The sequence below is a fragment of the Atractosteus spatula genome, chromosome 12 (genome assembly GCF_055471065.1).
Source record: "Atractosteus spatula isolate fAtrSpa1 chromosome 12, fAtrSpa1.hap1, whole genome shotgun sequence".
NCBI lineage: Eukaryota > Metazoa > Chordata > Actinopteri > Semionotiformes > Lepisosteidae > Atractosteus > Atractosteus spatula.
In genome coordinates, this window is record NC_142717.1 from 40,064,436 (window position 1) to 40,208,614 (window position 144,179).

The 144,179-nt window shown below is 37.2% G+C and overlaps 1 protein-coding gene across 2 annotated transcripts; it reads left to right on the forward strand.

Annotated features, from left to right (window-relative positions):
* The first annotated feature begins 40,296 nt into the window (after positions 1-40,296).
* runx1t1 (RUNX1 partner transcriptional co-repressor 1) lies at positions 40,297-105,049 on the forward strand. Of its 2 annotated transcripts, none has more exons than XM_088928761.1 (11): positions 40,297-41,018; positions 80,223-80,360; positions 81,529-81,770; positions 83,666-83,755; positions 86,665-86,846; positions 90,572-90,822; positions 92,556-92,641; positions 96,468-96,666; positions 97,559-97,627; positions 101,505-101,695; positions 104,285-105,049. In XM_088928761.1, the coding sequence occupies exons 1-11, from the start codon at positions 40,991-40,993 to the stop codon at positions 104,561-104,563; spliced, it is 1,755 nt and encodes a 584-aa protein (XP_088784887.1). In that variant the 5' UTR covers positions 40,297-40,990; the 3' UTR covers positions 104,564-105,049. The 2 variants fall into 2 exon arrangements, with proteins under 2 accessions (XP_088784887.1, XP_088784888.1); XM_088928762.1 differs by lacking the exon at positions 40,297-41,018 and adding an exon at positions 67,477-67,586.
* Positions 105,050-144,179: the final 39,130 nt, after the last annotated feature.

Below are 144,179 nucleotides of genomic sequence, written 5' to 3' on the forward strand. Positions count from 1 at the left end.
TACGGTATATGTTGTAGTTGGCTTGACTGTCTTAAACCAGAGACAAGCTTGGCCAGTCAATGGCCAGACACTACCGTGGCACATGAGTTTTGACTTTTTCAGACAATGGAGATTAGTGGTAGTCTTTTCTCCCCTTACAGATGACGAGTATTGCAGAAACAAAGTCATGGTCTGTCTTTAAAAACAATCCTGTATTTTTACCTAGCTTTGAATGAAAGGCTACTGTAGCCACTGTCAGCTGAGAGAACATGAGTTCATTTAATGAAAAAGAACATAAGTAAACTTACAAATGTTAAAGTTAAGGCCATTTGGCCCATCTACGTTGTATAATTGTTAGTGGGTGAAAAAGTCCAAGTGGAATTCACCTTTATAAAATTCCAAATTCAAACAACATTACTCTGTATTTTACCTGCAAATAGAAAATTGTGCTTCAGCATCATCTTCATTATTATCATCTACATCCCTGGTCCTACAGTGCATCAATACAGCAGGTTTTGCAGGTTTACAATTAAATCACTAATCTCTATAGGAACTATATAGAACAGTTCCATCGTGGACAATTAATCTGATGAATTTCTTATACTAGGTAATTTAAAGATCATTTGAACAGGGTTAGAGGTTCATGTTATACAGGATGTGAAGTATTATGGAGCTAACACATCTATACAGTACAGATACTGTAAATAAGAATAATACATCTTATCAACACATATAAGTTTATTATGCAGTGGTACGTAATAAAAAACACAAATAAAATAGTGTTTGGCATTGTACATCTCTGATCCATTGTGTGAAAGTCAGCAATCTAGGAAATCTATTACATGTGCAAATGAGATCGGTAGATTGAAGAAATGCCAGCCTGTTTCTGATGAGGAGCATAACCTAAAGTTTTTCAAGATGGGTTTTCTCTCTTAACATTTTTGAAAATAACAATTTGTTTAGTCTGAGCATTCATCAAGGGACTATGTTAGAGCTGAATGAAGCAATCTCACATGACAATGCAGGTTTTTGTTACTCCTGATGTTCACTGTATTGAACTCTATAATCATTTCTTGTTGTGCACTCGTATAGTTTTAAGCTTTTTTCGGTGCGAAGAAAAACAAACTGAAGCATACAAAAAAATTGCTATTTGTCAGTAAACACATTGTTGATTTACAGAGGAGCTATGTTACTATTACTACATTGTTTAATCAGTCCAGGTCCATCACATTTGAATCAAATGTATGACTCTGCTTTCCTTTCTATATAATCTCCAGAAAAGGAAATGTGCTGCTTTGCAAATGAATTAATGTTACATCCTTTCAAAGGCCATTGTGTACACTTCGGTGTTTACTCATACTCCTTCATAGGTAGCATTGTTATTGCAGCACCTTGCAATAAAAAAGTGAGAACTTATTCTAACAATATCCAAAAGCTGGAAAAAGTACAAACTCAAAAAAAAAGTAACATAAGAGCTTATTGTTAAACATGGGCTTGATGTCATTTGATGTCAGTATTAAAATTGTTTACACCAATTCTCATATAGGGAATTTTTAACACCCACAATACAAAGTTGTGAAGGAAGTTTTTTTTTTATCTTTTTCTTATTTTCTGGGCACCACGAATATATCAATTTCAAGTCATCTGAAAACTTTTTTCATACCTATTTTCCATTTGATCTATTTTAGCTGGGAAACATAATTATATCTGTTGCCTTCTGTCAGCAGTCCTTTTCAAGTTTACAGCTAAAGGCTTTAAGTAGAGATATAAAATTTGAGTTCTTTCTAAAATCAGTTCCAGAACATTTGAATGATAATTGTGCTGTACATTTAATTAGCAAGCATTAAATGCCTCTTCGTGCCAGGGACCAGTTGGCTGGATTTAACTTCATTGAAGATCAGCAGGGGGTTCGGGTATTGTCACTTAAACAGATCAATTTGAATTGTCTTCTGAGCCTGTTGTCTGCAGATGAAAAAGGGAAGCACCATCTTGAATTCTATTGTGCTTGTATTCTATAACAGCAACGTCTGCTGCACCAATACACATTTAACTTTGAGACTTTAAATATAAATTAACATGGAATAAAGATACTAGCATGTTACTAGCAAGTACTGTGTTACTGTAGTGTTTTCTCCAAATTTATAAATAGAAGTAGCAATAAAAAATAGATGCTCCCTTTATTCACAAGGAGTAGAAGTGAGCCTCACCTTATTGATAATGACTCTGCAACTCAAGGAGTAAATTTGAGCATACCTTTGCCCAATGAATAAATATAGCACAGACAGTAGACATAAGAACAAAATATACATACTTTCCACAACATAAATTGTATGTACCAGTCACAAAAGGAAATGTGCATAATGCTTTTAAAATCCAGAACAAAACAGCTTGAATTTGAATCAGGCATTTCTATTTGGTTTGATTCAAATATCTGTTTCCTTTATGGGAAGCATACCAAACAGCCTTATAATATTGCAAGCATTTTTGTTGTCACAAAAATGTCTTTCTAAAGCTTAATTAAAAGATTTAGCTCCACTTGCTGGGGAAAATTATCATCGTGATTAACACAATATATTATATATTTTCCATAAAGCTGTATCTAAATAAATGCCTCAATTATTCTTATCATATATTGCTAATATATAACATTAAGCATCAGCTACACTGACAGTGTTTATGGACTGAAATATTCATTGCAAAAACTGACAAAGACCTTAAGTAGGCACAGAGCTGCTATCACATTCATAGCAGTCCTCTGGGCAGTAGTAGATTCTATAGCTGTTTCATTATACAGTACATCCCCCTTGCATTTAAAGGCAATGGTTATTGATTGGTGGCCATTTTCGCAAATGGTGTACTTGCTTCTGTTTGGCTTGTTCTCTGTCTGTGTGAGGGAGCGAGGTGGCAGCTGTCAGCTGGTCCTTACAGGCACACTCAGTCCCATCTGCACCACTACATCAGGGAGGTCACCAGGGGGTTAACCCACCCGGCTTCTCAGGGGAACAATAACATTCTACTTGATTTAGCTGGGAGGTTATACCTATGATTAATAGGCAGGATAAGGGGCTAGATCTCTGTTACAGCACTTTAAGGGTAATTATCCAGTTTGATCTAGGCTGATTATCAAACAGGCTACCACATGCACATTTGCTACTCTGGAGAGCTTTGGCCAAGTATTTGGGGGTAAAGCAGCAGTTTGGTTTATTGGACATTTAAAGGAAATGTTTTGGTTGATTAATGGTGTGTATAACAGGATCATTTATAATGATGCATATCATTTGAATTTCCTCCCCAAATGAGTCCAACTCTCTTAGTGGGCTTCAGGCTCTGATAATTGTCACAAAGTGTTGATTTTAAAAAACGGTATTAGCTCTTTGGCAGGAATGGTATTGTTGACTAAAACCTTGGCACAATCAGAGAGTACTGAATAATTCAGGGTGTAAGAATTGGCATCTGGAGTGCTAGGATATGAAATCATTAAGAAAGAGATGCTATCTTTTTAAATGCCTTATGTCTCTGAACTGGAAGCATATATTTATTCAATATAGACAATGCAATTTATATCTTGCAAAAGGCTTTCAGTTCAACTGGGAATAGGTTACTGTATGTCTTGGTTATTTTGACTGTTTAAGCAATTGTCTTGTAAAATATTTCACAATATTTTTCACAACTATTTTTTTCTCTTTTTGCCTCCAAGGTAGTCAGAGAATACCCTTCAAATTGTTTCTGCAAGGGAAATGGGAGCTGCACTACATACTGTAGGTCTTTCTGTATTGTGAACTGAATTTTTGCTGTAAACATATTTATTGCTATTTATCAGATTTGTCAATTAAGAAGGGGAAATAAATTAACGGCCTTGAAAGTCATTTCAGGATAAAATGTATTGGAACATCCAAAGTGGTTAAAATGCCATTTGCATATTTTAAATTTGAAGATGTTAATTAAAGAAACAAAAATAATTCCGGGAGTCATATTTAGGCTGTTTATCACAAGACATAAAAAAGTTACAATCAAGATGAAGCCGTTTAGTTAATAGAAGCTGATTAATCTGGGGGGCACATCTAGTTATTTCTTTAAAAAAGTTACAATTTCAATTACATGATGGGTTGGGTTGTTTCATGCTCACAAATCCTAAATGTAAAGTAGCGTCTCCTCTTCCTAATTTTAAATGCACATCGCAATTGCTGTCCACTGGTTTGTGTTGCACTGTTAATGCTGAGGTAGTCCATTAAGCTTACTTCATTGAAACACCTGTGAGAGTCTGGAACAAACTACCCAGCCAGTTTTCTGAGACTGATACCCTGACTTCTTTCAGGAAACAGCTGGATGAGATCCTTGGATTAGTTAACTACTGCTGTAGCAACCAAGCCGGCTTGATGGGCTGATTGGCCTTCTCTTGTTTGTAACCTTTCTTATGTTTTGAGCCTTTCATGATTTTTAATACTTGTATACTACAGATCCCCTTTGAATGATCATATAATGTTTGCACGAAGGCGACACGTGCATGACAGAATAAAAAATGGAAGTAACATGAAAGGTGTAGCAAACTCATGAAGTCTTGCTTTGTTTTTACAGGGATCACCTTTGATTGATTAAAAAACCGTAATAAAGTGTGAGCAGTTGTATTCCAGGGAGGCTATAAAATCAGTTTCAAAGCTTGCATGCTATTCTTTTCTTTTTCCCGCCTCAGGGCTCAATGCACTAGCCACCTGGAGCCCTTGTGTGGATCAGTTTGCATTGGCATAGGTTAACAGCTTGCCTGGGAGAAAAAAAAAACTAAATATTTCTCATGAAATAATTTGCGTTTCTGATGAAAAGTAAAACGACTTTAGTCAACAAGATACAATTACTGTCAATTAAGAGCATATTGATGCCAAGTACTACAGTGCATGGAATGAGAACTCCAGTCGAGTGCATGAGGTGATTCCTGGGTAATTCCTTACTCTTCTTTCTTCATGAAAGAGGAATGAAATGAGAAAAACAGAATCCTGCCAGAGTACAGTTACTTATATTGAGAGTATGAGTCTCTCTAATGTCAGGACTTCAGTGATGACAATGAGGTCGGAATGGCAGTGCAGAACAGGTACAAAATAGTAAATTGGATATTCAGTTTATGAAGAATTCATTTTTATAGCGGGTTTCATTCAATGGTTTTACTGAAGTAGCCATGCATCTTGTGTCTGTGAGTTATTTACCAGCATGGAGAAATACAAAATTTAAGAGCTTGATTCTAATAGTCACAACTATTGTGTTGGATAACACCAGAACATATAATATAGTACATCTATAAACATGCACAATAAAAACAAAACAGCCTAAGTTTAACATCAATAGTTCATCTGTACACATACATAATTTTGTTTACTTTTTAAAAGCAGATTGGTTTTGTTCATCGCTTGCATAGTATTGTTCCTTGGGAATAATAACAAAATATTAAGCTCAAGGAATGTCATCTCGATGAAAAGCCAGAGGTTCAATTTGTTGATAAAGAATCTGTTTAAGTAGCTATTCAAAATTACATAATTTTAATTAATAAAAGAACAGTGATTACCTTGCTTGAGTAATGAAACCACCTAGTTTTTATTGACATGATTGAAGGTATTCTGTCTCTGAGAAATGTTGCCCACAGAATGAGATATTCTGATTCAACAGTCAGCAGACTAGTTCAGAGAAACCAGAAAACTGGCTCTGTGAAAGATGGAGAAGACAGTCACCACAATGGCCCAGAACTGTCATATGAATCTGATGAAGAGTCTCCTTTAACACAAGAAAGTCTTTGGTGCATATTGAAGGCAACCATGCTACTAAAAAAAAAAGCAATGCAACACAGCAATACAGTACAATAAATTGAGCCAAATGTTTTTCCATTCCTGCAAGACAAAACAGCTATGTTGATTTTCCAGCAGAGCAATAGAAAACTCCATACCGTACGCCAAGAATACAATGGCATGACTTCAAGAAAAGAAGACCAAGCTCTTGATGTGGCCAGGTGACCTTGGCTAAAATATTGATGAATCTTACCTAAATTCAGCAAAAGAAACTTCATAGTTTTATTTTTCCTAAAAATCACAAATGTATTCATTCAGTTTGTCATTATTTTCAAAACTGCTTTATAAAAACTGACAATAGTACATCCACTGTAGTTAAAAAAATTCAATTAACAAAAAATCTTGGAGGTCTCATGAGATTTGTGTTTTTGTTGCATACCATAGTGTAACAGGGAAATTTCTATAAAAATTCTCTAAGCATAAAAATATTTTAAATAGCCTCAGCTACCCTTAAATTATAATTATGAATAGTTTTTGAGATAGAAATTGGACTGAGGTTTCATTGTACTACAATTAATTCTTTTTCTCCTGTGTGATTGGTAACTTAGCAGCTGAATTCCCCCATGCATATTAAAAACATGGAAGAGATCTAGGTAACGATTTCACTCCTGAGACCACAATTCAGATGCTGCACTGCAGTAAGGAGATTTTCCACTGCCACAGATGTACTGTACCTCTGTTATTCTTACTTCTAAAGCCTTGTTTAGTCTTGGGACAGGAAGATGCAATTTCACAGCAAGCTATTTTTCTGTGGAACAATTGATTATAAATGGAGTTGATCTGATCAAGTCAATGAGGAATTTCTTTTAGTGCCCTGAATAACCTTAAATGTAACTTACAGTATTTACAGGCAGATCATCAAAGAGTTGTCAGTATAATATTCAGTTGCTTAATGCAATCATTCTATGCATTTAAATATTTTGATGCTAGTAGCTTTCAGAAAACATGGAGGATGTATAAATATGTCACCTTGCTCATAAGAGCAGCTTGTGTATTATGTTCTCAATTAAAATGAAATTAAATCTTAAGTCTGCAATTTAGTTTCCAAAATAAATTTTCCCTACAGTAAAGAGATCCTGAAGGCTATTGCTGATGGAAAATGGAGACAGACTAAGAGACACAGACTGAAGGAGCAGTTTGCCAACAGCAGCAATAATGAAGTGCAGAATAAACTGCTTGTTCCTGATTAATGTTCCAGTAACCTTAGAGCTTATATGTGAAGCACAGGGAGCAAGAGAGGACTTCTCAGTGGACAGGACACCAGTCAATTATAGGGCACACACAGACACTGAAGGACAATTTATGCATCAATTAACCTACCAAGCATGTTTTTCAGGGTGAGAAGAAAATGGAGCACCTGGCAAATTCAAATGCAAACATGGGAGAGGAAACAAGCTCCACACATAACCTGCCCCACTGTAGAATCAAACCCAAGAACCAAGAGATGTGAGGAAGCAGGACTACTACTGTGACAACCCATATTGTATCAGTCATGGTAAACGTTTCTGTGCCCCAGTAATGATTATTAAATCATATAGGTAAATAATGGTTAAATAATGATACAGTGATAGTCTAGAGTAGTTTAGGTCTATTTACACCTAACTGGATGACTGTGGATTTAAGTCCCCTCTGTGTATTTTGCCCTTGAACAACATTCTTTAACCCCATTCATTCCAGTCCACCCAGAAGTATGAGTGGGTTCTAATATTTTTGAGTTTAGTCCTGTGAGAGTCACAAACTCCCTGTCTCTTTTATAAACCAATCAAGCGAGCGCACACTCTAGTTGGCTGAACAGCATAGTGCACTGTAGAGACATGCTATACAGTACGTTAAAAGATTATTTTCCAATATGAAAGTAAAAAGACTGTAATATGATTTTTTTTAATATAACCCGAATTGCAAAACTATGATCAAACTGTCTAATGCAGGCTTCAAGTCCTACTCTACAGTATGTGTGATGGAAGGTTTGTATTGAACTGAAAATCACCATAAAATATTTGGGTATTTAGGTCCTATTTCAAGGTCTTACAATTCTGTATTTTGCAAATAAGGAAAAATATTTCGCGCATAGTTTTTAGAGTTATGCTGCATGGAAGGTTTCAGCTCTTAAGTGCTTCATTAAATTTTGTAATGAAAGTTATGCACTAGCTATTAAATATCACGAATAAATTGAAGGATATCTCATAGTTATTCGTATATATCTGTTACAACAGCAGTGATAAATGATTTTGATATTATGATTTAATCTTCAGTATTTCTCATTGGGCAGCACGGTGGCAATGTGGTTAGCATTGCTGCCTTGCAGGACTGTGGCCCTAGGCTCAATTCCTGGCATGTGGCTCTATCTGCCTGAAATGTGTTTGTTATCCTAGTGTTTATGTGGGCTTTCTCTGGAAGCTCTGGTTTCTTTCTGCAGTCCAAAAACATACCGATACGTTAAGTGGCTTCTGGAAAAATTGACTCTGGCATAAGCGTGTGCATTTCTGTATCTGCGTGTGCTCTGTGATGGATTGGCATCCCATCCAAGGTGTACCCTGCCCTGTGCCCGTTGCTTGCCAGGATAGGCTCCAGCTCCTCTGTGACCTGGACTTGAATGAAGTGGTTAGAAAATGGATGGATGGATACTTGTTAGGAAGTTTCTGGGATATTTTTATGACACCTTTTGTCACTGCTCTATGTGATGAAGAATATTTGAAAGAAAACTATACTCAATTCGAAAAGATAGACATATAGTTTCAGTTTGCAACACGGATAAAACTGATTACAGAACGCTGTCATTCAAAAACACATTTTTGTGTTATGTGACTTTCCTCAAGATTTGCTGCTTGTGTATGTTTTACAAGGCATGTACATATTGCAGTGAACTGATCTGCATGTACAGCACTTAGAAGGACAGATATTTTGTACATAGTCTACTCACAATTTAATGCGAATCCTACTGTTTCTGATAGCTACCAAAAACCCTTTGGGAGAATAGAAGCAAGCACAATCGTTTCTATAAGATATATAGAACTCTTCATTCTTCAGTTTTTGAATGTTACTTCTAAATTTTGAATCAACTCCTATAAAATCCTGGACCACATAGGAAGAATAGGGACCTGTACAGTATACAGTATGTACTACAAGCTTCACAGTGCATCACAGGAGAGTCAGCACTGTTTGGCGCAATGCGTCATTCAAACATCTCTGCAATATTGAAGAGGTATAAAGCAGGCGCCTGGCAGGTAACAGGTGTGCATGAAAAGTCATGGAAATCTTAACACAATGTTAGCCGGATGTACATTGCCTTTGTGGAAAATCTAGTCATCGCCCAAAAGAAACTTAATTCGGTTCCGAACATCTGGCCTCCAGAACTGAGTCTGCCTTTTGAATAAGCATGATCATTCCGCAGTTTATCACATGATTTGTCATCATTAACAAACAGTAGACAACTCCAGAAGGGACTGTCTACATGCAGCTACGATTAGCAGACAATAGAAGAATGTTCTTTTCTCTGAAGAAGTCTGTTTCTGTTTGGAGAGGACTGACAGAGATGGTTGTTGCAATGCACTTGCTAAGGATTAACAGTGTGGAAAGAAACAAGAGAACACAAATGGAAGATAACCAGCTTCGCATTTAAGAGTGAGAACAGCAAGTATACCTTTTCACAAAGGGGTCTGGGGAGTCTGAAACAAGCTATCCAGCTCCATTGCTGAAGCTGATACCCCAAATCAATTAGCTACTAGCAACCAAACAACCTACATTGGCCGATCAGTCCCTTCTCCATTGTTAACCTTTGTTATTATTTTTAATTTGTAATTTTATGGTTTTAAGCAAGTTTAATGCTAAGAGTCAATGATGTCAATGATTCCTGTGTTATAGAAAGAGACAGTGAAGGAGAATGAATGTTGTGGGGTGGCATATCTTGAAGATGTTTTGTACTGCTAGTTGTCTTTCTAAATTGTGGGTAAGGATGTGGTAGATGTTACACAGCCAAACTCTACAATTTATGTAGCTCAGTGACCCACAATTATGCCACTATTTGGAAAGAATATTACCTTATTTCAGTATTGCAGAGTAAACAGTCCAAGGCTCACCCAAGCATGCCTGGAAGAGACCTGTGTGTAAACAATAAACTTGTGTCCTCTCATCCCATATCTGAACATTACAGCTATTTTGGGGATAAGATTGTACAAACGTTTGACAGGGGATCAGAACTGTTGATATCCAGAGATCAGATATATGAAGCAGCATTGAACACCAAGAGGAATGCCTTGTTAGAAACCTTTTTTTCTGAATTGGCGGATGGTGCACAGCTGTCATTGTTAACAAAGGAGTATAATCTTCTTATACATAGTTTTGGTCTTGGATCAATGACAGTGATTGACAACACATGTCAGAGAGACTTAATGTATCCACTTAATGTGCTGTTTTGGCACCAATACCAATACATTACAATATACACTGTAGATATTATAATTAAAATTTAAGGTGGAGAATGAGTATACAGTTTCCCATGAGTTAAAAGGGACATGTGAAGTTTTCTCAAATTATGTGATTCCTTTGGTTTCAACTACATATTTATAGTAGTTCACATATTTCATCAGTAACCTTGCCCTTGTTTTAAACATAACTACACACAGTCATACACATGAAAGCAAAGAATAAAGACAAATCCGCTTCTATTAAAACTCAGTTTTGAAAAAACAAAATTAGTTGCAATGTACTATATAAGAGGCATAGTTATCCAATTTTAAGATGTCTTATGAATGTTATTCCTAAAAATTTTAATGTGAATATAACTGTCTATAAAATACCATTCTGAGATAAACAGCCCATGCCTCATCACACTGCTGTATAATTTCAAGAGTAAAAAAAGCTTTACATTCCCTTACACTTATACTTAAACTTTCTGTACATGTACATCTCCTTCCCCAATATACTGTATAGGATATTGAACAGATTAAATACATATGCTAACAAAACAAGATTAGCTGAGAGGACACAATTAGTAGATGAAATATGAAAAGAACAAGGTAAATCACTGAATATCATTGCAGAGAGCAAAAATAATACTGTATACACTTAAGTGAGTGTATAAGTGAGTAAGTGTTAAATATGAAGTATTTACATGAATGGAGCATCCTATTAGAATCTGTGTGAGCTAAGATAAACACTTGAGTTTGTGGCCAATGTCATAAGACTGTGGATACATGGTACCAGTTACAGGAGCTGAGGGAGTTTCATTTCCAGAACCAAACATATGTCCAATAACACTGCACACAGGAATAAATAATCCACCGAAGTCAACACATTCTAACTAAAGTGAGAAAAATATATACAGTAGATTTACATGAACTCTTTTTAGAGTGGTGGAGTGCATTACAAATGATCTCTGGACAGAGATGTGTTTGAAAAAGATATGATTGATGGGCTATCATCTCTAATTCACTCTTTATACTGGTAGCAGGTCTGCTGGGAAAATGCATCATTCATTGGGGTATTATTGAATTCAAACAGCGTATGGCACCTTCGTCTTAACAGACTAAAGGAGAAAAGCTAAGTGGGAGAAAATTGACAACCATCCCTGATTCTATGATAATGCAATTAGGCCTCACCTCTCCAGAGCTTTTGTTAATTCACAAAACAGCTTCTGTCGGCAGGTCATAAATATATGATCATTTTTCACACTTTGAAAAGTAATGATGTCTTGACATGTATCAATAAATCATGGAGGAGTCATTCATATATCTCTGTTATGTATGCCTATCATTTAAAAATAATATATTAAATCTGATTCCCCATCTTATCTCTTTGTGCAGACAGGGGAATAAAGCAGATTAATCTAGTACTGTATATGAAAATGCACTCGATTTTCTAGAGCACTCAGTCTTCCAAGCTAATTTTAACTTATGAAAATATTTTCCCATTTAGCTTTGTTTAACAAACACACCAATGAAAATAGAATCAGATGGAGTTAGATATTTGTGAATAATGGCTATTTCATGTATAATTGGAGAATGATTTAATAGTGATTAGTAAATCAAGTCCTGAAGAGGGTTAAGAAATATTTAAGAGCATAAAATAGATTAAAATTGACATCCACTTCTACATTATATATTGTAACTGAGGTTAAATAAAAGCTGAGGTCAAGGTGAAATTTATTTTGGTTCTTGCTTCAATTCACACCAATAATATGCAAGATACAATAGTTAGACTTGAAACTATTTACATACAGTACAGGAATATAGTTTACAAATTTAATAGTATAGTGGCAAAGTCTTCCAGTTCTTTAATACCAAGACTCATGTCTTTGAATAATATTTCTGACCTAATATTTCTGAGCAGTGCTAATTTTTCAAACAAATTTGCCAGGTCTCAGGTTTCTTTTTTGTGTTTATTTCTCTGTGGTTATTCTTGGCTCAAAAGTCAAGTACATGGAATACAAACCACTGTTTAAAATGTTATCATGTTCACATGTTTTCTTAGAGCACTTTGCTTTCTCTGAACCAGATAGAGAAATCATACAACCATACTGTAAAAATATTAGCCATCAGGACTGCAATATTTAATCTTTTTAAATACCATTATTAAAAACTTCATAGAAGCACAATTGAATTGCCTTGTCTTTTACTGTCATAAAGTTTTACAGGAACAATAAATTATAAAGTGCCTACAAATTACATTATATAAACACAACATGACACTTAAGGAGTTATTGAATGTGAACTGAAAAGTTATTTTCCATTGCGAGTGACATTGATCTCAATGAAAGCTCTCTTTGGTGACATTTTTCTCCAATATGCTTATTTTCTTGTTTTGTTTTCTTATTACCTTGAAAAGAGAAACATTCCATTTCTCAGCTTTTCAAAGGAAAATCTCCATGATGTGAATTAAGGAAGAAAAGGATAAATAAAAATAATGTTCTGTAACATCTTCTACCAAATAAAAACAATTTCCATTGAAGACTGCATTTCAGCACAAGTCATAATCTTAGCATGTTTCACAATCACAATTGTGTAAACAATAATCATAATAATAATACATCAGCTACAGTATAGTGTGCCAGTATGCTCACCACACACTAGCTGTCAGTGGGGAGCAGAACAGAGAGATGAAACAAATTCATAAGTGGGGATTATTTGGAGGCCATGATTGGTTAAAGGCCGATGGGAAATTTGGCCAGGACACTGGGGTAACACCCCTTTAATGACCACAGACAGTAAAGACCTTAGTTTTACGTCTCATCCGAATGACAGTAGCATTTTACAGTATAGTGTTACCGTTGCTATACTGGGGCATTAGGACAAACACAGGCCGCAGGGTGAGCGCCCCCTACTGACCCCACTAACACCTCTTCTGGCAGCAACCTTAGTTTTTCCCAGGAGATCTCCCATCCAGGTACGGACCAGGCTTACACCCAGTACTTGAATGGGCTGCCAGCTGTGGTTGCAGGGTGACAAGGGTGATATCTGTGTGCAACAGATGAGTTGGTAAAGTTAGACATCAGTGGTGACTTTAGGTAGGTGTGAGCACAGGGTGGAATTTGTTCTCATAAAAATGCCATCAACTCTTTAATAGTCAAGTCTCTCTCATTTCTGTTACTCTAGCCAAAAATATTAATCAATTTAAAAATTCAAATAATTTAAAACGCTTGTGGAAACAAAAACATTTAGCCCAGCAAAGGTCCTGTGCACTCTCAAATGACACTGTTAATTCTATGTTTTGACTTATGTTATTGTAAGGCAACAATATTTTGCCCGAAGGGCACTATGCACATTCACATATTTTGTGTTATTAAGATATATAGGTCAGGAACTGCATTTGTTAGAGAACAGTATAAATAAATCTGTCGATGCAAGACAGTTCTTTGCAATTCATGTAAGTGCCCACATGTACATATATGGACACTTACAGTACACTGACAGAGCCACACACAGAGATTCACACTGGTCCACATTTACTGTATCCCACATTGCAAGCCATTGCACAGCAGCATGGAATTATCCAGGCGCTGCCCAAGAATTACAGTACATATCTTTCATTTTTGCTTTTCTTTCAAAGTTGTGCTACTTAGGATGAACTTCGCACATTTCTAGCATTCAAGAACAAACTCTTTGCAGTGATCTTTGCGAGCCTCCACAGGCATAAATGAGAGAGCACGAGAGGGAATACTAGAGGATTCCAGGGAGAGAAAAAGGGAGGGAGAGACAGAGGAAGAGGAGAGGGGAGGGGGTTGCAGAGGTCACGCTGATTGGCATTGTCACTTTTCCCCATTCATCAAGCAAGGCCAGACTTCCCAAATCATTTACCAGATGGGATGGCTCGTCACTTTAAACACCTGATATGAAGCCATCCGTCATCTGATAACACGATCGTTGGGCTGCAGCTGGCTCTGGCGCTCCCACAGCCTGACTGCACATGTGATGGACTAGAGCCAGGGCAGCAGGCTCTGCAGCACTGCAGTCCCCTGATAGGATTTGCAGCCCTCCACTGGACCATGGAACAGGTGGAGGCTGAGAGAGAATGAAAAAATTACCATGTGTTGCGGGGATTATAGCGCACGCTTGCCACTTCACTGGAATACCAATGATAGGACAACCTTGAGAGCCCAAGTCATTTCCAGATCCAATTCTGAGAATAATTCAAGAGCAGGCACAGATTTCTTTTAAAGTCACATAATACCAGTACACTTAGCATGTAACGTCTTTGCAGGCTAATACTTTTTTGTTTCCAATCTGTTTCTATTGTGAAACAAGGTTTTATACATTCAAAGCAGAACCGTTCAGTCAGCGTGCTTCAATTTTGTATAACAGAAGGTAAAACAAAACGGTTGGGACAATTTTTTAATTGTGTAGCTTAATTATATAGCTTTAAATGTTTTTCGTAAGAAGATTGTTTTCTTGTAAAAATATGACCATCAGTATTAGCAGTAGTAGTACAGTAGTACCAGAACTATCATGATAATAGCAAGATAATTCAACTAGATTTTAGGGTGGTAAAAATGCTTTTACTAGCAAAGTAATGTTTCAGGCATGCTTTCTGTTTTTTTAAATGAAAGTTGCATGTTTTGTCTTTATGGCAAAGGATATCAGAAGGAATTTTACATGGTAAGAATCTTTACTAGAAACTTAAGAGTATTGACTTTAGTCCTTAAAATACCTAGTCCTATAATAAATCTTAATGTGACAGTTCAGATTGGGATGCTAATGTGTGTCATTTCCGCAGTATGAAGTGGCAGCTATGCTTTAATCCAAAAAGATTAAGTGATGTGGGCATTGCAATAGAAATTTACCTACTGTATGAAGGAAAAAATATACACATATAATTTGTGAAGCAGCCATATCCCGCCATATACAGTAGGTTAATCCAATTATTTTTAGTCTGTGATGGGAAATGTTTGATTAACAATTCTTTATCACCTGTCAGACAGCTTTTCTCTATAATTCCCTTGAAACTATTTAATTAGAGCACAGACAAGCTACCTTAAAGTGGGCAGTTAAGCATAAGGCAATGAGGTCAAACATTCTTGAATGAGATGGTTGGAGACCCCAGAGAAGGTGGACTACATACTGTACATGGCAGAATACAGCACTTCCAGGGAATTTTCATCTACTGTTTGATCATTTTCTTCAAAGAATGATCCTTAAAGATAAAATCTGTGTCTTCTGAATTGCCCCTTGGTTTACATTCTTACTTACTGCATATCTTATTAAAGGTATTTTTTGTGGCTCTCTTTCATTAGTTTCATTTATATTATATGTTTTGTCATATTATACTCACTGTCACAGAAAGTGAAAAAGAATCCCAAAAATGTTCCACAAATTCTAATTTCCTCAACAGTGATGCAAAATAGAAAGCCTTAAAATGACTAATTAATCTCTACGTTGCAACTTTTGAAACATTTCTCTTTATTATGTTTATCATTAAACTATTTTGCTTATTTCTCAGTTGTCATGAAAGGGGAAATACTCTAAAATGTCTGTTGTTTTAAATGGGTATCTGTTAGATGACTGTTTTCTAGCCTAAATCATTTAAACAGAAGAAAATAAGTCACTTCTCATTTTAAATAAACGTATATCAACTGATTATAAAGAATGTATACATAACTACTGTATGTACAAATTGAGTAGATACACATCCGATATACATACAGTCTTACTGAGAGGCATTTAAAATGCAAAAAATTAGTGTTTTGTGAAATATATAAGATGTATATATAGAAAGAGAAAAATATCTATAAATATTCAAAATGAGGATGAAAAATAAACGTTCTGTACTTTCTGAAAGTGCGAATGTACAGAATGAAGTGCTTATGTTTTCTGAAGTGCTGAATCACAGGCTCCCCTCACACACACTCACAGTCACACAGAGAGACTCAGACTTCTCATTAGCTGCACCCAGTGCGCTCTGTGTCTGCTGCAGTGCCACAGAAATGTGATTTCTAATTTGTCGGAGAAAACAATTAGGAGGGAATGATCCATTACATTAGTTTTAATGAGGGGAGGCGGGTCACTTGACTAAAAGTGACACTGTGCAAAGGTCACAGAGGCAACATTACATCTCTTCCTGCCTTTGCTAACGGCCTTCGTGTGGTGTCAAAAACAAGAGATCACCACCAGAGCCAAGTCGTAAAGCTCAGTGTGGCTTTTCATGACTGCCTCACTGTCTCAAGTGGGATGGACAAACAGCTGCCATATTACAGCACAGGGAGAGGATGCAGCGCTTTTTGAAGTCTGGACAAAGCAGGAGGCCTAATTCATCTTTTTGTTTCATGTTATTTTGTTTCTTTATAGGCTTGCTCTGTAATGAAACATTTCACCCATTCATAAAAGAGGCAAGTGTTCTGTAATTACAAGATTTACAACATTTCAGCTCTGACGTCCTATACCCAGCAGGTCGGATTACAATACAAAGTGCAAACACTACCTCAGACCAAGTTTGGATGCTGGGCCAGACCCTGACTTGATGTGACATAGACCTACTTAAATATGAACACTGAAGTGCAAACCATAAAAAAACAATGGAAAACAACAAATTTCACAAAAATGGTCGATACAATTAACAATGACTACTGTATATTGCTGACCTTACTTCATACAGCAACGTCTTACTGGAGTCTATCTTGTTATTAATCTTGGGGACAAATGGTTCAGTAGATGCAAAAGACAGTTACCTGTACTTCATTTTAGTGAGGGTTGTGGTGAAGCCAGATCCGATTTAGATAACTTAGGGCACCAAGCAAGCAGAGTGCATGGCTCTTCCCTGGCAGAAAGTTCAATTCCCTCTGGTGGGTTTGTCTATTTTAATAATTACAAAATGACATCTAAAACTCCTAAAACACAGTTTATACAGTACATACATTTGAATTACTATTTTTTATCGCTATGAACAGCAAAGTGAGATGAAAGAGGAAAGGCACAGGGTCACTTCCTGATGGATAATGTAATGCCTTAATGTAGCATACCTCAGTACAATAAAAATATGTTTGTTATTAAACACAGTAAATATTTTTAAAACATCTAATAGAACTGTTCCTGCAGCTATAGTTATATTTCTTTGTGCCAAACTAGTCAAAAATGGTTACACAATCACAATAACCTCAATGTCTGTACCCTTGACTGCACTGCAAGCGAGCCTGATGGAGAGGAGAGTTGCTTCTTTGAAATGTGCAATGTCAAACCTTTGCACCCTGCTGAGAATTGGTCACTGCAGCTTGCGGGGCTAATGTGTTTCTGTTTCTCCTATAAATTAATCTCTATGAGCCCTTTCTTTCCCCCTTAAGTTCATTCATCTGATCTCTGCACAATACCAACCATTAATATCAGTTCATATGTGTTGTTAGGACTGTGCTCACAGACTAGACATTGAGAACTCAGACACACTAGGGTCTGGAGGGTGAATGGGTGGAGCTTTAAAATCCAGCTCCGTCCAGAAACATCCCTCATGTCATCTTTCAAGACAGAACTAAACGTGCTACAAAGCAAAAGTGGAAATCATTTCAATTAACAGACACAGTGTTATTTGTTAGCATATTTGTTGCCAAGAAGGTACGATAGAATGCATTTTTCAGCCAACTAGTGAAATTCAGCTTGTCTTTTTATGCTCCTGCTGTTAAGCAAAATCCTAAGGTCTTATTCATCTAATTGTTCTTACGCTCGGTGTTCAATTTTCTAAGCCCTCAATTACAATAAAAAGTGATTTTCTGTTCATAATTTCAATAATCCCCTCTAAGGCAGTTCTTTCCCAGTCGTTGTTTCCCCATTAACCGACAGATCAGGCATTAACTACTGGGAAAAGAGCTCCTTTGTCATGGATCATTGCTTAACCTTTTGAAATCCAGACTTTTCTGGTCTACCATCTCTATTCTGTCCCAAGCCTTCATTTATAATTCTGTCTTTCATGGTAACCTTCCAAAAAAGGGAGGCTTTATTTAAAGTCTGCATTTTTTCCTGCCCACATAAAAATGGGGTTTCAACTGAGAAACATGCCTACAGTGCCAAGAAGGCCTGACAAAAGCAATGATCTTTTTTTCTCAGTAGTTTATCTGTAAAACATAGGCATAATGAAAACTTGCAATATGAAAAACAACAAAATTATTTTAAAAAATGAATGGGATTCACAAAATGATTAATTTTTTACTTACCAGTTAATATTATTGATAGTCATACCAGTGCAAGCACTACGAGTAACATAAGTAATGACAGATTCACTGTTTGACCTTAAATCTACATATCAGCTCACTGGGAGGAATACCATGCATTCTGTCAAGACATGTCTTGAAGGTTCTACTCTTTTAAAAAAGCAATGCTTTCCCAGCTGTGCTCACTTACTTGTTATGTAGTGTGGGATCTAACCAAATAACTTTCTGAAAATCATTATCATGGTTTCATTTTTCCCATGTTTATAGGGTTAATTTTGACCAACTCATATTTTAAACACATGCATTTAGAGCTGCAAATATATAATTTATATAGATGATACAAAAACACAATTCTTCTGCTCATCTATAAAGCACAACAAATTATTTTCATTTCTTTCAGTTCTTTTTATTTCATTGCAATAGATCCCCTGAGCACATTCTACCACCCAAGAAGAAAAGATGGCATTCCACACCATCAAACACCCTGGAAGTATTATTAAACTGTTCAATTTTGAACATTTAGAAAAATGATACCATTGAATACAAAACCTTGAAGGCACCAGATGTGGCCAATTGCCAATAGAAAAATGACGCATGAAGTAAAATAACAATAAATCCCTTTGGGCCCACCGTGCTGATTTTGCACGTAAAATACAATGAATAAAATGTGCATGGTACTGCAGATATACAGTATACTACATTCCACTTCAAAATGTTAATATAGGCTTACATGACCATTGACACAAGATCATCCACAGAGGTGATGAAAACTCAATCTATGGAGCTCATAGATGATCACCTCAACAGTCTGCTAGAAATCACACTCTGTAAGGCATGATTAAAGACGTGTCTAAGTGTTAGCTGTTAGTGAGGATGCAGTCCATCCATTCTCACTGTTATAAAAATCCGTCTAATCTACAAAGCCCTTCTACCATAGTTGTATTTTTAAGGCAGCAAACTGTCTAATGCTCTTGAAATGCAGCTCCGTGGCTGTATAGTTTTTTTTTCAGCAGCAGAAACTGTATGCTCTCAGACAGAAAGGGTTAACCTGGCTTGAAGACCTTCCTTGTCTGAGACTGTGACACTCTGAGATGGACGGATATAATGACCTCTTATCCTGCTATTTTGGCTGAATGCAAGTCTGACTGAAGCACAAAAGCCGTTCCCACAGTTTTACATTTTCCATGGTGTAAGGGCCAACATTAACAATGTAACAAGTTCCTTCTTTTTATGGATTGCAGATCTTTGAGATAAAGAATACAGTCTATTAAAACAGAATAGCATCTGAAAGGGGGAAAAAGGCAGACAAATGGCCCATAAATGAGGAATTCAAAGCTTTCTAATGATATTTTATGGTCTTCTAATTCATCTAATTCCTTTGAATCTCCTTTAGCGGGCCTTCTGTGAACCACAACAACCATGAATTATCTTTTTCATTCAGAAGAAATATTTGTGATAATTTTTGGAAGTATTATGAGTAGTTTTGGTTGTTATAGTACAATAGTGTTCCCAGTAGGTTTTTGGTATCAAGTAACATTGGACAAAGGGAAGTACTATACAGTATACACTTAATCTGTTAAAATTAAGAGCTAAGAATTTTTAATATGAACCATAAAAATATTGTTTTGATGTAACTTAAAGGTGAATAATTAGCACTATAAGTTACACTATCAAAATCTGTGGAAGAAGTGCCACTAGTTTGCTAACATTACACTTTATAAGATATGCTAGCAGTAAACTATACAGAACTCAGAGGCACATTCAAAAAATACTATTAACGATTAATTGTTAGATTCCATTTACTCATGGTAACGTTTTCTCTAAGAAGATTCTGGATCTATCACATTTACTAATGATTCTTCAAAATTCATATGAATGCTTTATTTATGTTAGCTTCAATATGTTAAACTTTCAAATTCATGTTTGCATTCCCGTTTTCATCGTCAAGAATACCAACATTTTCCTTTTTTTCTTATCCAGGAAATAATGAAACAGAGTTAGTTGTGTTTTGCAAGTCATACAGTTGAATCGTGAATGTGTAAAGAGGCAACGCCATTGAAAATGCAACCTTGAACATATTGTAACTGATTAAGCCAGCATCTAATAAAAAGAGGGGATAAATCTGTCTGCAGCATTTGCAAACAGATGTTCTTGGCACTTAAAGTCTTTCATGTTATGAATCAGCTACAGTACATGAGAATCCTTTGGTTTTCACCATATTGATTATATTGAATCACCATTCAGCCAGAGGGCTCTGATGGTCCTCCAGCCTGTTGTTGGAGTTCTGCAACAGTTGAATTCTGTTCTGAACTACTTAACTGAGTTAAAGGGGATTGTACAGGGATAACTTTAATTATAAGTATAAGCTGTAATGTGTTTTTTTGGTTGCCTGCTCTCACAGCATTCAGCTGCAGTCTACATTTCTGTGTAAAGGTTAGATATACTGTAGCACAGCAGTGGGCCTCCTTGCTCTCTGCTCCTCATAAAAGCCCACTGTTACTGTATCCAGACTTCTTGCTAGGTCTTGAATGCTCTGCTTGTGTAGGTTTTCACCTTTAAAGAGTAATTCCAATGTGATTGATGCTTTCTCCTACAACTAGAAAGAAATAGCATCAATCACATACTGTAGCTTGCCACAATATACACTTCTTAAAAACCAAGGAAATGAGTAAAATAAAATGGCCAAAGCCAAAACAAATATATTCCCAGCAGCAAATCCAAGTCTTTCTAATGCCTACATTGGCTAGTAAATAAGAGCTCTGGTATTAAAAACACGATTTTTAACAGAATAATTTATCACTAAATATGTGCATATTTAAGTACTGTCTTTTTGGTACTGAGATTAGCACTCATTGGGGTTTTGCTGATCGGGCTCTTGGGAATGTACAGTACCAGTTCTGTAACAGCAGTTTGAACTCAGAGTAATTTAAATCACAGGCATGAGGAATTTGAATGCCATTGACAGACGCAGGGAGTACACCCCCATAAGAGACTTGGTTTACACAATTGTTACAGCATTAAATAGCTTTTCCTGTTGTACAAGTGCATAAACAAAATATCCAAAAACATACAGTCCAGTAAAATTGTAATACAAGTTTATATGGTTGAACGGAGCCTGAATTACAGTACAGTATGTGCAAAACATTCCAAATTTATAAGGTGACCTTTCCACCTCTCTCAAATTCCAAATGTCACAAGAGATCATGTACAGTTTCGGATTCTTGTTTCTTTTTTCATGTGTCACTGATATTTTTGCTTATTTCGATGCATTATTGTAATTCGTTTTCCCTTGTACTGTATGTTTTGTTTTTATTCTTTACACTCTTTGTTCTCAATCATATTTTTTTTTATTTGTTTGTGAGGAGACCTCCATGGAAATTGTGTACCACTCTCATATATCAGAATTCTTGGCTCCACATGGTTCACTGGTTGGTTGTTTTTTTAACCATTATGTGAGGACTAAGGGTGCATTAAAAGGGGCTGCCCGAGAACCTGGAGTGGCTGGAGAAGATGATGTACTGTGTGTGATTGTGGAGGTGCTAGAAAAGACTTTGTTCATTGCAAATCTGGTTTTTCTTTTGTGAAACTGTAACTCCTGCTTAAAAAAAGAACGCTACCTGTGTGGAAACTCAGGCTAGGAACCACTGCTCCACAAGTTCAAGTTTAATTTCTCGCTTCTGACAAGAACTGAAGTTTCATCTCGTAATAATGCCACCTTGTGCTGAGATGTTCCCCCGTGTTGTGCATTTAAGGTGTGTGGGTGGCAAAATGCCCCCTTTGCCAGTGGGGAGAGAGGGAGTTATGTGAAGGTTGAGGATACAGGAAAAGGACCCATCAAGCTGAGAGTGTTTGTGTGACATTCGCAGTAACCCACTTACCATGGCTTTCTTGGTGCTGTACTTTTGTCCCTTCCAAAGCTGTCTTCCACAATTTGTGTGTCTTTGTCATGTTATGCCCACCCAGTTTTCACACTATGCTGTAAAAAAAGGCACTATCCTTTGGATGAGATATAAAACCGAGCTCTGCACTATCTGTGGTCATTAAAAATCCCAGGGTGTTTCTTGAAAAGATTAGGGGTGTTACCTCGGTGTCCTGGCCAAATTTCCCCCTGGCCTTGCCCCATTATCCCCATCTATGAACTGGCTCCATCACTCTGTTCTCCTCCTTACTGATAGCTGATGTGTGGTGAGCGTACTGGCGCACTGTGGCTGCTGTCACTTCCTCCAAGTCGGGGATACACAGTGGTGTTGGAGGAGAGTCCCCATTGCCTGTAAAGCGCTTGAGTGGAGTGTCCAGAAAAGACCTATATAAGTGTAAGGAGTTATCATTAGGTTTCAATCACCAATCGCATGATCCTCTTAGCTTGCAGCAAACAAGCTGCTGTGCTGCACAGGGAGAATGAGGATGAGCAGATTTGCTCTTCTTATGCTGTCACCCACTGAGCCATTCATTTTTCACACACTGCAAGCTCCCTGGTGCCTTACAAGAGGGCTAGGGCCAACTGGACATCACAGCAGGCCTGCTGGAGCCTGGGAAGTCACAGGAGCTATTGTCTGACCCAAATCCAAGACAGCCATGGCTTTCTAAACCCAACCGTACCCCTGGTGGCACTCTGCCAGTTGCACTACTTGGTTCCCCTGCCCACAGTTGATTATTGAACCCAAGGCACTTCTAAGAGCAACTTACACCTTAAAGAAATCCTCTGGCAGACAGGAAGTCACCATCAAGGCATTTATGTCAAATGTGCAAATGGCCCTAGGCAAGACCAACAAGTTCTTCAACCAGATATGTGCTCTATGAAGTCTTTACCGCCTTATGAAAATAAACATTTGAAAGTGCTTTCTATAATTAGTTGCAACTCATCAACTGCATTTTTACTATGTAGTGTTAAAACTCACTTTGTTTCTGAGCTCTTGATGGTGCCCACCATGTTAAAGGCCTTTTATTGAATCAAGATGGACTGATTTATTGTCCGAGGTCAAGGTCCATCTCGCTCACCCAGATGATTAGTGTGAAAAGGGGACCCATAGTGGTCCAGCTCCACAGTGCAGCACAACTGCAAAACGTTTAGTATTCCAAGAGGTACGACAATGTATGAAAAGGAAATGTCAGAGGGATCCAGGAGACATAATGAAATGAAAGGAAAAAGTGCTTTATGCTAATAATCCACTCAGTAATTAAGTGAAGATCATTGCCAAGTGCCCGTGCCACTTTCAAAGAGTAATTTGCACAGGAAATCATGGAGTCATTGTCAAATTATTTCGGAAAAAAAGGATGTGTGTGGGAGTGTAGGTGTGATTGTGTGAGGTGTATATGTGTCCACTGAGTAGAGACAAACAGAGGGGTTGTCTGGTACTTTAAATTCCCATTCTAATTCTGAAAACAAATAAAAACAGCAAAAAAAAGGATAATGCAAAATATGACTAGAAATTGAAGCATTTGTTTGTCATTAATAAAGAGGCCAATATATGCATATATTAATCAAGTCTCTCTGGTTGATCAAGAGTCAGGCAACCACCACTTAACATTTAACAACTATTACAGCAATAATAATTAAGAGTGAATAATTTTATACCCTGACTGTCACAACTAACTCTTCTCATTAAATGCAAGGCACATTGGAAAGCTGAGCTGAAAGTCAGAAGAGGAAGCTATTTCATTGTCTTTAATAAAGCTCTGCCAAAAAAGACAATGTACACATCCTACTGTTTTATAAAATCGGATCACAGTCATTACCTTGTCACTGTTTCAGACAAATTACACATTTTATGCTAATCTTTGATAGCATCACAGTATTTTCATTATTTGAAAGTTTTCATTTTTTTCTTTTGTTTCTGCTTCTGCTTTTTTTTACTTTAATCTTTATCAGCACATTCTGTAGGAAAGGATATTTGTAATGCAATTTTTTTGTAGATCAATAGTAAAATCCCCAGCTTATTTTTTAAAATGGAAATGTAAAGAAATGCACACACACAACCAGCATCAAGTTCCCTGTAGCTCCTCTGATTAAATATGACACAGGTAATTCTCCAGGTTTGAACTATTTTAACAGCAGGAAAGCATTAACAAGTAACAAGCCCTAATTTTATGTAAATTTAGATGTCAGAATATGGAAGTGCTTTAAGTAATTACAAGCAATTAAAATATACTTCAGATTGCTCTTCTTTTCTCTTGTCCGTTTGAGGAAGAGAAAATTGTAATAGTGGTTATCTTTTCAAATTGGACTTGTCACTTAAATAACACATGAATAAATACACAAAGTCTTGATTCATAATATATATGCCAAGACTGCTGAATCATAAATTAATGTTGTTCTGTGCTTAACATGGATTGTTGCAATGCTACATGGTAATTTCAGTTTATTGCAGTGCTTTTTAGTGGTACGGTATGAAACGCTCTTGGTTTTCATCCAGATTCTCTCTTTTGAACAGATCTAAGCTATGACAGCTCTGCTCTTATTTTCAAATTATTTTCATTATGGTTACTTTAAAACCTGTTTTGTCTAATTGTACACAGTTCTTTATTTGAAACAAAATACGTAGAACATAGATATACATATATGTACAGTATAGGAACAAGTAATAGGTTTATTCCATGCTGAAAAGAGAAGAAAGCAAACACAACATTTCGGCCTTCTTGTGTTTTCTTTCTTCTCTTTCAGCATGGAATAAACCTATTACTTGTTCCTTTGCAGCCTACGCATGCTGACACAGCAACCCACCGGAATTATGTACAGTACATACATACAGTCTATGTGTATAGACTTTTTACATCTTTGGTACTAGTTTTATTTTTTTTTATTTGAGCCGAACACAGTTGCTGTTCTCGTGCTGAAATACCTGTAATACCTGTAGTTTAATGATGCTGTAGGCTCCAGCTGTTAGTTAGCATTTCATATGTATTTGAGGATGGAGAGAGTAATGTATTGGTTTTTGGTTTCGTTATTACAGAGTGAGTATCAAAAGAAACCTATCACTCACAACTGCAAACAATATGCAAAGTCATTATCTGTAAAATGACAAAATCTTTTTTGAGCAGGTGTTCTGGCATTTTATTGAACAAAAAGGACAACGATAAATTCAATCTGCTGACTCATATTTATGATCAACAGAGGTCTACTGTGAAAGGTCTCAGGGTGGTTGGTTGAGTGACTACCATAGGAAGACTTCTTACCATTGCATAGCATTTGTAATCTTCATGAACAAATTCCATAATTAGTCTTCAGTTATTTTTGTAAAAATGCTGTCTTCATGTAAACCACAAGTTCATGTAGAAATAATTTTTGTTATCAATATTAATGTTATGACATTAATGCTGAAGACTTTGTTTGGTGATATTGATCAAATTAATTACTTTATATTACAAAAAGACAAGGCTAATATTAATAGATATATTAGGTGTAAAATAGAATATAAAGATATATTAAAGCATTAAATTAATGAGTCTCTATAAACTAACTGATCATTAAAAAATGATCATTTAATACACTTGAAAGAATTTGTATGTTAGCCAAGAGTATATTTAGTATTCACAGGATATGCTTTGTTTTTATGCGCTGTGTGTGTTTAAGTTATTTTTATCTATGTTATGCCATAAAATGGGTCATGTAAAGTTGAAAATATTGTGGGAAAAAAGGAGGGAGATGTAGAATTTTTTAATCTTTCAAGGCAGGGAGAAGTTCCAAGATGCCTGAAATCTGTTCTTCTGTGGTTTCTGGTTTTGGTTTCATTCTTAATTGCTTAATTAACTCATTATTTACATCTTTGGCCATAATTGACCACCCTTCCCAGACCATTAACAGGTGATGGACTACAGAAACCCACAGGACTGTGTTCTATATGACCGTTTTTTTTAACACTTCATTTCACCGATAAGTCAATTGAGAACAAATTCTTCTTTTACAACGACGACCTGAAGAGTACCCATTTATTCAGCTGGGCAATTTACAGGAGAATTGGAGTGAAGTGTCTTCCTCAAGGCCATAACAGCAGAATTCCACCTGGGTTTTAACACCACCTTCTAGGAATCCAGAACTCTGACCACTGCTCCACACTACCACCTCACTGAGGATTATGTGCACCCATGGGACAACACAGTGGCCTAAACTGTCCTTATAAAAAAAACTATAAATCTTTCTGGTTTGAAAATATGATCATACATTTTACCATTACTGAAGCGTTCCTTGTGTCTTGCCATTGTTTTAAATCTGTGACAGGTGTGGATAATAGAAATCCACAAAATCTGACAGGGGGTAGTTTGCCTTTTCTGTCTTGTCTTGTTTTTCCAGAGTTTTAGTTTTCATTTTATTAATAAGGGGGGGGGGGGGGGTTATAAAGATCCCATTAAAATGCTGCATTGAATTTTTGTGGGGATTAGTTTGCCTTCAGAAATGTTTGTAAAAGCAAAATGTATTTTTTCATACAGGTGCAAAGCAGACTAGTGAACTACCAGTACTGTCAGCTTTTGTTCTTGGAAAGCAGACATTGATTTCGACTGTACTGTTTATCGTGAAAAGCAACCCACCGAAATAACAAACGCATGTGACTAGAAGATAGGATTCTGTTGTAGTTTTGGGATGAAGTGTAAACTACTGAAAATACAGGAACAACAGTTTTGTAAATACTGACTTATAATGTTATTTTCTGGCAGATGTTCATTGAAAATTACCCTGATATTCGTCAGCACCTCATGCAATCAACTGGAAGCATATAAAAGCTAAGAAGAAAAAATAAACAAAGCAAAGAAACAGGCAGGTCATAATGAACATTATTCACAGCATGTGGGAAAGCCTAATGGGATAATTGCACCAGCAAAGCTTCATCAAAGTTGGTGGAGCACTTCAGAAGGCATAACCTTCATTAACTTAACCAGTCTAAAAGCTCTGCATTGATGAGGCTTGTTTATTATCAGTTCCCTGACATCAAATGTTCTCCGAAAAAGACGTCTAGTCCATTTGCCACAATGGAGTAAAGTGGAAAATATGAATTATACTGTACCTTTCCTTCAACATTATCTGGGTACATAAAACAGTCCAAAGACTACCACATTAAGATTCATTTTATGAGTGCATAATATTACCCACATCACAAGATATTTTGAAGTTTATAAATATCAAGTCTAATAAAACTTTCTTTAAACACCCAGTCTTTATCACATTTGACTAATTTTATTATGGACACTGATAACTAATTTCACTTTTATAGTGAAAGGACCATTACATCACCCACTGTAAAAACAACATGATCAAATGTTGGTTTTGGTTTAATTAATAAAATAAATGAAATAAATAATATTTTGTACAGATAAAATTGGAAATATAGAGAGTGGCAAACCTTCACAATCATACGAAAAGACAATATGAATTTGATCTTCAACACAGCTCCAATGTTATGTTATAGCTATCAACATAAATCTCTTTCTTTTTCTGTTTTCATGATATATGCAAATACTTTTTATCAATCTCCCATTCACCTGTTCTTCTAAAGTTTAGGGTGTCTGAAACAGACTATGATCTGTGCAGCTGAAACTTGTTGGACTGCTAACAAGCAAAAGATCAAAAAGGAGCTAACATGTATAGGTAAAGAGACCCTGAATTAATATACTAAATTTCATCTATTTCACTTAATTTCCCCTTTGGTTAGTGAACCAGAGGTCTATGTGACACCCACTCGTGGTATTATATGAAGCTTTATCTGCAGGAAAAGGTGTTAGAGGGACTAGGAGGGAGCACTCACCTTGAGGTCTTTGTGGATTCTAATGCCCCAGTACAGGGATGGGGACACTATATTGTAAAAAAGGCACTGTCCTTCAGATGAGACATAAAATTGAGCTCCTGACTCTCTGTGGTCTTAAAAAATCCTGGGGTGTTTCTCAAGTAGGGGTGTAACCCCGGTGTCCTGGCCAAATTTTCTTCTGCCCTTTACCAGTCATTGCCTCCTAATAATATTTTTTGGCTTTGATATGGATTAAGCAACCAGTTATTTTGCTTAAACAGAGTCCTGAGAACTTCAGACACACACATACGTCTAAAATATGTGTTGTTGTTTAAATATAAATGTCTGCGAATTGTGTTCATTTAGCATTAGGATCTTAAGTTTGTCAGTAGTAAATAAACATTTTGTTTGGCACTTTTGCACGAAAGGAGGGCTGTTCTGCACCTTTAAATCTTTTTTAAGCATGCAGGAGAAAGAAAACTCTTCAGATGTAGATTTTATATCAAGTACTCTATTTGTCATAATTATGTGGTTGCGGGAGATGTCTGGAAAAAGGTCTAATCAATCTGATTTAATTAAGTGCAGTCAGTCATTTGAAATGTGCAAAATGGAATTAATAAGCACATTTAAGTCTGAATTTTAAACTATCCTAATTAAACCAATTCAAGTCACTTATAGGCCTACAATTTTCACTGTATCTTTGCACAAGTAAGTGACAGATTTATTTTCCTTACTGTTTCCTAGCCTCAAAACGCAAAAACAATTTGAAGTTAAACATTCCAAGAATAGTAATCAACAAAGATGTAGTTTTTATTACCAAGGTCGATAGGAAGTGCGTTCAATTTTCTAACATTGCAAAATCAAAAATTTTTCCCCACCAAAAAAGCTGTTTTTATGAACAGATTCTTTTCATTTTTTGTTTTACTTGTATTGTTATATGCTTTTCCAAAGCACTTTGCCAACCCTTAAAAGACAGACACCTGTGCTTTTTTTGGAAAGCTGACTCTCCAGTGAAACAAGAGATTCCAAATACCTTAAACACTCAACAGAAGACTGCAGAGAAAACATTGAGATGTTGGAACTTTTACCTTTAAAGGGGTCTGTAGCGTCTGCCAGTGTTTTCTTTTTTAAATAATTCTTTTAAAAAACATGAATTTATTCTGTCTATCTAAACACTGATGCCAGTGTTTGATTATCCCATGGTTTCTTTCTATTGGTTTGCGAAAACTAGTGAACCGACACATTCTGACACAGCACATTACTGGAAACAATCTAAAACAAATTAGGGTGAATATGAGGTTTTACAGTATGTTTTGCACAAAAAATTTTAAATAAAAAACATACTGTTCATAAAATGTAATTTGGTAGTTACAATGTTATACAATTACAACTAATTACAGCTGTTGTAATTTGGTATTACAACAGCTGTATTTCCAAAAAGTCATTTGGTAATTTGCTTTTACAACAGCTGTAATTTGGCATATTACAGCTGTTGTAAAGGCAATTCCCATTATTTTAAGTAAAGATCCTTATCAAAAGGCCCCTTTGAAAGTGACTCATTCCTATTACCTACAGTATAAGCAGTTTGCGGACCTACTGTACACAGATATCATGTAGATAGACAGTCTGTTGTGCACAACATATTTTAGGGTAAGAATAATATCTCAACAGCAAAAACAAAAAGCGAATGCTGTCTAAAGTAAAGACCTGCTGTTAATTTATCTGCATATAAAAAAAAACAATTTATTGCACTCAGCAAAGGAGTTTAATCAGTAAGGTGTCCAATACATTTAGATAATTGAAGAAGCACATCAATCCCTTGGAAAGCATTTCTGAGCCTATTTATTCCCAGAATAATTAAAAAGCACTTTTCTCAGTCAACTCCCATAACCTAGCTCAGGTGTCTGCTAAATTCAATTTTTTATTAATTTACTAAAACCTACAAATACCATCTGCACATGGAAAAACAGCCGTTTGCAACACAAAGCAGGGCACGGATAAGTGCACATACAATATGGAAATCAGGAAGGATGCATGGCCACCAAGCTAAACAACTTCTGTTGATGCTGTTCTGAGAGTGGGGACAAGGCTATTGGGCCTGGTTTCCCTCCTTCTGTCATAACTACAAAGTGTCAGGCACGGAATGGATCTTATTATTGACTTAAAATGCACATTCGAAAAAAATACTATTTAAAAAAATGTACATCAAAAAATGATTCTTTCAGAATGGCAAATTTTTTAAACGCCTTCCTTGACAGGTGTTTTCTTACGATAGGGAAAATACCTGTGTCCTCCAAAAATGTTTTTTGTTTTAATTTTATTTTGCTGTGTAAGCAATTTGTCATTTCTGTAAAGGCTTTCCAACAAGACAATTCTCTATAAGAAAAGCAGGGCTAAAATAAATTCACAAACGTTTGAAGTCTATATTATATTCTCAACACACCATTACATAAAAGGTCACTTTCCAGGTTTTTCTCTAAAAGAAAAAAAATGTACTGTAAATTTTGCATAATCCTGGGGCTCTGCCAAATACAGAAGTTCAAACACATTTTCTTTTACTGGAAGTGCTTCTCCTACCTGTTGTTGCTGAGTTCAAACCAGATTATGCTTTTAGATTGCACGGTGGGTTCCAGTGAGTCTATCCTCAACCAGCTGCATTCAATCAAAAGCGAGGTCAGAACTTCTAACGTGACTATTCACTAACATGAAACCTGGTGTGTTTCACGTAAGGCTCTGAAATAACACAAATGTGGTGGGAGCACTGCTAGAATTAAATGTGAGTGCTGACAGTGGGAGAAAAGTGCAGTATTCAATAACACACTTTTGTGACATAAAACGAATGCTGTAATATCAAGAAGGAAAGCAAACACATTATGTCAGTATTGTCTGACAAGCTGTCAAATGGGCAAAAGATTACACGCCTATTGCAACCCCTTATATACATTTTTTTTTCAGTCACAATATTGCCAGTGATAAATTGCGATACAAAAAAATGTGTATTTTATTAATATTGATTATTTATTTATATTAATAAAAAATAATTAAAAAAGCAAGTTTGCATAGCCCTGTATGTACAGGAGGCAATAAATTGAATTCACTCATAGAATTTCACTCATCTTCTCCACCAGCACCCTGCTCTTACATCTGCAGTAACTGATGACGGGTGCCTTGTCTCAGAGGTTCTTGCCATTTTATTGACACTGAAAATGATGCAGAAAAGCAGCTGATAATGTGGTCACTTAAATCAAAGAATGCTTTTTGGAAAGCAGTCATCTTTGTTCTTAGCTTTTAGTCCCTGGAGTGCCTGCTACAAGTTCACTGTGAGGGATTCTAGCAAATCTACAGTAGCTACGACATGAAGAGGGAACATCTTCTGCACTGATGGTTAATAAGATAACATGAATAAAATAGAACTGTTTTCATATATATATATCACTCAGGAAAAGTTCCTCTGATAAAACAGAATGCACTTGAACATGAATGTCATGACTTTTTAATAATAATGATAATTCAAAATGTGTCTTGCCTAAATATTGAAGATATAAATGAGTGACCTACAGTACGTAAAAGCTACAGAGGTAAAATTTGAAAAGTTATGAAACTAGCATATAAATAAATGGAACATGAAACATGCTCATTCAAGCTTGAGATGTTATTTATTTTCTTGTTCAGCAAGGAAGAAGTAGTAGCCACAGTAATGATATCAGTAGGTATTTTATTTTCAATTGGAGCCACAGCATCCATCCATTCAAATAATGATGTTATAGTGTGAAGCTGTCAGCGCAGTTTTTTTATGTAGGTGCATAATACCTATAATATGAGTTTAGGCTTTCTGAAGTAAAATTTGTTCTTCAAAAGATTTATGTTTCGTTACTCTGTGCCGATGCAATCAATAAAGATTGTTTTTAAATGAATGAAGAAATGTAAATAACCACTGTAAGACAGAAACAAATGCTTATTTGAAGAATAGACAGCTAGGGACAGTCTTGAGCTGACAATGCAGAACACTGTATACTGGTGACCATAACTGCAGATGGTACAGTCCACACTGGTGTCTATAACTGGCGATGAAGCACTGCACACTGGTGACCATAATTAGTGGGAGTGTACTGTACACTGGTTACTAGTGACTATAACTGCTAATTGTACACTTCACACTGTAGACTATAACTGCAGATGGCGCACTACACACTGTGCAATACATTACATTATTGTTACAATTCATATTAAGGGTTGTTGTAGAGATAAATTAAAAGTGTGTATTGATTTTGAGACCTCTGTGGAAATACTTAGTGAATCAGCTTGAAAAGGTCAAGCAAGAACTCCCGAACTGAGTAGGTGAACAGCAGATAGACACATATACCATAACTAACTAGAAGAGACAGTAAATCATTAGAGTTCCCTCAAGCCCATGAAAGGAAACCATGGAGAAAGGAAATGTTCACTGGTTTCTATAAGCAGAAAAGTCAAGGTGACTGCTTTAATATTGCATTTGCATGAATGCTTTCCAGACTGTGCCTGTAGAACATTATTTTGTGAATATAAAATGTGAACATGCAGTTTGATCAAATCTGTCACACAGAAATCCTCACATGCTTACATTTTTAACATACGTACTGTAGAGTACTAATATTAATGCATCTGTTAGCTAACCTATACAGCCTATACCTATGTTGTTCATACATGTTAAGACAGTGCAGGTGTTTTTTTATGTAACACCAGTACATTTGTTTGATAACAAAGCATACACTTAAGATTAATACATTATATTTTAAGCTTATTTAAGAAAGGAAGGAACACATCTTCATGCCATTTAAATTTTATCATACTTAAAGAACAAGTAGAATCTTTTTCATGGGTAATGATGTATTTTTAATAACAGACCAGATGATTTAATCCTTTGTGTTACTTTGGCTTTGCCGTTGCAAATCGAGACCACTGTAAACTGACTAGATGAGCTTGTATGAAAGATCCATGTTCCCACAGGTAAATAAACACCCAAGCCAAGCAAAACACAAATCAAATGGCAAAACACAAATTGAAGAGCTGGCCCATGCTTTAAGCAACAAAGCACATTGCTAGCTCATTGCGTAGGTGGATCAAACATGGTCAGTAGGATTGCAGCCCATTCCTGAGACAGGATGTACTGTATCTAAAAAACCACAGTGCTCCTCAAGGCAGGTGGGTGTGTGAGGGGTCTGTTCTGACAGCAGCAGCTGATGACTGACTTTGCAGGGAGTGGCTTGTGGAAATGTATAAATCCCAGTTCCAAACTCCTGTTTACACTACAAAGTGCCTGGACTGATGGCTTTATCTTCATCCAGAAAACAGACTATTCAGTGCCTTGTGAATTTCCCTCTGGCTCTGCCACCATTCCAGCTATATAGTACTTCCTTTCAAAGTTCTCAGGGTCATTCAGTTTCATTGTGTGTTTCTCATTTTTTTAACTTTGTAAAATAGCTTGTTCCCCCTTACATCTCTCCCAGTGCATTGCAAGGAAGCTACTGTTGTTTTCAGGCTTGCTATCATGCGGTGATTGCTGGCATATCTAAACATTCGTAAGTAGTTGCATTTGCTCGAAACTTAAAATTAAACTTCATGTGCATACTGTATATCAACTGTTTTCTTTCACTGGCACCCTGTAAATATAAAATAAAATGAAAAACAATACTCACCTTTAAGGCTTGAATGAATGGCTTTGCTACTGACTAAATACCATACTGTATGATCTCCCTACACACCTACATATTTTTGGACTGTTTGCACTCTTTGGTTGTAGAATAATCTCAGATTTTAGATCTTGGAATTCAACCAGTGCTTTTAAATTCTGTCCTAGAGACTTGTTTCTTACTCTAGGTATCTTGTTTATATTATTGCATTATTTGTTCATTTTTAATATTTTTGATTTGGCTTTGTTGCATCTTCAGATGGTATGTCATGAAAGACACTATATACAGTAAAACAACGAAATAATGATTAAAGGCTTGGGTGTCTGGAGACAATATGCTGTACCTGCTCTTCTAAGTAGCAATAATCTTGACCTCCTGTGGCAAAAATAGCAGAAATGTAGTCATGTGAACCCTCTGTATTAAACCCCTTATGTTACTTTTATTCATTTAATTGACTGACACTTTTACTCAAAGCAAATTGCATGTATTCCCATTTATACAGCTAAGCATTTAACCAATGAAATCTGAGATACATACTTTGCTCAAGGGGATAACTGCAGTGCTCCACTTGGAATTTGAGCCCTAAAACTTCCATTTCAGAGTCCAGAGCCCTAGCCACTCCCACACACTGCTGTCTTAATATATATGAATGTACAGTGTATACAGTGTTTTTGCTTGACGTGACTATGACAAGTGGAGTGTTGTGACATTCAAACTCATACAGTTTGAATGCCAGCACAATAATTAATGTTCCCAAAGCTCTTCTGCAGTCTTACCGAATCTTCTTTTCTGAGGCCTGTGTGCCATAAATCCTTCTGTTTCCCTCCTAATGGGTGCCAGTTCCATCAGGGAGCGTGTCACATTAATTTGATAAAAAACACCACAACCCTTTGTGTCCCTTTGTGTTCTATAGCCACTTATGTGCCAGCCATATTCATTGTGCAATTATCGAGGCCGTATGTTAATGTAACTAAAAACTAAATTTCTTACACTTTTTTTGGCTGCATTCATTGCAGACCCAAAGATAGCGTTAATTTTGTCTGATGAACCTGGTTTTACATGTGTAAATAAGTATAGAATAAACTGCATTTGTACACAAGGCAGTCTCAGGCTTGTTTAGGTTGGAGTTGGCTGTTTTTTGTTGGTTTCTTTCATCTTATATAGTATGTATAATCATACAGTATTAAGTAGGCTTCCCCTTTATATACATTGGCTCATTTAGTCAATATAACAATTTTGAACAATCATCACATTCACATATCAATCCACAAATAACTAGTAGAGTATTTCATTTTGTTAAAGCTTTCTACGGTATATATATATAGATTCCCAGAACAAACAAATATTTCAAACACAAATAACAAACATTATTACTGAAACTGTGAACAAAAATACCAATCAAAAATGAAACCGTCAGTATGAAACATGCCGCACTGTGAAGATGAAAACATTGCGAATTTCAGTATAGATCAGTAAGTTCAGTACGACATCTCTGAATATTAACACAGCCCCGGCAGCACTTACGCATAGATAGATAGATAGATAGATAGATAGATAGATAGATAGATAGATAGATAGATACTTTATTGATCCCGTGAGGGAAATTGCAGTGCAACAGCAGCTTAACACACACAACACAGCCACAGTGTAACGAATTATATAATAATAGTACAATACATACAATACAATACAAGAGTTACTCACAGTCCGGACGCACAAGAACAAACTAGAACAGAACAGTACACAGAAAATCGTATCACACTCATATCACACATATGAATATAAATATAGATGTAACTATAGATATAAATATAAATGTATTGCACAGGTCCCTGGCATATATTGCACAAAAAGTGGTTGTAAACGGGAAAAAGAAAAAGAAAAAGAAAGAGAACAGATGTAGCAGTAGATGTGTAGATGCGTTTAGTCCAGAAACAGGTCACTGTCGATGTTGCCTCTGCCAAGACGCAAGGTGGATGCGTTGTACAGTCTTATGGCAGACGGCAAGAATGACCTCCTGTCCATAATAAACCTGGACAGACTGCTGTGGGATGTTCCTTGACTCTTCCTGTGCTCCAGATATTTGCAGATTGGGGATGTTTTCTCAAATCTGAGTGCATTTAATTCTAGCACTCTGTTCATTGCATCGCAAATCTACACTTCTGGATCAACTTGAAGGAATGGGAAAACTGTTGGCTTTTGGACTGACAAAGGAGTAAGGTTGCACTCCAAACACTTTTAACTGTTCCACCAGTTAGCTTGAACAAGGCAACAGTCAGCATAATGTTTCCCACATGGTCTCTAAAGATGTTTCATCAGGGCAAAACACAATGTGATGAATTAAAATTCTCTGCTACTTTCTTTGGCACCACCTGGCCCACAGATCGTGGGTCTCTCAGCTGTCCATCGTACCCCTGAAATTTCTGATCACTCAGGTCATTTTAATGTAGATGGTGAGCTACAGTCATTCTGCTGATATGCCAGGTTATTTTTTTCCTGAAATGTTTTGCGCTGTAGGCAGTCTGAAAGAAATTCTGAATATGAATCAGATGGATAGGATAACCCCAAGTGCTGACCTTGGACATGGCCTGTCCAGCTTAGCTTCTCTGGACTAGTCTGTTGATGGCTGGTTTTACCCAACTTTAACCTCACAAACTAGGAATAGGATTAACATCATGAGTGAGAATCTTACTGTAGAAGCATCTTCATTGTTTTACTGTGAATTCTTAAGATGTGATTTTGAATATTTTCCTTTTCTCTAAATTACATTATCATGCTTTTCTCATTCTGTTCTGCACTATATTTCTTACAGAATTATGCTATGCTGTAACTTTAGCTTTTATTTTATAATTGTTACACTGTGCTGCTTAGTTTCATATGAAATAAAGAATAGTTTCTTCTTCTTAAATAGGTTCTAATGCTCCATCATATGGCATTAATTGTGAATGTGTAATGCATGTTGCCTCAGATAAAATCACCTGCTACAAAAATTAACAATAATAAATAATGAAACAAGGAATTCCACTCATGCAGTGTATAAAAGCATAGGGGTAGCATGATATAGACTCCTTTATGCTCTTACAAGAAACTATTACTTCTCATGACTTTTCAACACCTAGAGAATGATATCTATGGTTTTATTTGCATTTCATTTGTTTTGATTGACGAGACAAATTACAAGCATTTGAGGAATCCAAACTGCTGGTGCTGCAAACTAACATGGTGATATTCCCTTTGCCGCCCTATTGACTGAAGGCGAGATGTAAAAGTCTAAATCTGTACAGTAAATCCTGTAGGAGAAAAGAATATTTCTACATCAACTCTACATTATGTGTAATTAGAGAAAATTGGGACAAATGTTGCAAAAAATGTTGCAATCTTTAAATTTATTCAGTAATTGTTTTTCCCCATCTAGCATTGTGTTTATGTTGATTTATCAGCCTCACATATGTCCTGTGCTCCAATTATCCTTGTCCATATGTTGTCTTAGCTTTGCTTAGGGTGAATGACCCATTTCCATTTTTTTCTCCTGGTGCTGTGTACGGTTGTTTTTATATTTACTGTTTGACTTGTTAATGCATTTGTGCAAATGTGTGAAGAGACAGTGCCAATAGTAAACAGAAACACTTTCATTGTGAAAATAATCTGGCAAGGGACTCATGACACTAGATCTGTTCCATAAAGGAAAGAGGAGAAAATATATCATTTTATTTTATTTTGGTTGATCCAGTAATAATAAAACAATTACAGGTCCTATATCTTTCACCATTTCATATTTTCCAGGACTAGACATGCAATGGAGCAAGACCTCAAGCTTTGCTAAATTGCTAAAACGTGCTTCTGCCATGTTTATCGCACTGTTGAGGCTCTGAGATTCCTTTTGTAGGAAAGCAGCTGTGTTGTCATCTTTAGAAAATATCAGCATGAACAAATAAACAGATGAATAAAAAATACCCAGGTGTTAAAATATGAGATAATACATCCACAGTAGGTTTTATTTTCGTATAAGAAAAACAATAAAAAAGGCAATTGGGAAATTATTTTATCTCTTTGTTATTGTGTATACATACAGTATGCTGTACACAGATTTTTACTGTAAGAGGAAACAGTGAAGAAAATGAAAATAGTGAAGAAAATGAAATTTAAATGGGAAATTACACATAATAGAGTTTTGTCTACTATCTCTTTTCAATTGAGGTTGGTGCTTTTCTGGTTCATGTTCAATTTCACACTAAAATGCTTTTCTTTTGTGATCGCTGTATAGTAATGTCTTGAGTTACACTATCAAACAGTCAGGTTTTCCCTTTTACCTGAAACCGTTGTGTTAGTATCTGATCTTTTTCAAAGTGCGTTTATCACTGCTCTGATGAAAACACTAAGTGCTGTTCTAAACCCATGGTTCTGAAAGGTTAGCACTCATCTTGAGTAGGATGGTTCTCATTGCTAGCCTGTAACTCCTTCGTTTTTGAACAGGATAGTCTCCTAGCCAAAGGGTTCAGATGCTCACTTTTGAAAAAAAATAAAATAAAAGTAAGCCCTTGTAATATTTTAACAAATATATACTGTATGTATCAGATTTATTTCAAAAAAAGGCTTAGTTGTTTCTAACCTGTCCCAACACTTGTATTTCAAGAAAACAAATTGTCCTGTAATGTCATCTTTACATTACGTCTGTAATGTACAGTAGTATGTCATTTTTACTTAAGTCACTGCCTTAATGCCTTTGGACCATTATTGGAAAACACATGCTAATATTGATTACAAAGTGATTGATGGCTGTTGACATCCAAGACAGCTTGCCCTTTTAAATGATAAATAAATAATCTGTATGAATTTCCAGTTCAACCTCATCATGTAACTGAATACCCAAAGTTATTATTTCCATACCCTGTGACTAAAGTCAAGTTGCTTTTATAGTGCATAACAAAATGTATGTTTTTGTTTAATGCATTAATGTTCTGCTAAAAAAAAAAGGATATATATTCAAAAACCACATTTCAGTATTGTGGTAAAGGATAGAGGAATCAGATTTGGTCGTTGAAATATTTACTGAATTTTAACAGAAACACGTGGTCACATGCAAATTCAGCATTACTGGTGTAAAGATGTCATTATTGTGCTCAGTAGGCTGTCACGAAAGTTTTCAACTGTCCTGTACCTTAAGTGCTGAGCATACTGTATGTGGCAACTACTGTAGTTTGCACTGCCTCAGTTTATTTTCTAACCGCTTATTTAAGTAAACAGCCTTGTGTTTGGATGTTATTTTATTATTGTTTCTGAGCGCCTAGATAATGGGACAGCCTTTGCTTTTCGCAGGTGGCTTCCCAGCGGGTGGGGAGGATAAGGAAGTGTGCAAGTCTGTGTGTGTCAGGGTAACGGTTTTCCCTGCTAGGCGAGGTATCCTGTGTGTGAATCGTGGTTCGTACAGTACAGGCAGCTTCCAGGAACCTCAACAGCAAAACAGCACAGAGTGTTTCCTGTTCTTTTACACCGTTATCAGCGGACATTAGAAATGATCAGGCCATTTCCCTCGTCACATTTCCTTAAGAGCTATTTTGTGCCTCTCCATCAAGATGTTTTTGCTTGATTATCGCGAAAAGCTTTAAAAATATATAGAACAGAGAAATTTTGTTTTACAGTCACATCCAATTTTTTTTTTACTTTCTGCATGTTGAACTGCTTCATTGAGCAACGTTGCTGATTATACAATAAGTATGATTTCCAAGAAAATTTAAATACGTTTTAAAAGGACGTTACTTTATTTTTAACAAATTGTAAATCCGGAATGTAAGATGAAAGACAAAAAGTAATTTCAAAAACAAAACTTAGGAGACATGTGTTGTAGTTTTTTAAATAGTTTGAAGTACACAACTTTTATTAATATTTAATACCATTATTATTTAAGAATATTTTTTATTAATTATTCATGATTATTACATATTTGATATGCATATGTATGCTCTCATATCAGTTTTAAAATGGTTTTGCAGTGTTTTAATCAATATTAGCGTTTAACTTTTGAATATACAGTATTAGTGTTAACTGTAGGCATGAAAATAATTGATTTTTTCAATTATCACCAGAAACGTTCCTCTGCAGTTTTAAAATCCCAATTCTATTTGAGGCCAGTCTGGACATACAGTAGATGGGTGTCACGCTACAACAGCATGAAATAGGACACTTTGGCTAAATTTGATGTATTTGTTTTTGCTTGATTAAAAACAAAAACTTCTTATGTAAGGAAAAACAAACACACACACACACAATCTCAATCAGTTAACAGAAGGGTATTAGTCTGGAAAATGGATCTGGGAGAGTGGTTATGATATTTGGAGGAGCTTCTGCCTTCTCGGATTGTGATGAGATACAGCAAGGAGCCAGCAGCTCTCCAGATGGTCATATGAAAGTGTTTGTCTTGGGTTACTACAGGACAGTCTGCGCTTTTGGAAACGCAAGAAAGGCAGGCTATCCGACGCCACACACACAGACATAGGCGGGCACACACCGAGAGTGCGGCAGCAGTAGCAGAAACAGTAGGGGGGAAAAAAACCGAAAGGCAGCCAGCTGCCCATAATCAACTGGGCCTGCCCATTGTTAACATATACTTGACCCCTCCAACCTGTGGACGACACAGATGTCTGCTACCTCTGCCACCTCCCACCGCTTCGACCCCGCCTACTCGGCACCTGGGTTAGGGAGGATAGGCAGGCTGGCGGTAGAGTGCTGCTTGACTCCATAAGCAACTACAGTAAGCGAGAGCCACAGACTTTGGTTTCCGTGGAAGACTCTTCGTTTTGACTCCAACCCAGAGGCAGTGAAAGCAGACCTGCTGTAAGGTTTCTCGAGGCTAAAGGCGCGCCGACAAAAAGGACCATTTTATGGCGCTGCTGTAGTGATTGCCTGCAGTACAGGATCTTCTCGTGTTCCATACCCTCTTAAATATCTTTTTTTTTTCCCTTTCTCAACGATACCTTGTTATCGCTGTCTGCAGTCGAATTTGGAAGACCGGTTAGCGTCTGTGCTGCACTGCTTGGAGCTCCTTAGATAGTTTCGACTTTTGGGGGAAAAGTGCATTACCTGGACTGCGAAACAGAAAACAAGCATAAAACATTCCTTATCTTTAAATTTCCATCAGTGTCGGGGACTGGAACTTAATTTGTGTCCACAATTAAATAACGAATGGTGGGAATTTCTGTCCCTTTTCAGTGTAAGTGCTTTTTTTTTTTAATAATTATTTTCTCTATCTCTCGGGTCTCTCTGTACCTAACACTGGAAATACAGTGGTCTGTGTCATGCAAAGGAAAAATACACTGTAGGACTGCTTGCTTGACATGTAAAAACGTCTTTAAGACTTCTATGGAATATATGTGTGCAAATGTGTCTATATTCTTAAAAATGGATTTTAAAAGCCATTTCCTGTTGAGAAACAAAAATTTAGAATATCTGCTGACATATAGGGAGATATTGACCCATCATTCTGTTTGGCATGAACATTTCTGTATTACTGTAACATTTGTTTTTCTATGCATGATATATATGCAGTATAATAGACACCTCGGTTACTGTGCGTGAAACTGTATAACAGCATTATAGATCGACTACATTTATGTCTTGCGGAATTTTTGATACTGTAATCCAAACTGATAAGTGTAAAGGCGCTGGGAAGACAGTTAAGAAGACGGTTAGCAGAAAAGTGAATCGAGAACTACAGATTTCTAGATGGGGTTATGTAAGGTATCCCTATATATATAATGAATATTTTTTTTGGGGGGGGGGGGGATTTACGGTTGGATTTAAGTGTTAGATCCGGAATTTTTAGTGCATTGTAAAGAGTTTTTATTGATATGGTGACAACACCTTTAATGATGTGTGGATGGCTTTCATTGCGCTAGAATGTGAATATATGTTTTCTGTCAGATTAGGGTCTTAAAATTGCCCGAGTGTCCTGTGTATTTCTAATAGGCAAGAGGTTTTGAGCGATTGTTTCAAAACATTTTATTACTCATTACTGTTGGGTTATAGAGGTAGTCTGACTCCTGTGTCTCTTAATCCTGTTATTCTGGAGACATAACATCTGTCCTTGTTTTATAACAGCTCCATTTTTTTTCTTTTATATTGCTATTTAAAATCCTGATGCCGATTAACAATCCACTGTGCAGTATTAATTTTTAATGAACAGGAAATTGCTAGGCGTAGATATTTATAAGAAACTTGTTTTTTTTTGTTACATTGAAATAAGTTGCAACACATTTTACTCTTCTTTAAGATTGCAAGTGTTTAGATGAATTGAAGCCCAGGAAAATAAAACCTAAAAGAAACTTCTGAATCCCTAAGAACATTTTGCCTGAAGTTCTTGTTCTGATTTAGAAATACGAGTGGAAAAAATAAGCTTGCAGAAATGTGGACACTTCTTTATTTGAAAAAAAAAATTGAATTATCAATAATTAAATGTGTGATGTAATAATCCAATGAATGGCAATTTACACGCTTGCCGTCAGGTTGAGTGTAAGAAATATATTAATTTATAGCACAATAGTCTTTTACATAAACCCCTGAAAAGAGTTGGAATGCTGTGATGAAGTTCATCACTGGCAAGTCAACTCTCTCTCCTTTTCCCAACTCCCTTCTGTCAAGTCTCATTTTCCCCCTTCTATTAAAGATAAACATCAGCTGACAGCCACTCAATGTAAAGCCCATTTCATTGAGGATCTTAGCACATTTCATTCTCTCGAGTTGGGTACTCTTCAAAAGTTGGCATCTGGATACTTTGCATTTGAAAACCCTAAACCACTCACATTTGTCAGTTTCATCTTTTCGATCCACCTTGATGGTTTTCTCTCTTGCGAGTCGCTCGTGACAAATCTTTAGGTGATTGAAAAGTGGCATTAATAGAATGTTAGGGACTTCAGATTTAAATTAAAGGGTCGCTCTTTTTTTCTGTGGGAACTTGTTCTGTGCTGTGATCAACATGCCTTTTCATCGAAGAAAAAGAGAGGACTTAGGAGGCTGGGTTCTACTGTAGATCCTGGTTCTCACGGCTTTGAGCGAGTGCTCGGTATGTGAACATTGTGAAAAATGTCTTCCTGTTGGGGTTTATTGTAACTCTTCGATTTGGATTTTTTTAATCTATCTGGGAAAAATGCTCAATATCAGACATTCAGAAATGCAGAATTATTCAATATTTCCCCAACTCGAAAACCGTCTTCTGTCTTTGTACTGTATTTAGGGTTTGTTTTGCAAGTAGCGTTTGCTTTTTAAATGATGTCAGAAGCATTACAACCTTTAGTGCAGAATTGAAATAGTGTGTTTTAATCAGTCCAAAATATGTGAGAGACAAAAGGGCATCGTCCTGAATTAGACCTTGATAATCTAGTCTCTCTGCCAAATAGCCTTTTGAGACATCTGTAGTGTGTGTACCATATGTTATGTTTTGACCCTTGCATTTTCACTTTTGGAAAGGATCCTTATATCCTGCATATTGAAATTTTTTTTGAGTGGGCAATTGTCATTGTATGTTGTTAGCAGAAGTAGTCATCTACCTACCTGCATATGTTCATCAGATCTTATGTAATAATTATGCACCGAGCTGGGAGAGTAAGAAAGCTTCCATGGTTAGACGAGTAGTACATAGTGTGTCACAGTGCACATGCAAAGATCTGGCTCGTTGTCATATGTTTTTGCTATGCTTTGCTTCTATGGAAACTGCTGATGGGTCCAGAATCGTTATTGCTGGGTAGATGCTTTTAGAATCCATGCTCAGCCTCTAAGCTACATACAGACCATTAACTTACCATCATTTTACTTTCCTCCTCATCTTTTTGCCATTGGTACAACATCCAGAGACAATGATAACATGGAGGTGGGCATTTAATTAAAGCAAACATTAGTTCAGTTTGCTGGAGGTAATTGTAAGTGATAAGTGCTGTGTGGGTTATCTCTGTGTGCTGTTTAAACAGAAGGAGCCACTCTGCAACATTTTCAGTAGCCATCTGTACATGCAGAAGCCTTGCACCTGTCTGTCCACAGTAATTATAGGCTGGGGTCAAAGACATGAAATTTGAGAAGTTTTCCTGCTAATGAAAAAGGTGGCATTTCAAAAGATATTGCAATTGGCATTAACACATTTTAAAAACATCCGTAAGGGCACAGTTTTGTTTTACTTCACTGTATTACATTTTCTGTTCCACATACTGTGCCAAAATTCACAGGGCAACATTTGTGCTATTAATTTCGGTGGTGTGAAATGCTAAACTGAGAAAGTGAAAATTTTCTGAGCTTAAATATATCTTATTTTTTGGTTATCCTTTATTGTCAAGGATATGATGAGCAAATTAATAAAATTGTTTATTTGTTGACAAGAAATCTATGTATAATGAATTTGACTTTATTATTCATTGTGTCGCGTGTTCTTGTGTTTCTCTTCCTTGATAGTAGTATTAAATATATACATATTTGTTACTGATCTATATTAAATCACTAGAACAAAAAAACAGTCATATACAGTATATGTGCAATACTCCTATTTTTAAAATGTTTATCCTGCTGCCTTATTTTGCTATTAATATATAATATATTAATGTTCTTAATTTTTTTACAATCCTTCTTTACATTCTCCACAATCTAAAGTGTAGACTACATTTTCTTAAAAGGAAGTAGTTCTTTTAGGGATAGTATTTTATAATGGGTAATTATGAAAAATGAATCATATGAAGTAAGAAATGGTACATATTTGAGACATACTCTAATTTGCATTTTGTGATCTCTTTTTTTGGTTCAAAGTCTTTGGTCTTGTCAGAAAATGTGATGATGTATTTTAATCCTGCTAAAACTGTAGTGCGTGCTGTAAAATGTAGCCGTGCCTGCTACCATTTGTGATAAGTGATACTCTTTATTTTTGTTTCTTTGGGGGAGGGGGGGGGGGTTGTCTTGTACACAACAATGTCTGAAGCAGATGGAGCCTCTGCATTGTATGTGATAGGAGGTAACTCATTATTCTGAAAAGGCTAGATCTAAAGAGGATTTCTGCATGTCTGTGTGCATTTCAAACCAGCAGTGGGTGCTATGTGTGATACAGGAGTTGTAGATGCATTATAGCTTAATGTTATGTTCTGTGGTGCTTTTAATTAATTTTTTATGTTGTTGTGGCAAATTTGGTTGGTGTGCCGTGTAATGAAGAGTCATGCTTTCTTACTGTTACATGGTGCTATGTGATACTCAAATCTTCACAAATTCACATATTTTTCCAAACTCCACAAATTCATAAAAACCATAAAAACAAACTTTATCAAAATATTCTAGGCTGATTTGCTGAAACTTTGCTACCTATAATGACAGACATGCTTTCCTAAATATAATTTGTAAATGGGTTAGTTTTATTCAAATTTACCATGAAAATACAGTATTTTCTTTTATGATGTTATCCATCTTAATCCACTTATTGCATTGATTTGACCACTTCCACATGGTTAAGAGCTTCTGCTAAGCAAATAATAGAATGTATGCAGAATCTTACAGCAAGTGTTGGTAATTGTTTTTTATCAGAATTAGATGAGTGAGCACAGCATTCTGCTATCACATAGATCGAGTGACATATGAGACTTTTTATTTCTTGTTGTTGTTTTTATTCTGTTTGTGTATCGTGAAGTATTTAATACTGAATGAGGCGTATTCAGAAAAGGGTCTGATCATCTTAGCAATAGCACTTTTTTTTTCTTTTATTGAACTGGCTTTTTTAATTTGTGAGTTTTTTTTTATTTGTGCCATTTTAGCCAGACCTGTACAGAACAGCCAATGTTTAACCCTCCTGTCAAATAGGATGTTTGCCTCCTCCACATACAGACACACTGGCATCTCTCCTGTCTTTTACCTTTTACCACACAACTTGACAGTGATGGAAAGGCGCACAGCTCTCAGTCCAAGCTTGCTGAGCAGCCTTCTGTTCCAGGTGACAGGTGTCCTAGCTGCCTGCAGTTGGCCTGCAGTTCTCTCTTTCTCCATTTCTCCCTCTTTCTCTCTCCCTCCCTCCTTCCTCTTTCCTTTTAATCCCATCTCTGTTTTCCCTTTGAGTTACCAATTAACTTCACACACACACCCCCTCTCTGTTTATTTTCCTGCATCCATCTGGGCTGAGCTGATATTGTAATCACCCTAATGCACATTGCCTTCCCCTCACACACACACACATACAATGTGCCATCCTGACAAGCCTTTTTATTTCAGATAAGCCGGGGATGTGTGTTTAATGAATACAAAGCCGTTGTGTGTCGCAGTGCACTCTGCCAGAAGGTAATCTCATTGAATAGGTGCTTTTCAGTGATGCAGAACTCGATAACAGACCAGGAGTGAAGATGTAACCTGTTATCTGCTGCTTCTCTATTTTGCTGTCAGAGAATTTACATTTAAAGATTAGCTGTGAAAGGGTAAAGGAGTTGTTGGGGGGGGTGGGGGGGGAGGCATAGTTTGTGGTGTCAAGGGAAGGAGATGGTAGGGGGTTTGCCTGACATGGGAAAAGAAAGAAGTCTGTGCAGGCTAGACTTTAGTTTTGGCCTTGCTGCTATCTTTCATCACCCAGGCTATTCAGACAGAGACTTTGGAAAGTGAGATTACCAACATCGTTATCTGTAATTGGCTTTTGTTTGTGGGTTTTGGGCAGCCTGAACAAAAAAAAAAGGTGATGATAGAGGGTGACAAGCATTATTTATAGACATATCTGTATACCCACTTGATTGATGGAGAATATGAGCTTTGTAATGGCTTGATTCGTTTTTTTTATGAGGTGACAATTGCTGAACGATGGACTTCCCCATTCACAGAAAATCTATAAAACCCCTCAATAAAACCAGCAGGTTGCTTTATTTGGTTTCTAATGGTCAGGGAGGAATGGCAAATATTGCAAGGACTGAGCACTGAAACCTTTAGCTCTTCGTTATCCTCTTTTCTTTTGCACATGCTTATGCATTTTCCCTTCAAGTGCTTTTATTAATGGATGAACATTGTTAATTTCTTTCTTAACTTGCTTTTGCTTAACTATTTATCCTGCATGCAGTAGATGTTTGCTGTAGTGTTTGCCATTCTTTTCATCCTTTTGAATTAAGCTTCGGTGCATAACAGAAACATTCCTTTCTTTATTCTGCAACATTTCACTGTTGTAACTGTTGTTTGGGAAAGGCCATCAGAATCCTGCACCCCAATATTTGAACACTTATGTATTTTTTGCAACCTCTCATTACACTGTCAGTGTTTTTCTAAGCATTGAACCTACAGGAACAAAATAGGTAGAAGTCTAATTAAAACTGGTTTGGTGCTGTACCTCTTTTGAGTGCTTTGGATCAATGGAGAGAGACAATAGTCCCTTATATTTTACCTCCTTTGACTGAACATATTGACTTTTTTGGTTTGTTACTGCTTTAGTGAACATGATGAAATATTGAATATCACCAGCCAGCTGGACCAAGAAAGACCCAGAATACAGTATACTGTCCATATCCACCTTTCAGCCAAACTGCTTTTAATGGATTGACTGAATTTTTAATTCTTCTTCCAACAAACACTTAAAAAGGAAGTATACTGGACTCAATTATTACATGAAGTACAGTGCTCAAAACATCATTGACAAATGAGTAAAATATATAAAGATATCAATGGCTGATTGGACCCATGCAAACTGCTTTAAAAGTACTGCAAAATGCAAAAATGATACATTCTGTAATACATTACAAATCCTATTTCTTCTGTGTTCTACATTTGGCATTTATATTTTTTTAACGAGTAATTCTAAATATTTTTACTTTAGTTATTAAAACCTCATACAAAATACAGTGTAAAGTAAAAGGTCTTGTATCTGAATTTTGATTTTTAAGAATCCACAGAGTTTAGGTAAAAAGTCAGTTCAGTAGTATTCAGTCATTTTATACACACAGAAAATGCTGGTGGAAAAAAATGAAATGAACTTACGTGCTTAATTATTCTTTAACTACTCCATGTATTCTCTGATTTAGAGTATTCCCCCATCGAATTGTTTTTAATTGGCCACCTCATGCAAGTGTTTGTATTACTTTTGGCTACCAGTGAAAGAGATATTGTAAAAGGAGAATAGGAGCCCCATGCCTGTTTCAGGAAAATGTTGTGTTCCTGAGTGATCAGCAGGTGCTCTAGAGATGAATGCACCGTGTAAATTATTCTGAGGGCAGCGTGTGTCAATTCATAAAAATGGAAAGCGAAGGAGAGAGTGCGAGACAGATTCCTGTTTTCAATATGGGTTCAATTTAAAGAGCTATTTTGTTAAACTGCTACATCTGCTCCATTATGAATATTGAACTAGTTCAACTAAAAATAACACCCTGTAATTTGGAAACCATCATAATCTTTTGTTAATGCAAGAAGGCCATTTTGAATCAGTTAACATTACACTCTAAGCCTCCTCTAAACACACTCTCTCTTCTCAGATTAAGCCTTACTGTAAAAAAGGAAAGAGGCAAAAGTGTGAAATTCATTTTCTTTGACCCTCAGCAAGAAATGAGGTAATACTTTTGTTTTTTTATCGTTTCTGCTTTCAGTGTATAATGTGTACATACCAATTAAAGCCAGTCTTTTTCAGTCTTTTTTTAATATGTAGAGGCAAAAATGTGGATCCTTTCTATTTTCTTTTCTTCTGTTTTTATTCAGAAGCCTTTAGTTAGCAATATTTATATTCTTTTGTGGAACCAGCAACCTTGATCTTATATTTTTTTGTACATGATTGTACATTTTTAATACATTTGTCCATTGTGATGTGGAGTGATATTTTATTTTAGAAGGAGGTTGGATAATTATGCTTGTTTGTGCATGTTACATTTTGCACAATGGAGCTTAATACATTCACAAAATAGAGCCTTAAAGTATTGATGCAAACATGTGGAAACTGATAGGAAGTTAAATGGTTCAACCACTGAGAAGACCAGCAGCTGAAACAGCCTTTGATGTTATATTTGTCATCAGAATGCTCAGCAAATTTGTAGCAGCGGACTGAAATGTAAACACTGTTGCCGAGACAGTTGCTATCCAGCCTTCACTTGTGATACACATATTTCCGATCAGATGGACATTTCTGGTTTCCTTACACTAGTAATTGAGGGTAATTTCTGTCCTAGCTTGCCAGTAGCATATAATGATTGAAGAGAGTAGCGAAATAGGCTCACCATTTTTTACTGAGATGTGGTTTATCAAGGAGAGGATTACAGAAACCCAGTGACTCATATAATTGCGCGTCTATCCAGCTTTGCTTTTGTAGGAGTGTATAAACACAGACAGACTCCTCAGCTTGTGGTCCTAGAAGAGATCTTTATTTCTTATTTGGGAACAAAAGACACTTTCAAATGACCTGCAGATGTAATAGAATTGTAGTACTGTACTATAATAAAACATGTTCCCCCCTTTCAGTGGCAAGGTAACACCAGTATAGTATTATCTGTGAATGGAAAGGTAGAACAGAGATAAATTATTTAAAATATTTCAGTATGGATGTTAGGCTGTATTATAATAGCACTAGAAAGGAGCTTTTCAAAATGTTGAAACCATCTGGTTTTCTGTGCCCAACTGGATTCGTGTTTATCCTGCAGAATGACTGTGGGGTGGCATTTGCTGAAAAGAGCACCTCTGCCATCCACAGCGTTTGTCTTCATGATCCTCTGCTCGTCTCTGTTCAATATCTGAGAGGCTGCCTGACAGCATAAAGAACCCAGTGCATGCTTAAGTCCTGAATGCATCTGGCATTAATGAAGGCTTTTCTTATCTTGGTAAAGAATCTGACTGTCCAAGCTCTGTGCTTGTTTTTGCTTCATCACACCTCCCTTGGAGTCATCCCAGTCAGTTGTTTTTGTTGTTGATGCTTGTTTTTGCTTCATTTATTTATTTAAGGAAAGAGAGGGAGGGGGGGGGGGAGGAGTTGGAGGAATTATCGGAATCCGTGCAAATTCTTTAAAGTGAGCGGATTAGAGTATCATTAACCTTTTAAGTGTAAAACAGCTGCCTAGGGCTTTACTTCTGTCTTGAGCTCAGCTGATATAATTAAAAGGGGGGGGGGGGAATAAAAGAAAAGCATGTTTGCAGCTGGGCAAAAACAGGGAAGCCCAAGCTGTTTGACTATGAACCATAAACACAGATGCCTTCAAAGTTCTGTTTCTCCCTGCTTCTCAGGGGACCTTCTCACAGGTGAAATCAGATTAGGGGGGAGACATTCACATGAAGCAGGCCCTTTCAAGCCTCCTCTACAGAGAGACTAGTTCAGAGATCGTCCTCGCAAAGAAGAGTTCTCCAAGAGCTAATGACGCTTCGCTTTATTTCCTGTTGAATAGTCTTGACTTGGAGAGTCTATTTGAGTAGTAGAGGTGCTGAACACACTCCCAAAGTCAGGCCACAAAACGCAGGTGTTAAAATGGCAAAAATTGCAAATGCTTTAAATGTATTTCTTACGTGAAAATGCGGTCTGTAGCTACAATCATTATATGTTTGTAGTTTGTGGACTGGATGTTTTCACTTGTGTATTTTTCTGTTTGAGAATGCAAAGCGTTTTTGATGTGAAAACAGCAGTTGGGTTTTGTTAATAATATTATTTCAATTGGATTTCTAATGTAGTTATTAACAGTACTAGATTCTGTTTATGTTGATAGAAGTAAATAACTGTTGGAGGATGCCGTTTTTTCTGTGTCCAATATTAGGTTTTTGCTACAATCTATACATTGACACACAAACCTGATCAGCCTTTGCACAGAGAGCTGTGGCATGTTCTTCCAATCACTCTGTGCACGTGCAACCAGTTGGAAAAATTTGCATGGTCACAGTTTCCCCCTGTTGATAGCATTGGCAAGATGTATTGCATAGAAAGCTGGCCACAGCAAGTTGTACTGTTGCATTCTTTTCTCAAAGTTGTGCCATTGTAATCCTTGCTCGTGTGTGCTCTTGCATTGTCCTGCTAGAACATTGACTCTTCGGTATTGGTTTGCAGGAACAGAAACCTGGCTCAAGGACTTTGTCAATGTGTAACTGAGCTGTAGGATTGCCCTCAGTCTTCACCTTATAGTCTTAGAGGAGATTGCTTCCCACATCATCATACCTTGACTGTCCCACTGCTTGGCTTAAACCAACAGATGGAGCTTGCAATCAGACTATTGAATGGGCTGTCATCAGTGTGAGGCTGTACAATTGGGATGGGCCATTCTATGGTCTGATCATAAACAGGTCGGGTGCTTAAACAATGCAACACTCAGCATAATTATTACCACAGTGTTTCTATATGTTGTCTTTAGGTCTGTCACAGCCAAAATGGTATTCTTCCAAACACTTCACCTCCCTGCTGCCACCTCACAGGTTCTGTGGCCCACTGGAAACGGCACATTTTCTCTCGGCTGTTGACATTACTCATTAAATGCTTCTGTGCATGCCAAACATGGTCATACGGATGACAAATTAGTCATTCTGCTGATGTATAGGTGATTTCTTCCTGGAATTTCTTAATTTGTAGCCACTGCAGTCTGAAAACCTTTAGACGGATAGATCAGATGAACATTGTAGTTACTGTGGTGACTCCCTGGCTTCCAGCACCCAATCTGTTTCTTCTAGCTTCCCTGCACCAGTATTCTGCTTGTTAAAGGAGATTTTCTTGTTCTTCAGATAATTTCTCAGAATGGTACTTTGAATCGTGCAGATAACTGGATGAGTTTCATTTCTCAAGGGTAGTATGGTTTCTTCTTTTGTATTAATTATCATGTTGAATCTCTTTTTGAATCGCTATTCATATAGATTCTTAATCAATTTATTTGTCAGTTTTAACTAATCTCCAGTATGAAACACATATGCATGTTGTACTTCTATGAAATCTCATGACTTGGGCTTAATATTTAGTTATCTCAAGGAACACTAATCAACACTTCTATCAGCTCACCTCTTAAAATATATGAAATTATACGTTTCTGATTATGATACTTTTAATTGTGCATCAGCATAATTTTTATTTCCAAATGTTCATATACATTTATTCTTTACATTATACATCTATATATATATATTCTTACTAATTACAGTGATTCGGAAATGGTAAGGATATGGTCATATGTGATATACCGTATGTAAGGAGCTTTGCAAAGTAGTAAAAAACTAGAGCAAATAAATTTATTTAGCCCCGTTCAGTTGGAAATATTTAAAGATTCTTTTGAGTGTGCCAGTAATATCTTTCCCATCTGTGATTATGCCTCTCAATCAACATCTGTTTTTTCATGTGATATATTTTAGCAACAAAAATCCTTTATATGACAAGAGTTCAAGTTCTGTTCTTACAATTAGGTTAGCCTTGACTACTGCTTGGAGTACTGAGTTACACATGTGCTTCTCATTACTTCATACCATTCACAAAATGTAATAACATTTTGGGAAAGTGTGTTTTTCACTTTTTCCATGACTGTAAAGAATGTTGTGTCTCATTTTAATTTTGCCCCGATGGCAGAACAAATTATTGCCTTTCGATCATTTTAAGAGATGTAATTTTGAAAAAGCCCTATTTTATAAATACACTACAAAAGTGTAGGGCTTTCGGTTGTTTGCGTGTCCAGAAAAGCCTTTTTTCTGTAGGTTTAGATGACATTTTAAAAGAAGATGTGATGCAAACATTCTGATGCTTAAATGATGTTGTATTTCTCCCAAGAACGTGCTTGGTTTGGCAGTTTAGCAAAGATATGATCTTAATCTGCTATTTCCTCTTTGGCAGTATTAAATTGTCCACATAATAATTCACAGCTGCAGAGGGATCTCTTATTATGATGCAGCTGGAGTTTTATGTTTCTGAATTTAAGTTAAACATGGCATAAACTGTACTTTATTTCCTTTTGTACGTTTTGGAAACATTGATAATTGAAAATTTAGCCCAAGCAAGCTCTGTTGAAAAGCTTATTATGCTTTATACTGTATTTATGTTTAAGTATTTTTTAAGTGACTGTCTTTAACCATGGTTACAGCTAATAGGTTTTTTACATCAGGTGTATCTATTGCAGCACAAACGAGAGTAGAATTGAGCCTATAGTTTTTGTATAAAATATTTCTTCAATGGGTCCAGTTCCAAGCAGCTGTGTTTCAGGGATCCATAATTTGAAGTAATGAATTTGTGGCCCTTTAAGGTGACAGTTTCTGACAAGTTCATTTTATTTTAGTTTGAAACAAACCTTCCATAGATAAATCAGCAGATACTTTCATTAGGTGCATAAATCCTTTAAATTCCTGCCATTTGCTGTCTCTGATTTTTTTCCAAGCGTGAAGCTATGTTATTTCTTGGGAAATTAATACTATAAAATCCCATTGTTTGCAGCTGTTCTCTTTTTTGTCTGGTAATTATTTTTAGTTGCTGTCAACTACCAAATCCTCTCTCTCGTTAGATGAGAAAATATCATCATTAGATCGGATTATTTTATGTTGTTTTAGAATTTAGCATTTGGATCATATGGAGGATCCAAAGATACATGCAACTCTTTATCTGTAATTGAGAATAGGGAACACCTTTCATGATTTGAAGGCATAAAAGCATGCTAAAGATGTTTGTTAACCTAATGTGAACACTCCTTGACTGTTTAAAAGTATAAGTCTTTAGCTCAGCACCTTAGAATAGTATATTGTGGCCTAGACACTTGTAGCATGTGAGGTCATTGAATGGAATAACGTACTACTCTATAGATGTAATACTTGGAGGCATACTGAATATGTTCAAATATAAAATGAATTATGCATCCAATCATACTTCAGTGAGTTCACTTTTATTGGTAGGCTTTACCTGTATAGCTACCTGTATACCTACTGTATAGCTATCATTAAATATTAAATATAGCTAATATTAAATATTTTCTCCAGTATTGTTATCACTTTTACTTAATAGAAATTAGTGTCCCCAAAAAAGGGGTATTGAGAATTGACCTGAATGGGGACACTAGGCTTTAACTGGGATATAGCTCATTATGTAACTCAGTCAAACCAACTGTTTGGATTTAAAATGCTTACTTAAAGGACTTGTACTTAGTACTAATCTTGGTCTGCCTAATGTTATTGTAGGTAAACAAGCCTAAGACTATAGCTAATCTTGGTCAGTGAAACCAGACATAAGCCATTGTGTCTTTATGAACTTTTGAATAAGTTGTGATCAAGGCAGGAAATATATTTGATTATATTATGATTGATGGTTTGTTACTTTTGTTTATTTCTTTTTAATCTTATTTTATTATTAAAAGAGCTGAAACCTTCTGGATTTTTGCATTTTGGTTGTTAAAGTTGCAAGACATATGTTCACAATGGGGTTAAAAAAGGGTTAAGTTAATGTTCTCCTGTGTGAGGCAAGTTACATTCAACTTCCCTACACACCTTTAACTTGCATTTTTTAAAGATGTTTTTGTGATTTTTTTTTTATTTCACTAACATAACAGAATTTTAATTAACGGAATTAAAAAAGCTTTTTTATTTTTATTTAAGCTGGAGCATTTGAAAATGAGTGCTTTTTTTAGTTTAATAAAATGCATTACTCTTCAAATGTTTTTCACATTTTTTTTTATTTTGATAAATCAGTTTCTTTGAATGCACTTTTACACATTTCTGATGTAAACCTGACCTATTATAGGAAAAGATCATGTGCATGTATTTTAAATAGTTCTACTGTATATTCACATTTGCAAGAATATGTTGCCTGACCTGTTTCCTATCAGTAACCTACTGTATAAAGCCAAACTGGAATACTTGGAATAAACTCATTAGATGTTTGTGTCATATTCTGCTCATTGTTGGTCTGGAGACATAAAGAACAGATTTATTCAAAATGACTATTTATTTTACATTTCCATATGAAAGGAGGCTGAGAGCTGAGCAAATCACAACACTCGTGTTCAATTATGTAAGTGCTTTGAAAGGCATTTAAGAGTTAAATGGCAAACGTTAGTCAGCCTTTTATGGGGTTAAGATGTTTGCTCTTTGTTTTTAGCAAGTATAAAAAATCATAACGGAAAAGCAAACTTGCAGTGGGAATATTGGAAATTCAAAGTACTTTCCTTAGGGAGGGAGTGAGAATGGGGAATTCTTAGAAACCTGTTCAGTCAAGATACTGTAGGTTATCCTAATGGCTGACATTCCATTCCTGAAAAAGCAAGACAAGAATGCCTTTTCTTTTAAAACACAGATGAGAGGGTGGGGCTTCTCATCCTCAAGCTGAGAGGTGGGGAGTTTGCTTTCTGCTGTTGTCAGGGAAAAAGATTGATCTCAGGGCTGCAGGCCAAAACAATATTGGTACCAGCCAGAAGAGGACAGAGGAAATTAGCAGAGGAATTGGCAGAGAATGGTATCTGTAGAACAGGAACACAGTTTCTGTGCCTCAAGTCAAGTAGGAAAGGCCAGTGAAAACAAAAAAGGCGGACAGAGAAGACTTGAAAAGGAACAAACACCAGCCACTATGAAATCTCTTTAAAATGTGACTCCCTTTCTTTATGAAATAATTATAATAATTATAATTATTATAACATATGTCACTTTAGTGTTTGAAAATATATTTTTTAACTATTCCCACTTCACAGCATGCTTTCACTTTTTTAACTGCATTAATTGTACAATGCTCTGCAATGTATATATTGAGTAGGATGTCATATCCCACAATGCAGTGCCGTTTATGCAGTATGGAATCTGTCAGATTACATATCACTGCATTGTTCGTACTCCACAACATTTTTGTTATATTATACCCTTTGGGTTATGTATTGAGCAATGCATTATTTATATTTCTTCACATCATCCTCCACACAAATGGGAAATCAGAGTATAATAAAACTTTTATGTGTACATAAGCTCTGTAAAGGTGGCAAAAAATCAAAGGAATTAATGATAGGTTGAGGTATTTATATATTGTCAGAAATTAATTAGTATTTTGAAATACAATCCATGACACATTCCTTAGTAGTGCAATGGAATTTGAATTTATTCCTTTTTATTTTGTGCTAAAGCGGCCTTTTTATATAAAGAATCCTACGTGAATGGCTTTAAAGACAAATAATTTCAGCCTGCTTGGCGGACTTGAGTTGCGTTATAGTTTTTTTAAAAGGGCTTGGCTGTAGATCTCTGCAGTGAATACACTGAAGTGTAGAGTTTTATCCCGTAAAGTAGAAAATGCTGAAACTCACAGAATACGCTGATTTTAAAATTTCTGGTATTGCCTATTATGAAAAGGGAGGAAGACATAACTCATATACAGGCTGTAGCTGAGCTTAAAATCCTTTAGGAATGACTGCTCACTGTAGAGTGCCAGGGTTCATTCATTGTTAACCCACGTACTTAAAATTTAGAAATATTGGAATTTCGTTACTTCAGTAAATGCTACTGAAATATTTTGTTGTGTTGATGGATATTACTATATTTATGGTCTGGAAAATCTTTATATTTGCTGTAGTTTGATTTTTGAACAGAGTTTCGCCTTGAATCGGAACTGAACAGCGAAAATCTCCATTGTACTACAGTGCCATTTCTCTCAAGACTCGAGCGAAGAAATTTTCAATTACAAGTCGAGTATTAATTTAAAATGCCATTGGTTGCACTGCTCATTTGTCATGTATTTAGTGCCTCTCGGTTTATCTTCTATAAGTCCTTTAAGTCTGTTCACATACATTGAAATTCATTGCTAGATTAGTTATTGTACAAATGCATATGTATCATGTAATAACATGCCAGATGTCAAAATTAAGCCCCTGGTAGAAGTTCGTATTATATTTCTTTTGCGTGGAAGTACATTTGTCCTCAGCGGATACTGTTAAAGTTAGGAGCTGAGTAGCTGTGGCGAATTTACCCCACACAGAGCTCAGTGTATATCATTACGCTGCACTGATCCCAGGTCAGTCTGCTGCGTGAAATCAATTTATTTGAAACTCTTTCTCTCTATAGGAATTTGGATGAGTGCCAGTTGTTTTCATTTAATGTTCTTTGTGTTGGACACTGAGAAACAATATGCGCCTATACTGCGTAGTCCTCATGAATCTTATTTAGACCTGCTGTTGCTGCGGTTTCATAAGATGTGTACTTAAGTAGAATGCATTATTCCAAGGCCGTATGTCTGTGAGGTAAACATACAGACTTTGCGCTCATTTCTTTAGTCTCTGTGTTGTGTAGTTTAAGTTTAAATGTATTTATTTTGAAAAATCAAAATTATTTATTCAGTGCTTGAAGGGTTTTGCTTATGCATTAAGCCATCAAGAACTGGAGAACATTTAGACATGTCACATTTTCCTCTCATATTCTCATATTACTTTTTTTTTAATCTATTGAATAGATGATGGTTTTAACACCAGTAGATTAGTTATATATTCTAAATCCAGTGCAGTGGTATCCCAGAGTGGGTACTCTACAAAAAGGTGTCTCTGTAAAGCATCACATTGCTTTTTTTGTAGATGCTGTTTGATATTAATCCTAGATTGTATTTACTCAATTAAATAGTAAACTCAAAAGTCTGTCGCTACTTTAGTCAAACATAACCGCACATGTTTTGAGGTGGTATTTTATTTTTGATCTGGTTCGAAGATTTAACGAAACATTCTGCCACCAAATGTTCGCATTCATCGTTTATGGTAATCCATTTTTTAAGATTTTCCAGTAATGACCGTAACGTTGTATGGCGCATTACGCAGTCAGAATAAGCCCTCCATATCTTGTATTTTGGATTGCTGGAGACAGCGAATCACATCTGCATTATTAGTTGTCATGGAAACCACAGCAGGTTGACAGCTAGGCCTAACATCTTTACAGAGTGCCTCAAGGTCCCCTGAGGTAAGGCAGTAAGCAATGGCATGGCTCAAGGTCTTCCTGCACATCTTCCATCAGGGCAGCTTGGGCTCAGGCCCAGAATCTAGTGGGACGCCATTGACTAGGGTACGTAATCATACCAGGTACTGTACTGCAGTATGTGCCCTGCAATCTAAATGGATGTTGTGAAGAAATTTCCCCGATCTCACTGTAACTGTGTAAATGTTTGTCATTCTTTTCTAGTTAGTGATTTAAAGTTCAACAAGGTGAAGGAGGTAGAGTGATGCCTTTTTCAGTTATTTACTGTAGCTTTACAACATCAGAAAGCTGTTTTTCCAGTGTTTCTCTGTTTCGAGGATGTTTCACACTCCTTTGTTGTGTTCTTCTACATTTCCTGTAGAGGTCTTTATAGTATTAGAAATGGTTCGTTGTTTAGCATATTTAAGACTAAAATGCACAATTTAATTTAATCTATAGATCTTTTAACAAACATTGTTAGAACTGTACCTATATAAATGCGGGTGTAGCAGTCCTACAGTTTAAAGCACAGAACCCATGATTCTCTAATGCATAAATGTCATTTAATAAACAATGTAATAGTGATGGTTCTTTAGTACTGTACTTTATCGTTAAAATAGAAATATGAAGATCAAAGTGTTACCTTAATATCAGGGAGGTTAAGTACATCAATCATAAAACTAATACAAATTAAGATCAATAGGGATCCTCATTACAGCTTCGATCTCTTGACACCAGAGTGAGACCGATGAATAGTTTTCTCTTGGAGGTGAACATATTTCAGAAAGAGGCGGAGAACCCTGTGTAAAAAAAAAACAGATACACCACTCACATATGTATTTGCGAAAGTTGCCCTTGAGAGCTCCAAAATGGAAAAGAAACAATGTAAAAAGCTGTAAATGAAAAAAATCAAATTTTGGCGCACTTTCATTGTCTTTTAATAGTTCAGTAAAACAATATCTGTAGAGGTGGCACAGTGTTCTAGAGGTGAGCATTGCAGCCTCACAGTTCCGGGGCCCTGGGATCAGTTCTTGAGATACTGTCTGTGTGGAGTTTGCATGTTCTCCCAGTGTTCGCATGGGATTTCCTTCAGGAGCTCTGGTGTCCTTCCACAGTCCAAAGACATGCTGATAAGTTAATTGGAAAACTGGGGGGAAAACTGACCCTGGTGTGAGTGTGTTTGCGTCTGTGTGCGTGCAGGGTGTATCCTGCCCTGTGCCCGCTGCTTACCAGGATATGCTCCAGCTCCCCCACGACTTTATTGGACAAAGCGGTGCGAAAATGGAGGGATGGAGTATTTGTTTAAGGTGTATCAAGTTAAACACTAGTCACGGTCCTTTATGTGTTGCTAGGCTGGGGGGGAAAAAAAGGAGCAAACAGTGCTCAGAATATCATGGCAGCAAACTTTTAAAAATTGCTTTGAAAACTTGCATAGCATTGAGAGAGGTTGCCGACTTTAATTTTTTTAATTAAAAAAACTTTTAAACCTTTAGACGGCATCATTTTTTTTGGAGGGGGGGGGGGGGGTGTTTCTGGGCAGTGGGAGTGTGTGAAATCCGAAGAATTGTTGATGCTCCAGGCAGGTCTTGCGGAAACAGATATGCCGAGCCGTGGAGCCGCGGCAACCGGGTCAGACTCGTACACACCGGCCTGGCTTCCGTGTTTAATTACCTGAAGAGCAAAACATCCAGGCACTGAGTGTGTGAAAATCTAATATCTCGGGGCACCAGTCTGTTACTCTGACATCCTGCAAGGCGGGCCCTGTCGGCCCAGCAGTGTCAGGGCCTGTTCCTGACAGCGGGCTATCTCTGCCTGGGTCAGGTTCCTTCCATTCAGGAGCCATTGTGTGGAAGAGGGCTGGGTCAGGAATTTGAGGTTCCTGTCAGTTTTGCACTCTTGAGCACTAACCCCAGCTACACTGACAGATTTGTCTGTTTTTTTTCTTCTTTTTGTTGTTGTTTTCTTTTTTTAAGAACGTAGAACAAAAAAGAAATCTTAGTGGAAATCCTTCAATTTTATCGGCAATACAGTGGCCAGAAGTTCCTGCAAGCGCTGAATTTCTTGCTGTCCAATCTTCAGTTTAATTGACAGATGTGCTTGTTTGTTTCTGTCAAAAATAGTATGGGAATAGTGGAGCACGTGACTGCCTCGGTATTGCTAAGAACCAAAAGCTGACACATCGAGACCTGGAGAGAAAGGCAGTCTGGCAACATGCAAGGATTTCTCTGCAGTGAGGTGGGGAATTTTCATCATGAAGGGAAGACATGATTTAAATATGTCTTGCTTTGTTCTGAAGTTATTTTCCTTTTTATTTTGGTTTTACGTTATACCATCTAAAACAAAATAATTAACGAAGGGACTAATGGAAAACTGATGGGATACAGGCCCTGGTATTTGTATCACTAAATGGAATGGGCTTCCTGATTTTAATTTAACTTTTCAAATGGTCTGGACTACTCTAGTTTGCAGCAAAGTGAAGAAAATGGGATTTAATGAGAAAATTAATTATTTCTAAGTCCTACCAATTTAAAGATCTCACGACTGTGAGCTATGTGAAATTTCAAGACCCTTTTATTTGTCTAAATTATTATGTTTTGACATACTGTACACTGAGTAAACACAGTGGTTAGGTACCACTGAGGATTTTCTTTGCAAAGTATTTATTTGATAAGTAAAGTAGATAATCAATAGTCTGGTTTCCAACATTTTCTGGCAGTTACAGACTGTTCTCACAAACGTTTATCTGACAGAAGTGTTTACAGACTATTGTATTTCTCCTTAAATATTATGTTATGTTATATATTATGCTACATTAAATGCTTTGTACTTGGCTCTAAATAAGCTGAAGTAATGGTTATAGTAAGAAGAATTGTTTCTACAACACTTTATGCTTTAAAGGTATGTATTTTGTTTGTGTTTTAAAGCACTTCATCCTTTATTTAGAACGATTCAAAACAATGAAAAACACATACAAAACGCAAAAAAGCACTGTTATAAAATGTGCAAAAATAAGCTGTTCTTAAAGCCTGTAGTAAATTCCAGAACATATAGCAATCCCTTACTGCCCTAGGGTGCCAGATAATCAATGATCAAGTGTATTAAAATCAAAGGAATGTTGGACACTTGCATGTGGTGTCTATCTGTGATAAGCAGTACTTTACACAAAGAAGGGGTAAAACCAGCCAGGCACTGGCTGATACTGCAGCAGTGAGACCTTTGAAAGTAGTTTGTGTTTTGTTAGTTTGACTAGAAATGTAGACAGTTTATGCATGCAGGGAGGACTAGCTGCTAATTATGATTATTCCTTGCTTTCCACTGCTTGATAGAGTAAATAATGATGAACTGAGGATGTCACAGTGCTGTGTACTTCTAGCTCCACCTAGTGAATGACAGAATCCCATTGTCGGAAAGGCGCAGGTTGTGTGCAGTATGGCAGAGCTATTTTTCAGGAGTATAAATTTACCAGTGCTTGGAAGTAGAATAGTGATGGCTGCTGCTTGGTTTTAAAATGAAAAATCAAAGTTCTTTAAAATAAATGAAATTGTTTCCTGCCCTTAATACCACAGGACTATAGTATTTCATCAGAATTACTGGAAAGTGACTGTTTATAGTATGTTATCATGACTGTTTGGCCTCTGTTCAAATGTCAGTGAGTGGTCAGGGAACTGTCTGAGCCAAAAATCCTATTAAACACAACAGCAGAATTACGGTATTAGATACACAAAATGCTAAGCAGTGTATGAGAATGTTTAATCTAAATAATTCCATTGCAGAACATGCAATACGAATGCAAAAACAATAACCGCATGGTGCATTTTTAAATTATACTTTTTTAGCGGTAAAAAATATTCAAGTGACGTTTTTTATTTAAAATGAGTGACATACTGTAAGCAGTGTGTCTGCATGTGTTTGTTTATATGCTTGTGTGTGTGTGGAGGGTAATTCTTAACAGAAAGTCGTTTGTTGACCTCATTAGCATTTATTGTTGTGAGCGTACAAGCAGAAAATGTGAAATTGGTATGTCATGAATAGCTCCACAGAACTACAGAGCCTTGAAATTTTGCCTGCAGTGTGGTGCAGGGCAAGCATTAAGAGAAAGCTGTCCAGATGGCAGCCTGCACAGAAGCAGAGCTACGGGTTTTTGTCTCTGCTGCTGGGAGGTGGGAAAGTTCACTGGAGCATACACTATGGCCCTTGCATTTCAACAGAACCAACTCTTCATCAGTCAGCGAGGGGAGATGCGAGTGTGACAAAGCATTTTATCTCCAACACAATACCTGTTAAATCTATGTAAGCTCTTTACAGTATCGGAGACATGCTCCAGTTCAGGCTTAGAGAATTGTGCTCAGGTTGCATCTTATTTTCACAACTTCAGAGAGTGTAAATAGCCCCCTACAGTTTTGTCAGTTGCTGCAGTTGATTGCACGATGTGTTTATACCCTTTTATAAGGATATGAAATCTTGCAAATGATCTTGGAATAATAATAATACTGCAGTAGCTTATAGTTAATGGTCCACCATCCAGCTGACAAAAATGAAATTTCAAATATCTGTGCTGTCAGTTTTGACCATAAGAATTAATAGCGCAGGTAAGAAAGTAAGAAAATGAGATTTTTGCAGACATCAACGGAACAGTCTAATTTTAAATTCTGTGTTAACTGTGTGCAGAATGAAGTGAGGATGTTACCTCTACACATACCAGAAAAAAAAGCTTTTTACAGGTAATTAATAGTGGCTTTGAAAAGAATGATTAATTGGTGTATAAAAACTTATATAGGTCCAGTGTTTATTAAACTGGCCCTGTGTGGATGGAAAATCACAAATTAAGAAACTGCATGACTACATTTAAAACAAATATGATAAATGTTTATACGAGTTGATTCCATGCACATTGCGCAATGATTTTTCTAAATAGTTTTAAAACTGTAATGTTCTTTCGAGTCATTATGACTGATATTTTTCAGTATTGGTATTGCCTGAAGAAAACATGTTTTGCTTAAAGAGAGAGAGGTGTCTTTGTCATTATTTCTTCATCACTGTTTTTGTGCTTTGTAGTTCTTTGTATTTCAAGACATCAGCAATGATCCAGTGTCTCCGTTGCCTCTATACATTTATCACACTCTTGTACTGACTTAATTGGCAGTTAGACTCCGTTTGTTAAAAAAATATAGTTAGGCTCCCTTGGTTAGTTCTAGATACAGTAACACATGAGCCATTCTCTCCCTGACAGTGCTCCCTTTCGGTGGGTCTTTCTTGCCAGTGGGATTCTTTAAGAAAACACTAATAGCTTCCAGCTGTGTGGAAAATCAAGCCCTTTGGGGTCTAGCAAAAAAAAGAGGGGCGAATGAAAGCACAGCTAATTCGTCCATTTTGTTCCCTACCACTGGACCACAAAGGCTTGCTTTCCCCCGTAGGCCTTGATTGGAGGCCAGTGGTCCGAGAGAAAAAAGAGGAACAAGCAAGTGTGGAAATTCGGACATTAGTGAATCCGCCCCTCCAAGCTGGTGCGCCACCCCAGCCAAGAGACCCACCATGAGAGGGGGAGGCTGTGGTGACCATTCATCAATAACTCATTGGCTCATCATGGAGTGCTACGGCATTCAGTTTATCAAGTCTTGCACAAAAAAAAGTCAGAATGAGCTCCATTCAGCTTTGTTAAAGCTAGCTCTTGGAGTAAAATGCTCTATTCGAATCTCCTTTGCCCACGTTTTTGTTTTTTGTCTTTTTGTCTTTTTATTACTCTTTCACTCTGTTAATGCAGCCCGGGCTTAAATGAGTGGCTTTTATTTGGCTGGTTTGAATATATCTTACTATTAATTCCCAGTGCATTCAAAAGAGGGTGGCAGGCAGATGGGGGCAGGAGAAGACTATTTGGTTTGGTGCATTGCATTCAAATGGAATCAATGAGGTCGCAGCTCTTTTAAATTAACTCACTTAATACCCAAGGAGCAGAGTCATGAATTCACATTGTATCATCCTAAGAGGGGCTATAAGTAGAGGAGAAAACTGGAGAGACCCAGAGAAAAGGCTTAATTCAGACACTGCAACTTCTCTATTTTGCAGATGCTTAACTGAAGCAAATGCATTTCTTCTACTTTCAGTTGTCTAATGGTAAGTGATGATTTGATAGTTTAAGTGTGTGCGGCTGTTACTTATAAATATGTTATGTACTTGTCTGTCTGGACTCTAAAAATATTTTCAAACGGGCACTGTTTTTTTTTTGCCATTGCTGTGTGTAATAGGATTGCATCATCTGTGCAGAACAGCAGAGGCTAAATAATCAGATGAGATTTAAATTGCTGCCGCAAGTGAATTGTTTGATTTCTTTCTTTTTTTTTGCAGTAGCAGCAGTTCAATGTAGGGAGAGATGTTACAACTTTTTTATGCAGTACAGATAAGAACCATGAATGGAAGGGTCTTTAGGCAGAGAATAATGATGGACTGCTGTGAGACTTGTGAATTTTTCAATCTAATGAGAGGACGTTCTGGTGCAGGTGTAGGACATTGTGTGAAGTGTGGAAGTGTTGAAATGGTGTAGTGTGGGATACAGGACGTTTCTGTCAGCTCCTTCCTCCGACAGACTTGTAGGTGAGAATCTCCAGAGGCCATGCTGACATGCAGCAGTTTAACGCAAAGATTGCTACGGCCAGAGGAGAGCTGAAAAATCGTCTGATTTAGCACGCTTTCGTGCTTGGGTTTTAGAATAATTCTTTTTAAAAGGTTTTGATGTTCTTGTCACTTAATAGTATTAAAGAAGATAAATGCTTTTAGTACTAAAATGGTACAAATGTTTTAGAAAAATGTTTTATACATTAGGTTCTGTGTTGCTGTTTTATTGTCTGTTTCTATACATTTTCTGTATTTAATTGCAGTTAGCTTCTTATTAAACCTACCTGTTTTAGGTTCAAACGTTTGAAATATCTACAGTTTATAATATCAGATGTGAGCAGATACTGTAACTTTGGAGTAGGGTTGGTGAATCCATAAGCAAAGGAAACTTAATTTCCCTTGTCCTATTTTTTACCCTTTTACAAACAATTTTCATTTAAGAAATAGTTACAATAAAGTATTGTGTTTCTGCTTTAATGAAATACATGTATGAAACAACTGAAATATCTGCATCCTGTTGCTTTTCACACAGGAATAGAAACTTTTAAATAAAATTCTATTAAAGCTTTAATTTCTGTGACTTTTCATAATGTCAGTAAACAATGGTGTATTGAAATTGTGATTGTGATTCTTAGTGCGTTTTTTCTGAACTATTTACAGAATTATGAATTGGTTTTATGTAAAATTTAAATCATACTCAGTTGTAGCTTTTGGTTGGATAAATGTCTAATGTTGTAAGAGACAAAAGGAAATAAAATCGCAGGGTACTCTCGCAGGATGTCTGGGCTGTTAAGGATGAATCCTCGTAGGAAGAATGATTGCTGCCGTTTGTCAGAAGACTGTCACAATCATTGCTATTCTTGAGCTCTCAGCTCTTCTGACAATAGGGGAATTTTAAGAGCTCTGTTGCATTAGGTGAGGCTCGCAGGCTACATCACTGTTGAAATGTTTACTAACTGACACCATTTGTCAAGGAGCCACAGGCTGTTCCATCAGCAAGGAGAGGGCATATTATTAAAGGGAAAAAAAATGGTCAGTTTTTTTTTCCCCCCGTTTTCCCACATGGAATTCATCAGCAGTTTAAGGTGGCTACACGAAGAAATGCATTCAAGCTGACAGGGAATGAGAACCCAGACATATGTTAATCAGATGCAGTGAAGGCAGCTCGAGACGAAAAGAAACCAGGGTTGGGAGTAAGGAGAGGAGGGGCTGCCCCACTCCAGAGAGTTAAAACAGAAGAGCAGAAGGAGATATTAATCCTTTGTTATGAGGCACAAAATTGATTTTTTTTAAACAAGGCTTTTGCGAGACAGTATATGTTCCCAAGGTGAAAGCAAAATGAAATTCATAATATTGTCATTAAAATAACTGTGGTGTCCCCACTAGATTCTTTGATTAAACATTGTTTAAACATGGTTGTGTAATTTTGTAATAATATTTAAAGTAATATTAGATGGTATTGCAATGTGAAAATTAGTGTTTGTAGCTTGAATAACTTGCAGTCATCTGTCTTGGAAATTCCCAACTGTTTTCGATTAAAGTGTTTTGAACTCAGAAGCAGTAATACAATTTTAAAAAAAGAAATATTAACATAAGAAGCTTCGGCTTGTTAAAAAACCTTGTTCACCATTTTTAAAGTGAGAAAATAAAAGAATTGTACTAAGGGCTGTTTTTCAGTAAGGTGCTTAGCAATACATGGGTTTTACACAGTAAATGTTTTGCTGCTGTATTTAATTACAGTACACTTAGGCATATTAAATTACAGGCACACCTTCTAAAGAAATTAATTTTGGAATGTTATAGCAGTAGATGTTTTAGCCAAGCGTGTGCAATCAATACTGAAACTGATACTTCCTAGAATATTTTTTGTAGCAAAACCTTAAATGGTAAACAGATGAGAAAGAAACATTATGGAGCACCGAAAATGTATACAAAGGTGGCGTGTTTCAGGAAATTGTTCTTTGATCTGCATTCCACATTCCTTTCTGCTCTCTCTCACTCTCCCTCCACTTCTTGTTTTCTTCTCTCTCTCTCTCACACCCCCCTCTCACGCTTTGCCATGAAATGTATGGTTCCAACAAGTCAGCTGAGATGGGGGCTCGGGCTGAGATAATTTGCGCATGCATCCCTGTCATTGTTCTGCCTGAAGAGACTGGGCTCAGTTCAAGGCCACATGTGCTCCTGTCATCATTCACATTTCTGCTCCAAGTGCGATACGGAGTGTCAGCTCTCCATCTGTCTTTGCCTGGCAAAAACGCACGCGCCCGGTCTCTTCCCTCCAGCTAGGCTGCTGCCGCCAGCCCCGATGGCCCCTTGCGCCTTCTTCTGTGATAATTCCGTAGCAGGGGGCAGAGAGCTCGGAGTCCACTTGCCTTGAGATACACGCCGACAAACGTCTGTGTGTGTGTGTGTGGGAGGGGAGTCTTGTCGTGAGCTTCGGGTCTGGTTACGGGATGCCAGGTGAGCCCAGATTTTAGCGCTGTGGTGAGGTTAAATTGGACAGTGCTTTTCCTCTGTTTTACTGTACATTCTTGCAGTTTTTGTGAAAGAAGCTCGTTAGTATTTTTTTTCTGCGGGGAGGTGGGAGTTTTAATTTTGATGAAGTTACCATTCAGTTACAGAACAATGTTACTTCAATGTTGTTGGCACTTGGTGAATGCTTTCTTTGGGATTGTAGGTATACTGAGAAGTATTAAAAACGTAACATGCTTTTGGTTTCAATAATCATTTGTTGTGCTTTTAGTGCCTCTTGGTATATTCTCTTTTTTTCAAAAACCAGCTGGTGCTGATTCTTACTTTATGGTCTACAATTCCGTTGTATAATTAAATTGGCAGACTGCACTTATAACTCATTTATCAGCAGTTTGGTTATTTGGATGCAACTTCATAAAAAAGAAGGGGGATGTTGTACAGGGTAGGTATTAAGTAGTGCCCTATCATCTCTTTTGCCCTTTAAAAATTATGAATGAAAACAGTAGTGGCCTGTTAGCTGTGCCTGCATAATTCCACATCTGACCCTGTGCAAGCAGAGAAACGCAGGCACGTTCTTAAGCAGGCGTCAAATTGAAAATGGACTAAATTCTTCCAGATTGAGGAGGCAATGCAAGCAAGATAGCGATGTGCTGCTGTGTTTTGTTAGCAGACTGCTCTGGCTGCTGGATTGTGTTGGCAGTTTATGTGAGGATTGGACGTGGTCATGTGGCTGATAAAAACACCCAGTCTCTAGATAACACAGGCAGGAAGAAAGCTTGCAGCTGGCTGCTAATGGGGATTACTGGAGGAGGACAAGCTGAAGAGACTGCACAGCCCGTTCACCTTGCAGATGGTGTTTTGGAACCGTGTCTGCTGGCTTAACTTGCTGCTCTGCTTGCGAGTACGTAGTCCTGCTGCTTGTCGTTGTGGCGACCGTTTTTTTTTCTTTGCTTTCAGAGTCCGAGGGGCTGTTGTGAGTAATGTGCGATCTGTACTCTGCAAATAGCAGGTTTGTTGTTCCTGTGGACAGCGGCGTGGCGAGAGCTGGTGCTTTACAGACTAGGATGCTAAGAGGATTAATGACAAAGCTGCAAGATGATCAAATGAAAATCGTATGAAATATCCATGGAGGTACTGCAGGGGTTGAAAGTAACTCTTCTTGGGTGCAGTTTTTTTTTATACTTGCTTAGTGTCTAGGAGCTGGATATTTAGAAGGTAAAATAAAAGGTGGAATAGTGAAGGTATTTTTGCTTAGTTCACTCTCTTAAAAAATAGAAATAAGGCATTGTATATCCATCACTGTGTATTTTTCAGTTGTTTTCCCATAGGGTTTCTTTGGGGTTTTTTTTGTGTTACTTATCATTTGGATAAATTGGTTTAGTTGTAATGCGAAAAGCAAAAACGAATTTGAGCTGGTGACGGTTTGCTCTTGGACTTGTGTGGTGTTGCTTGGATGTTATAACAGTGATGGGGGGAAAAGGGTTCATCAACATTTTTTTATTTCAATGTCATGTGGAATTCCTGTCTGTGAGGTATTTTTAATGTATTAAGTATTCTAAAGTATTATTATTATTAAGTATCATAATATAGAAGTATTAAGGCCCAGCTCTATAGGTAAGAACAATTTTAAACAACATTGCGGAACTCTGTGTTGGTTGTGGTTTTTCAATTGTGCAGTGTTTTAAGAAGTGTGGAGTTGTGTATGTGTGGTCAGTCTTTGGTGCTAAGAAACCATTGTACTGTAATACTGTGAATGCACCTAACAGCTGTGACCATGAGCATGTGTTAGCTTGGGGATACTTGAGCAGAACTGACACTTGGCTATTTCTGACATCCATCTGCACTTTTTTACTCTTATTTAGAATGAACTGCCTGACAATCTGTTCAGTTCTTGTAATTGTTATAAAGAAATTGTTGTCCATCTGTGGTTAGATTTTGACGTGGTATGTTAAATGTATGATATTCCCCTTATTATTATGCTTGTTGTTGCTAGTTTTCAGACATTGTTACTCAGAGTGGAAAGCACAGGGATGAATAATGTGGTGTTTGCAGTTAAATTTAAAATAAAATGGCACTAGTACATTATCAAACGATTATCTACAGAGACATTTTTTCTTCTGGAGTATATTGCTAGACTGTCATGTTTGCCTTTGATTATTCAAGCCACTGCATTTCTGCTTCAACTTTATACAGACTTCATTTCATAGACATGCTCACTGTACATACCCGAAATTCCAAATTATTGTGCCACCAAAATAACAGTAGATGAGCGTTTTATTCCCTGAATTCAGAAGAGACAGGTGTTGAATAAATTCTTGGCAGGAGTGAAATGGGTGCATACCGAAAAAAGGGAAAATATGTGTATGCTTATAATTTTTTATACAGTATATTCTTATAAAGTAACATTTGCTTTGTTTTTTAGTTCGATCATTATAGGTACTACAACAAAGCACATGTTGTAATTAATGTGTATGGCTCCCAATGTCAGCTAGTAAATGTCTTATTGTTGCCTTGAGCAGTGCCCTAGTCTGTTCCATTGAAAGAGCCATTAGTGACTGTGGCCACTGCTGCACACCAATGATATTGTTCTTATTTGAAATGCCCTTGCATTAGGTCAGACCACCCTTTCCAAGAGCTCCTGCTTGCCAGATGTGACTGCAAATGCTTTTTTAAAAGGTTTCAGAGAAAGAAGAAAAGAAAAAAAGAGGTTGTTTTCCAAATCTGGTTCTACTTAGTACATCTCCATCCTGGAGTGCATTTCATAAATTGTCTACATATTTTTCTTAGCAGAGAACTTAACTGGCTATAATTTTTAACACATGGCCCCTGTCATGTGATATTTTCAAAACACTTGCAGACGGGGTCCCAGCAGAAATAAACCGTCATTCTGCCGCCAGATCGTCCCCCCCCCCCCACTTTAACAGCATATCTGTGTTTCCATTTAGCAGGGTAATATATTATTAGCTCACATTTTGGTGTAGTAAAATAGCATTTCACTGATGTAAAACATGAACCTCTTTATTATCTGTTGAAAATTGATTTGGCATTTATAGCTGTGGTGTACTTGACTCCTTTTAACATTGGAGCTCATATGTGCGTGATTGTTGCAGGAGAGAGTAACAAAATTACCAGTGACATATAGCAGTTAATGTTTTAGATAGCAGACTGCAATTTGCAGTTTTAATGCTTGTGTCAAAGCTGAGGAAAGGACGTCTGTAATCGCAGATATGGTAAGCACCATGGGTATAAGAGGTGTGGGGGGTTGGGGGTGCCTCAAACGTGAATTAAATTACAAAGAACATGCTGATTTAATTGAAGTGTTTTCACTGGACAGTTTCCCAGCCTTCTTGGCTAGAATGTGACCATATCTCCACACAAACTGGGAGGCCTATTGATGTCAAGCTGTGTGTCCAGGCCCATCATCTGTTGTACAAGAGCCTTTCCTGCTGTAGTACGCCGTCGCTAAAGTGCTGCTTATTACACGGAGACACACATGGTACTGCCAGGGAGGCACTGAAAGTACCATTATTATAAAAAAAGATTTGTTGGTTTAGATAAGACTCCAGTTGTCATGAGTTCTTCATGTCTTTAATGTGATGCTGGCCGTTTCTCTTTGTCGCTACCAGCGGTATGTTTGTAATTTTAAGAGATATATTGACTTAGTTTTGGGATCTCTTTAATTTAAGACCAATTCATTTTAATGGTGGCTCTTTTTTTTCCCTTGATTGTGTATCAAGCAGAAGAACAGGGGTTCTTTTTAGGTTTTCGTCTGCCGATTTAATCTAAAATCTAAAACTTTTCACTATTTTTATAGTCTATAATAATAGTGGTAGTGGTAACTCTTATTGTTCTAGAGCTGTGCAGAGTTTCTGCAGGACAGTGTTTTCTGGCCTTTCTGTGCTCTGAATGTCAGTGGGGGGTTATTTCAACAGCCGGTTCTGACTGATTCTGCAATAAATCTGTCTCTCTGCCGAAAGAGAAAGTGAGATGAGGGGGTCTGGAAAAAAACCTCATATGGTAATTATATTTAGCTTTCAGTTTTGTTTAAAAGTCTATGCATTTTGAACTTGACTGTGGAAGAACATTCTTAAATGCAGGCTGTACTGATTTTTTTTTTTGTGTGTTGGGTAAGTGGCTGGCAACTCATTCGATTTCTATGTTTCTAGAATTCAAACTTCTGAAGAAAAAAATATATATATACAGGAGAAAAGAGCGCGGTCTCTTTAAATATTAAACTGCACAGGTTGTTAGCTGCTGCATCTGGTAACCCTTGAGTGAGCACAGTCTGCCGCAGTCCCACTGCCCTCACCTTATTTGATAGGATGGAATGAAATGACTCTTTGCACCACCTGGCGCATATGAGGCAGCCCTGGAGGAGCTGTGCTCGGGGAGCAGGGAGGGAACCGACTGCTCAGAAATGTGGAAGTCCAAAGGGACGGCAGTGAGGATTGTGTAGAAAAAAAAACGGAGAGGGTACATTAATACATCTTCCTGACAAGCTGGGGTTTGATGGGACATGTACGGCCTACTGTTCCATCTGGTGCTTATGATTGCATGGCGTATTAGAGTGCCGCAAGTTCATAACGCATTCAGGGTGAGAAACGTCACTTGCATACCAATTGAGCCGCCCCATCTCTCTGAACTGCTTCAGAATTTTAATCATCTGCTCTCCGGCTCGCTCGCTCTCTCTCTCCCTCCCAGTCTCCTCCCCTTTGTTGTGCTCATACTTGTGCCTGTCTTGACTATTTTTAATCTGTCATGATTTGGTATTTTGGTTTTTTTTTTCTTGCGATAAGAAAGAAGACTTTCTTGTCAGGAATATGACTTGGAAGTCAACGGATTTCTTGGTCCGCTTTTGCCAGGCTTTTGTTTCGTATTGATGTAGTTCTGAAGAGCAAACCTATCAAAATAAATGACTCCTCTCTTCTCTCCTGCTTTATTGATTGATTGAAACCCGTCTGAATTGGATCCCGTCGATGCAAATACTGACTTGGACACAAATGTTTATGTACTGTTCATGGCTTTGTCTGCATATTGTGTTTGTTGTGTTGATTTAGAATTGCATGCAAAAATACTTTTGGGTCTTAACAGGCTTGAACACATTTTGAAGTCTATGGTAATGTTAAGGAAGCATTTTGCTAAAATCGTTTTTTTGTGAGGAACACAACCTTGTCCACCTAAGAAGAAATATTATTTTTTGTGTTTTTTTGTATTAAAGGCCTCCTGGTACTGTATCACAAATACGTTAGTCTGTTATAAGCTTAAGGAATTAAGCTGTATTGTAAGAGGTAGAGTAACAGTGTGAAGTTTGTTTTGCCTGTCCTAAATTTTGGGTGATACGGTGATCTTGAAGGATATTGAGGAACACATTTGGCTCAATTCCGAACTTTGTATTTTAAGTACTGTGCTAATTTCATAATAATGAAAGTTATTGGTTTTACAATTACCACTAACTGTTTTAAAACTTGAAGATTAAGTTTATAAACTTTTGATACTTTGGTCTTGGTTTCTCTTCTTGTTGGATGTGTCGCATTCAGTGACCGCAAAAGTACTGAGGCAACGAAGACAAATCTATTAATCTTGCTTCATAGTTAAGCAATTTGTATTTGTAATTGTTCATATGAATGCTAAGTGCAATATAAGGTTTTATTTTTTGGTAATTTCTTGCCTACATCTGATCATAAAACAAAAACATACTTGGTGTGTTCAACCCAGACTTCATTGGGTTGCATTGACATTAAGTAAATTGTAAAATTGAGTGTAAAAGTCTGTTTGGTTGCATTTGCCTTTGAGGCAACTGAACTGCTGCTAAACCACCGAGGTAAATTCGTTGGACTTGCCAAACCCTTATAACTATTTGAGATGTTTTGCTAACACGTTGAATCGTTGCCTATTCTTCGTGTGCTCTAGCCTCAGTTTCTTGTTTGCCATGTGAATGCATGCTCATTTGGACTGACATCTAGACCTTGACTTGGCCTCTATAAGATTTTCCACCTTTTTTCCCCTATGAACTCCTTGGTGGAATTAGCTGGATGTTTAGTGTCATTGTAATGCTCCATGGGAAAGCACTGCCCAATAAATATGAAAGAATATGGAAGCAGACAGAATGTTTCTGTAAACTTCAGAATCCATTCCTCTGCTGCTATCATTGGTTACATTCTTAGTAAAGAAGGATCAGTTCCAGAGGGTGGCCATGACATTACCTTCACCAGGATTTACAGATGAGGTACTATTCTCTGGGACATCTGCAGTGACTCTTTTTTTCCACAGTGTAACATTTCTATCGCTACGATGAAGGTTCATCTTGGTCTCATTTATTCATAAAAAGATGGTTCCAAAGCTCTTCCTGGTTCATATTTTTTTACTTCTGAGCAAGTTCTAAAATACGTTGAAGGTGGTGGTACCCAAATTGTTCTCCGGATTTAAATCGAAATGAGCATGGAGTTTACATGCTAAAAGAAAAGCTAGAGTCAAAACAGCCAGCAGCCATATCACCCTGCAACTCACAACTGGCAGCTTACTGAAGCTAAGCAGGTGTGAGCCTGGCCAGTACCTGGATGGAGACCTCCTGGAAAAAACTACGGTTGCTGCTGGAAGAGGTGTTAGTGGGGCCTCCGGGGGTCCTCACCCTGTGGTCTGTGTGGGTCCTAATGCCACAGTATAGTGATGTAAAACTGAGGTCCTGAATCTCTGTTGTCATTAAAAATCCCAGGGCATTTCTCAAAGAGTAGGGGTGTAACCCCGGCGTCCTGGCCAAATTTCCCATTGGCCCTTACCAATCATGGCCTCCTAATAATCCCCATCTATGAACTGGCTTCATTACTCTGTTCTTCCTCCCCACTTATAGCCGATGTGTGGTGAGTGTTCTGGCGCACTATGGCTGCTGTCACATCATCCAGGTGGGGCTGCATATTGGTGGTGGTGGAGGGGAGTCCCCGTTACCTGTAAAGCGCTTTGAGTGGAGTGTCTTAAAAGCACTATATATAGTAAGTGTAAGCAATTATTATTATTAAAACAAGACGGACAAGAACTCAAAGTGGCTGCAGCAAAGCATCTAGAATAATTACACAGTTTGTGGTGACCTCAGTGGCTGACAGATTCATGGAGTTTTTACCTCAAAGAGATGAGATAACTGTGAGATATGGAAATGGTGTCTGTTACAGCATTACTCCAGTAGTTATGGATACTTGACATTACTAGGTTGACAACGAAGTATGAATTTGTTCAAGATTATCAAATGGTTTTGCAATTTACTGAAAAATAAAATGTGTATTGTATTCTACTTAAGATTCATACATATGAGAACAAATGCTAATTGTCTGACTGTAAAGCAAATATAAGTTTGTACTTTGCTGTCTCAGTAGTTTTGGAGGTCTTTGTATCTGTACAGAGCCAGGATGCAGTATTCTTTCTTGTTCTATTATGGTTGTCTCAATCTACTCATCCTTTATCTGAAAGGCATTTATCGCTAGTAAGGATTGCAGTGACCTACAGCCTGTCCCGGAAGCAAGAAGTGCAGGGAAAGAGTGTGACTGGGTGGGTCACCAGTCCACCAGAGATTTGTTTTTGGAGTTTTCACTTCTGTAAAAAAAAACAACAAAAAAAACACTTTCATAGAAAAAGAGCTTGGCCGATATAATTAGATAACGCAGGTATAAAATACGAATAAAATCTCATGCTTTCTGCCATTTTTGTGTGAATGTTAACTACTGTACGTTAAGTTTTCAATCAGACAATCAGTTTTCAAGTTTTCAAGCCCACTGTGGTATTCGGATCTGACCAATGCTCCACACAGTGTGAACCTAATACTGAGCATATCTGTATACTGCTGAAAGTTCCAAGCTATTTTTGGAATTGCTTATGTACATGTTTGTGTCTGTACATATGTTGTTTACGGGTATTTTAAATAATTGCAATGTGCAATAGATGTGGATCCCATTCTACACAATTAAAATGTAAAATTGTAAACTGTGAGTTGTAGACCATAAACAAAAGGCTTTCCCAGTTTTTGCTTTTCATTGTGGTCGCCATGGAGCATTGATCATAGACATGTTCATGCAACAGGAAAAAAAAAGTGGTGATAAAATTATTTTACTTCATTTCATTCACGAAGCAATCAATATGATTTTTTAGGAATCACATTCATAGTAATAAGAATGAATGAGAGAATAAAAAAATAAAAGGCAATCTACCCTTATATAATTTTGGTTTTTCATGTATAAATATATTATTCTATCCTCTTTGAGAAGGCATATTGCCCATTATAGTGATATTTATGTTTTCCAGAAACCTCCTAATGAAAGAATACACACATTAGTGTGAAGTGTTGGCTTTATACCAAACACTCTGATACTATACAAATTTGGCTGAGATCTTGCTGAATTTAATTTAATTTACTTACTTATTCCTTCAATCCAGTACTAAAGTTAAATGACATCTAGACTTTCCAGTGCATAGTTTTGAATCATGGAATCTCAAATCTCCCAACTAATTACAAAGCTAATTACTATAAAACAGCAGGAGTCGAGGGACTGGAGCTGAAGTGCAGACATTTGCTCAACTGCTTCAAAAAGCTCAAGAAAGATTCTTCTCCTCACTCTAACAGGCAGTGCAAGAGCCAAGATTTTAGTGTAAATAAGGTTAAATTGGTATGAGAAGAATATATACACAGGCAGTTCGTGAGTTACATCGATCACAAGGAAGGCGTTCATGGCTGCAATTCTTTGTTTAATTCGGGGGAAAAAACACGTCTCGATCTCTCAGCATTAACGTTCTGATGTTTATTCATTTGCAACTGTACAGCTCATTGCTTAGGTAACTTAAATTAACTAGTGTGATGTTACTGCACAGGAATGTGTCGGAGGTTGTGTAGGCAAATCCAAAGCCTTATGGGCACAATGAGTCGTGAGCTGTTTGATTACCTTGTGCTTATTTTTTAGATTGTACCATCCAATGGAGCATCTCAGACATTAGGTTGGTATAGCCTTGTGGTAATTACAGTATTTCCTCCTGTTAAAATTATTTAATCTATCAGTGTGTCGTCCAAGTATATCACCATGGAAAGGTAGCAAACCCATAAATGTAATCTGAAAATAAATGTTAATAGTTACCTCAAGACGGGCATTACAAGAACTGGGACTAGGAGATCAATACATAAAACTTACTTTAATCCTATAACAAGCTGATCTGTAATGTTGCTCTTAAGTAATGAAAAACATTAGCAGCATGTGAAGTTAAAGTCTTTAGTGCACTGAATGGCCTCTGTTAATGGCTGTCTAAATTGCCTATGCAGTGGTTCTAAATGTATTTAAAAAATTCTCTGCATGCGTAATTGAAAGCACTTTGCAATTCTACACTAAATCACTTACTATTTCAATATCTGTCTTAATGTTGCCAATTAAATATTTATTTATTCTGCATTTGGTTCTAGACTGCATTTAAATCCAGTATGCTTTCTTCAGACAGTATCCTTTCCCAAAGGTGAAGTACATGTACTGTAGCTTGGAAAAAGGCAAAGAAATTAACCTAGTGTCTGAAACCACTTGTAATGTGTATCTATATACCTGTATTTTTTTATTTTAGGCACATTAAAAATAGAATTTAATGTACTAAATCAAAATGCTATTAAATACATGGTTTGTAAGATAGTTAAATGTCATCTCAAAGAAACTTACTGTTAGTGTTTCAGGCATCATATTGGTAGCAGTTTATATTTTGCTGCTTAATCTAGAAAAATCAGGCTTCCACAGTGATTTGATATTGTTCTTTGTCATTTATGTTGATTACGCAGAATCTTCAGGTAGCAGAACAGAGGCCCAAATTGTATAGTTTTATTTTTTCTGATGGTGACTTTGATGAAGATGAAGTAAACACTAGAATTTTGAAGGCGTTTGCTGGTTGAAAGCTTTGTGTTACGCAAATACTAAATTTTACCACCAAAACTCAGCATACCTTCTTTACAGAAGTGATTGCTTAAAATTTAGAAAGTAGGTTTGAGAATAAAAATTGACAAGCGTACTGAAGTAAATCTGTTACGTAGTACTTGAATATCCATCCATCTCAGGTAAATGGGGACGAGTAAGTTTAATATCCATGTTTGAAAGGGTTTTACAAAGCATCCAGAACATAGAAGTGACAACTGTATATTTAAGCCACATTTTCTGAATTTAGCTCAAATCCCATTTCCTGTGAGAGAGATTTTTTCAGTATGTGCGTGAATTAAGACTAAGTCATTGTTTCATCATCCATCTCCATCATGAAGCGGTTGTAGAAAGAGGCACTCAATGAGTTACAGATGGTCTAGTTTGTTGTCATTTTCAAAGGTTTCTGCGCTTAGGTTCCTTGTCCTGGTCTGACTTCAGACATGTGAACCAAACTCCTGACACGCCCAGCTGAAGAAACTATTTGCTCTGAGACTACTCAGCACTTTGAAAACCAGGGAGTCCTATTGTACGGTATAAGGAGGATTTTGAGTGCTGGATCTGGCCCCGGGAAATTAAGTTCCTCTTCTGCCACTGTAGCCCATACTGAAATCCTATGGTGTGGGTGAGTGGTAGGGATTGTTTTGCTTTGCAGTCCTGGCGCCGCCTATCTGTTCCTTGAAAGCATAGGTATCTGTGGAAGCAGAACTAGGGCAAGGGAAGTGGCTTGATGTGCACACAGCAGATTATGACTGCAGTATCTGTCAGCCCTCTCCCATGTGTTTTGGATCTGGTGCGTTGCCGTCCTTCTGTAACAGTTCAGCACAAGTGTTGGGGGAATGGGAACCAGATGGATGAGAAATTCCCAGTCGCTATCTCGCAGCTAGCCCTGGCAGGCCTCTTCCCTGTCGTACCGCCTCGGAAAGGCTTTCCTTTATTTGGGAAGGGTGTTGTGCTAGCTGTGTGGCACATCTAACAGACCGGTGAAGCGAAGTTTGGCGGCATATTAAGTGGGTAAAACGCATATAGGGATGCGATTCGGAGAGATGGTTTCGATTTCCTTTCATGTGTAGGAATTAAAAAGATAGTACCAAGAAATGCAGCATTAAAGTGAAGCTGGAGAAAACAAAAATACATCTGGCTTGTTTTTCAGGTGATAAAAAAGCGTACTGCATACTCAAGGGTTTTTTTCTTGCACAACAATACCAGGAGACTTCAGTTCTTGTCTTTCTAAACACAGCTGTCAAGTGGAGAGATTCTGATTCTCTGTGACGTCAATGTCTGGTCAATACTCTAGTTCTCTAGTTAGTGTTCGGTTTACCATAACTGTTTACTGATCGGAAGTCTTTCCCATTTTCATGGGATTCCAGAGTAGTAGTATATTTTTGAATATAAAAGCAAACTTACAGGTGAGGACAAATAGCATACAGTAGTTAGGCATGGAATGAGTGTTGTATTTATGCTTGTTAAATGATTTCTTGTCTATTCATTCCTTTTTTGCATGTGTATCTATTGCTCAATTACCCCATTTAGCATGTGAATGCGTTACCATTGGCAGTTTGTGTGCCAGGGCTCCAATGTGGCTGAAGTGACTGAAGAGCGATGGAGAGAAAAGTTTTTGTCTCGACTTTCGTTCCACTGACCTTAAAACTTTGTGGTCTCTGGTTTTGTTACAATTACAGTAGCCAAACAAAGCATGAAAATCCTAGAGTAGAAAGAAGTTGTGGCTTCGTGTAAATTGACTCATTTTGTTCAAAAATTCTTTTATATCAGCGTGGGTTGATGTCTTGATAATAGAAGAGCTCTCTGGCTTCAAGGTGTAACCTAATTAAGAAGTCGTCACGTGAAGTAATCGTACAGGGCGAGTGCTGGGGTTTGAGACAGATAAATTAATTTCAGCCCCAGTCTGCTGCATATCTCCTCTTAGCTGAATGGAATATGCATCTGTGTGTATCCAATCTTAGATTAATGGCAAGGAATTAATGCTATTACAGCATGCGGTAAGCTGTTTACATTTCATGCACATCAGATTGAGAGGGCAGAGCTACAAAACAAACTCACCACCCAGGGCTAATTACCATCCTCACTGGTGGGTACGTTTGTATGTCACTTGGTCAGGTCCTGGGCTGTGCTAAAAAGTGCAGCTCCTTTCATGTAAATGTAACCTTTTCTCAGACCCCAGCTGTAGAATCCCCCTTCAGCATTACTGCCTGTACTTTCATCCCCACTTTGCTCCTGTGTCAGCATAATAATAATTGCTTGAACTGTATCCAGGAATCTTTAAAGTCGCCACTTTTGCTGGGTAGTCATAAGAGAGCAAAGTCGTAAGATTTTATTTAGTGTGCATGGAGTGGATTGCCACATTAAATCGGGAATCATTTTTTTTCCCCCTTAATTAAATGCGGAGTAAATAAGCTTAATACTAGGACAATGAAATGCATTCTGACAATGTAAATGCGAGGCAGCCACTGGCTCGTAGCTGAATAATGTCTGCCCACTCACTTAGACGGTGCTGTAAATAAAATCATTGTCACAGCATACTTGTTTAGCACATTTTAAAAGCATCTACTTATTTAAGGAGCTTAAGTTATCAATTTCCGCTGTGCTTAAATATTTATGTTAACCATCATGAGGCTTACAATTTCCATTGTTCATTGCAAACCAGCACTGGACAGCTGTTCTTTCATAAGTCCTTCTTTACACCATCGGAGGTGTGGCAGAGATCTTCCAGAGAGAGACTCGGAGAACTGTTTATCAGACTGGATACCGTCTGTCTGGAGCATTTATGGCCCTTGGCTTGATTACAGTCAATTTGTGTTCCAGGTCAAAGAAAGAGTCTGTGTGTGGTGAAAGCCCACACTTCCATTCAGCAACAATACATTGCAAAAAAGCTAAATGAAGAATTCTGAAAGCAGCGGTTACTTTTCAGGAAAATATTCCACTGGTTTATCCAGTGCCCATGCTAAGCTTACAGAGCATAATCTGCACGTACAACGTGATGGAACCACTCGTTTTTAATAAAAAAATATCTCCAACTGAAAAATAAGCTCCCCAAAGAATAAATGTGTTGTTTATATACAAAGTGCAATTCATGAAACACCACAGCTTAAACAAAAGACTCAGTTAGCCGCAGGTGTCGTTGTGTATCAAAGATGATACCAGTCGTTGTCAGCTAACATAACACGGGCCCTGGATCTCACTTGCACAACAGAGCATCAGGTTTGCAGTCACCAGGGGATTTACTGCAGCCTCTTTCAAATTTTTTTGTTATTATTGTTCTGCTGAAATATCGAGGCATTTAAACGTGCCACTGTGATTTGGGGAAGTGGGGGTGGGGCTGTCATTACCAAAGGGAAGCATCTGCTTGCCACGCAGCAGAAACGTGGTGATCATCTTTGAGCTCGACTAATGAGGCAGTAACATCTGAGGCTCACCTTTCAGCAGCGCTTTGATTGGGGGGGGGGGGGAATTTGGAGATGTAATGCAGCTCAGGACACTTGTTATGTTTCTGCCTCAAGTGTTTTGTTTTGGAGCCCGGCGATGTCTTTTGTTCTGCGAAGGGCATGGTCTGCTCTGCACAGGGCGCTTACCGCCGCGGCTTGTCTCCCTCGCTCCAGATCGCACTGAGAAGCACTCCACAATGCCAGACTCACCTGCTGATGTGAAGGCGCAATCCAGGTTGACACCACCAACGATGCCACCTCCTCCCACCACGCAAGGAGTCCCAAGGACCAGCTCCTTCACCCCTACCACACGTAAATGTCAATCGCCGCTCTTCTTTTCTTTCCTCCTCAATCAGTGTTTTTTTTTTTGCTGTTTTCACATGAGTTCCCTCCACCCCATCGATTATCGGCAGTGAAAAAGAAATCCGCACATCCTTGTGTGAAAGCTTGTCTAGTTGCTTATCAACGCATATGTTTTTTGTGCCCTTTATACCTTGTGATTGTAATGCACCTTATTTCCCTAATATGAATATACTGTATCTGTTTTTTTAATAAATCATTTAGCGTTATTTGTTTTGTTTCTTTTCACTCTCAGCACTGAGTCAGTGTGCTGTAGGAAAGCATGCTAATATAGGAGAGTGTGAACTTTAAACGGAAAAGAAATGGCACAAAAATAGCTGTGTTGGATAAGAACCCATAGGTACAGGTTTCAGTTTCAATGTTCAGTCCACAGGTGTTGAAAATCTTTATCTTCCTCCTATAAAGATAGATGATTTTAACATTGTTTCACTGTAGTAAGCGTCCTTCCTCTACAGTATTTGTGGTGTGATAGGATGGGCAACAGGTTAGGGATCAACCACTAATTATAGATTCTGACTGCTTTACAAAGCAACTACTTTGATTTTCCTCTATTTAATTGTTAACAGATGGGGGCTGAGAATTTTTTTTTTGCTGCAGTGTTGTGAAAGTGTTCAGTGTTCAGCAGGAGCAAAATATGCAGCATGTTCTCATTAACAATTCAGATTTTGTGCTGCTTGCCTTAGACGTTTGAACGCTTCGTTTCAAGAGCTCATCAGCATCCTTGTCTTGAGTTTTGTGTGGAGAAATCCATCATTGGTTAAAATATAGGCATGCAGCTCCTCGTTAATGGCGATGTCCTCAGTTTGCGGTTTGCGAAGAAAAAGTCTTTCCACACTGGGGTAAAATTCCTTTTTTAAAAAAAAGCACAATCTTCAATAATGGAATGTTTTAGTGATTATTCAACATTTTGTCCCACTTAACCCAATGATAATGATGCCAAATTGGATATACAATCACCTTCCACTTTCCTGGAGTGGTATTTACTTAACGGACCTAAAAGGTGAAACAATAAACCTCTTAGTGCTTACACAACCAGTTGTACGTACGGTGGAGTTCACCAGGTTAAGAGTTTTCCTTGTTTCTGTTGTGATAAGTTACTTTTTTGTTCTTTTTTATGCAGTAACAAATGGCACCAGCCATTCTCCCACAGCATTAAATGGAGCCCCCTCTCCGCCTAACGGCTTTAGTAACGGACCTTCCTCATCCTCCTCCTCTTCGCTAGCCAATCAGCAGTTGCCACCCGCCTGCGGTGCCCGGCAGCTCAGCAAGCTGAAGCGTTTCCTCACCACCCTGCAGCAGTTTGGCAACGACATCTCACCGGAGATCGGCGAGCGGGTGCGCACGCTCGTGCTAGGGCTCGTGGTAAGTCAGAGCCGCGTATGTGGAAGGCCGGCCCTTCGCAGCTTCGCTCGTACCTTGAGATTCTCAGCACAAGCAGCGTGTGCCAACACTAGGCGGCCGTTACAGCATCTCTCATAGTCTGCGGACTTTAGTTGGAGGGTTTCCTACGCTCTCCACTGCTTTGGGATTTATCAGTCCTTTCTCTGTCCGCCTCTTCCAATTCAGGGCCGTGGAGGGACTGGTGCCTATCCCAGTAAGCAATGGGTAACTATTATAGTAAGCCACTATAATAGTGCACATCTGAAATGTAACAAAAAGAACACTGAGAATTGATCCAATAAAGCCGGGTGAAACTAAATCACACATGACAAGTTATACATTTTAAAAAATGTATAAGAAATTTTAAAAATTGTTTTAAAAAATGTAGAGAGTTGCAGAGTCTCTAATGGATATGGGCAGTGAGGTCCACAGATATGGTACCTGGTAAGCATATGCCCAGTCTTTAATAATCAGATGTCAGATTATGGCTGGGCCGTACTAATGCAAAATAGTTCCTGGAGAGCTATTGTGTCTGCAGGATTTGTAGGTTTTCTAAAGCCTCTGAACCTGAATAACTGAGAAGTTGTTAAATGGGTCCATTTGGGACAAAAGTGAGCTGGTTTAGCTCATTAAGATTTGAGTTTGAATTAAAACCTGCTTAGACACTTGCTGTCCAAGAACAATACTGGACGTCTCTGCCATAAAATGATCCTTAAGAGCTGTATGCATGTGATTTACATACAGTAGGTTGGGAGTTATAAGCTGATGCAGCGTAGTTTTAGTGATCATACGTGATGCAGTATGTCCATTCTGGTACCTTAGGGGATACCAGGTGTTAAGACAGGTGTTAATGTGTCGAATCTGGATTAAATAAAATCTTGTTTATCAAATAAAATCATATTTAAACAGCAAATGGAGCAAGGGTCTTAACCGAGCAGTGTTACACAGATGGAAAACGGATATCATCAGTTTAGCAGTTTAGCGGTGAAACCCACATGCATGATGACAAATAATCTGACTAAATAGTTTAGATATATTGGCTGTTTCTTTTGTTTGTTTTTCTCTGAGTACCTCCAAGTGTGGCTTTAGTTTGTCCTCCTGATTTCCTCTATTGTCTGTCTAGTTTCCTCCACTCTCCTGAGTTCTCACTTTCCCTTCCTTTATTGAAAAGCATGACACACTTAATTAGCGCTTGGAATGCTAAGTAAAAGCTCAGGAGAATTCCTGGCTGTCAAAATAAGCTTCTGCAATCTGTGCGAACAGATGTAAGTGTAATGTAACAAAATTTAGACCTGGGAAATAAGGAGTATGCTATGTTTTTTATAATTATTTTTAAATAGACTTACAATACTATCTGTATGTTTAAACAGATAGACAGTCATGGTGCAGATGAAAAATGGGTTTTAAAGATTAAATAGAGTGAAGGGAAAAGACCGCTCAATGACATACCAGTTGGGATAAATGTACTAACAAAATGACACGCTGTATACTCAAGAAGCATTACAGAAAACATTTCTTCACGTTTCCCTCTGCAAATTTTCCATCTGTGACAGCTTGTGCGTTTGGAAAAGATCATTTTTAAACAATATATACAGTATATACACATTACTTCACTGAAATATTTTAATCATATAAAACAATATGATTAAAATTCACTTAATTCACTTGGTGGCCTTTTTGAATGAATTTAAACAAGTTCAGAACCAAGAGAAATGAGTTACCAATGAGCTGTTCTGTTGTTTACCATGTGTTCCCTATTAAGGCTCTACATCCTCAATCATTCAATCTTCTACAGGATATGATTTTGCTTCCAATCAGTAATATCACCGCATAATGTTTTTCATATGTATTTATATGTGTATTTTTTTTTCCTGTAGAACTCTACCTTAACCATTGAAGAATTTCACTCCAAACTGCAAGAAGCTACGAATTTCCCACTGCGACCTTTTGTCATCCCATTTCTGAAGGTATTGCACAACTCAGTGGTCTGGAAACTATTTAAACACTGCTGTAGATAAGTCACAGATGTGCATATTTCTTTTGATTTTTTTTTAAGAGTGTTTAGAAGAAAGAAAGAAAACTGAACTGTAGCGTCTTCCCTCTTAGCTCTTAAATGGATACAGGGATTCCAGTGGGCCAAGAGGCATTGAGTTTCTTGTCCTCTAGGATTTTGTTTTTCAGGCAGATTTTCTTCCCTGAGCTATATTTTGAATCTCCGTAACCTTAAAGGCAAGCAAAGGCTTGTTAATTATAAATTTAGCTATGGGTTAAATTCCTTTTACCTAGTATACACTATATACTACTATATATATATATGTATATTATTATAGTTACAGTTTTAGTACCAAAACATTCATACTTTTTATTTAAAGTATGTTGTTCACTTATAGAGCTTTGAAAAGCAATAGTGTCATCCAAAATCCTATTTACCATGAAAAAAAAAGAAAATTGTTGTTTGGGATTGGAGTTGTGTGGTAAATGCATTTTTTGTACCTGTTTCACGACATAAGATATAAGATGACCAGTTAATCTTCATATTTGAAACTGTAAGCATTGCATTCCATTTTGTACATGATGACATTTTACTGCAGGACAAAAACTTCATTAGTGCTCATTTTGATTTTAAAATATTTGGTAACCGTCCCAAAAGTTTTAAGGAAGATTGTTTGCTTAACATACAAGTCACTTGCAAACAGATACATTCTGTACTGTATGTCCTCAAAGCTTTTTGCTGGCACGTTATCACTCACAGAGGGAAGTTTTAAAAGATTTCATCATCAAATTAGTTTTTTGTTCTAAAAACTCCCGGGTCTTTCATTGTTGCGAAAATTGTTCCCATTAGGGTCAAGTTTTCAGCTCACAGAGGTGAAGAATCAGACAAGGACACTTGGAGATCCTTCTCTCACTGCTGAATGCCATATGGTTACCATATCGTTTAGTTGGGATAGTTGGAATCAAAGATGTAACTTTTTTTCTAATTTTAGTGCTTTTCCTCAAAGGAGCCTTTAATGACAAATACCATATGGTTGTGGGAACATGGGCCTTAATAAGTGCATTCAAACGCAGCTGTAACAATATGCATTAAAGTCTTGTTTTCATTAGGCTAATGTAACCCACAGACCCTCTCTTCTTATTTGCGTTTATGGAGAAACATTTACTGGAAGGATATTAGACACCATTCTAATTACCTAATCTGGCACCAAAATTAGAGTAAACAAAATTGCTTTGTATTGCCATATTTTTTGAATTTGAAAAGTCTGTTTGTAGAGTCAATTAAACAGATTTTACTGAAAGCTTCTCATTTTGTATTGTTAATACATGAAAGTCTGGCTGCAAGACATCCTCTAGGAAAAGGCACACACTTAAGAAGAGAACTACAGATTTGTGACAAAAAAATTATCTTGTTTGTATTGTTTTGCTTTTGTGAGCACTGTCATGGTGTTTTTTTTTTCCTTTCGTCTTGGACTGCTTGGAAGCCAGATTAGAATATCAGTAATGGCTGAATGTTATCTCCAGCTGCAGTTTGACATTTTTAAACTCCAGCATCTTTTCAAACTGCAGAAAGAAAAATCAGCTACACAAAATGCTGAAGGTGATGGTTTTTTTTTATTTTATCACGGAAGAACATTCTGCACATCAACTAGTAAAGCCCAGTTTCTCGGTGCAAGGAGTATTTTTTTTTAATAGTTTGACTCAACCGTGAATTGAGTAACAAAAGTGAAGTCTAACGAGACTGGATGTGATCACATTGAGCTGTGCCAAAAACATCTGCCCACAAGATGCATACCGCCTGGTGACGTCCCACTAATTATCACTTCAGGAATGCTTTGCTCTGGGGTGGCTGTGTGGAATCTGTTTCCGACAATTTACATGCAATACAATCTATTTTTGAATAGATTATGAATGAAATTTAAAATGACTGGCAAATGTACTTTCGAAATTTGGGCAGAGGGGTAATCTTTAACTTTTTGTTTTTAAGATTAACCTTTACACGGGGGTAGTCGGGTTTTTTATTCCAGTTTTGCACAACTGATCATAGACCAGACATGTTCTTTTAGGGCTTCCAATTAAAGGTCCTGTGGTAAATGAGACACTAAGGTTTGCTGTACTGATCATCATTAACTGTTAGTGACACATCAGAACTATTGGTGAATGAGTATTTTTCACTAACTGTTTTCATTCTATTTTTTATTTTGTTTTATTTTTTTTCCCCTGATTAAACTAGAAGGACAATTTTAACTCGAAGAAGAAATGTTGGAGCCTCACACACATCATAATTAGCCAAGAAGTGCATCACAGATGCCTACAGCATGTCTGTAATTAAGGAAAATCCAAGTTCTTTAATTATAGTAATCTCTTAACATAGATCAGCCCCATTTTTAATTTCCAAGATGTTGTCTATAAGGACCTTTTCTAAAACTGCTGTACAGTCGACTGCTATGGGAATGCAGTCGTTTCAACATCCCCGTCACCGAGCATCAGGTTAAATTGATTGTAATAACTGTCTGAACTACTTAAAGCAAAACAAAATTATATTTTTACCCACAGTAAAGATGCTATGTTGAATTCCTTTTCAACTTGTCAGTGTTCAGCTCATTTAAAGCATTTAGTGAAATGAACCATTTAAGTACAGCTGTTTTTCTTTTAAATTGGCTTCTATATTTATACCTGATTTTGAATAATAATAAAAAAAAAGCCTAAGGATCATAAAAAATAAGATCCCAAATATCTCGAATATGTGCAGGAAAACGCAGAAAGAAAAACAGAAGAGTCGGGATTGGGCCAAGAGCCGGAGGATCTTCCCCCGTGCTCTGTGAAAGGCGGGTGTTTTGGAGGGGCCGAGCCTGACCGCTTCCTCCTCTCTCCCCCTCGCCAGGCTAACCTGCCGCTGCTCCAGCGTGAGCTCTTGCACTGTGCGCGGCTGGCCAAGCAGAACCCGGCCCAGTACCTCGCTCAGCACGAGCAGCTGCTCCTGGACACCAGCACCACCTCCCCCATCGACTCCTCCGACCTGCTGCTGGACGTCAACGAGAACGGCAAGAGGAGGACCCCAGACAGGTGAGGCCTGGCTGCAGGCCACCTGTTGCCAACCGTGGCTCTTATTATCCTCCCATCTACCCATTTTCTTACCACTGTATCCCATTCGGGGTTGCGGGGGGTGGGGGGGAGCGGTGGCTCTGTGGCTAAGGATCTGCGCCTGTGGCTGGAAGGTTGCCGGTTCAAATCCCGCAGCCAGCAGAGAAATCCTACTCCGTTGGGCCCCTGAGCAAGGCCCTTAACCCCAACTGCTCCAGGGGCGCCGTACAATGGCAGACCCTGCGCTCTCAGGCTCTCTCCCTATCTGTGTGTCTCACAAGCTGGGGTATGCGAAAAGATAATTCCTAATGCAAGAAATTGTAAAGGGTTAATAAAGTGATGTTGTTATTATTATTATATTATTATTATTATACCGTACCCTGGACAGAACCCCAGTCCATCACAGCACACACAGGGACAATACAGGCACTCGCACCGGGGCCGTTTTTGCCAGAAGCCAGTTAACATGGTATGTCTTTGGACTGTTGGAATAAACCCACGTGACTACGGCTAGAACATGCAAGCTCCCCACACAAAGCACTTCAGGAGCTGAACCCAGGGCCCCAGCGCTGCAAGGCAGCACTGCCCCCCACTATGCCAGCGTGCCGCCTCTGTGACTTTCCGCCAGACTTGATTTTCCCATTACAATTTCTGTGATGAGAAATTTTTCCATTTTGCCCATTTAGCTGGGATGGTAGTTAGTAATTAATCCAAGGATCTCATTCAGCTGTTTCTAGAGAAGAAGAAAATGAGATAGCAGATTCAAAGGCATGGTTTAACCTGGAGCTTTACTATTCTCACTTCCACATAGTTTTCATGTGTTCTCTGGTTCATGTTTCCCTATTTGTTCTGAAAAAGTCCACTGGCCTGCCTTTGTCAAGGACTTTGAGATGTTTGAATTTTGGATACTTGGATACTTTTGAATACTTGGATCAGGTCCCCAAGGTGTCAATGTTTGTTAAAGGATTGCCATTTATTTCTTAACTTGAATACATTGTTGCATTAATTAATCATTAATGTGAGATACTTTTCAATCAGTACAGCCTGATCAGTACAAATGGTGTTTGTTGGATAAATTTAACTGCCCAGGAATATCAGAGTTTATTCATTTAAAGTAGGAGATTGTACTGACCAATATGTGTATAAGTATTTGTGTATGAAGATTTTTTTTTTTAAGGAAGCATTGCTTTTATTAAAAGCGAATGTGTTTTTCATTTTATGTGTCTTACAATGCAATTAGGCTTTAAATCGGCATTGTTTGAAAGTCTTTTTGTTATGTTTCAGAATTGCAAAGGTGCTCTGGTGGTGCTGACCATGTTATGAATTGCTTGTGATGTGCTCTCTACAGAGAAGCACCACGTCCTCTAATGTTGTTCATGTTGAGCTGTGATGAAATCATTACTCATTTTGCATTACCAGTCATGTTTCACTTCTTCAGAAGGGCTTGTAAATGGCAGGTGAATCACTAGCAATCCCTGGTTCTTTTGGGATCTATTTATATAGTGGTTTAAAGCCAGAGTCAATAACGTTCAGACCCAGAAGGCAGAAATTTAAATCAAGAAAAATGTGATTTTTTGATTTTTTGATCCTCTGGGAAGGTTCTCAAATGAGCATCTGCAAAACCTTTTCTCTTAAGATTGTTTGAGCACATCTTCATTACAATCACTCTGTAATAAAAAGGTGTGGATGATAAATTATTTCCAAAATAAGCAGCATTTTAATGTTCACAGAAATTGTAAATAGTTGCAAGAACAGAAAAAGTATAGCACCAACTGGAAAAAACATTTTACGCACTGTATAGAAAAATCAATGTTAGTAGTTGTCATATTAGCTCTTTCTGGTTTTGGTTAATACTTTTGTGTGCCTTTTCCTTATTGTAATTCTTGCATAATTCTAAAATCTATAAAACATATAGATGGAGCCCTGGGACACAGATGATAACAAATACAGATGAGCTGTCTGGTCAAACGGGCTTGCTAAGCTATTCTTTTTCTGCTTAGCTTTGCTTTGTTAAAGGCAGAATTGGAATGTTTTATTTAAACAATACAAATTCTAATAAAAGGTTGTGATATTATTATGATTCACATATTGAGTTAAAAAAGCAATACATATTTTCTTTTCTGACTCCTTGTGTTTTTTATTTACTGTTTATTAGTTTTAAGGAATAATAGCAGGATATACTGTACTCACATTAAAGACAGCAAAATTACACCTCTTCTCTCATTTCAGAGAACTCGGCTTACTACAAAAAGCTTTGCAAATTGCAACCATGTCTCTTAAGGCAGCCGTTATGAAGAGCAAAAACGTAAATGTGAAAATGCTGCTTTGAGGAGGAGAGAAAAAAGATTCTCTGTAGCGTGTGTGTGTGGGGGGGGGTGTTTTGGTACATATGGCTTGTCATGGATGAGCAGTCACAGTGAGATTTGAAGTCTATTAAAATGGCTCATTAAAAAGTTCAATCTGTTTCTGTAATAACATTGGGATCTATCCGTCATTAAACCAGCGCCAAACTTGACATTGGAATGGAGTCGTAGTTTGCAGCTGCCTGGAAATCTTTGTGGCTGTTGGTACCGGTTCCCACTTCTAGATACAGTATGTCAGCAGGACTGGCTCAGCTTTCACTGAAACACAGCAAAGATAATGAACGCTGCAAAACAGAGGAACCATGCGGCTTCTGTTTTCAAGTCCAGCAATGAATAAAAATGCATGCGCACTGCAGTGGTTTGCTATAACTACTACATGTAATTCATTTTAATACTTAATAAATTCAAAAACACCTTACACTGCAAAAACCAATGGATGTATGGTTGTCCTCCAAGGTTTAAGCTCCATCTTTGGTCATGGCTGTGATGTTACATGTTTGTATTGGTATAGGGGACTTTTAGAAAAAAAGCAACGAAGGTACCTACTCCATTTCAACTTGGTACAAAATTTCTATTGATGTACAACATATCAGCTACTTCAGCTTTGGGTGACTGTAAATACAATATTATAGCATAGAACTAGAAAAGCCATTAAGCTTTTGCGTCCCTGGGATCACTGGCATTAGACAAAAAAATTAAACCAGCCAAACAAAATAACCAGGCCATTTTAAATAAAAAATTCAATGAAGACAGAATTTATTATTTGTAGAATCGCCAGTTATTTTTGTTATATACCCATCATGTCTCATTTCATGACTACAAACTCAGCAGGCGCACACGGGGGAGAATGAGGAAGTGTAGTCAGACCCACCTCGTCTTTTAACACCTTACACGTACGATCTTCAGTGCCAATTGGAAGAGAGGGGCGTCCCTCACCTTACAGCACCACAAGCCTGGCAGTCCCAGGAAGCTGAAGGGGGCGCTGTGTTACGAGTTACGCTGTGTTACGGGTGATTTGGATGACTAATCCCACTACATAGCTGAACCAATTATGTCCCCATCCCTGTATGCCAGTAACATGAGACAGGCTCGAACCCATGACACCTAGATCAGAGAGATGAACTTGCACTTTATTAAGCCTTTACCTAATAAGGCACTTGGAAGCCCCTAAAATCAACATGTTGTATCACCCATGAGTGTTTGAGAAACACGGGAGGGAAAAAAATGTCTCGCAGAATGTGGTTTACTTTAACATGCATGGAGGTGGGAAACAAGAAACATGCAGTGAACCTCTGATTCACCCTGCAGTTTACTGCAATTAATTTTCACTTTTCTCTCCTGCAGAACCAAAGAGAATGGCTTTGATCGAGAGCCTTTGCACTCAGACCACCCAAGCAAGAGGCCCTGCACTATCAGCCCTGGTCAGCGGTACAGTCCAAATAACGGCCTGTCTTACCAGCCCAACGGTCTGCCTCACCCCACACCGCCTCCACCTCAGCACTACCGTCTGGACGACATGGCTATTGCCCACCACTACAGGGACTCGTACAGGCACCCCAACCACAGGGACCTCAGGGACAGAGCCAGACCTCTGGGTAAGGATCTCAGGCCTGCGCAACTAAGGGGAACCAGCTGGCCTCACATGAGTGGGAATGGTAGTTTCTGAAAGGCTCACCGCGTCATGGTTTTTCTGCTGTGACTCTACTGTACCTTCTTTCTGCAAATGGACAGTTAGCAGCCAGCACATCCCTCAGATAATCCCACCTCCAGTGCTGCCTTTTAGGTTATCTTTTTGTCATTGTCACAGTTAGAAAATGGGGTACGTCTCGCCAGTGCAGCAACAAGATAATTCAGCCTTTGTGCAGACTGCTTGATATTTAAAGCACACAATCAGATTCAACACAACACAGTTCAGAACATTGTGACAGCAGAAAACAATAAGCTTTCGCATCAGTAGTACCAAACTAAATTTATGTATATGTATATTTTTCAGCGCGAGACAGTTTGGATGTAATGCTCGGAAATAATTGAATGTTTGATGCTTGTAATCAAAGTAAAACAGGATGGGATGGGAAGTCTATTGGCAAATGGATCTTCCCAGGAAAATTTTGTCTACTGGATATTAGCAGATTCTGAACCGCCTGCCTGGTACACGGGTGATTAATCCACTCCAAACTGAAATATAAAGCACTGCAACCTTCTTTTGCTGAATTAGACTTTACTAATACATCTGAAAGCCTCTCTGAGGATTTTCTCACAGCTCATCACATCCTGCCTGCCCCTGCCCATTGGCAATTGTATTTTGAACATAAAACCAGTTACAAATGAGAGGAGACAACTTGGGCAGTTTGGTAGTTAGTAGCTAATTGATCCAAGGAACTCATTCAGTTTTTTCTTGAAGGAAATCAAGGCATCGGCTTCAACCACATGGCTGGGTAGCTTGTTCTCCTGGTCTCGTTTTTTTTAAAGGCACGTTCTCAAAGTTTTGACTTGTACCCTCTGGTTAGTTTTTTTCACTTTTGATTCTGAAAAAGCCCACTGATTTGACTTTGGCAATTGCTTTGAGGATTTTGAATTATTGGATCAGGTCTCCTCATGGTCTTCTCTGCTTAAGAGAAGAAAAAAAAGGTTCATTTTCTTCAGCCTGTCAGTGTAGGGCGAAAAAGGCACTTTGCCAAAAGTCAATCGGTCAAAGGTCCAATGAAGATATGGATATATATAGGGGTAACTGCTTTTAATTTCCCAAATAAACAAGGAAGTAGAGAAAAAAATAACAAGCTCATTGTAGTTTATTCCTGGTAAGCTCTTAAGGATGGAAGAGTTTCACATAGAGGAGACAATACCACGCTCCGAAGCTGTAGAGCAGTAGGATTAAAAGTACCACACAGACCTCTGGTGATATCAGATGAAGTTCCTCTTTCGTCTTCCACACAAGTAATAAAAAGCCTCAGCAAGCCCTGTTGCTGCCTACTTGTTTCCTGTTCAAGATCAGAGGTGCCTGCAGAGAGGCGTTTGTGCAGTTCATAATGGACTGCCTATTACGATACTGGGGGAAAAAAAAAAGATGAAGGCAGAATGTATTTTCTCAAGGATGTATGTTTATTATTACTTGACAGACCCCTTTGTAAGTGTAATGGGCTGCGACTCGCCCGCAGACAGCGTTGGAAAGTAGGGGAACTGTTTGAGGAATGGAGGTGTCGGGTTTTTGTGTAAGTGATGAGAAAAGCAGAGACGATCACGACTCACCTGATGGATAATGGGGGAAGAAGAAAGGTTTTCCAGTAGAATGGCACTACTAGTGAGTAAAATCGTTTTCCCCTCTTGGCAGGGATGCATGGCACACGTCAGGAGGAAGTGATTGATCATCGGCTTACAGACAGGGAATGGGCAGAGGAGTGGAAGCACCTTGACCATGTAAGAAAAGTAATAACATTTTTTATTACTAAAAATAAAATGTATGTCTGTGCATGTACAGTCGTTCTTCAACAATACTAGGAGCCCAGTTCAAAAGTGGTGTATTGCACGCTGCGTATAGAATTCACCAGCAATCTTGGATGAGAGTGAATATGTGAATTAAAAAATAAGATTCAGGCTAATGTTTTGTTGGTCCTTCCATCTGCTGTAATTACCGCTAAAGCCCTCTGGGACACAATGTATTTCAGCCATGGTATGTTTAGGTGTTTTTCAAGCCCTTTCATGCGACTCTGATAAATGCTGATACATAATGTATACAGTATTTTTCAGTTCCAGCTTTATTGCTTTGCAATTCTCAAACACAAGGAGAAACTGGGCAAATTAACCAAAGAGCAAGAGCTCATGTACAGCTTTTCTCTTCTCAAGGGAGGGTCCAAACTGTAATTGAAAAACAAAAGACATACGTAGGATGTGCAGTCTGTGCCGTCTTGCAATACCAAATTCCCACAAAAAAAAACATTGCAATGATGGGGGGGGGGGGACTCACAGCCGCTCATTAAGACAGACATTTAAAACCCCTCTCCTCAAGGAACAGCTAAAGAAGATCGGCCTGTTTCTCTAGTAGACTGCAGGAGCAATGCAAAACTGTCTTTTCATGCATCCAAAATCCGAAGTATTACACGTGAGGGTCTTGGCTACCCAGGGCCCATCCCAGAAATGCAGGGTTTGAGGCTGAACGGGGTTCATGTCCATTGCATGGCATATACACGAGGACACAAACACCCCGTTAGTCTAGTCACGTGTTTCTGGGAGGTGGGGGTGGAAAACTGGAGAACCTGCAGTGTAAATGAACTTGAAGTAAAGGATCACTGATCCTTTACCGAACAAAGTGTCGGACTAAAATTATGGAGTTATTAAAGATGAAGGTCAATGTTCTATCAAATACCTGCTGTAAAGAATTTATATAATAGCCTTTCCTCAAAGTGCTTAATCCTTTTTTTTTTTTAGGTTTTTGAATCTTCTACTATTTGTACATGTTGAATTTGGTTGAATTGTGGCAGGGTGTGGATCTGTAAGTTGCGGGCACATTGCCTTTTGTTTCAGTTTTGAATGACTTCTGAAACTTCTGAAACTAACACAAACTTTGTGGGAGAAAAAATGACAAGAAATTCATTCTGAAATCCAATTTTCTGCAGATGTGCCTTTTAAATGTGCCAACACTCCACGCTATTGACACCTTTAGTACTGTATGTGCTAGCAGACAAAACCAGAAAACTGTTCTCAGTTGGCCTCACCGGTCTCCAAAATACATATACTGTATATCAGTTCGAATTCAAAGCATCAGGAAAGTGTTCTTCAGACTCTGAGATTTATCTCTATTTCTGCCCTCAAATTTCGACCGTGAAGAGCTCAAAGTTTGAAACTTCAAAATGAAGTTTGAAACATGCAACTGTCACAACATAAAGGGTGTTAGTGGTAATTAGGGAAGATGGAAGACCTACAACATTTTCCATTAAAAAATTAAAAATTATTTGTGTACTGTACTCATCCCACATAACCTATCCAAGGCTATGTATCATTCTCTCTCTTTTTCTTACACATATTGAGGGTTAATAATCTTGACATTTTGTTGGTGATCATTTCGTCTTTATAATGCCATAACTACATGTATCTCCATGCATCTATGGTAATAGTCTACATCTCGGTGAAAGGAAATCACTAAAATAGAAATACGATTAGAACAAACAGGAATAACATTTCGGTTGACTAAAAATGTTTCATAACCGTACTATTTGTTAAATATACATGCATTTATTTTGGCAGTTGAAAATATTTGCTGATGTGAAAGTTAGCCTTTCTGAGTCATATCTTGGTATTTAGATGGCAGAAGTTTCTGTACTGGGAGTGTTCATAGCTTTTCATCTAAATGTTTCTTTGGAAGGGTGGAGACAAGTAAGAAAGAAGGGTAGTGGGAGAGACTGTTTTCTGTGGTCCGGAAAATGTATGTTTCTTTAACTTTTTTTTAAATTAATTGATTAATGTTGTTTGGCTGTGTAAAATAAAGATCCAAAAAGAAATTGACATTTCAACACCTGGAAATGTCTCAGTTTACAGTTTTAAGTTTTAAACTGAGTCACTAATACAGCTTGTTTTGTCAGTAAGGTTTACAACACCGGCTTAGTTTTTGTCAGGTGAAGAGAAATTCAATTTATTTCAATTTTCTATTTAAGAAAAATAAGGAAATCACTATGTAGCCATTTCCTATGATACAGAAAGAAAAAAATGAAAATGAAATATTACTTGTGAATAAGATAGTAAATTAAACTCTAGTAATACTGTCAAAGCAAAGCACAGATGAGTTAATCCAAGCTGGGTTTTTCTTCATTTTGAAGTGAAATAGTGCATCGTATAAAATAGTTTATCTTATAGTTGTCTTTCCTTCTTTATTCATAATCTCCAACACTCTTCAAGATTTATTTTTTGTGCAGCTTTCTTTCATAATTAGATTTACAAGGTTTTGCCTACAGGCCCAGCTAGTCATTAATTGATTGAAACCCCCTAATGTATGGATGAACACAGTTTTAATAATTTGGAGTCTGTTCTTGCCAGTACCCCTGAATTAGTAAATTACTTTTTTTTAATTGCAGGCTTGGAAGAGATAAGCTTTGTAATTAACACAATTGATGATGGGGTGAAATGATTCTCAGAAAAGTAGAGTGGTAGAGTTAGGTGTTAAAAAAGCAAAGATTGAGTAAGTATAATCTGTATCTTCTCAGATATACTTTGCATTCCCAAATGAGTTCCTTCTCAAGAATATATTTATAGCTTCTTTAAATTGGGGCATTTTTATTGTCAACAGCATCTTATGCGCTTCTGCACGGAGACGGAAGTTACCTTTTGTCAGAATACACAACAGAATAAAGCACAACAAGTTGTCAGCTTCATGCGATGTTGTTGACCCAGCATGCACTGTATGTTTACAGAGCAGTTGCTTTCAATTTTAGTCTTGTGCTCCCACTATATGACCCTTTTCAGTGCAGCACCTCCTGCTGGGAGAAATAAAATGGTGATGGGGAGCCGAGTATCTTAATGGCCTGGAGCTAGCTGTGTCTGAATCACCTGGGATGTTTCTCTGTTTAAAATGCGGGTTCATTACTGAAAAAGCAGTCACTGACCTGCCGAGATAAATGTAAACTCTGTTAAAATGCTACATCATGCTACTTGGAGCACATGCATGTACACAAATACAGACTGAAAATTAGCACCTGTTGCTGGTGTTGTGTAAGGTTCTCTCGGGTAGATATAAAACTTTAATTGATCCTGCATTAAATTTCAAAGGTCTTTTTGAATGATAAGTTATACATATTCTTAATCGACCCCTTTCTCCAATTCTAACTTAACTTGTATACAAATAGTAATCATTGAAAGTTATGAAATCACATGACTTTCAGCTCAATGTTTTGTTCTCCAAGGGAAAAACACAGCTCCATCAATACACCTATCTGCTCATTATTTAAACTATAAATAGCATTATATGCATTTTATTTCCACTGTACTTCAGAATAGACAGTGTAGTGTATATATATAAAATCCCTTTTTCCTATCAAGTCATGTTTGTAAGAGACAATTTCTTATAGTTTGCACCATGGCATTGTCCCTGTTCATCTTTGTCAGTTACACCATTGTCATCACTAGCTTGGTAATATCTTGAAGCTGTAAGCGTTAATTTTTGGCCTGTCCCTTCCATAAAATACATGAAATAAATTGTGCCAGTCCATGTGACCCAGTCCATGTGCTCAGCGCCCTGTGTGTTCCCCCCTCCTAGCTGTTGAACTGCATCATGGACATGGTGGAGAAGACACGGCGCTCCCTCACTGTGCTCAGGCGGTGTCAGGAGGCCGACCGTGAAGAGCTCAACTACTGGATTAGACGCTACAGTGATGCTGAGGACCTTAAGAAAGGAAGCAGCAGCACCAGCCAGTCCAGACAGCAGAGCCCTGTCAGCCAGGATTCCACCACCACAGGTACAGCACAGGGGCTCCACAGCTCAGTTTCTGGAGAACATTTGTAATGTTTCCTGTCAGGCTAATAAATAGTTACCACTTGCAAACATAAGCAAAAAAAAGACTTTTTATTTTTTAGACTTTCACCACATTTCCGAACAACAGCCTCCTACAGTACGTGTAGGTATTAGTTTCTTGCATCCTTTCCTGTGCTTTTAATGCTTACATATTTTTAAACTTATTCTCCAGCTACTGCTGAATCAATTTTATGCAAACACACAGGTCTTTAACTAAAACTCCCAAGTGCTTTACCTTCCCAAGTTCTCCTTCATCTAGAAATGTTCTCTCAGATACCGCTCAGAATGAGCACTGTGGCACACTTGCAAATTTCCTAGGGAACTGGAGTTAAAAAGGACTAAAAATAGAGGTTTTTTTAGCAAAGAAAAAGGAATGCCTGGAGCCTTCACTTCACTTTTTAAAAGCATTTTTTACTTCTTGTACTTTTTAATTTTGTGGATTTGAATTTAGAAGAGGCATCATCTTAGTTTTGCCTCACGTTTCATGGCCTGGGTTCAGTTGAGGTTTGGAGTTTGCATGGTCGTCCTAAGGCTTTGTACAGTAGGTTTCCTCTGGATATTCTGGTTTCCTCCCACCTTCCAAAGACAGTGTTTCCTGTACTGGATTGGCTTTATAATTTCAGAATAAGTTAGAGGTACTGTAGCTGCAACCCTGTTGTAGAAAAAATGACTTTTTCATAATTGAAGGCTGAATGAGGATGGGTCTGTCCTCATTGAGCTCATAATGTCCTATGTATCTGACTTATACTCAGTGTTTCTTGCTAATATTTCTTGTTTAAGCCCGGCCCTATTTTGCTTACTCATCAAGGTGCACATTTGTCTCTTCTCTGTGTTAGAAATTCACCGGGAGTTCCTTCACCGACCGGCTTCTGGATATGTGCCTGAAGAGATCTGGAAAAAAGCTGGTAAGAACTGCCTTTGGTAATTGTGTGTGCATTTGGTCAGACAGTGTGTTTTATCTACAAAGAAATCAGGTTTTTGACATCACAGATATGCAGCATATTTCTACATGCTTCTTAAAAGTATTCTATTTAAAAATGGAGATGGAGATTATCCGTGTTCAGTCTAAATGAAAGGGTTGCTTTTAGGACGAGGTGTTAAAGAAAAAAATAAATTTGGGTGTACTGTACGTAGATGCTAAATATTATTTTACAGGTATAATGTTTTTACAGAAAAATAGAACACATTTTTAAATGTACAAATAGCTAGAGAAATCTTGCCCTTTTTACCTCCTTCTGTGACTGAAAACTGGTCGATGGCTGAGGAAAACTGTCTGTTATTACATTAAATTGGACACCGCAAGCATTACTCTTTGTACTACAGGTTTTACTTCAATTCCATTCAGTGTTTCCTCCTCATATCAATTCACATTAAAAGCACATCCTCAGGAACACTTCACCATTTCCCCAACACCTTGCTTGGCACAGCAGAATTTAGTCATACTGCATCCAAAATCCCTTTGTCTTTAATTTGGTAAAGGAATTTAATTACACAATGGCAGCATTGTATTTCTGAAAAAGTTGCTGAAAGCCAGTGATACAATTGTAGATACAGAACACACGTAATATATGGCTGTTTTGTTTCTCTGACATGGTAAATTCCCATCTGGATATTGTAAGGAACTGCTGGGTTTTCTTCATCTTCTTTCCATTCCATAAGGCATGCAATGTCTAAATAAGAAGCCAGGTTCAGCAAAAACATATCATAAATTGTAATAGTATAATAGTAATAAAGGCTGTTCATCACTTCATCTCCTCATTCAACATCTCCCTACCCTGAGTAACACCACTATGCTCTCATGCTATTCTCTCTCTCTTTTTAAACAAACCATTCAACTGATTGCACTGACACTGGGTGCAACACAATGGATCACTTTAGTCTCCTTGCTAATCTCACAATTCCTGGTACTGCTCTTACCTGTTTTTTTCCCCCCTCTCATCACTCGCAGGTGAGACATGCTCATACCAGGTCTTCTGGCAAGGACACGCTATCTTCCTCTCACTTTCTCTCTGCTGTATTTCCTCAGGGCTCCATCCTGGGCCTTACTGTGTTCTGTCTTCACACCCAGTCCCTGGCCCTCCCATCTCTTCGCACTGCTTTTCATATGACGTTCATGGTGATTATGCTCAAATCCTCTGTTTCCCCCCTTCTGCCTCAGATTTCTTCCCACATCTCTGCCTTCTTACAGCTATCTCCTCCTAGATCCATTCCCACCATTTTAAATTCAACTGCTGAAAGGGAGTGGAGCTCTTCTTTTCCAGTTCTCTTAATCCCTCCACTCTCTTTCCCTCTTCCCCAGCCAAGATCCCTGGCATCACTTTGATCCCTTCCTTGCCTGTCTCGAACACATTTCTGCCTCTTCTTCTTTAGCAGCAGTGATAGAATCTACCACTTCTTTACTATGTATTTAATGTGATTCTTAATCCAAGCGCTGGTGCTGTCCTACCTAGATTTCCTCTTGACCAGCCTCCATGCTAAAACTATTCAGTACACCCAGAATTCTGTACCTTGCCTTGTCGGTTTTTGTCACTTACACACTGTTCTTTTGCTGTGCTTTCCTTATTGTTGCCTGTATAAATCAGTGTTGCATTCAGAACTCTAGTCTGTTCCTATTGCTGTCTCAACTAGCCAGGTCATATCTTAATATTACTAACCATTGTCATTGTTCAATTCCAAAGTATTCCAAAATGCTTTGCATATACCTGTAGGAGGGGAACCACCTCATCCATTACTTAAGCACTCCCCCCACATGGATGACCCAAAGCAGCTTGTAGAACATGTACAGTACCAACATACTCATTACTAGCATATCGAGAGAGGGGAAAAACTACTTCAACTTACGGAAAAATTTTCAGTAGCCTACACTTTGCAAGCCCAGGAAGGAAATTAGCCAGGACAGTAAGGTTAGCATGCCTACTCTTAACAAACAGTGCCACTGGATTTTAAATGATCAAGTGGTCAGGTTTAGTATATCATCCAAAGAATGGGACAGCTCTTATGGTTATGTCCCTGATTACCACACTGGTTTGCACTGAGAACTGGTTTGTGAATTGTAGTTCAGTGTAAAGTGTGCCACTCACACAGGTTTTCCTTAGAAGTCTATCATCCCAGTACTGACAAGGTACTGAGGTCTAATGAGATCAGGCAATAACATGGTTATGCTGGTCCAATGAATGTCCTATTCATGCACAATGGAGAAAAACCTTGACTTGGTTTTAGTTTCATAAAGGCAGTGATAAAATAAGTTTGAACATATCTGTCTTTGCTTTTTTTAATTAAAAAAATAGTAATTAAATTTATAGATTGGAGAATGTTTGCAGTTGGTAATAAATATTCAAGCCCCTTGCAAAATGTCCTACCAATTCTCTTTACTGATCTGCATGTGCCCTTGGGACCAGAATAGAAATGCATAATTTAAATATAAATTGCCTGATTTACATATACAATTAGTCAAGCTGCAGCTTTGATCGTAAGCAAAAAATTATTGTCCTGTGTTGCCACTTAGATGGAATTTTAATTCACCTTGAATATTCAAAGTAAATTCAATCTCAGTCGTACATTTCCACGATATAAAGTTCCTTTGGCAGAAATAAATTGATGAATTGTTGCTTTGATACATTTTTCTTTCAGAGACATTTTCATGGAAGAAAGGAAAACTGAAATACAAATCGCTGTTTAATGAATGTTTTACCCATATCCAGCATCAGGGCTTGTAGTGCCAATGTAACAGAAAGAAGGAAGAAAGACACTATATTTCATATGCATTGATTTGCCTGTTTGGATGGCTATAACAAGGGTAGTTATTGATCTCCATTAATTTTTTTTAATTACAAATGCATGTTTTTAATTAAACAGAAAATTTAATTAAGATACTTTTTAAGTGGATTAAACAATTAAGTTCAAACACTTCAATGAAACATGCTGCAATTAGTTTTAATAGGGTGTTAATTGGTGCTGGATTTGCCAAGTTAATAATTACCGCTTATTTCGTTTTCAATTAATCATTGTCATTTTACTCTGAATAAAAGAGGAAATGATGATGGATAAACTAATTCAGGAGCAGAAGCTTTCCTCGTGTATATGAGCTGCTTGACTTCTGGAAACGGTCATTTTTATTTGTCAGTATGCAGAATAAACAATGGTTGAACTTTGAGTCTTGCAGATGCTTCTGATGTCCACAAGCCTGTTATGTTCTGGCAATGTAAGATCATGTGCTGATGTTTTGTTTGTATTTCAATAGATGCTAAATTTGCAAAAGCTTTATAAAATTGTTCTCTCTGAAGGAATGTACTGTATATGCATCTACTTCTGCATCTTGTGTAATGATGATTAATATGACATCCAGTCACTTCAAATACAAACTTAACCCATACCTTAACCCAGAGCAACATTAATTCAAATGTTGTGTTAAGGAATTCAGTTTAAGTGCAGCAAGGTACAACAGTAATGGGCAAAAGATGGATATTTTGTAGGATCTCAACATAAAACATACTTGCATCATAAAAGTTGAGTTTTGTGTTTTGTTGCTGGTGATGTTTTGAGCTTGTGTTTAATAGTGCAGGGTCTTACTGTGCATGATTTTAAATGTGGTTCTCAAGGACTAGATATGATGCAAAATGGACTCGATGTGAATTGAAAAAAATGGAAGCTGAAACTCGCTAAATGAAATGTGAGTGCTCCTGTCGGCACTTCCTCGCCTCCCAGCGCTGTAAGCAACCGTGTGAAGAGATGAGGTCTTCGGAGTGGCCCTTAAGGGTTTTGTTTTTCCGCCGGTTTCTGCAGAAGAGGCGGTGAATGAAGTGAAGCGCCAGGCCATGTCTGAGCTCCAGAAGGCCGTGTCGGAGGCGGAGAGGAAAGCCCACGAGATGATCAGCTCGGAGAGAGCCAAGATGGAGCGCACGGTGGCGGAGGCCAAGCGGCAGGCCACGGAGGACGCCCTGTCCGTCATCAACCAGCAGGAGGACTCCAGCGAGGTGGGTGTCCCGGCGCTCACCACACTTCGTCAGCTTCCCGTCTATTGCTCTCCCTCGGCCTCCTGGGTCACGCTCCTTCGAGCTTGAACTCGGAGTGATGGCTCTTTGAGCTTCCTAGCTTAGGTTTACAGCAGGACTCGCTTCCAAAAAGATCTTAGATCTTGGGTGGCAAACTCTTCTTAGAGGCTTTACCTAGAAGGCCTGTTACCACTAGAAGATGCTGCTTTGGCTTTTCATCACACGTCAGCAATTATGGTGCTTCTAAAACATATTTACTATTTTAATTTAATTGTTTTTTACATGGCTTGGCTCCGTTTGGATTGCAAGTTCTCCCATTGTGAAGCTGGTAACAAAGTCTTTTCCCAATTGGAATATTTTTCATCTGCTAAAGTTTCCAGCCTTTTCACTTAACAGTGACAAAAATGCATATTTCACCTCATTTAAACGGAGCACTCTTGCTTTCCATTTGAATAATTTGCATGCCGGAAATAATACATATTGCTTTGGTGAATAATTAGAATTTGGTCATGAGAAAATTAGTCAGATCAATCTTTCCGTTGCCACCAAGCAAAATTATTTTTAGTGAACAAGGTCCTAAACGTTTAACACCATCATACATACTCATTTAAAAATTGTTCATGCAATGTTAATTTTCTAAACGCATCAGTGGGAGACAAGGCATTTACCATCACTCAGTAATGGACTATTATGTACAATCCTTATGTTTAAAATAAATTGTGCATTAGAGTTGTTTTATCTTAGGATTTTTGCTTGTGCGATAGCTGAAATCCAACTAATATGCTGCATGCTGGCTAAGAGACAAACAGTCTTCATTTAATACCTTAAAGGACTGCAGTACATTATCTAATTCGTGTGTGCTGTGTAAATTAGTATTTTATCATCTTTATGCAGTCAAACTTCAACACCAATGTGTGTGTATATATATATACTGTATATATGTGTGTGTTACCTTCTGAATAATATAATCGAGATTCTGACTCTGCATTACTCACACAAGCACAGATGAGTCATGTAGTTTTTACTCAATTTGGAAAATCTGACTTTTATTTTGTGTAAGAGTTCTACTACAATGTATGTAAAACACTTAAAATTATTGCCAGCTAGCCCATTTAAGAGCTCAGTGGAAAACGTCTTGTAAGTTTCAAAGCTGGGAAAGAAAAGGTAAAAAGAGAGGTTAAGAGAAAAACCTTAAGATCCCTTAAATGTCAAGTTTGACAAATTTTGTTGCATGAAAATAACTTTAAAACAGTGCATGAGAAGTTAAACCCTATGTGTCTAAAGACATTCAGCAGTAGGGAAACTTATTCTACGAAGAAATCTTCTAAAAAAAGTGAACACGAAAAAATAACTTTTGGAAAGCAATTTATTTTATTTACCACACATTTGAGAATGTATATTTTGTTATACATTTTGTTTATGGTGTTCTCTTACCAATGAATTTAATGATTAAATATGTTGTAGTGTTGTACACTCCAAGTTGAAGTCCTGAAGTCTTTAAAGTTGAATGAATTTCATTCATGAAAACAGTGAAACACCGAGCATCTTCATTTGGTTTTTCTTTATAAAATAATAATAGAAAATCCAGTCCCACAACATGATTGCTTGCACAGCTATTTATATATTGCCTCCAGTCGTTCTTAACCCCACATCATATGTAATGTGTACAGTATATAGCATGTGTTATGAGACATGAAATCCGTTACCACTAAAAGTTTATCCGCTGTTTTTTCCTTCTAGATTGCTCATTTAAGTTTGTAAAGGTGGTAGCAATTTCAAAGAAATGGGAAAATTGGGACAAAGGCATTCACTCATAATCATTCCCGCAAGCCTGTGTGTTTAATCAGTTTGCAGCAAATTCTACTTACATCTGACTTTAATCGCACAGAGGCATTGTTTATTTGACTGGTTTCTGGCCTTGCCATTTTTAAAAGTTTTTTAACATTATGCAAGAACCTCATACAGTGCTACAGTAGCTGTAAGTGCTGTTTTCTCTACTTCTTTTTAGGCTTTGCATTTTCTGTCCCTTAGGCATATTGTAAGAAGGAAAGAAACTGTCAGGCTTAAAATCAAACATGTATCAGGGAACTCATTTGAAAATTTTACAGTTTTGGTTTTGTGCACTTTTATGCAGGTCTTTAATACCTGAAAAAGGTTAATGTAGACGTTGTTTCAGATCCTGAGATGAATTTTAATGCATGCGTATAGCCTCCTTAATTTTTTTTTCTTATTATATTTTATTTGCGTAAATTACATTAAAACCAAAAACACGTTTCACATTTTTAAATTCTTAGCATCAGCATCTGCGCATTATACAGTACACGTCCATTGCTGCCAATCTGTCATGTAAAAAGAGAAAGGAATAAAAGGTTTTCTGTGGGAAATCAGAAATGTGTATAAAAAGAAATTAGAAAAATGTTGCTGTTAAATCAGGTTTTTATTAATGGCAGGACCTTTACTCCACAGTTATTCTGGCTGATGAATGGAAATTTAAATCATTGGCTATTTTATCATTATTGTTCCCTGTAATTGAGTTATATCTTTTCCATTTTTTTTCCTGTGTCTCTGCAGAGCTGTTGGAACTGTGGGCGCAAAGCCAGCGAGACGTGTAGCGGCTGTAACACAGCCCGTTACTGTGGCTCTTTCTGTCAGCATAAAGACTGGGAAAAGCACCACCACGTGTGCGGACAGACGCTTCAGGCCCAACAGCAGGGAGAAACGCCGGCAACCGTCAGCTCCTCTGCAACGCCGAGCAGTGGCGCAGGCAGTCCCGTGGACACCCCTCCAGTAGCCACGCCCCGGTCGACGACCCCAGGCACTCCCTCCGCCATAGAGACCACCCCTCGCTAGGCAACCAGACAGCCAACAAACTCACAACAAAAACATTTCCTCATTTGCTCAAAGATGATAAACTCTAATACTACAAGAAAGAAAGAACTTGTCTTGAAGTAGTACTTATAAGCAGAAGGCCAATAATGGGTCATATTGACTTACCATTATTAAAGACACAAAGATATTCTTTGTTTTTTTATTTTTTATTATTTTAATTATTGTTTCTTTTTTTATTTTTTATTTCATTTTCGTGTACATAGAAAAAGAAGAACTGAAAAGACAGCAGAGAATTACAGACAACTAGATTTGACCTCCTCCCCTCTGTTATTTTTCCAGTAGCTGGGATTTTAAACTAGATGACCTCATTAACAGATGCTTTACCAAACAGCAAACCAAGGGATTGCTAATTGCTGTTGAAAGCAAAAATGCTAATATTCAAATATAATAAAGGGACACATTGTTCTTTTGAACAATATGGAGAAAAAAAGAAGAAAGAAGGAAAAACCCCTCCAGGGCATGAATGTTGGATAGAGTGTAGACATTTTACTGGGAAGATGAATGGCGTCCGTGGGTTACTGACTGAACTTTGAAGACCCTCTGCGAAATGCACAGATGTGCGGCAGATTGGAAGGAAACACAGATGTTCGTCCTTTTTTTTTCAACTTCTGAAAGAAATATAATAATATCCAGGTCAATGGATTGAAAAATGAAAGCTGTTTTGCGGCGGGATGTTTAAGAGGAGCAGAAGCAGCACAGGGGGAAAAAAAACGCCATAATTAAAGTAAAAGAGGCTTTCTTTTCAACTGTATATCCATATATATATATAATAAAATAAGGAACACAGCCTGCAGTTGATTAGCATTTTCTCCAGCTTTCATGCCAGCCAGCTGCCCCTTTTCACTCCAGAGCTCTGCGTCACGATCACAGAGGCCCTCATGGCCAGACTATCAGGTTGGTTCCTGGTCATTTTGACAGCATCTGAATAAAAAGCAACATATGAGCAAAACAAAGGCAAAGTTAAAGTAAAACCACCTTGGCTACAGTTCTGGCTCTTTCATGTTTCCCCTGCCTTTCATGCCCTTTTTATTTTTAAGATTATTTTTTACTTTTGAAGTATTTCTCTTGGTGTAAAACACTCCTGTCCTGTGAAGTTCTCAATGGTGATTTCTTGTATATGTGTTGGACAAGTGTGAAGATGCATTGTAGTTTAACCTTACCCCACCTCTTTAGGCTCTATACCCCTTGTTGGTGCAAAACAAAAAAAAAAACTGTAACTTTCTAAGCTGCTTTTATATTTGTATGTACTAGTGATATTTCTCTCGTAGTTCCGGAAAAAAAAAAAGAAAAACCAACTTTTTTTTTTGGTCGTCCTCATGAAAAGAAACAAGCTATCTCTCAGAGCTGCTACTTCACTCTGTTTGGATCTTTTCTGAGAACTAGCATGCTTCACGGAATGCTAACATAGATGTTTTGTACAAGGGATGTACATAAATGTATTTTGCACTGTAACAAAGACTCCCTGGGCATGCTTCTTTTGGCAAACTCTTTATTAAGTATTCTAGAGCCATTTTCACCAATTTTCTCTGTAGTTGTAGAGTAGCTGTGAATTTCATTTTTTTCAGCAAAAAGAAAATAAAAACTCACTATTGTTAGTGATGTTTTATAAACATGTAACAAGACTTCATGATTTCAAAAAATGAAGGACAGTGCATGCCTATCACTGAAAGGTTAAGTATTGCTGTTTTTACAAAAAAAAGAAAAAAAAGAAAAAAAAAGAAGAAACTAACGTTCCAAATGCAGAGGTGTAGATTGACAGCTTTAACACTGCTGAATGCCAGGTTAGACAGTATTACAAAAGAATATAACATGGAAGTCAGCCAAAGACAGATCCGAAGGACCAAAATCTGATTTTATTAAAGTTTTAAAAAATACACACAAAAGCACGAGATTTTTTTTATTTGATTTGTTTCCGAAATGATCATCAGGTGAAGCCGTTTCAGCAATGTTTTCATAAAAAAATAATTAACCCTTTACTGTCCAGAACCCAGACCAGAACTGCTCAACAGCTTGGATAGCAGTACCGACAAAAGTGCTGTGCACATTTCCAGCAGCCTTTCCACTCTTTTTAGAAATGGGAAGCATTCTAAAAACGAGCAATAATTTCTAACTTCTAACTAACCGGTTATAAGCAACCAGTAAAAACCCTACACTTAAGGAATACCAAAACCCTCTAAAATAGTCACATTTTCCTTAGTTTTTTAGCAAAAATGTATTTTGGATTATGAATTTTGATCAATACAAATTTTAAGTACAGTACTTCATGGGAGTTAATTGGTTACTTTCAAATAACAATGGTGATATTGACTGGTTTAGTGTCGCCATGCTTTGAGACAAACCACCATTCCTGTATTGTAGTTGCACTGGAGTATTAATTTTTGATAGATTTTTAATTTTTATGCATCTCCTACTTTCACTTTTAAATGCCAACAGAAGCTTATCTCTTTTTTTTCCTAGATGAATATAGTGATTAGAAGCTGGCTTTGTTTTCATCATCAACTCTAGTTTTTTTAGCACAACTCCAAATGTGTGTACAGTATATTGTGTGTAATCTTCCAAATGTAACGTTTAAACAGTACGGCCTAATACTCAGGCATATTTCCTGCTTTTATCCTCTAACGTGTGAATATTGACTTTTTTAAAGACTGAAAATTTGATCACAGTACCTAAGAAGAGGGAAATGAGCACTTAATTTGAAGCACACAGAAAGGTTTTCCTTATGGTCTCCTAAAAACCATGGTGCTAACAGACTAGTCTTTAACCTCACTGAAGTGGCCTGACGTTGGCTTTGGGCAGTCTGATTTGCGGGATACTCTCACTTTCCTCCTTCCTGAGCCTATGTTCTAGACTGTAAAGGGTTAAGTAATCCAAAAAGGTGTCTGACACCCATTTATGTCTCAGAAGCTGTGATTTTATGTAAAACAGCAAAGCTGTTTTAACACTAGTGTATTGTATTTAAAAAGATTAGTGCATCATGTTACTTCATTTCAGGGCACCCTGGGTAAAACAACAAAAAAAAAATAAAACTAAAACCTGACTTGCTGAGCTCTATCTCCTCCTATCTTCTCCTCCTGTTTTGCTACAACCTCCTCAGTGGCAAAAAGTTTCACTCTACCTCTGACAGCATGTATAGTGCACCAGTAGTTAAACATACTGGTCTAGTCAAACCAAATGGGCACAAGAGAACAGGATACCAAAAGTAAAAGCTCATACAGCTGCAAAACCATATCACTACTTGGTAACAATGCAGACCTCATAAACCTAATGAAAAAAAAAAACTTTTGTTACTTTCCTTTATGCCTGTCACTTATATACAGATCATGTGAAAAGTATAATTTGTAGGTATAACACATCAAAGAAATACAACAGTAATTTAAAAAAAGAAAATCAGCTCCATTTAATATAATCAAAGCAGCGGTCGCTGATAAGAAATAGGGCGTCCTCTATCTCTCTATCTATCTCTCTCTCTCTTTCTCTCTCTTTATCTGTCGTGAGACGTGCTTGTGACGGGGGCCGCCTGTCGTTGTTGTTTAGGTGCATGTCATGGGGATTAATTTGTAAAAAAAAAAAGGACGTTATTTAAAACAAAAACCATAAAGGCTGGTTGTTTAAAGCATGCCTGTGTCTCAAATGCGTTGAAAGGGGGTGGGGGGGGGGTGGGGAGAGTGACTGCATTGTCCAGTTTGAGAAAAGAAAAATATATATATACAGGACAAACATAGACATATACAGAAGGGATACAAGCTGGAGACTGTCAAAATGCAGACTGAAGAAAACGAGTCGGATTCTGAAAGTTTTATTGTGGAAAAACTAAAAGGAATTGAAGTTGTTGTGCAATACTTAATTCAGACATGTACCACAAGTTAATGGTAGACTAACACTGGGGGGTCAGCACATCATGCTTTTGTCAGCATACTCTTGAGCTTTTAAGTCTACTATGTCGGAACTGTGGTTTCTTGTTTATTCTTTGATTTTTCTTTAGTTGGACTGTAATGTATGGTCTGTCAACCTGTGAATCTTTAAAGTATGATTCAGGTATTGTTGTACTCCTTACTGTGTAATAAATATGTTAATATCTGTATCCACTGAAACCTGTGTTTTGTTACTATGTTGCCTAGTGGACATCATTTCTAGAGCTGCTCTACTGGCTACTACATGTGATACGACACCGATCCTAACATTGAAAAATAACACCAGTCATTATTTGTTCAAACATCGATGGCTGATATTTGTATGATCACCTGCTGGCTGGTTAGTGCATTTGATCAAAAACAATAGATTTACATTAGTTCTTTAGTTAATTAGTTCTTGCCTTGATAAACCATCGCTTGCTGTTGACCCTGAACCTACTTTAAACAGTCTTTATAGTTGAACCCATCTTCTCCACCTAAGTTATTTCTTACTTTTATTGTTTTTTTTAATTGATAGAATTATGGCTAATGCTTTTTTTTCATTCAAACTGTTTCAGAAAAATGACCCCTTATACTTGAAATCTCTGCATTGATTAGTCAAAAAAAATCAGCTTGGTATCTGTCAATTTGAGCACTAATGGTGGATAAGGTGAGACAAGAAAAAGAATCTTCCAGTGTTCTGTGAATATCAGGGATGTTTTCTAGTGAAAGTACCACTGGAGTATTGTTTTTAATACAGCGTACCCCTGGCACACAAAATGTTAAAGAATGATAGTAAAACTATAATGAACAAGTCTGGAACATGTAACATGTAGTCAATATGTGCTTCGGTTCTGTGCTCTGACCAGGGAATGTATTCTTTACATATTGTAGGACTTCTGATAAAGATAATGGAATAATTTCCAGTATGTGGTCCCTGTCAAACTGATATTTACATTTCTAACTTGGTTTCATTTTATATTTCTCATACTGTATGATATGGGTTTGGAGGATCACAAAAATTTCCACTGGTCAAGCCTCCTTTATAAAACCTACAAAAAAGGCCTTTTGTGAGCCAAAACTACGTCTAGAATCGCCAAAAAACATGAGGTGATCAAATGGGTGAGATGGAAAATGCAAAGAGGAAAACAGAGCCTGGAAAACTGAGAAAAATTGATCATTTCAATGAACCACAAAGAAAAAAGAAATAAAATGAAATTAGGGTCTATGTAAGGCATTTCATAAAAGCTGAAAAGACGACATTTTCTATAAAGGCCTTTTTTCTCCGAGTTCATCAGTGTAGCCTGTTGGAGAGTGATAAGAGAATTCCCATGTTAACTGTGTCTTACTGAACAAAAACACTAAGGGCAAAGACATTAGAGCTCTTGCAAAATATTTCAGCACAGAGGTAGCTGAATGACGAGGCTGACTTCATCGGGCCACCAGATCTTCACTCATATATTAACTGTTCATAAATAAAGGTTTAATTAAGCTTGAAGCTTTTGTTGCTCTAGGCTTATCTATTATGCCTGCTTATTCCCCTTCCTCTTTACATTAAAACTGAAATTTCTGTTTCAGCCTTGGATAGATAACATATTAACACAGCACAGCAGTGTAAAAAAAAATCCTGTATGTATCATATGTGCATATCACACATGCCGCAAAGCATTTTTAACAGGTATTTAATTTTTTTTGTTTTTTTCAAAAGTTGTCTGCAGTTTTTTAAAAAAATCTTCCAGCTATCAGTTTGCCATCTATAAAAAAGGCGTGCAGCACCAGTGGTCCTTGAATATTATACCAGATGTGATTATTTACCACAGATGTGAAGTCTTTTCCTTCTGTGTTGATTACCCAAGAGTGCAGTTTAAAATAGAAGTAATATATATCACATATTATTTATACACACAAAGTCCTGTGAAATAGTGATACCAATCAATTGAAACAAGAATCATACAACCCAAATCCCGGAAAACCAATAATGTAACTGCCCACAAATCTTTAGAGCTACCCCTGGAAAAAAAAAACCCCGATTAAAGACATTTTAGACTAGGCATATTTCATTCCATGTTGATCTTACAACAGAAGTAAAGAAACACATACGAAATAAGAATAACAGTTACATCACATACATCCTTGATTACATTAATGTCACCACACCACAAAAAAAGCAACACTTTTACTTTTTCAAGGGAGCAACAAAAAATTACAGAAAAGTGTTCAAGGTAAAACTTTGCTATGATAGGTTAGGATAGATAATGATAGGACCAGGAAATATAATGAACTACAAGCCTGTGATCACACTGATACACAGACAGTGTTCTGCATTCTGTATCCCATTTGATCATTCACAATTCATTTGATGTTTTTATTAAAGTCAAACATTTCTCAACAATTCCAGCAATCACCCCTTTTATCATTTTATTCCAATGTCCCAGACAATCTGTACATGAAAATGGATGTATTCTACAGTGTAATGTTTAATATACTGGGAACTTTCATCACATCAAGACAAGTTTAATCTGCAGGTACATCAAATCCCTTAAGTTTCTAAATTTGTAGTTACAAAGTTTCTAAACTTACAAAAAAGTAACTTGGTTTTCAGATATTACCAGTGATTAGTAGACCAAAGACTCTCAATTACTGTAGATGCCAAGCAGGTGGGCACCATTTCCATCTTTATTGCATTACAGCACTGCAAACTAAATATGTTTTATTTTATGATCGTGTTAGAACTTGTGTTGAGATTGATCAGTTAGCTTTAAGACAAAAAAATGCTGTAAATATTTTCTGTGGTATGTGAAGTTCATAAACATGCTTGTGAACAGAAAAGGTGATTTCCAGGTTAAGTGTCAGGTAGGAAATTGGTTAGAGTTTTCTGCAAAATTTTAATTTTCTAAAAAAAATGTTTAAATGTTACTGAAATAGAACAAAGTGGAGGAATTTGGTAATGAGTGATTTGCAGCAAATGGAGCAGAGTATGCTGTCAATTGTAGGTGCACATATTCTGGACGTTTTTCACACATCCATCTAATTTTACCATCTAATTTTCTTAGAATAATCGTAATCCCCTTCCACGGTATTTTTGATAGTTTTCTCTTTCCATATTACAAATATCTTTTTTGTCCTGTTATACTTCTCTCATAATTTTCATTAGGTTTAAGATCAGGTCACTGAGGAAGCCAGTGTACAGTACAGATACTGTATTTTTAAGAATCCATATGCTTTTTTTTTTTAAGTAAAAAAATATATACAGTAAAAATAATGAAAGATTAAGCCTTTATAGATATGTCGCCTTCCTAAGGGTATTGCCTGATTTTCTAACAAAGAAATCAGTGTTTTTTTGCAAAGTCCGAACCTCCACCTTCATGGACTACTTGAAGAGACTGCAATCATTTGTAAAACTCGCGTCCTATCATTCTGCCTTGTCTTGGAACCTTTTCCTTGACTCTCAGCCACAAATGTTTTTACAGCAACCCATTTTTCTGTTAATCACAGTTTGATCTCCTTGACACATTGGCTTTTTTTGTACGTATCCTCAAAGAAGTTCTCTCAGGTGAAAAGACATGGCAGATAACGGTCATTATGAACTATTTAACCTCATTTAGGTTAAGGTACCTGACTTGCCAGTAATTAAGCCGGAGAGACAATTGTGAAAATTAGCTTGGAAAGACAACAGGTTTCCTAAAACTAGTGGTGAATTTTTAAGGTGATTGTTTAAGTGAAATTTTTATTTTTTGTGTAGTACTTAACATAGTTTATTTACCATAACTGCATGTTTTTATCTCGTTTTTCAAATATTTCGTTTTCATGGTTTCCATTAGGAATAAACATCAGTGAGTGATGAAGTGGCAATATAATCCCCGGCTGTGGAATACTTACCAACTGTATTCTGTGGTTTGTCCAATTTATAAAACCACACTATGCCATTTCATTGTGTTTTTGGAACTGGTGGAGTTTTTCCATCCTCAACATCACACACCCCGTCTCTTCCCTGTTCTGACATTCCATCTTTAAAAATGTCAAGAAGCTGATTAACCAGCGAATAAAACTGGATGGTCCTCCATTTCTGATGAATCTTCTGCTTCAGGTAGTTCAGATCCTGATGGCTGGCTGGAACCTTTGGATCGAGAGATAAATGAGTATTCCATCAGATAAGGATGGAGATTAGGCTTTTTGGAGAGAAAATGATGCCAGTAAAACTTATTGACTAATACATGAACTTTTTTCACTAGCCTGTGGTTTATATATTGGGTTTCAGTAAAACTTCAAAATTTAAACCTCAAATTAAAGATTTGCAGCGTACAATATACAGTACAGCATCAATAATTTCACGGAGCGATGCTGTTATCCTGCAAACATAAAATGATTTCCTCAGAGTTGTTATGGCAAGTGTTACATTGAAGATAAATAGCTTTGCTTAATTTTAACATTGACTTTTTCCGTTTTTGCAGAAAAGGGGTTATATTTATACATCTGTTATACAACACTTTCCTGATCACTGCTCTAAGGCAACTAGCAGGTTGTTTCTGTTTGTTACAAGACCAATGTTTTAAGTGAGATTTTAATGACCAGATACTATACTTTTGTCACTAGAATGAGACAACATTAAATTAGTGAAGGACGGAGACCTATAATTACGATTCGAGCTATGAAATGCCTGGTCCTACACAATTCTTAGAAGGATACTGTTAACATTTGTTGTATTTTGGCTAGTGGTTTATTTGTTTTTGTGCAATTGCTGTATAATCTTCTAGAGAGCATCGTATTACTCATAACATTTTCAATTCTCAGTCACAATTTTGTTCTATCTAGTGATGGATCTCCTTTGATCAGTGACCTTTATGTCTTGTGATTTTTAATGTTTGTGTTTGAAGGAAAGCATTAGTGTCATTTGCAGTGCTTTAGCTATTACTGTCAGAAGGATAAAAGACAACTGCCACTGGATCCTTTATATAAGAATAGAGTACTGCACTTGGGTCATGCTGTAGTTTTGATCAGTTGTGAATCTTGCTGTTCTATAAAACAATCCAGGTAGCTAATGGGCTTTGATCAAAATGGACAAGTTCACATCTAGGTGTGTAGATGTAATACACTGCAGTGGTCTTTTGCAGTATAAAGTACTTTAATGTTTGAAGCTGACATGTAAGAAAAAAGACACTGAAATAAACTGAGTAGAGAACTACTGTAAACTTACTGTACTTCCTCTGAATATCACCCAGAACATATTGTTAATGATCTTTATGTATTCCTATGCAGATTTTGTAAGTTTCAGTATTAAAACAGCCATAATTGTTTTTGTAGGCTTTTATCCAAAGTGACTTACAATTGCTCCCATTTACAATATACTGCTGAGTGTTTTACTGTATTCAGGTACTTGGCTCAAAGGTACAACAGCAGTGTCTCACCTGGGATTTAAAACTGCAACCTTTTTAGAGAAAAACTTGTACTAAATGAATTAAAAAGACAAGGAACACTGTAGTCTTTCATGTTATTGTACTGCAGGATGTGTGCAAATGCAAAATATTTTGGCAAATGCCACACAGAAGACAGGCCACCTCAAGAGAAACATTAGAGGAAAACGATCCATAACAGCACAGTTTTACAGCACTGTAAGATTTAGTGAGTGATTTAGTTTCACAGTTTACGCATCTGTGCTCAGATGTGGATGCTCAACTTGTTGCCAAACTAGCGCAGCACCTAGTGACAGCACTTGCCTTCTGATTGGTATGCTCCTGGTGGATACTAGAGACACAAAAATGATTTTATATATCTTTTGCTTTGGCTATAGAGTGGTGAATTCACACTTGAGGACACATCTATGAAATTAACACAGGTCTTGCTTTTTACAGCACAATTCCTTTCCATCAGACAAAATGTAGCCAGAGGATCCTATTTTGTGCATGATCATCACATACGTTTCATGCACCTGTAAATGTATGAGAACTTTAAAAGTTCCCAGTGGAGAATTAATTTTAAAGTATCTCTCACTGCATTTGATATTATACAAAAAGACATATAGTATAATAATCAGGCACATCTCATAAATACTCTTTTACTATAGAAATAAAACGGATTTCAGGTCCTAGCTGATATCACAGAACCCTGGATGTGGAGTCCATCGAGAATATTCTCTGTTAGGTTCAAGGACAGTGTTCACAGATTGGAGGGCTGTACACACAACCTACAGGAGTCACTACACACTATATAGCATATATTGTAATTTTACATATAGAGAAACAATGAACATATAACTATACATGATAATAATTAGAATGTAATAATGATATAAAGCAAATGTCAAAACATTCAAAAGCATGAGTGATTTGCAGTAATGAGCACCTGTTCAAGCATTATGTTGTGTTTCAGCTTAGCTGGTGTTGATTAAAGCAATTGCCTTAGAATCATGCTCCAAGCACCCCTCTAGCTATCTTCAGTCCAACACCATGTATGAACAGGTGCACATTATTGCTGAAATATTAGCCACAATATGTTCTGCAGTTTCCCATGATTACATCTGTTGACCTTTTAATAGAGCGCTATTTTAAGTAGTGATGAGTGAAATTGTTTTCTTTCTTTGCCTTCATGTCATTCTTTCCTTTACAGGAATAAGCGTTTTCATTGTGCAAACCCATCTATTTCTAATCGCAGTTCACATGAGTATCTTCTGCTTCTGCCTTCTTAATCCTTGCTCTGAGCTTTATTATCTGTAAACAAACACATTCAGTTCTGGTCAGAATACCGGCTTTGCCTCATGCAACTTCAGAGCACAATACATGAAATGCAGGAAAAAGGATCATCTCTACAGATAAAATTAACACATATCCCAAATGTTTGAGCACAATTGCCTTTTTGAATATACAGCAGTCTTTCCAAGTAAGCTGCATTTATGTGCAAATGATGAGTATTCAAGGGAGATTGTAGAATTTATATATTTCAAAGTACACAGATGTTTGATCTAAAACATGCTTTACTAGAATGATTAAAGGAGTAGAGTAGTGACTTGTAGAAAATAATAGTTAAGCATACTGAACTGCTTATATCAATAGGGGAGCCTGTATTGACTGGTTTATATCTGGTTTATATTATTAACAGTGATCATGCTTTCAGCACCACTGGAGCTGAGTGTATTTGTGCTTAACCAGAATAACTGTGGCAGGCAGTGCAGTATTGACCTTGGTTGCTAATTAACCATGGGTGTGCTTTCAGTGTTTTCAGTAATACTCTAATCTAATCTAATATGTTTATACATATATTAAACTTAATTGACATTTCAGTAGTTTAGGTAATCCCTAATTAATGCAAACTAGAGGAGTGATAAAGATTAGCTGTTTAGTTTGCATAACTGTGGCTGAGGAAATGGCACCTTGACATGGTTGTACTGTAGCTGATAACCACAACCCCCCCCCCCCCCCCCATTTTGTAAGGAATGAGCCAGGTAGCTGCCACAAGAGTGATGAGGAGGTGAAAGTGAGGGGTGCGAGATGAATCGAGTGAGTGGGGGGCTCTGCAGATGAGTTATTTATATGCAGAACAGTGGAATGGGTACGGTTAGGGTTTGACCTCTTTCTGAACTTTCATTTAAACTCCATTCAATGTAACTGATAATCAAGGTCCATCTTGTTGTCTATCCAGGGACAAATTTGTTTTTAGTAATTGTTAGGTTACAATGTCCCCTTTGTTACTCGGACAAGGTGAGAATGCACAAACTGCACAAAGAAGGTGTACCAGTTCATAAACAAACTCAGGACACAAGACCCATAAGGCTATCCACCATACCACCCAGTTCTTTTTCTAATCATTAATTTATTATGGAGTATATTGCAGAAGCAAGTTGTGTAATGTACATAGTGTTATACATGTACTCATGTATTGTATAAGTGAATATTTTTTTCTGTTCCTAAAATATAATAATTTTCTTCTTTTCTTTTACGGGTGCTTTTATTTTTCAGAAACAAACCACTCCACTAGAACAGAATCTGGTCTTCTTCACTTATGGAGGGCTGAAAGGAAGCTTTGTCGAACTGTGCTCTGCATACACAGCAAAAGTGGCATGACTGCTGAAGTACGTATTTCTACTTGTTTAAACAAAAGCCTCTTGAGAAATAATGTAACCAGATAGCCATTATTTTCCATCACACTGAGCATAATTTAAATAAATGAAATGATAATAACACTCATCTCAAGTGCTTGATGTTATATATGAGGTTCATAAGCACGCTTGCTTTCACTATTTGCACATCCATTTATCAATATTCCAAAATGTATTTCTGTCAAGATCAGCTTTAGATAGCACAGCTGCAAGCAAAATCATGATTGGTCCACACTGTTATTAATGTGAGGCTTTTAAAGGATAATGCTGATTTATTTAAAAGAAACACATGTACAGATAGGACTATGAGCACAGGACATCAAAGAATTACAGATTATGATTTAGTGATATAGCTGCTTTTAACCTTACATTATTTTCATATTGTCTCACAAATATATTATATGTTAAGTGAACAGCTGCTTATTTGCAGTTCCCTGAAATATTATTATTGCTAATACCACACATAAATTTTATCAATTCAAAGAAGATTAGAAAGAACATGAGGAATGCCATTAAATCATTTTAGGTGCACGCAATAATTTCATTCAGGGCTTCTGTGGTAATATATAATGAATAATAATTAAGAATTATATAATGAATTATTATTAATTCTTAATATATGGGTGCACATTGCTTTTTACGATCTGTAGCATTTTAAAAAACAGCCTTTCAAAATGCTTATTTAAAAAAATCCGAGTTTAGTTTGTGGATTTAGTTTTTAACACCTTTCATTCATAGGTGTATTTTAACTTCTTCTACAAATCTTACAGGTGTGAATCTGTATGTTATCCAATGCATGTTGAGTTCTGAAATTATTGAAGCATACTAACTGCTTTTTATTTTTAACCGTATTTGAAACAAAAATAACACGAATGTCTCTTTGAGTCAATTGAAATGAATGAAGGTATAAAGCACCATTACTTTGACAACAAGGCCTAAAGGCATGAAAGAAAGACAATTACACATTGAAAGAATTGGAATGAATTTCTAAATATCCCCATGACTTAAACTGATTCTGAATTTATTTTTTGGATTGTTCATACGTATAAGATATTTGCAATTACGGTTTTGAAAAAGTACCTGAAACAGTGCAGTTGACAATGTGCATCAACAGAAACAAACAGAAAAAAAAAGAAAAAAAGGAGTCTGTCAGATGACACCCATTGGAATCAGAACAGCTATCATTCCTACTGGTGTGTGAGGGAAATAACTCAAAAGAGCTAGCAGCTCTGAGAGTGAGCTTCTTGAATGAAAGTATTATGTTATTGTACTCAATGTTTGTAAATGTTTTTGCCAATAATCATTTCTTTGGAAACACTGTAATTCATTGGTTGTGAAAAACAAGATGCATTTGAATTTGGAAATAGAGAGAAGGGCTGTTAAAATAGATAAGGAAGAGCTGCCAAAATTAACTGAATTTCTGGATTGCATTTACTCACATTTGAAGAAGGATCCACGGCAGAAACATATTTTCTTCTTTCTACTTGGCTGTGTGGGACTAACCTCTGGTTGTTCCTTCCCTGCTCACAAGTTGACACAGCCCCCCTATGAACCCCCTTGTAAAATATAGCTAATTTTCTCAGGTGTTAAGCACAACATGACCTCCTCAACCATTACTTTATAACATGTAAGCTGTAGTTAGTATGGGAAAAGCAAAGGTTAAAAAGTACAAGGAAAGTGGACAACAGGCCAATTCTGGAGAATGTTGCAAGAAAAATGTTCCATAGCAGAAATGTTGCATTATTTTCTTCTACTTTACAGCATGGAATTGACATCTACTTTTCCCTTTGTAGTATATATGCCAACAATTTCCCATCCCTATTTCAATTTACTAACCACCTTATCCAGTTCAGGGTTGTGGGAGAGCCAGAGCCTATCTCAGCAAGCAAGCAACAGGAGCAAGGCAGGATACACCCTGGATGGGACGCCAGTCCATTGAGAAAAAGATCTTCTGCAGCGGTGCTGCTCTCTAAACAAAAGGTTCACTGGTCGACGAGGTGTGAAGGTAGACTAATTTTAGGGTTTTGGGCAGACAAGGGAAATGGTCCATTTATTTGCAGGGAGAAGTGGGTTGAATCCCTTGTAGGTTAAAGGGGGAAATATTTTCCATTCCAGTTAATGGTTAAAAGGGGAAAGCAGTGTTCACTTTCCTGTACGGTTAAGGTGAGAGGGCAGAAGCACAGAACTGCTCTCTTGACATGAAAGACTAGGTTTACAGGGAAGTCCATGAGGCAAAGTAGGCTACTGCCCGATCAGGGCGGGAAGGTTTTTTAATTGGGCCGGGACTGAGGTTGGTTTGGCCTCGGCCCCATTTTAACACAGTTCCCCACACTTATCAGATTACAGCAAAATAGGGCGCAGGTACCTAAGAACTGGGGTTCATGTGTGTTGATCCTCCTCCAATCACCACACTGCCAGGTCAAAGGGCAGCTGGCAGAGGGATAAATCAGCTACCGTCACAGAAGACAAGCTGAGCCAAGTGTGCTCTGCTGTACAGTATGTATAAAAGGCTGTAACCTTTACACTACCTCTTTTTTGTGATTAACGGGTAGTCAGGATTTCTCTAATGGGGCTCTTATGTTGGGTGTTCTTAGTTATTTTGGGATTTTCCTTTTATTACAGTATTGAAAAACATCACACATTTCACATTTTTAATCTAGTTTTTGTTATCAGTAAATGAATAAATGCAATTACCCTTTTCATTTCAAATGATAAATTACACACAGAAAAACAAAGTGTATTTCTGAAGACTAATTGCGTAAGCTTAATGAGAAAATAATATTTTTAATTCTGAATGCGGGAAGGTAGCTAAGAGTTTTTTTTCTGGGAATTGTACCCTCAAGAAGTGTAACAGTACTAAGTGAGTGGCAGCCAAAGGCAAAACATTTGGCACCTAGCAGAGCCAAATGGGACTGGCAATCAAGCACTGCAGCTAGAGCCTGTGGCTAGAGATCCTTATTACTACAATGTTGTTTGGAAGAGCTCTGCATCTTCCTTAAGCTTTAGCAAAAACTAATGGGAAAAAAAGGGATAGTAATCAGTAATGAAGTTAGATGTTTGACATTTCTGGAAGATTCTGAAAATTAATGCTTCTGATGACGGATTCTCAACACCTCATGACTGATGCCTGATGAGAACATCTCGACAGAAAGCTTCACTTGTGGAAGTGCATTTAAAAGGCGACACCACTGGCTCTCCCAGTGAAAGGCAAAGCTCTGACAGTCTGGAAACAATGAAAGGAAAACTCCCTTTCAAATCACCTTTAGTATATTCAGTAAAACAATTTACTGAACTACAGTACCTCAAGCCTGAATAGGCACCATTCACCAGTGCCGAACTTGTATTGACAGAGGATAGACATATTTTAATGGGGGACACAAATGACGTACATAAAGGATTGAAGGTATTGTTGTTATAAGCAATTGCTTTGATTATTTTTTTTCACATTATCTGTATGTGTCTTCTTGTTTGTCCAATGAGTTGAGCTCCATCATCTTAAAGAGTGATGTCGCTTGAAAAGAAAAAATACAGCTGTCCTTTTTGGTGGCTCCAGTGCTCAATGTAATTCTGGAGTTTCTTGCTTAAAGTGGATTGCTTGCTATGAAGAACACATTTTTCCTACTGAGATTGTGTTTTATGTTCAGAGCTGATCCCTTGCAAATAGCATTTCTAAATAGTGTAGATTTCAACTGGAACATAATGAATTTAAAGTTATGTAAAGTGGGTTGGAACATATACACGTACAGCATTTGGTATGACCAGTCTTTGCTTAACCGATTTCCCTTCTGTCTTTTTGCTTTTATATTTGTGAGTTCCTTAATCCAGCATTTATATATTTTTGGCACAGTGGGAATTACACTGTAGGTACTGTATAAATGTTTCTTATTTTACAATCCAACTGCAGTTAAAACAGCAGTTTAAAAAGTTAATACAGTACACTGTTTTTTGGAAACATGGAAACTGATATTATTCATCAAGTAGAACTCACACAGCAGATCAAATATTTTAGGTAAAATGTATCCGTCTCTCCCCTCGTCCTTGCTCCATGACACGGTATCATTTCTTTATTCAGCTCTGTCTTGCTCTTTCTTTTTTTTCTAATTTGGATAGCCTTGAGTGTGGCATGTCCTGTCTGTCAGAATGTCTGTATGAATCTCTTTATCAGATGTTGTTATTCATCGTAACTTTGTATTCAACCAGATTAAAAGGTGGTACAAGATGCAACAAAGGACAAGGCCGTGGACTGAATTATTTTGTGTAGCTCTTTACCAATCAGAGTAAATCACTTCTTTCATTATTGCTGCTACACTGTGGATGTCTCCTTTCAAAGCTGCTTTTGACCTCTCTGCTGTGCAGCTCTGTATAACATTAGACTTAATACTGGTAAGTGAATTCCTGTAGTTACTTCTAGCTAAATGACAAAACATTTCAAATAGTGTTTATAAGTGACTGTGAGTGAGCTATTTGTTATTGAGGACAGCTTGGAACCTCAGTCATTACTAATGTCTTCAGTTGATTGGATGATCACTATTTGGTCCAAGTGTTTCATGGATTGAAGCACAAATGACAGTGAAAGCTTCACTTTTCATGTTTTTTGGGGTTTTTTTTGCAGTTAAGTTTATTCTTTGCTGTTTTGCTTTGGCCCTATTTTTAGAGTGATTTTTTTTTATTATTCCTAGAATTGGGAAACAGACTGCTGCTGACAGCCAGGAACCCCTTTAAATGAGTCTCATGGCTCAGGTTGTTGCGTCTCCTGGTTATGTACAGTAACTGAACGAGAATTTGAACTCTCAAGCAAAACAAGCCTTGATGTTATTTTTACTAGCAGATGTAGGCTTTGGTGGCTATTTTTGGTAATAGAACAGAATCTAGATACCCTCTCAATCCAGCACAGGACTGATGTTTTGACTCAGGTGAGTCCTTGTGTGCAATTTTATAAAGTATTACTTTCATACAAGATATGGAGGTTTCACTGGAAAGGCTTTTGAGTTCTGTAAAGATGCCCTGCTGAGATCTTTGAGTGTTTTGTTCTTGCTGCTGTTCAAGAGAGACCGCTTCTCTCATGGTTGCATAGTGTTTACACAGACATGTGCCTATAACCCGCTGCTGTGTTCACCCCTTGTGTCTTCATTTGTTATTCACTTAACAGGGTTTGTTTTATTTCAACATATGAGATTCTAATGTATTCTTCCAATAGCACAATTCAGCTTACTTCTCCTTCTATGCAGGGAACTTTTTTTTCTTGCCCCTTTTTTGATAAGCACACTTGTTAGTTTCCAAATGCTCCTTCACTTTAAGGTTTCCAAGAATAATACAGATCTAAACATAATATTAAATTACAAAGGTATTGTGGAGTAATAGGCTGACAGCACTGTCCAGGATGCCTAAATTTAATGTTTTAAGAAATTGAAAGCTGCACAATGAACTGAGAAGATGCAATTCTGGGAATAATTCTTTGATATAAACAAGAGGGCACTTCAAAAGAAAACAGAGGGACAGACGCTAGACTAAAGTCTTTACTAAATTAAACTTGTGTACATCATTTCGTAATATGTTTGCAGCCTTCCTATTCTTATGCAAATACTCATAATAGTGCACAGGAGTCCCTGCTATTATTACTTTTAGTTTTAACCATACTTTTACATTTAGAATTTAATGTGTTCTACATTTTTAAAGTTCCAATTGTTTTTCATTTTTGATGTGCATAGGTAAATCTTATCTGAAGCATTCAGACACAGAGTCCTCATTCAGCTCCTCTCCAATTTCTATTTGCATTTTAATCCTGACAGAATGATGATTCCAATAAAACTGTTAAATGTAGCCCATCAGTTCTGGTGTCTGATATCTCCTCTAGTACAGAGTGATGTATGCTTCTGACAGCTATGTCTGAAGAAGGATGGCATGATTTGACATGCACAAAGAAACTCAAAGGTTTCTGCTTTTTTGAATAATAATTACATTGCAGTTGTGTGAAGGCCCGTCTCCTAAGTGCAGCACTGGTTTCTAGCAGGGGAAATTGTTTGTTATTAAGGACTTGCCATTTCCTGGCCTTTTATGGTAGGTGAGCAGCTGGTGTGGAAAAGTCTACCAAATATTATAATAAGGTCATCTGTTTTCCAGCTTCAGTGAATACACTAAAAAGTCAAGTTCAGATCCAAAGATCGACAACACTTACCTTTATTTTGGTACTTATATTGTACACAAAATTAAACAGGCCAGTACTTTTAGGATATCTTACAACACAAATCCATAGCATATAAAATAATATTCTAATTCACATACTAAAACCAGAGGAGGAGAGGAAAAAAATAGGGCTTACCAAACCCTCCTTACTCACAGGAGTAATTGCATTGATTCATCTCACATGGTGTCTGTAAATATGTGAAAATTTAACAAAAAGGAGACTTCCGTGTTACAAGCTCAGTATTATGCTTGGTGTGCTTTGTCTACACACATTTTTGGGGCATTTCTTTTACAGTAATTCACTACAAAACATTACAATTTTGACAGAATCCTTTAACAACATACAGGTATCCTTTTGCAATAGAAATATGATATGATTACAGCCATGCTTTTCTAACTGAACTGTAGAGAAACTGGTGTGGATAAGGAACAGGGCTTCTTATTTGAAGACAGTACTGCTCATTAGGCCTTCTCTGATTAATTGTGTCAACTGCGATGGTCCATTCTTCAGTATTGGCGTCAATGCAATTCCTGCCTACTTACCTAATGTTCCGGTACAGAAACATGACATACACCAATATTCAATTGCAGGTCATCAGCATAGTATGTGTATCTAAAGCAAAGTGGTTGTGTATAAATACAACAGTTGTGTGCCACTGTTGTTCACGAGGTATTAAAAATGATTACTTTTGTAAATGTGGTTCACATTATACAAACTAACAGAACGTCTAACTCATCTACCTCCACAACATGCTATAAACACTATGCTACTGTAAGTAGATTCCAGTATTATTGATCTGTAGTCAATCAAACAAAATATACAGTAACTAGGCCAATGTTCTGTCCAGAATTGCATATTGGAGGTTAAACTGTTTCAATCTAACTCACTTTAAATTAGTATAAATTAGTAAGTTATTTAATTCACTTATACTCAAACTGAATGACACAGATTATGACAGTACCTATTTTTAAGAATGTGGGTGATATGTTGAAGGCAGATTTTCAATACAATGGGCTACTAACAAACATTAGAGAGGTTACAAAGAACCTATTCTAAAAAACGGCCCATCTAAGCTTGTTTGATAGTTAGTAGTTAATTGATCTCCATCCAGCAGTTTCTTTAAATAAACCAGGATCAACAACATGGGTGGGTAGCTTGTTCCATACTTCCACAGCCCTAAAGATCACGGAAAACTGTCATATACTGTACTTACATACAGTTTTTTAATCCATTATGTTTAATGTTGTTGCTGTTACTTTACATGAAAAAATGAAAAACATAAAAACCCATGCTCACACCTGAAGAAGGCTCCACGGCTGAAACGTTACGTTTTCTTTCTTCTCTTTTCAGCAGGGAATAAACCTATTACTTGTCCCACACCAATAAAATATTGATAGCATTTACCCTACTGTACTTAATCCATCCATTGTCTAATCGTTTTCTCCAACAGAGGGTCACAGGGCAGCCGGAGCCTAACCCAGCATGCAATGGGCACAAAGCAGGATACAGCTTTGACGGGACACCAGTCCATCTCAGGGCACACACGGACCCAAACACGCACACACTCACATCAGGGCCAGTTTTCCTTGAAGCCAATTAACCTACCAGTATGTCTTTGGACTGTGGGAGGAAACCAGAGCACCCAGAGGAAACCCACATGAACACAGGGAGAACACACAAACTCCACACAGAGAGCACCAGGGCCCCAGTGCAGCAAGGCAGCAATGTGCCACTATGTTGTCACCGAGAGGCCCACTGTACTTAGTGTCCCTTTAAACTTTTCTTTTTGTAGCTGTTTCTGCATCATATAGTTCTGCATAACTATGCAGACAATTTGATGGCGAGTCCCATCTCAAATAAGGAAAGCAAATAAAGTCATTCAACATTAAAAGGCAAAAGATGGTAATAAATTTTCGACAAAAGTGAAGCAAGATTATACATATGGAAATCATTATTTTTATCATTTCTGAGTGTTCTGCTTATTACAAAGAGGAGTTCAAGAATTGCTCTTGACCTTGAATTGCTCTGGAGGGCTTGAGCAATAATAGAGTTTTCAGGCAAATTCTCTTATGTCTCAAACAGCCATGAACTTTTGTGTCAAAAGAAAATACTTTTATCCCCATAAGTGGTTATAAAATATTTGAGAAAAGGTCCCACTTGCACTTGCAAACCATCATTCATGTGGTCTGCTGTTCAGGAAAAGGATTTAGGAAAGTACTGTGGAAAAGTAATTTAAATTATGCACAGCTATGGAATAAGACAAGACAAAGGTGGAGCTCAGCTGCGTTTGCACAGCAACAGGTTACAAATCACACAAATTTATTTTTTCTGTAAAGTATGGGACACTGCTGAATATTACTTATTAAAGTGCTGAATATTGCTTAATATATTGCTTAATATATAATATTAAATTAAGTAATATTCAGCAGTGTCCCATACTTTACAGAAAAAAAATTATTTTTTCTGTAAAGTATGGGACACTGCTGAATATTACTTAATTTAACTGGGACACAATTTTGAAAAATAGAACTATATACGAATGACTTTTTTTCTTAAGTTATGGACTGTGCTTTTTAACTTTGCATTAGTCTCTGGTACCACTCAATATTTTTTAATTTAATGTTATAAAAAAAAGGACAAGATACTCCTGAATTCTTGAGAGAGCAAAAATGTTATTAGCAGAAATATACTGCGCTTGAATTTTCTGTTTTTTTTATTAGTCTCTTTCCAGTTTGTTGTTCTAAAGTTAAAAACCTTATGAAATGTATGACCTGATGAGATATAATCTTTGTTTCATAATCACAAATTTCTTAAATATGTATTATGGAAATGCAAAGAAATTGTTTAGTTTTTTAAAAGCCAGAACGTAAAAATAAAGCCTTTGAAGTACAAGAAGATTACATCACTGTGTTGTGATGGTGTGCTTATAAAATCTTTAATATTAGAAGCAGGATTTGCATCAGTGTGCAGACTGCAAGGAAAGATGTAGATACTAATTCCACACAGGAAAGTACAAAGAAAAAAAGCAAAGTTTCAGGTGTCTTGATGATAGAAGGTAGAGCAGACGTATGAGGCAAAGGAGAGGTGAAGACTAAATAAAGAAAATGTATATGAGAATGGTAGTTAAAAGGGAGCAGATGTAAAGAGATTATAGGGAACCTAGCACAGACCGTTGGGGGACACCAGTGGAAAGTAAGTGAGGAGCAGAGAGTGAGCTGTTCCAGGATACCCTCTAAATGTGATCAGCAAAGTAGGAGGAGAACCAGGTGCAAGAGATTCCCAGGTCAGCCAGTGCTGACTGAAGGATAGTGTGTCCACACGGCCAGAGGCAGCAAAATCAGAAAGGATTAACCACGGAGAGGAAAGCCGAGGATTAGCTTCTGAGAGGGAATCAGAAGCTTCACAAGCCGATTGAAGGGCAATGGTAATTAAAAAAGGGAAGAGCAGTTTTAGAAGAGTCTGCTGATTGAAAGCCAGACTAGAAGATGTCAAGCAGCAAAAAAATAAAGGCCAGTGGAGAGTTGGTGATGTGCAGGCCACTTGAGTTTTTTAGAAAGTAAAGGAAGAGAGACAGGACAACCATTCCAAAGAGAAGTGAGATCAAGGGTGGACTATCTTTGGGTTTTGAAGGTGTGTCATTTGTTTTCTGAAATTTGAAAGGTCTGTGACAATGCCAAAGAGACATTAGTAGCTTCATAATGTGATTCAGGAAATGTTCTTCAGTAGGTCTTGAACATATGTTATAACTGGTTCATTAGCGTATCACAGGAAATTAAGACTGTCATGTTTTTAATGTACACAATCTTTCATAACTTCAAAGGGTGCTTGAAGTCTAGAAATTGTCTTCAAAAAAGCACGTCTGCACATGAAAAAGCTTTGCGAACATGCTGCACTGGGATAAGAAAATAGTAGAACAGTTTCACATAAGATAAAAGGTTGATACATTTAGTTCTAGTCAAACAGCATACAGAAAAGGGTAAAGTTATAATGTCTTCAGTTTGCGGATTAAATTAAACGGTTACAGGTTTCAAAAAGTCTCTGGTGTCTCACCTGATGCCATATTCTGCTTTTTAAACCTCTGTTTATAACAAACATTAAAGTCATGTACTCATCAAAAGGTTTTAATTCTACTAGAAGCCTGAACAGCTCTTCAAAATGTTACATTTTGTGTACGATATTATTTTAATGCATTAATTTTCTTTATAAAGGCAATTGTTTTGTGGGGAATATATTGTTTTCCTTATGTTTGGCCACTGATATCGTACTATACATATATTTTCAGTGAAACTCATCTGCTAAACAATTAGCATGGTTTTTAGTTTTCAGGCTTGAGGCCAAATACTACAAAATGTGTAATGGATGAGACAGGCTGTACCTGATAAAAAAGAAGGGGCCTGTAATGATTTATTGACCACAGCCTCTAAAAGCTGTCAGTAATCCTGCAGTTACAAACATTCCAAAATTAAATGGGTAATTAGTTGAGGTAAGTATTGCAATCCAACAATCTTGCACATCTCATGCAGTTAAATAATAACGATAAAATAATTGGTTTGGCCATTACGTTTGAGAAGCCAGTTCTAATCTGCATCTATGGACAATAACAAGCCTACACACCAAAATTACTGATGAGCTCCACGAGACACGGAAGATGGTAGATCTAGATATTCGGATGCTGTGATATAAGTAATTTCTGGGGGAGAAATTCTGCTCTTGTAATGATCCATCACCTGACTGAAAATAGAGCCCCTGCTTACTACAGCTTTAGATAGCTTTTCAAGAGCAGATGCAAGAGGGACACATGCAGTACTACAAGCACCGAGAAAAGCAAGAGTATAGGTAAAGTAAAATAACTACCTGCCTAAGCTAAGTTAATTTAATTTCAATGAACATTATCAGAGGATGAAGGTGAAAACTTTAGCAGGTAGTAATTTGTGTCAATTAGCTTCCATTAATTAGCTTTAAATGTAGCATATTATGTGGCGCAACCAATAGCTTTAGAAATCCCATAGAAGAGGGGTTGTTCCAATACTGTAGGGAATTACAATATCACCACATTTATCACTGACAAAGCACAGGGCTGCCCTTGAGATATATTATGGTCCATTACTACTCCATCAAGGGAAAGTCCAGCAGTTCCAGGTCACTCAGCAAACAATACTGCACCTTTGTAGAACTCTGGAAGAAATCAGATTTTGATTTAGAATCGGATAATTTTGCCTAATAGGTGTCATTTACACACATTAATTTTTACTAGAATTTTGATATATTTGAGAGTTCACATATTAATTGGATACATTCAATTACAGCTTATTCAGATGTGCAGAATAGCCCTTTCATGTGCAATATTACGGATTGTTTTTTGTTAAAATCAAAACAATTCTCAAAACGTGTGAAAAATAAATTCTTAATTTTTCATGGAAAAACAATTTTATATTCTGTTCTCCATATAAAAACACTATAATAGCCATTAACATTGTAGGAGCCATTGGACTCCATCATATTTTGATTAAGAGTTCTGTACTGTAGCTTGCCTGGAAAAGAAAATCCAAGATATTTGCTAAGATTTGAAGTTGCCAGACTGAGGACACCCAATTCCCATGGACTGAGCGGTTTAAGGTTTTAGAATGTCTAGCAGAAATTAATAAAGTCTCCCGGCAATACCCCTGAAGAAGCAGTGGAACACTTCAGGAACCCAAGGACAGGAGAAGTATCTACAGTATCAATTCATTACAGCAAACCAGTAAAATAAGTCAGGTTTAAAACAAATCAAGGCGAAAACTAGTTATAGAATTCTGTGTGAGCTCCCAAAAGCAACTGTTTTTCTAGCATGTCAGTTTTACCAAAAGATTTTCATTGATATTATCGTTTGTTTGTTTTTTTCAGAAAACGATCTTTCATTCATTTCTGTTTCATTATTCACCGTCAGATTAGGCCGTCTCTCCTTTGAAGCTGACCTTTTTTTCTTACTTTAACATGAAGTCATCTGTGCACTATTCAAATCCATCTCTCCCTGTGTAAATGATCTGCTTTTTAATTATAAAAGCTACCAGCACCTTCTCACATCTGCTCCTCTGAATGGGGTTCCCTGGGTGTGCCTCATGTCTGGCCAGCTGCGCCACTTAAACACTGAAATTTAATTTTGTTCCGCAGTTACCATGGAAATATTTGTCAAATTATGCGCTTACTGTATCTCAATAATACTCTAGGAACTGACTGCATAAATTGCACGAGGTTAGTTACTGAAAATAATGCAACCAGGTGAAGCCATTCCACATTTATTTCTATTAGTTTTTGCCTGCAGGGACACTGCTGTTCATTTGCATCAGCAAACATTACATTTCATTAAAGCATGGTCTAAAAAACGTTTCACTTTGATTGACTTTCAGTTGCTAACCCTGGAGTTTCTCCTTTTTGTTTCACTGTTAGCAGAGTTCTTTGTAGATATTGTAGACTACTTATTTTAGCAAACTATGACTCACATAAAATCTTGTAGTGGCAATTATACAAATATTAATATAATAATACTATTAGAGCTCTCTTATTTTAATATTAAAACTGCAAAACCAGATTGCCGTAAGACATAACAGGTTATTTTCATTAGACTCTTACATTTGTACAATGCCATATTTAAGCTCTGACTTTCTATTGGTGGTTAATTTATATATATGAAGGTTGGGGATACTCAAATGTTTAAATAGCCCATCAAAAGCACTCCATTCTAAAAAGATGAAACAATGGACATCTTCAATGTGTTTGCTTTCTTTTATCTGCTCATCTCACTTGGGGCATTAATGATGGTCAAAACTGCAGTTGTAAATTTCAACTCAGACTAGTTTCACTTGCTGTCAAATCATGAAGGGAAAACAGGATAAAAAGAACAGACACAAAGAATTAAGAGAGAAGAGGAGAATCTTGAGATGAAACTGCTGTGAGAGAATATCTCCTTTAACAGACCATGATATCAGGATCTAACCTGGTGATTTGAACACAAAGAGAACGGAATTTAAGGCTTTAAGAAAGGTACTTGTCCTATATTTTGAGAAATAATGAGTTTCTGTTTGTGTTATCCATCCAACCATTTTCTCTAATCCAATCCATACAAATCCAATTCAAGATTACGGGGGAGCCAGAGCCTATCTCAGCAAGCAACAGCCGCAAGGTAGGATACACCCTGGATGGAACACCAGTCCCTCGCAGGGTAGACACAGACACACCAGAGTCTGATTAACACATGGAGAATATACTGTACTAGCTCCATGCAGATAGCATCCCAGGTCTGGAACTGTACCCAGGGCCTGAGCACTCTGCTACTGTGCTGCTATTTGTGTTACCCTCCAGGCTAAATTAAATATATCATTGTTCAGTGATGCTGTGTTTTAATAGGGAAACAGGATCCCATTTGTTTCGCAAAACTCTTTCAGAGAGAGATTTAGAATAGAATCCTTTTATTTGATGAGATGCAGGTTTCCTCTTTTCCTATTTTATTTGTGTGTCAGTTGTTGGGCAGAGTTAGGAGTTGACTGTATCTGTGATGCTCAGTATTCCCTGATGGTAGTGGGTATATAATTATTAATTTTGTATAAATTTTCTCACACGGCCAACAGGTGCCAATATTGATATCTAATATTTATATGTTTTGAATTGATTAATATACTGTATATTCATCACATTTTCAAAGGCACACACACGTGCCTAGATACCTGTCCATTACCAGACAATCAGAGGCATCACATTTTTGGAGGTTTGGAGGTGTTGAGTCCAAAATGACTGGAGCTATCAGTTGAATACAGGATAAAATTGCAACAACTGCACAGTAAAAAATTAGGTGCACAGGATCAGCGAGCCCTTATAAGATCAGAATTAGCTGCTAAATGCTTGGAGCACTTGTTCATATATGAGGCAATTGAAAAAGAATGGAATCACCTTTCATGATTTACATTTTCTTACATAATGTTAGCTACTTCTTGTAAATAACAAACATCCTCTTTCGTATTGGATCCTCTTTAGAAACAATATCTTTCAAAAAGCACTTACGTTTCAGATAATAATGAAGTTTCCTGTAAAATTCTCATTATGGGATACAGTAATAAGCACATCCTCTGTGGCTGCCTTTTCTTTTGAAAAGCCCTTCATTCCTATTTAACTTTATTTCTTTTTTGAGACAAGGCTTTCTTTTGTCCACAATTCCACAGAGAAAACAATCTGAGATCAAGATTAATTTCAGCAGCTCAATCATCTCTTTATTTCGTGCTGTTTATATGGGACAAATTATCTGATTAGATCACCCCACGGATGGCTCTACCACCAGCTGGTCTGCTAGGTGTGAATTATTCTTTCGGCAGGTGTAAAGGGATCCATTCATTTGTAGTTCCCTTTCCTTTTTATTTGTATTCTTTCCCATTGCTGGTTTTCTTTTTCCTTTAATTCCTTTTCATCTTGTATCCTCTGGTTGTGCACAGATTGAAATATCCTTATAAAATGTATAATAGACTTTAAAGGAACACTGCATCATTATTTTTCCTCAAAAGAAACATACAAATATTTCCCAGGCAAGATATCATCATCGTGATTCTCTAAAATGTTACTTTGCAAGAGATCTTGAGTGGTAGCAGCAATCCAAATAGGCAGTGCAAAATAGCCTTGGCAAGCTATTATCGACCAAATGAGGTCAAACTAATCCCTCCTGGCACTCTCAAGGTTAATTGGTCAAAGGAGAATTTTGAACATGCAACAAAGGTTAAAAGTTAGAAATACCTGAGACCAAATTTAAGATGTGCCAATCTTTTAATCTCCCAGAACTGACAATCTATTTACACCTACAGTATGAGATTCCATGTCAGCGGCCTCCAGGAATCCTTATCAGATATCTGCTCCCATGTCTAGAAGACCTTAAGATTTTGCGCTGCATTGCTACAGGTCTACCTAAAGAGTTGCACTCAGGCCTAAATCCAGCAGAAATACTGTGCTCAGGTGGAAATAAGACTCAGAAGTACTGTATGTATGCAAAATACCCATGCCAAAATACAAGGACATTTCACAAAAAAGAAGGTACTTCTTATACAGTAGGTTCCTCATTCATCTCCACAGTTCTTGTCTAGTTTTTCACTTCTATGACCATTTGATGTGGAAAATCACACTTAACCTTTGTACATATATTATAACAAATAGCCCTCTACATATGGTTGTGCTGCAGTACCTGCAAATGTGTCATTTGACGCGACGGCATAGGCTTCATCACGGCGTCCTGACCATCCGAGTCTGGTGTTCGGAGCGCCTGGCCTCGTTACTGTTTTTATCCTCCCGGTTCCCTGTCCCTGTTCCAGCTCCCGTTCCGGCTTTTAACCCTGTCTTGTCTTGGATGGATCGACGGTTCCTGGACTTTGGACATCCCTGAACTTGTTTGCCATCGCCACGCCCCCCGTGCACATGATCACCGTAGTCACGCCCCCCTGTCTATCGCCCCGCCCCCGATCCTCTCCGTCTCCTCCCCCAGGTGACCTTCTCCACTTACTTCCGGATTATACGGTTCTGAACTACGCTTCGCGGGAGCCTGGACCGGCTCCCGTTACAATTACTGTGTTGCGCGTTGCTGGTATTTCATTTATGGTGTTATTTAATGTTTAATGTTCAGGAGGAGGGACAGTTCTGATCTTGTATTTTTGCTCTCCTCTTGCTTGTTATTTAGATCTTTGGCCTGCGCTATTAACTTCTCAGCCATGTGAGTTAAAGCAAAAGTATTATGTATGCTATCCATTTATATTCATCAGCTCGTTTTGTCGTTATTGGAATTTAAACAAAATACTGAAACATAAGTTAAGGTGTTCATTTCTCCTTCAGAATAGAGCAGGTGACTTCTTGATAATCAGACTCCGTTTCAGTTATTACCAAAATGTAAATCCAACATTTCAGGCTCCTTTGTGGCCAGATAAAAGATTGCTATTTCACTTTGCTTCCTTTACATAATTCTGCTTTTTTTTCTGCTTGCGACAGAACCTTTTCATTTCATTTCATTTTGTGATACAGTTTACAAAAAGTAGCACAAATACTAAAATTCGTTGCCATATTTATCTTATTTTGGTTAAATATAACATGCAATAGAGCACATACTGGAGATGAAATTCACAAATACTTCAAAAAATAATTTAACTAATTTGACATTTGTGACCAGGTCATGAAGATCTCAGTTCAGGACTATACATTTATATTTTCATTAATTCACTTTTGGGCAACACTTTGCATTAAGTGGCACTTTAAATGTATGTCATCTAACTACAGAGTATATACAGTATATAGTAATCGCAGTAACATACAGTAATTCATGTCTGCTTTATTTTCTGGAATTTGCTTTAAAATAACTGACAATTGAGAGCTTTCATATACCAGTAAAATATTCCACATTGATTACTGTACATATGTAATTATACTGTATGTAAGTACAATTGTAACTGCTAAGTAAAGTGTAAGTGTGTACTCAAGGTCTGAGCCATTTTTGTCATTTCAGTATGTGGCAACTAAGTTTCATTAATTAATAATGTGCAACCAACATATTTAATGTTTTACAGATTTATTATTTAAAACTTGATTTTGCAGGAGTGAGGGAGACAAATGACATTTCCATAACCTTTAAATATTAAAATGAAAAGACTGAGAGATCTTTTAATCTTTGTCTGTTTTGGTAGTTCTGTAGATACTGCACACTTTATCAAGGGCTGGTTCCCTCTGAGTATTACCCCAGAGGTTAAAAGTTATGTCTAAAGACTAGTTTGCAAGAATAGCAGAGACTTGCATTTAAATAGAACTTTTCAAACACAGAGACAGAGGTTTGAAGTAAGGATCAATCGAGTACGAGGTAAGGTCTCAAACTCCACAGAGACACCCCTGGAGAAGGGGAATCTTTGAAGGTAGACTCTGCAAATGTATATACAGTAGCACTAGAGGTGCAGCTTAGTCTTTCAACAGACTCTATACATATATCCCTAGATTGTAATATATTAAGATATGAAAGAGAATTTGTGAAATGTGATTATCTTACTGTATGTTGGGCTGGATTATGTTGAGCTTCATAAGGAATGAAAGAGTAAATTGATTTTTATTTGAATCAGATCACACAATACTCAGATCTGTGAGTCAAATACTAACACGTGGGCTAGATGGCATCTTCTCATTTGTAAGCTTTCTTATGTTCCAATATTCTTAAAGAGACTATACATGACTTACAGCAAAATTTAAGGTCTCGGCCTAACCCTTGCCCTTTTAACATTCAGACATGTAGAATTATTTACATTTCAGGAACTAAAAGTGCAAAAAGTGTTTTCACGAGTAATGGAAATTGTGCATTTGTCACTGTCAAATTTGGCTTTTGGAGGTGGTGACCCAGTGTACGAATGCAAATTATTTTGAAACAGATCAAAACACAGTAAATATCCAGAATGGTACTAGGACACTATTGTAAAAACATTTCTAATAACATTGCGTGGAAATTGCTGTTCAACAACTGATTGTGAGGTGCTTTAAAACAAATGAGGCTGCACCTTTATTTATGTTTATTTCATATTATCGTGTCACAGCCTTGAGAAAAGCCCCTATGTATAAATACAGAGTACCAACTTTCAAACAAGCAGGGTTGATTACAGATAATATTAGATACAGTACTCACCTCATTGTGTTCTCTTCTGTCTGGGGAGGCACTTTCTGGCTCCCACTAAAACTTCTTTTAAAAGACCCTTTTAAGGCACAGCATTTAAAACTGCTTTGACTTAAGGCATTACTAGATTCAAAATTGGTTCACTTACCTTGTTCATGCAAGAGCATTCCAAATGAACCTTGAAAGATTTTCTTTAGATTTTCTCTACAGTACTCAGCTTTCACTATGCTTACTTCTGAGAAAGCTATTAAAGCAGATGACATACATTTAAAGTGCCACTTAATCCTTGTGTTCTATATTTTATTCTTACCTAACACTTAAAATGTTAATGCACTGATGACAGCACTCACATTGCATTGCCATTTCGTTTTTTATTACTTTAATTGCTGTGCTTAGCGTCATGGTCTCAGCATGGGCAGCCTGTAACCTCTTGTCGGAGAGCAGCACACGTACTGTAAATGCAGCGATGGGACAGGAGAGCAAGTACAAGCCGTAATGCAATCATATTCAAATGTTTAATAGGCCTTTAGGCTTGTTATTTAGATGCCGCAGAACTAAATTATAATTGACCTCAAATTACCCAGGCACTTGACTCAAACCGTGGATCAGCATCTTCAAAAAAAAATTACAAGGCAACCCAGAAAAGTCTGCTCTAAAGACCTTTTTATGCGGCCTTTTGTTGTACACTTCCTCTCCTTATCTCTATGTATTTCCACTTTTTAGTTGATAAACCCGGGATGAGTTGAAATGCTGAGATATTGCTGCCATTCTCTTCTAAGTTCATTGTGACTTTTTTTTTTATCAGCGGTCGAAATAGACGGATGCTGAATTAAACAGGAGCTGGGGAACTGTGCACTGCGATAACAATACAAATGGATTTTCTCAAACAGAGAAAAACAGCTGTCTCCATTATTTGAATGCTTCACCTTTCCCCACTCCATTAATTGGGTCTTTGATCACAGGCTGAGGTGGAGAGGCCCTGATAAGGAATAGGTTATTAGTAAAGTAGCCTGAAGGAATGAATTGGGCCTAGCACTTGCTGCAGGAGATGAGATAAACTCATAATGCCTGTATATGTGAGTGGTAGTGAGTGATAGGGCCTCCGTCTGCCCTGAATCGCTTGCAAAGGGAGAAGACTAATACTCCAGTGCTATGATAGCTAATGCAGGATATAAATTTAGCTCCAAGGGATGGAATGGGATAAAACTCCATAAAGAGTTTTCTTTAAATGGCTTACACTTTTTTTTATCAAACTATGTCACAGAATTTCACTGCCAGAATGTTTGCTTGATCTCAAGTTATGTCAAGCGCAACTGCAGGCTTTCAAAAAAAAAAAAAGAAGCAACAAAAAAAAAGGCTGTTAAATTTGTCCTCCGAGACATTAATAAGCGCACCCTTTGATGTACAGTAAAGCCAAATTGGAGGAATTAAATTTGATTGAATCTAAGCCTGTTTATTTTTTTTTTCACTTCTCTGGATCAGGCATTGAGTGATTTGTAATACTTCGTTGGAAATCTTGAAGAACTTGCTATCTTGTAATCCGTTTTTCACTGAAGAATACGACCGGAGGGGACAGGGCTGTATTGGTCTGTTGTTAATGTAGTGGAAAGAGGTAGTATGAAGAAAACAGTTAATATTAAATTACGAACACAAGGTTATCTTTCCCTTGCACATGCTCTAGTGCCCTAGGCTGGGGTAATCTGTTAATAGCATTCAGCCAAAATGACATTATTAAGGAACGAAGCTGTACATCTTTTGCAAGCTGAATGATGCATAAAGCTGGTTTTCCATCATCCTGGGTGCAGCAAATTTTCTATGCTGCTAGAAAGTGATGTAGGACATAAGTGAGGAAGGACTAGTTACAAGGCTCAAAGAAAAAGTCTGCCAGTCAAGGACAAAAGCACTGCTTAAATGTGGCTTAATGGTCTTCGAACAGCTCTATGGTCAAGGTAAAAAAAGAATGTACTTTTATCTTCAGGGGCTGCGGAAATTCTACTGTTATTTTCTCAAATTCATGTCTCCCTCGGGCTCGGCTTCAAAAATACGTAATCCAGCACAGTTGTTAGCAAAACAAATACTGGTGTGGATTATGAAAAAAGAGACAGAAGCGCTACCCAGCCTTACACAAAATACTGTATAACTGAGCCGATGGAACAATTGCTTCAGTTGTAAAGCAGAATATTTGTTATTAAGCTTCCACAGTGCTTAATAATAGACTCCACAAAAATATATATATGTAGGACTAACAGTTCACCTCTCAAGTCTATCATTACGATACCATTTTTAGTATGTCCACAAATCCTTCCTGATATTACAGATATTTTTCTTGACCAGCAGATGATCCATGCTTCCTTATGCCCCTTCCTTACAGACATATAGATATAATAAATGTTAAATTAACTACAGGTATGTATACTTAAAGATTATATTATCCACTATCTTGAGTGATGCACAGACCACAATTCACCTGCTATATACTGTATTTACTTTAATGTCTTCCTAATATATATTACAGCATTTGTATACCATGACTTGAAAAGCTATCACTATCTTACGAACTGCCGTGGTTAAATAATTATGATGGACTTGACCTGCTGTGTTAGTGGCAGCTGTGGAAGGATTCAAATAAGGAAGGTGTTGCACTCATACAGAATATAGTTCCAGCAATTCTGTATTCCAGTCAGTTTGCTTATTTCTAAGTGTCTAATTAAAAGTCAGTTCCATTCACGGTAAATTACAGAATAACTATCTGTGTTCTGTTAAAAAAAGAGAAAACGATTACTTCATAAGAGGTATTTTGTGAAGAATAAATTAGAGTTAAATCACCTTTACATTGTTAAAGACACTTCATTGTGCGTATTATGGAATGGCATTGCACCATAGGTAGCTCCAATGCAATTTTAGGTCCAATACAATTGGTTCCAAGTGTCCTAAGAATATGCAATTTTATTTTATGTACAGGACCCTTAAACACACTGAGGTGCGACGTAGTATATAAACTAATGATTGTCAGACTGTGGGTTCAAGTCCTTGCTGCAGACAAAACTGTTGTTCATTTGAGTGAGGTACTTTAGCCCTGTTTCTCCAGTACACCCAGCAGTATAAGTGGGAACCGGCATTGCTGGGGGTATTCCCTGCCATAGAGAGAGAAGTGTGCTATCATGTTAAAGTGTGCCTTTTTACTCTATAACATAATAGCATGCAGTGCACTTCCACTCATTGGATTTAAACCACAAAGAAAATGTAATAAAACTAGTTGCATTTATTTTTATAAAACTAGATTATCGAAACCTGTAGTCTTAAATAGTACAGATTAGATCTTGTGGAACTTTGTATTGCATATTCTAAAAAACGTATTAGAGGAAGGATTCATCTGCCATTCTGAAATGTTATCTTACCATTGTGTTTCAAATACAGCATTGCTAATGTATAGCCTGTGAGACACACAGACCTTTCAATAAACTACGAATTTTGAATATTGCACTCAGACTGGAATAACAGTAAAAACGAACAGGGGCTCTTACAATGGATGTAGTCCTTTTCGTTTCTTCGAATGTCTCAATTACCATGAATCCTTAATAAAACATAATGTATTTGTAACTTACGAAAGAGAAAAAGGGAAGGGGCTTTATTGCTTTGAAGTGTTTTTTTTTTCTTGAGTGAAAAAAATACTCCATACCTTAAGTGTATTAAGACACACTTACAGTAGATACCTGTGTCTGTTTCCTTTTTCTGAGCAACAATTCTTCTCAGCATGAATTTAGTCTTTTCCCTTTTCACAGCCACTACTCGTATTCCCTACTGTTTACCACACTGCTGACTTCGAGCAAAGTGATAAGTGCGATAGACCTCAGCAGAGATAATGCTCAGGTAAATCCTTCAGGACATTACATCTCACTCTCAGTTTCTTTCTAACTCAACTAATACTCATTTAAAAAAAATTAAAAGCCAATATAGAGGATTCATCTGAAAAGCCCTCTGATGCACAGTGTGCTCTCTGATTGAGCGTGCCAAAGTTATTGTAAAAGTCTTTTACTGTAATAATGCTAGAGGTATTTATATTTGATTGTCTGCATTTCATGACCCTGTTAATTGTTTTTCTTTTTGTTGTTAGTGTTGTGACAACTATAAGCATATAAATAGTTGAGGGATTACTGTAAAGCTTTCCCTCTGGAATCTTCTGCAAAGTATGCCAAAAGAAAAATCCCTTTATTCTTAATCATTCATCATAATGCTTTACATGCTGTGCTATTTTCAAATATTCTTTTTATTGTAGACAAGTACTGGAAGAGTGGGGCGTCAATGAATTGCAAGTTCCTATTAAGCGACCGTTGAGAATGAAAATAGTAGAAGAACAGAATCTGATCGCTGAAAAAGCTCGCTGACTGATTTTTTTGTGTAGAGGCACATTAATAAATATTGTGAAATTACAGATAAATGCCGGTCCTTCAGCTGTCTGCTCTAATATAAAGACAAATAGGTCATGTATTTCAAGACCTTTCGTAAGTTAGTAAAGTGTTACGAAACTTTGCCACCTCTATCCCAAATACCTGATTTAAAAATACGAATGCGAAATAAATGGAAGTCATTAACTGAAGCTCAGGAGGGATAATAACAACAAGTCAATCCCACACAGCCATATCTAATCACTATCATCACCAAGCTAGCTACATAAACTGAACTCAAATGCCTTCCCTCGCATTCATCTCAAGACTCCCTCCTTCACCCCATCTCCATATTGCAGCTGCCCCTTGGTTCACTCAGTCTGAATGGGGTTCAGGCCTCCTGTGTCCTGTGGCCAGCAGGTTAAGTCAGACTGTTCTCAACAAGTATTCCAATAATTCACAAAGCATTAAATGTTGTCGACCCTAGTCCCTGGTGAAATAATAGTTCTTTTTTAGAATTTGTTTCAGTATTAGTGCTTACTTAAGCTGATAAAAAATAAAAGGAATTGTATGTACTTTAACTGATTTGTAAATCACACTGTGCTTTCTTGTCACACCTCGTTTGCCTTCAGAAAAGTGTCGTTGAGAAGCCTTCATGATGAAGCCTTGAAGAGGGCCTTTATAATGTACTGACAAAATATTCCAGATTTGTGTAATGATCCAATCAGTTTAACCATAGAAATAACTTATACAGACTTAAAGGCATGTAGATGGGGCTACTCTATATACTGATTTCTAAAAGCATGTGTCGCACGTAGATAGGAATGCTTTTTTTATCATTACACATCCATGGAGACCTCCTGTAAAAGAGTATACTAGATTATACAGTTGAATACAAGGATAGTGGTCTGAAGGATAACAGTCTGCTAAATATCGCACAATTCTGGATGGGCTTGGAAGGGTACGTACCTTGATAACTTTTCAGTGAGAAATCACTTAGGTAAATACACCTTACGGATTGTTAAACTTTTAGAGAATCTCCTGCTGTGTTGATTAATTGCTAATGAACGTTAATAAAGGAATGAAGTGTACATAACCCACTGTGTGTTTAAAGAATGATTGATCACATTCAAAATTTACCTTCAGGAAAACGATATCCACGCTTGCATGGGAATTGAGCAGAGACAAGAACCGTCTGTCTCTCAGATTGTTACTGATACAAAGCAAAAAAAACTACCTTAGATTTCCCTTTTGTGAAAGTGAATCTGTTTCTGATTTTTTATAACTTGAAAATGCGCAACTCTGCAGTTGAAAAAGAATGAGGCAGAATTAACAATATCAGTTGTTTTTGTTCTTGTTTTTGTTTTGTGTGCAGAGTCCAACAAGCAACTCATGCAAGCATATACAGTAGATTTTCAATGTTCATAGATTCTTAATAAGTGTGCAAAATCCTGAAATGGTCAATAAAGTGATGTTATTTTGGTTTGGTCACCAGGTCACCCACCTGGCTACCCACAACTCTGCATGCATCTTTCTTGCTCCCGTCACTCCACCCCAACTTCACCCTTTCAGCTGCCTCCCTGGTTCATTCTGCATAAGTTAGGGGGTTGTGACAGTACTTATCGTCAGTCATGGCTGTCATTTCACCAGCCAAACCAGCAAATGCCAAAATATTAAGAATGTTATCCCTTCGTATTCATTGGTTCATTTAATTGATATTGGAATTTGACCAAAGTACTCAAAGTCACTTGTACTCGAGATATGTTATCAAGGTTACATTTTGACCAAAAGTTAAGCACCTTGAACTTTTCTGACCTTTTTTTACGCACTTTAATGAGTGGATCATTATTTGTAAATCATATAATAGAACTAGAACTTAATTTGTTTGTGTCAGCAAATTACCATCATTGTATAAAGTGTGAAAAGGTAGAGGTACAGTATGTCTGATGTGAAAGCCACTAAATGGTTAATTTAATGACTGTGTAATCCAATTATGAAATACAAGACTTATCATAGCAGTAAAAATAGGATAATTCATTTAAAAAGTAAAATATAGTGTTTTTTTATTTTAAAATGCACTTCATTTCAAATAAGGACATAAAACGACAATGAACAAGTCTCTTCATTGGATTAGACCTTGTTATGGGGTTATGTTTGTTGCTATGATGGCACTTCATAGGTGTGATGCAGAACTGGAGATAAAAAACTGATAGATTTAGCAGAAAAACCTTCAGGTAAAATGTGAGACCCTTATTTAATAACACTAATGAATAACACTTAAAGACAGAAATGGCACAGGACCCATAAAGTAAGACAAACACAGACAGCCTTTAAACAAACATCCTCATGCCTCAAATAGCATTCCAGTTCATAAGCTTGGCCTATCAGTTGCACCAAAAGCTATTGAGTATCAATTGTACTACAGTACAATTTAGCCTCAGCTACAGAAACTCCATACTCTGGCTGGTTCTTTGTTTTTTTATCAGTTTTGGATTCTTCATTGCAGATTTTGCTGACATGCAGCTGTTCGCCTTTCTGTTTGAGGATTCAGGTTTTGGATTAAAATTATTTGCTGTTAAAAAAGGTGTATTCATTTGAAATTCAATAAAATAGGCCATGATTGCAAAATACTTTTGCAAGGCACTGTATACTGCATATCCACAGCAATTGAATACACACGCACTTTTACTTCAGTCACTACATTTTTCCTGCAACAGAGGCGCTGAAGTATGCTTTCGTTTCAGAACACAGGGCCATGTATTACTATAACTCTCAGCCTGCTTGCAATCACAAAAGTCACTTGGTAAAGCATAGCAAACATCAGATGAGAACAAATTAATTCCTGGTTTAAACCTACAGTACATACAAAATCAACAGTCTATGAATGTGAATTAGACGAAAAAAAACTTGAATTAGTTAGGACATTTTAAATCAAATATCTGCCATAACATTTACATCTCTGTTTAGATGATTCAATGTTTCTTTTATGCTTCCTGCTTCAGCAACAGGATGCCCTTGAAATATGATTATATCCCCCAGTGTTATAGCCAGTATAAAATTTTAATAAAAAGCATGAGTGCTATTCATTCAATTGCCCCCCTCCTCCAACTCACCCTTGAGTAGCTGGCTGTCAAGTAGTGTACATAGCACATCTTTCAAAATTGTTTTGATTCTGCTTCTATTCAGAAATTCCATGAGCCGCCAGAGCACCTTCATGAAAACAATTATTGACGAAACAACACTTGCTTCAGCTGTCAGAAGTCATACATCCAGAGTGGGAAATTTTGACCTTTGGTGGGAAATGTTTTGTGGTATTTATGCATTATTACTTTGGTAAAAGGTACAATGATCGTGCTTTAAAACAAGAATTAAATCTTGCCGCAGAAAGCTTTAAACTCCTATTTTAAAAATGTAATTTAGCATATGTTTATATTGTTATATATATGCCAGACATTCCATTCCTTTTTTACTAAGTATTTATTTCCTTATGACCCTAATAATGGAAGGCTATTAATAGTATTGACATGATTATACTAAATATCCCAAGGAAGAGATAATACAGACAATACACCAATACAGGGAACTGTTAAGAAAAGCAGCACTCAAACATTGTGATGCATTTTCCACTTGACAAAAAATTGTTGATGCTCGAGTATAAATCAATTCGTTTTTCTCCGTGCTTTTTCTCCTTCCCATGTGTTATTTAGCGAGGGCAGGGAGCGAAGCGAGAGAATGTGAATAAGTGGAGATGATGGAGCATGGAGTGACAGGACACACCTGAGATCTGCTCACTTGCCGGGCATGATTAATAATGGCTCAGGGATGCGCTGATTTCAAGTACCCAGAGTTGCTGCAAAATTTCTAGCCCTTTGCGCAGTCTCCCCTGGTCTTCCCCAGCTGTGCTGCACCTGGAAGGCAGCCCGAGAGAGAGAGCTCGGCTATCCATCTCTCAAGGGCTGGGGGTGAGTGCAGCCAGATGCCAGGTGGCGTTGGGAGAGGAAGGCAAAGTGTAAAGAGGTGAGCCTCCACCTCTAATGCCAGGCAGAGAGGAAATGAAAAAGAAGAAAGTCTTCACGTGCAAATCGAAGCGGATGTGTTTCACTGTGTTCTCATGCACTGTTTGCACCCTAAAGCATTCCTGAGCTCCACAATGCTGAAGGCATTTTTATAGGTATATTTTATAAGCACACACCCAAAGAAGGCTCCACAGCCAAAACATTGTGTTGCCTTTCTTCTCTTTTCAGCATGGAATAAACCTTTAACTTGTTCCTTTATAGATAGTAGAGTATGTCACAAAAAGCAAGAGAAAATTCTGTTAACGCTAGTGGTTGTGGATAAAATCTACACTCCCCTGCTGCTTTAAGGTAAACTAGTGGTCTGTGTGTTTTCCTTCTGCTCTCTTCAGCTCATTGCACATAGGGAGAATGAACTACTAATGGTCACCTGATCAGTGAGTTAACTGCACACCAAGGAAGGTGGCAATGTAGAGGACTTTTTAGGACTCCTAATTGGATGGTTGTGGGTTCAAATCCCAGCCTGGGGAAACTGCTATTGTATCCTTGAGCAATGTACTTCACTTACTGTAGATTGCTGAATTAAACTCCCAGCTGCATAAATGGGTATGAATTTAATGTGGTCTGGCAATGAGTATCAGCCAAATGAATTCCAAAAAACTTTTTTTTGCCCATTGATGTTGCTTTATTTAATTCATGTGTTATATGGTGTAGAGCAGAAATGGGAATAATTGCTTGTTGAACACATACTGTATGTCTTACAAAAACTTTTTTTAATAAGAATCTCTCAGCAGATTGGAAGAAGCAGAAGTGGGAGAAGACTGTGAGTTTCGCTGGAGCTACTGTATATAAGGTGTATCAGATTCAAAGACAGTGCCTACTGAAAAGATATTAATGTGACTGCATTACTGTTGAATATACTTCATTTAACTGCATACAACACAGCGCATAAAGATTTGAAATTAGGAAAACCTGAAACATTCGGCTGTTGCTTGGTTTTAAAGAGGGTGGAGGAACTCTTTCCTCTCAAACTCTGCCTGACTCTGAGCTGAAAATGAATAAATTAATACTGAATAACATATCTGTGAGTCAGATAATTCACTGGAGGGAATCTGCTGACATAATACAGTATGAGATGTATCCTGAAATGCTTTATAGCAGTCAGCACAATAAGAGAGTGAATTACTGCCAACAGTCTGACTTGTGGCTATCTGTTGTTTTTGGTTTTCCTATAGTCACTGCATGAGATATGGCAGAAGATGAAGGTGTAATTAGTCATCCCCTTGATACAAAACACCATAAATTTGCATTTAAAGGTGACTAACGTCCTTTTATGTAAATAATCCCATTTTCAAAATGTGAGCCAGATTAA

Bases quoted from the DNA above. Each gene is read 5' to 3' on its own strand.
- runx1t1 (XM_088928761.1), top strand. From the start codon at position 40,991: ATGGTGGGAATTTCTGTCCCTTTTCAGT. The intron at 92,642-96,467 runs GTAAGAAAAGTA...CCCCCCTCCTAG, and splicing joins AGTGGAAGCACCTTGACCAT to CTGTTGAACTGCATCATGGA. The intron at 96,667-97,558 runs GTACAGCACAGG...TCTCTGTGTTAG, and splicing joins CCAGGATTCCACCACCACAG to AAATTCACCGGGAGTTCCTT.